We start from the raw sequence: 116633 nt of genomic DNA on the forward strand, positions 1-116633 counted from the left end.
GCTGTCGCGGGGTCCTCGATACAGCCCATCCAATTTTTTGTCAACAAAACAGATGCTGCACTAACAAATACGTATGGAACCTCCGTAGATTATTGGTTTCGCTGAGGGCGTTTGCACTAATTGCTAATGCGCTCGTGGGTGTGTCTGTGTGTGTGCCTCTGTAACTGTCCATGTTTGCTATCCCGTACCCCGCAGTTAATACCACGATTCCATCAGCACATTAGAAAAATAACCTTAGCGCTAAATTGTCGTGCTCTTAGCTCTTGAACTGTTCTTTACTTGACCCAGCTGTACTGTCATAATTCGATGTATTTATTTTGCATATATGGATTCTGGATATAGGCATGTTTTCTCCCAGTTCAAGATAGTTTCAGAGTTGTGCGTAGCGGTCCGATTCTGATAGGGTCGTATATCGAGCAGAGAGAAAAAGAAAGCGAAGAGTGCAAAGGCTGGAACGTCAACCGGACGGCTGTCCGATTTTTTACCCTGCGCTAGTGGTAAAGAAAATCATTTTAGAGGAAAAAAGGGAGAAACTGAACACTGCTGGCAGGCTGGATATTGAACATGAAGACCGTAAACTGTCCATCTAGCCTAGTGAACTTTGTAAACTACACCAGTTCACAAATAGTCTTTTGCACCACGGACGGATGTGGCCATGGTCCTAGTATCCTTGAATCAGAAGCACGTCTCGAGCACCGTTGGTTTAAGTTCTCTGAAAGAAAAGGCGATATGCATCGCAGTGACGCAGAAAAAAGAATAAGTTTTGAATAGTCCTGTAATTAGTTGACGCAGTTGGGTTCGGAAGCTTCAGCACAGCCCGCTGGAATGATTTTCTTTTGATCTGCGTCAGCCTGCAGAAGGAAAGGACTCTTCGGTACAGACGGACTGGGCGCCCACTCCGCCTTTAGTGCGGTCCGGCTGCGCTTGCACTTCATGCGCCGGTTCTGGAACCATATCTTGACCTGCGGGAGAGAGAATGACCTTTGGCTTCTGGAGAATGATAATCCATTCATTTGACGGCTTTCCTGTTTCAATAATTCTTTTTATAATATGGGGTTTTACGTCTCAAAATGAAAATATGATGAGACAGGCCGTTGTGGGTGACTCCGGAATAATTTTGACCACTTGGCTTGGGATTATTAACTTTTGCGCACAAGCTATAAAGTTTTTGCAGGGCTGAAGAAATGTCCAGAAAGAGATGGAGTGGACGTTGTTTTTTCCGCCCCAAAAAGACTTTCTAGCTTGTGCGCGGAAGGTAATAATCCCAAGCAGAAACGCAATGTTTCTGATACAATCCATCGCGAACAGTTTGTTGTCCCATGTGTGGAAGGCGTAGTTTACTGCATTGCATTGTCAAGCGGGAAAGAATACTCGGGACAAACTGGCAGATGTCTCTGCGGTAGCTTACGACAGCACTCAAACAATGCTGATAAACTGGCTGTAACCGGTGGTGTTGCTGCTCACTGCATGCGCTTTGGCTGGAAACCTTTGTTTAAAAAGACAAGAGTGATGGCCATGCATTCTGATAAACTTGAGAAGGGAAATCGTAGAGGCGTTTGAAATGAACAGGAACAAAGATTGCTTGAGCTGTCCATCTCTTGCGTTGTCAGAGGAGGAGATACTGTTCTTGTCACTGCTTGTTAAGCGATCTGTCAGGCTGTGGTTACGGTACACTTCCTTTCCGTCTTTTATTGTACGGTGCAATATATACTGTGATAATAGCATTAAGCATAACTTGTTAGTAGCGCTGTGTCCTGTGCGCCTTATCTCACGTTGTGCGTTTGTTTGCGCTGAAAACTATTAACATGCAATACCGACTAGCCCACAAGTCTGTTTTCTTGAACTTGTAAGTCAGTCGTATCTGACGTGTATTTGGGTATATAGTGTTCTTGTCTTTTACATAAAACCATTGTTTTTTTCCAACCGACGCTGTTTCAATGTTACGCTAGCAACGATACTGAAAGCTGCTTGTTGACTTGAGTACAACTAGCAAAGCAGTACTATCACATCTAAGGACTCATTATTCCGTAAAAAGATTGACCTTTTTTGGCAGTTCTTCCAACTGTTGATCAGCCCCCGCTTACCATGACGCGTACTGCAGTGACAGGTGGGACGCAGTTATTGCTTTTACATGGATCCTAATAACTTAGAATAACAGGATATTGGTAGTTAGCAAAACCAGAATAATAAATACGGGATTACGTTGACGGTGTGAAAAATAACAAATCAGACTTGGGGGAAAATTGTACCCGGACCTATATAGATAAGCACAGGCAATCAGGGAAGCACGTGTACTGTAACAAAATTGCACCTAAATACCTGTACAGCGTCGGCAAGATAGACGTGTGGGGCCCTATAACGTAAAACTATTCCAATACGTTTTTATTCCAATCTCTTGACATCAAATTTGCGTAACAACTGACGCAAGCATCGGGCGGTAACCTACAGCGTTGTTTGAAAAGCTCTATCAAACACGCTTGTCATTTGTAAGATGTAACTTTCTTATGCTTTCAAAGCGAATAGCATTGCCTACATTTAGCAGTTTTTCGTATCTAATTGGCTGAGAAGAGGCGAGTAGCACTCTCAAGTGGAGAGAGTTTCGATGGGGCCGAGCCAGCACAGTGAATGTAGATAACCGGATGAGGAGGGTGGTTCCGGTGTGTGCGTTTGGTCCACTTCCGCTTACTTAGCTTGCGATGGCTGGTCGAAAATTGCATCGGCGTGCAACGGAAGTTTAAAAACGGCGCTAAAAAGGATCCTTGGCAAAGAAGAGTTGGCAGAGTGATGTCGTATACCTGCCGATAGGTCTCGATAAGGTGATGCAGGTACGCAATTTTTGTTATACGCAAATAAATGCATGCTTCCCGGAGGCTCGGAGTAGTTAGTGCCACAGTGATCGGCGGACAGCCATCTTCTATTCCTTTCGGAGCGGGGCACTATCCTGCTACTCAGAAAATATTTCAGTTTTGTTCAGTATAATGACGTGCTTTGAACGCGTACATATCACTTCGACGCAGTGAGCTTTCGCGAGTTTGTGACGTTTCGTCACAGGCAGGCGAAGTGGGAATAGTCCGAGACCATTTGACCAATAGCAATTGGTCAAACGGCGCCTTTGTCGCTATTGGCGAAAAAAGGCGTCAAATCAGGAAATATTATTTTTCTTTTGTTCGGTTTAAGGATGCATAATCTGTGTTCACATTTCACATAAGATCGACTTTACGTTTAGTTTAAGCGGTTTTTATGACCTCGCATGACAGGAAGGCGGAGTGGGTAGTGGCTCGAAAATTTTTTGACCAATCCTGGAGGGTTGATTGCAGAATCAGAATAGAAAAGTTTGGAATAGCTTTTCGTTATAAAGCCCCAGACCAAGCTGGCGCGAGTCCTCTACTTATTCTTCCTATCACGCATGTGGCTCCTACCCACTATGGGGGATTGGGCAAAAAAAGAATTATTCCAATTTCTAACGAATAAATTTCGAAATATCTAGGCGCTGTATAACGTAGAATTATCTGTTAAAATAAAATCAGTTACGTTCCTTAAGCCGCGCGTCCACAGTCTAAACTTTTTTCTCAGCGCCAGCATCTTCCAGAACGCGTGTCCCCGTCTTAACTTCTTTCTTAGCGCTGACTCGGGACACCTGGCGGCAATACGCAAAGATAGACATCGTACACCGCCCAATGGCCAATCGGTATGATGCTCCGTTTTGGCTGTGATCGAAGCGTCCATGGAACTAAGACTGCCCGAGGTGATCCCCTCGGTTGCAATCGCCACCGCTGCGACCAAGTACACCTGCTTCAAATAAATGTTTGAATTTGCTCACATATGCAAATAATGAGAATTATTAGTAAAGATAAAATAGTGCAGTCAAATTTAGCATCGCAGATAACACTGCGGGTATTACATAGGGATTCGTTAAACCAGCGTGTGAAAATATTATTTTGGCATGAAACATAAACAAAATAATAAACGTTTAAATAAGTGTGAAGCCACTCTAGAACAGTAGACAACAACGAAGAAAAGTCAGGTAAGGAAACACGACAAAAGACTACGTGTTATCCATAATATCCAATAATTCTGGATAGAGCAGTGCGCACAGTTGGGATTACTCGAGTCGAGGTATGTCAAATGCGTTCCCCCGGTACTTATTCAGTACGTATAAGGCACTTCAGAGCTGTAATATTTGTGCATGGTACTTGTGCAGAATGAGTTAATTTTCTCTACTCAGCGGTTTTCACGTGATACATAGTAGGAACTTTCACGGCGAGCTTCCTCAATATAGTTGCAATGCTGATTTTCTGTTTAGTTTCGTAAATAATATATGTACGCAATTAGTAGCTACAGACGTTTTTGATAGGTATATTGAACAAAAACAAGGTGAACCGAGGGGTTAATCATAACCATAGGAAGCAAACAGATAATGAAACAAAGGAAAGCATAGGGGATATTATTTGTTGTTTTTCAATGAGGTGCAGAAATGAATAGGTAAAGTGAAATGAAAGCGGATGAAGCAGCAACTTGTTCCCGGTGAGAGCAAAACCCACATCCTGCGCATTGCATGTGTGTTGCCCTAACAATTGCACCACGGCTGCAGCTTCTCCCATTTTCTCCTTATCGAGTATTTATATGGTTGTGTACAAGACATACCCGTAGAAGTGTTATCCAGCGCTACTCATGGCCCTGGCGGCGGTCGCAGAACATCCTTTTGACCAACAGTTTCACGTAGTACGTGAACTAAGGAGCAGGTAGCTGACGAAAAAGCCCTCCTATGCTAACTTAAGGCGTGAAGCCTGCCGGAGTCAAGTCCGTCGCTATGTAATGAACAACACGCAGACGCGAACGGAATGTCTCTTTCGAAAGCTTGCACACAGAATGCGTGAAGACCCTTAATTATTTTCACAGTGAAGCTGTATATGGCTACCCCGGCAGATTTTCTGCGTCCGTGCGTGTGCACCGTGGCATCGACGAAGAAAAATTTTCGCCTCCAGAGCTAGTGTAAAAGAGCGTCTAACTTTGTAGGTTGAGTAGCATAAGTGTCCAAACCTATAACGGATGGCCCATTGTTCATCCTAGTGCGCTTGTCGCAAGTGTCGAGTGATTGATGGCCCATTGTTCTTGGCGCAGCGCTTGTTTGCTGCTGCTAGGGGGCGGGCCGCTATAGAAGCCGCAGTGTAAAGTTCGTAATAAACGCACACCTACGTATCGTCCAATGTGTGTTCGCCTATAGAGTGACGTAAGTGTCGCCTAACGACCTCATCGGCAGTTGTTCTTGAGCGATTCCATGGGGCGGCGACGTATCGTGCGCACGGAAGATGAGCAACATGTAGTAGAACGACGACGCGAGCGACTGCAAGAATGGGCGCGTCAGCTGTGGGAAGCCGCTAAGGCCGATCGTGCGTCCGTCGATGAGCCTGGCCCGTCGCGTAGGGGCGACCGACGACGACCCGCAGCATGCCCGCCAAGAACGACCAGCTTCGCTAGTCATCCTTCTTCCCAAAGTGGAAGCGTCGATGAATTTTTTTTTTTGACCCAAGGCTATTAGGTTGTATTAGGGTAAATATTCGTAACCCATAACAAGCTGCATTAGTTCAGCTGAGACAAAAAGCTGTCTATATAAAGGCGGCATTGTATTGGGAGGGAATCACTATGCGACTGAAATAAGCCTATTCTGGTTGATAGTCATGACAAATAGTCTGTGATGTTATCCTATGACATAGGTCAAGTAAATATGACACCTAGTGATTGAAACTGACTAGGAAGCCTGGTATTACCTACACCACTAACGTCGCCAAAATGAGCGTCAGCTATGAAGTCCTAATTTTTGCATGAAACACAATTGCTTTTTGTTTAAACCTAATCAATTATTGGATTATTCGTGTTTGTTCAAGCATGAAGCTAGTGTAGGAACATATTTGCGATGTTAAGAACTTCAGCGCAGCTGTTTGGTGGAAATAATATTGCTACGCTACGGTGGAAGGTTCACAGAAGTCAATGACTACGTTCGTCGGACCTTTGTCAGCTACGCATGGAGGCCAAAATGATCACATCTGACTTCGGCCTCTCGCGATCATCGCTCACCATAAGTAAGCTCGTCTCGCCGTAACAGTTTCATGGGCAAAGCTCGCTAGTCTACGCCGACGCACCTGCCGTTCGGTGAGGTCCAGGGCCAGGGCAATCTCGTAGCGCCGCAGCCGGGTCAGGTAGTTGCGCTGCGAGAACTCCGCCTCGAGCGTCTCCACTTGGCTGCGGCTGAAGGCGGTGCGTTCTTTGCGCGGCTCCCCTCGACGCTCCGCTGGACAACGGGCTGCGTGGTGGCACACACAGGGCCGACAAGGGCCGCGTGACGCTCATCTTACTTGAGTGCCGCCGTTGTCGCGCAAATCATGGCTCATTCTTAGCTTGTGTAGACACGTGATTTGGCGGCGTCGGTACCCTTTGGTACTTCATGTATTACGCCGCGAGTCCTTCCATGTCAATTCGCTCACATCGACCTCTTTCAAAATCAATTTGTTATCGTGCTGAGCATTCTCTGAACATTATAGTGCGGCGTAAAGAGAACCAAAGGGCCAGATTTTAAACCAGAGTATTCCCGGCGTGTGACATGGGTCTCGTAACCCGTTGGCCTCATAAACAAGCGTAATATAGGCTCCAACAAAGCGGCTTATAAACACCTAGTGTTGACTGATAAAGAAATGCTGGTGAGCGCAGCTCTATCGCCCCAGCATGACACTTCACTATAATCTCTACCACGGCACAAGATTTGTACACGGTACGTCGACTTATAAGAATGACTAATCCATATATATACCTCCTAATGAAACTGCCATTGTATTCAACGGCCTTCTTGAGTTTTATAAATTTCGTCGTTTGGCATTCTTGGCAAATGCTGCAAATTGCGTTGCTCCATCTGTGTCACAAGGGGGCATGAAATAATAATTATATTTAAATATATTTTGTACTCTGAGCGTGCACCTCCCACCACCATTGTTCTTTCGAAATGCATCATTGGTCGCGTTTGTTTTTGCAGCAGCACCGCATCAATGTTATTCGCTGAGCGTCCACATGATTTGGTGTTAAGATTGTGGCATAATTTGTGAATGGTCTAGTGCGCCAACAAACACTCTATTATGACCGGCAATGGCCTGTGTGGTGCCTAATATGACCATTGCATGCACGCAATGACAAAAAGACGGCACTAGTACACATCGGACTTAACTGTATTAATCGCTCAAACAAAACTTCTCTTTGCATATATTTGAGCATGTGTGTTCGATCCGCATAATTTTATTTTATTTCTGTATTTCTATTACGAAGCCAGTAGGTAAAATACACTTAATTTCCCTGGCATCATGACCGGTTGCCTTTATATCGTTTTAACTAACAAAAAATCTAGCCCCACAGTTGCCCCTTGCCCCACAGCCCGAGCCATGATAGCGTAAAGAGGGCTTCCACACTGGCAGCCTTGATGCCACCATGCAAGCATATACGATGGTGTAGTTTCATAGTCGGTAATTTAGTCCTAATATCACCTACCATCTGTCGCTTTCGATTTAAGAGATGCGCCACATCCGCCGCCATGCCTTTGAATGCCGCTGGAGAACACATCCTGGGCCAGTTCTAGTATACTTAAACAAATGCAAGCGGCATCAGGGACGGCCACCACCACAGCTCAATCGTAGAGCATCTGACGTCTAATGCAGGAGAACGTGCGCTGAATCTTTCTTCCGGAACCACTCTAGACTTTGCCGATGGTGGCTGTCTTGCCGTGTAGCTCAAACGGGATATAAGAAGTCGCCGTGTACGTATGCCCATTAGAACTACCCCCTGGGAATGAGCCGCTGGCCGGTTCAGTTCTATTCAGAGAAGCTTCATAGCCATATCTACCGGGGGGAGTGGGGCAAGGGAGGCAAGGGGGGCACTAGTTAAATCTTCCTACTTCATAGTGTGACCACACAAGGGACGCTTTCCTTTACTACGCATATTCCTGCTTGTGCAGCGGCGATTGTCTTTTGTGCCTTCTCGGGACGCCCTATAGCGGACGACGCACGGGATTCGCTATACACGCTCTCGTTGGGGATAATGCCTGGCGCTGGGCAATTCCCGCTCTAACAACTGTTAGCTTGCGCAACTTTCATCATACCCAGCTTTTGGGACCGCTACATCCGTATTCTAAAACACAATGAGCTTCTTACATTCAATCTGCGGATGAGAATGAAGACAAAGAGCGTAAAAAGGGATAACCCTATGTAACGAATTCAATGAGACCATTGAATATCGTGCCCTATTCAGTAAGAGTTCTTTAGACCTTAGAGGATCCACTGAGTCAGCATTGTACGGACAGGTTTTATTTTTTATGTATTACACGGAACTGACGTTCGCTTGCTGGCTCTACGTTGTCCGTCAAAATGTTATGTTTTATTGCATCCGGAAAACGAAACATTATCAGCCACCCAGCCATATTGTAGCATGAAGCTACAATGGAATCCCGCACAACTTTTCGAGCAAGAAAATATCACAGTTGAAGGGAAATGCGTTCTTTTGCGGAGATAGAACTCGGAAGCTACCTTTCCGTGCCGATCACTTTACTGTCTATGCTAAATAGGAGGCTAGTAGCAGCGCGAGGTAAAGTTAAGCGACAACTCGAAACGCAGGGACAGCGAACGTGGCAAGGGAGTTCAGCGAAAGTTCGCATGGTGTAGGAAGTTTCATGAAACAGAAATCTTATATCCACACATTATTCTGCTATACTGAGCATGCAGAAGCATGTCGAATATAGCACACGAAGGAAAAAGAGTTAGTACAACAAACATTGCAGCATATATTACCCATACAAACGTAATCCTATTTCTCATGGCTGCACTCTTCTTTGAATAGATAAACCTTATTTCGAATAACCAAAAAGACAATGCTTTTCGGCATAAGTTTTAAAACATTGCTGGAGAAAATCCTGAAGACGGACAGTGAAGCACGAGGTAATAGACTCTTTGGCAGCATGAAGTTCGCAGAAACCAGACGAGGAAATTCGTTATTTATGGCTATGCGGTGCTCACCTGCTGTGGCGTCATGGGAGCTGGGCGCAAGATGAGTAAAAGCTGCTTCATCAGCGCTGTCCCTGCAGCAGCCAGAGTGCTCCAGAAAGAGGAACCCTGGAACCTCACTATTCCCGTCCTGCGCGTAGAAACAAATACAAATACAAGCAACTGCTGATACCTGAACAGACAGACGGATAGAAAAACTTTATTGATAGCAAGTGAGTTTGGACTCCTCTGGGTCCCTGGACCACCGAATGGTCCCGCACTATGTCGAGGCGTTCATGCTCCTTTTGTTCATGATGTCGGCAGCCCGAGCCACCGCAGTAAGCTGCAATTTCGGGTCCGTAGAGGAGCGCAGGACCTCCCAGTCCTCCCATCTTAAAATGGCGGGCTGTCCCTGCGGGGGAGGATCAGCAGGGCAGCAAAATGTATGTGGGAGAGTGTGGCGTCAGGGTCTCCGCATATGGAGCATGTAGGGGAGATGCCGCAGTAGTGGGATAGCAGCTGAGGGGTTGGGAGAGAGCGGGTCTGGAGGCGTCTCCAGAAGATCTGTTCGGAGTGGGTCAGGGAGGGGTGGGGAGGAGGGTAAGTCCGACGGTCCAAACAGGGTATTTGCGTGAGCTCCGCAAAGCTGTGCGCCCGCTCCCTCGAGAAACCCGGGTCGCGGCTGTCCTGAGCCCAGCAAATTAAACCTCGGGCCAATTTATCGGCAGCCTCGTTTCCGGGGTTCCCAGAGTGAGCCGGCACCCACCCGAGCTCTACCCTGCATGGTAAATTCTGGGTGGGGATGTTCAACAAGTTCCAGGCAGGGTTGTGAATCCTGCCTCTGGCAAAGTTGGACAAAGCAGTCTTTGAATCGCTAAAGATGTATTCAGCATCCGGAAGGGCAAGGGCTAAGGCGATGGCGGTCTTCTCTGCTTCCTCAGGTGTAGAGCCCGAGGGAAGATGGTGAGTTAGGGGTCGGGGTAAGGTTGGGTTGTAAGCAACTGCTACAGCTTCATGCGTTGTACATGCGGCGTCTACCCAGATGGCTTTCTCGTCTTGTCCGTAATACTTGTAGAGGGCATTTGCGCGAGCTACGCGGCGAGAGATGTGATACTGGGGATGGACGTTTCGAGGAAGGGGTTTCACTACAAGGGGTGTATGAATGTGTCGACGAATGGCTATAAGAGTTGACTGATTAGCGGGCATGTTGATGCGAAGGGAGGCGAGGATATGGCGGCCAGTGGCGCTCGCGGCGAGTCTTAAGTACTGCGTCTGAAGGTGCGCCTCAACTAGTTCAGGAAGCGTGTTATGCATGCGTAGTGCAAGGAGTTTGGGTGTGCTAGTACTGCGAGGTAGGTTCCGCCTTACTTGCAAGGCGGAACCTGGCGTTCACGCGCTCGGTTTCCATGCAGTTCAGCTTGAGATATGGAGTGGCGTATACAGAATTCGGCTAAGCGTAAAAGCATGTACAACTTCCATGTTGTCTGCTTCATCTAAACCCTTGTGCAGGGAAGATACGCGGCGTAGAAGCTGCAACGCTGATTGCGTGGAGGCCTTGGGTGTTTTAAGGGTATGGCCATTGCGCCCGGAATCCTGCAGGTAGAGGCCAAGGATGCGCAGGGTGGGAGTGATGGGGATAGGGGATCCTTGTAAAGTGATTTGGATGGGTGAGTTAACGGCAGATTTTGGTCTAATTAGGAGGAGCACGGACTTAGAGGGGGAACACTCAAGTCCGATAGATGATACGTGAGCGGAGCGGAGATCGTGTCAACTGCTAATTGTAGAGTTTCCTCAATTTCCCCGTCTGAGCCATGAGTGGTCCATGCGGTAATATCATCAGCGCACAGAGTATGTTTTAGGTGTGGGATGAGATTGAGGTTCTGGGCTAAGGGGATGAGAGCAATGTTAAATAGGAGGGGAGAGAGGACCGCGCCTTGCGGGGTTCCAAATTCGCCGAGTGTATAAGAGGGTATGCTGAGCTGATCAATCTGCAAGGAGGCAGTGCCAGTGGCGTAGCAACAGGGGGGGCCGGGGGGCCGTGGGCCCCGGGTGCAAGGGGCCAGTGGGGGGGGGGGGGGTGTCATTTATGCCTGAATGCACCCGTCTTTCCGCCAGCTTGACTGGGCGCAAATTGCAGAGAATGCTCCGGTATCCAGTAGCCCGAGCTCAGGAACCCGATGCGCTGCGCCGCAGAATTCTCGACTGCAGCTCTATCAACACCTCACGAAATAATTGCACGAATGTGCGGGCTAACAAATTTAATTCGCGAAATGGTCGCTAAACTACTCGCCTTAGCGGAACGTTTCATGTGGGGTACGCTCGTGCTGTGCGTTCATGCTGAGAGCAGGAGTCGCGAAACATACAGTGAGGCGTTGTAAGGCGTTGGGGCTCTTGGGTCCCTCTTTCGTTCAGAACGCGCAGCGAAGACGAACAAAGACAGCAGCAAAAGGGCGTTCAACCAGCGCGCCCGGCGCTCGCGTTTACGGCGAAGCGTTCGTGGAGAGCGACGTTGCATAAATGGGGCCGTCAAAAGTCGCGAATGGGATTCTCTGGATCGTCTTCAGACTGGGTTCGGCCGAAGAGTTTGGCGGCGTATGACTCGACAGGCTGTAGTCGCGGGCCCGCCGTGATGTCCGGCTCGCTTTTATTTCCCCTCTCCAGCTCGCTCCGAGAAGCCGCTGCGAAACCTGCCGTTATGTTTCACGCTTTCCTTCTTACGCTCGAAAGTTTCAGAAAACTGTTGTTGTGTGACTTCATGCCACAAGTACAGTGTCTGTATCAGCTGCACAGAATTTTATAAAAGAAAGAAAGGCGAATTTTGTAAGGATATTTCCCGATCGAGATTCTATGAAGATATGTCTTTTTGTGATTACTTGGAATTCGGTAGCGCGAAAAATATGGCAGATAAGTAATAACCATGTCCTTAATAATCCCGTAATTAGTACTTATAGAGGAAGCACATCAATTCGAGAATTCAGGACTCAAAGTCATATTATTAACTCAACAAAAACTTCTGAAACAATATCGTTTTGGGTGCTACAACCTGCAGTACTTTGGCACTGCGGGCGGCGCCCAGTATGAAACCCGGAAATTGTCGATATCCTCGCCTTCCTCGACCACATCAGGGGGGGGGGGGGTGCTGACAGAAGACCTATGGGCCCCAGGTGCCAGACGACCTCGCTACGCCACTGGGCAGTGCGGCCAGAGAGGAAGGCGCGAACGTAGCTATAGGTGTTAGGGCCTACCTGTAGTCCCTGCAGTTCCCGTAAGATGGCAGCGTGTCGAATTCTGTCAAATGCTTAATGAGGTCAACCGTCAGGATGGCTTTAGTAAGATGAGGGGTGGTATCATCAAGCACATCCTGCGTAATTTGAAGTAGGGCATCCTGCGCAGATAGATGCGCACAAAAGCCCCCATACTGTGGGGGAAAAGGTGATTTTCTTCCATGTACGTTTTCAGTCGGGCAAGGATTATGTGCTCAAAGGTCTTGCCGAGACAAGATGTAAGAGAAATGGTGCGGATGTTCTCGACGGTGATGGGCTTGTGGTGTTTTGGGTGATGCCTGGAAACGTCGAGCTCGCAGACGCTGCCACCAGTTTTCTTCAGTTCGTTTCACCCCCAGCTTTGGCCCCACTCCGACAGTGTGCTGGTTAATGACAGATATTACCAAGGTATCATAACGCTATTTATACAATTGGATGTCCAGTGTGAGGTGGTGCTGAGGTGGTCCTTTAACATATGGAGTCCCCCAGGCCAGCGTACTTGGCCCCATACGTTTCTTAATTTTTATTAATAATCTACTCAAATGTGTCTCATCAGAAATTCGATTATTCGCGGATGATTGTGCTATATATCGCAATATTATTAATGACACTGACCGACTTTCCTTACGAACTGATCTTGATGTGGTGACCGCTTGGTGCTCCTCGTGGTTAATATCTTTAAATACGTCTAAAACCAAGCTAATGTCATTTACCAACCATTCCACTTGACTTCCCACGCCTACTTTCTCAATAATGCTATCGTAGAACTTGCGCCAACTTACAAGTAACTTGGCCTTTATCTTCATGTCTGACTTAACTTGGCATTGCCATATTAACAACGTCTTAGCATCAGCTAACCGAACACTCGGTCTTCTTCAGCGTAACCTTAAGCATGCACTTTCACACTTAAAGAAACTTGCTTATATCACGCTGATCAGCCCAAAAATTGAATGTGCTGCTGCGTATGGGATCCCGATCAAGCATACATAATCAACAACATTGAATCTCTGCAAAACCGTGCTGCTCGCTTCATCTTTTCAAATTATTCACGCTTCACCAGCGTCACATCGTTAAAACAACGTGCCGAGTGGGAATCGCTATCACGTCGACGCCAGTTTGCTCGCCTAACCTTATTTCATAAACTTTATCACCGTTCCACGCTTCACGAAGACTTCTTTTCACCACCCCCTGCAGTCTTCCCGCGCCGCGACTACGCTAACAAAGTAAAACGCATAACATGCCGCTCATCGCTCTCCGCAAAATCATTTGTTCCTCGCACAATAATAGAATGGGATAACCTACCATCACGCATAGCTACTGAAGTTAATTTACCATCTTTCCAAACCTTGTTGCAAGAAAACGGTTAGTGGTAGCAGATTAGTTATTACTTATTGTTATATGTACATATTAACATATAATGTAAAAAAGTTCTTGTGTTTTCATGACTTAGTGCATATACCCCTTGTTCATATCTATTTACTTTATGTTCCTTGTGTGTGTGTGTGGGGGGGGGGTGTTTATTTCATGTAGTTTTATTTCTTGTGTATATTTCATCTTTGTGTCCCCCCCTATGTAATACCCCCGCATGAGGGCCCTTAGGGGTAATTTAAATAAATACATAAATAAATAAGTAAATAAGCAAATAAATAAATAAAAAGTAAATTAGCTGGCGCTGTGACATCATGCGGCGCTAACAGACGCTGCCACCAGTTTTCTTCCGTTCGTTTCACCCCCATCTTTGGCCGCACTCTCACATTGTACTGGTTAATGACAGATGTTATCAAGGTATCATAACGCTAATTATACAATTGGATGTCAAGAGTCAGGTGGTGCTGAAGTATGTGCTGTGGTGCAGCACAAGCATTCTCAAAAATTTCTGCCGGCGATTGAATGACAAGGCGCCTGACCCGGACATCAAGGCTAAAAAGCGGAAGCTGCAAACTCTAACGAATAAATGTATAGAACGCCGGTGCGTACAGAAAACACGTCTCTCTATTTTCTATTTCTCCCTAATTTTATTCAGAGTACTACACGCGTATCCGAAAGAGAAAGTCGGCCAACCGCACAACTATTATGCAAACTTTTGCTGAAGCGTTCCTACGCTTCCGCCTGAGCCGGCCCCGTCTGGCACGGAGGCAGCCCCCCGCCCTTGAGCCAGTCTAGGTGGCGTTGCGCGGCGTCTGCCAAAGCGCGCGAGGAGGAGGCGGCATTCTTCAAAGCGTGTCGCTTACTTTACGAAGTTTTAAGGGGTTTTAAGCCGGCGAACACGGTTCAATACCGCATGCGCGAGGGAAGAGGTACGCGGCCCCGATGCTTGCCCTCTCCCGCGGCGCGCGGGGCAGTGGAGTGAGGCGAAGGAAGACGGACGCTCTTCACCGGCGGCTGCTACGGTGCTTCGATTCCTCCTCGACCGCCGCTCCGTGCAGAGTGGAGACAATCGCGTCGTCTACTATGGCATTAGGCTGCTTCACATGACGCGATTGGGGCGAAAAATATCGTTCTGCGTCGCAAGTCGCGCAATGATTTTCGCTGAAAGCTTTCACATGCGTTTGCGGCAGCGCGATTTCCCTCGCAGCGATGCGCAAGGTTGCTGCGTGCGTCGGTAAATAAAAACAACATAGAAACTTATCAAATATTCGCATTTTCCTATTATCATTCGATAATAGAATAAGCACACCATTTTTTAACGTTTAAAAGCGTGGAGACTTTACGACAGCTTGCAAATGCAGTGAGTGAGACGCTGCACAACACCGCAAATATGAGCGTGCGGCTCGCGCGGTGTCGGTGGGGTGGTTCTGTTTAGAATACTCTAGTTTTGTTGTTGCTATGGAAGCCGCAACTTTTTTCCTGGATGTGTATTTGCTTTTGCAGAAGAACAAGCTACTATTGAGTGTGCATGTATAAGCATCTGGCACAATTTATAGTAAATGTTGTCGACGGTGGCGATCAAGGTACGTGCCTTATGTTGAAGCGGCGCCCTTCTCCCGACCTGGATAGCGTGCAGCTTCTCCTTTTAAACGAATTGTGCAAGCGGAAGAAAAACAAAATGTTAATTACCCACAAACTCTGGTGGGTACGCCCTATTAAACATAGTTAAAGCTGGCGCGCGACATTGCTCTAAAGAGCTACCAACGCGCGGTAAAACAGGAAAGTGACTATTTTGACGGCGCTTTGTTTCGTCACACATTGCCCCTCCCACATCGCGCTGATCGCTGCGACTCAGCGACGGCGCGACCAACTTGTTGGAATCCAGTCACGGAGAGTCCACGACGTCGCAGCGGTCGCTGAGCGATGGAATTCGTTGCGTCGGTGACTGAAAATCGCGCCATGTGAAACAGCCTATTGGTCACGCTAATCGCGGAAGCCCTAGGGATGCGTTGCGGGCGCTCGTGCGTCTTGATAAACAGTCTGCGACGTGGCTACAAATGCGCACCTGCGCGCGCCTCATCGTAGTGCGCGTAGTGCCGGTAGCTTCGTAAGCGCTGTGGTTTCGACGTTTCGTCCTCGCTGAAGCGAAACATGCATGAAGGTCAATTCGCTTGCTGCTCCCGCGATTCCTCGCTTTAGAATTTTCACAGCGAGTTTCAGCGCTCATCGAGCGAGATATGTTCATGTTTACCTGTGCGAGCGTGACACCGTACTGCTTAATTTAGCTAAAACGCGTTAACGGGCCAGTTGGTTGGAATACATGACAGAACGTGTAAGCGCGACTGAACAAGGACGCAGAAAGAAGCAGATACACAAAGACGGCGCTATCTTTGTGCGTCTGTTCCTTTCTACGTCCTCGTTGAGTCACGCTAACATAATCTATCATCATTAGTTTATTTAGTAAGCGAATGCTTACAACTTTATACGGCCGATAAAACTACCATCCTTATTTCGTACAGCTATCTACTAATTTGATACCCCAATCGGTGCTTACTTTAACTTTCGGGCGGCACTGCGAGTTTTTTTGTCTCTTAATGTCACTTAAAATATTGTCACGTAGTAGTGACGGCGAAAAAAGCAACAAAACTCGGAAAGATGAAACTGGCGTTTTATTTGGTGAACCTGTTCCCACAAAAACAGGCTACACTTAAAGCACAACGCTAGCGGCAAACAGTCAGCGATCGTCGAAAATCTGATCAGCGGGTCAAGCGCGGCAGCTTTTGTACATCAATCATCAGATATTCCAGAGTAATCACTGGTGCCCACGTGTCTTCCAGAATGTTCTGCACCATTCGCGTCGCGCATACATGAAACCAGATCACACAAGGTTCGGTGACAACTGACAGCGGATAGAACCATCGATAGAATTCGTGAAACTTCTGATATAGGCAGGCGCGTCCTGCGCTGTGCGAGAACATGTCTTAGGGGGTGAAACTCGATAAAGATAAGCACGTGTCAATATCGGCTATTCCCATTTTTTCTCTTACCGACGCCACTATCTTCCTGTCACTTAACGTTACGCCTGAGATTCTTCGTTCCATCGCTCTCTGTGCGGTCCCTACAGCGTTCTCGAGCTTCTTTGTTAACCTCCAAGTATCTACTCCATATTCTAGCACCGGTAGAATGCATTGATTGTATACCTTTCTTTTCAGTGATAGTGGTAAGCTTCCTGTCAGGAACTGACAATTCCAGACGTATGCACTGCAACCCCTTTTATTCTTCTGCAAATTTCCTTCTCATGATCATGATCCCCTGTGACTAATTGACCTAGGTAAACGAACTCCTTTACTGACTCTAGAAGCTGACTGGTGATCATGAACTTTTGTTCCCTTACCAGGCTATTGTTCATTATCTTTGACCTTCTGCATATTAATCTTTAACACCACTCTTACACTTTCTCTGTTAAAGTCCTCAATCATTTGTTGTAACTCGTCCCCAGTGTTGCTGAACAAGACAATGTCATCTGCAAACGGAAGGTTGCTGTGATATTCGCCGTTGATTCTCACTCCTAAGCCTTCCCAGTTTAATAGCTTGAATACTTATTCCAGGCATTCAGTAACTGCCATTGGGGAGATTGTGTCTCCTCGCCTGAGTATTTCTTTATAGGTATGTTTGTTCTTTTCTTGTGGATATCTAAGGTGACTGTGGAGTCTTTGTAGATATTTTCCAAGATAATTACGTAAGCCTCCTGTACTCCTTGACTACGTAATGCCTCTGTGACTGCTGGTATCTCTACTGAATCAAATGGCTTTTCGAAATTTATGCAAGCCATATAAAGATGCTCATTACACTCTGCGGATTTCTTGATTACCTGATTTATGAAATGGATGTGATCCATTGAGCAGTATTCCTTCCTGAAGCCAGCCTGTTCTCTTATTTAAGTGAAGTCAAGTGCTGCTTTTATTCTATTGGAAATTATCTTCATGAATATTTTATACAATACTGGAAGTAAGATAATGGGCCTACAATTTTCCAATTCTTTAACGTTTCCCTCTTCGTGGATTAGTATAATATTGGCAATATTCCAGTTCTCTGAAACACTTGAAGTCGTCAGACATTTTGTATAAAGGGCCGCAATCTTTTAAGCATGATATATTTTTCATATTTGATTAAATCGACTGCTATGCCATCTTTTCCTGCTGCTTTACCCCGGCCGATGTATTGCAAGGCCCTTCTATTTTCATCGTATATTATAGAAGGAGCCTCTGTATCCTGTTCATTAATGCTTCGAATGAAGGTGGCGTCGCTGCTCTGGCTACTGTGCAGGTCAGTATAGAATTATTCCGCTGCATTTAGTGCATCTTCGAAATTGCTGATATTACGCTCCTTATGTTTTAGCGCATGGATCTTGGGCCGTCCCATGCCAAGTTTTATTACCACTGATATGGTGCTGCGACCATTTTTTACTGCTTCCTCACTTTCTCACGTCATAATTTCGAATATCCCTTACTTGTTCCTTGTTGATCAGTTTTGACATTTCTCCTAATTCTATCGGATTTCTAGAGTAGGACACATTCATTCTTTGTCATTTCTTTATGAGCTCTTTTGTTACTTGGGAGAGCTAACCTACTGGTTGCCTTGGTGCCTTACCTCCCACTTCAACTGCTGCTTCTGAAGCCCAGCCTAGTTACGATTTCATTTATTACCTCTATGCCATACTCATCCCACTGTTCTAAAGCATAATATATAGTGCGTTTAATGGTTTCGCGGGCTGACTTTCACGTTTTGTCGACTCCGCGAGTATTGCCGACGTCACACGTCGGGATATCTGCGCATAGCACGTACATGCGTTACACGCTGCTTCTTCGCTCGTCTGTTAGATTGGTTGTCTGCTCGCTTCTGAAGATAGAGGTGGTATGCGACCAACGTACCATTTTACCAGCTACCCACCCAACTAATTTCCATCAAGTTCCACCAAGATTCGGCGTTGGATTGGATGCCAGATGGAACAACTCGCTCAAATTGCGTCAGCTAATGCGTGCAACAGAGCCGGCGGCAAGCTGCTTGTTCGCTGGTGCGACCACTACGGCCGATGCGTTTCCGTCTATAGCTGAAAGAGAGAACTGAACCTTTATTTTCTGAAATGGTAATCCGAGTCAGAACCCTGTTCACCATATAGTCGGGTAGAAGTTTAGTAAAAAGGGGAGGCGCCGCCCAGATGAGCGAAGCGTGACAGCCGATCTCCTCCGCCACTAAAATAATTCCGCTCAAAAAATTGTGCTTCTGAAACGCCTAATTCTCAGTATCAATAAATACTTTTTTTTTATTTTGATGACTGGTTCAGTACAGCGCTCATGTGCTACAGCCCATGCCGGATAGCGAGAGAAAGATAACTCCGTACATTCTACAATGCTGCCCGTCGTCTGCTCTTTCGCTTCATTGCAAGTCGCAAAAGTAGAAAGAGCAGTTCTGCATGGCTTTTGCGCTGGTTTACATTTACACGGCACATTTACTACTAGTTTTCCGAGCTTAAAATGAATAACTTGCTATTGAGCAAGTACTCAAAAAAAGAAACATTGCATTTATCGCAACCAATACACACCTGACCCACCGTGGTTGCTCAGTGGTTATGCCGTTGGGCTGTTTAGCCCAAGCCCACGGGATCGAATCCCGGCCATGGCGGCCGCATTTCGATGGGGGCGAAATCTGAAAGCACCCGTGGTACTTAGATTTCGGTGCATGTTAAAGAACCCCGTCGAAATTTCCGGAGTCCTCCACTATATACAGCGTGCCTCATAATCAGAAAGTGGTTTTGGCATGTAAAACACCAGAAGTAAAGAAGTAAGAAACCTGGGGCGAGAATACGGTCGAGGCAGGAAAGGTGCAAAAATACTTCATTCGTCGTTTTAAATAAATCCTCTTGGCTTTAAATATCATTATATTTATATTTTTTTGGTTTTATGTTTTCCTAAGCTTATATTCAAGAATGTCATAGGCCTTTTTTTTTTCTTTACACTTTTTTTTTGCAAGCCTGCATGTCGCCAGTCGCGTAAGCCAATCTGTGCGAGTTATCCGCCATGGAGCCCAGCGAGGTGACATTGGAATGCGAAACTTTTTTGCCAAACGAGCCATGTGTCGCCTCGATGTCCGCATCACCAAGTAGTCTCGGTAAGAAGAACAAGAGTGGCCATATCCTGAATAGCGATTCACGCAACATGATCTTGCACTGCTCAAGTATTGGCGTAACAGGGAGCCTGAACGCAGCGTGGAGGACATGACCAAGTTTGTCGTCGAGATGCTCGGTGTCAGCGAAAGCACAGTGTTCAAGGTGAGAAGGCAGGTCAAAGCGCCGCATATTTCGGGTGGCAAACTCTCGACGCCCTCGCGAAAGGGCTGTCGAAATGTGGAGGAAAGAAGAGACAGCACGAAGTATAAGGAGCTTCACGTTATGCGCACTGAGGTCACGTGTGCACGATTTCCTTCGCCTCAACGAGATACCGACGGTCGAGAAGATAACTAATGAGTTCTCGAAGCGTATGGATCTCCCATCACAGAAGCGGTGTACTGTGCGTAACCTACTTGTCGAGATCGGATTCACAACCATTCGCAAAGCGATGGCCAGATTCAGACAATGACGTTGGTGAAGTAATAAATGGTGAATGTTGCCAAAGCTCTCAGTGCACTGCTCTGCTGGGCTCCATTCACTGAAAAATGTCCGTAACGATGGAAGCGTAAGACAGGAAATGACACCTCGCTCCACAATGTTATTCGTGTTGAAAATTTGTACCAGCATAAGTGATAGGAAGCGAAACTGTCTGTTTACAAACACTGCATGCGCGAAAAATGCTACAACATATCAAGGCGCTGTTTCACAATATGGCACCCTTTCATGTGCACTTCTGGCGAGCTGCCGCATGCACTGATGCATAAACATGAACAGGGGTAAGAGGAAAAGTTACGCTGCAACTCACGTAACACTTTTAAGAAAATGTATGTGTAAACCTTTCGGTCTTCATAAGAGATCAAAATTTGTCTTGAGTAAGTTGAGTAATCACATTGCGGCAACAACACAAGAAACAAGGACAGAAAACACCGCGAGTAGGCAGATTGAGAAGACGAGGCAGGCCACTGAGAAAGGCTTTAATGAGATGGAAGAGGCCACACACATTTACAAACAGACGCGGGTAGAGTATTAGCAACGCGTCTACAAGCTGCTGTGCCTACCCTTTCGTATATATTTTTTTCTTTTTTTACCGTTCTCTTAAGGCTGTATAAGGAATTTTTAACAGTAACATATCACGAGAATCTAAAAGCAGCGCGCAGCTGTTTTGTGGGAAAGCATATCGAGCGCCGGAACACGGCTCAGAATAAACGCACGCGGCACGAACGGTGCATCGTAAGCTCACAGTAATATTTCCGGCATAATAGACCATCACAAACAGTTCGGGAATTCACTCTGACGAGGGGCTGACGCACACAGCTGACGCGACTTGGCCCATTTCGAAGCGCGGGCGGCCATCTTCTCCGTCGGCGGGGTCATCGGCCATCCGGCTGATGACGTCAGGACAGAGTGCGCGCCCATTGGTGGACGCTCGTGTGCATCCGCCTCGGAGGAGTAAAGGACCTCTTTTTTTCTAATGCTGTACCCGACTATAGGTGGGCGGATTCCTTATTCCAAGAACCATCTGGCTTGACCCGTGCGACGAGACTGCGTTGGTGGCCGATGTCATCAGAGGAAAGCTCGGCCTCGCAAGTTTGTGTTGTGGTGTAGATCTGCGGTGAGTTGGGGCGCTCTTCTTGTGCTTCTATGGGACGGCCTTCTTTGGAGTCCTCTTGTGGAGCTTGTGAGGTAGGGTCTGCGGATGTGTCACCCAGTGGGCAATCCTGGACGAAGTAATGCAGGGTGCCTGGGACGTCACAACAGGGGCATGTGTACGAGTACTGCATAGGACATAGTCTGTGCATGATTATTCCGTGTACGTAGGTGTTTGTCTGCAGGTGGCAGAGGATGGCTTCTTCCTCTTTGCTCAGATTCTTGTGCAGTGAAGCGTATCTTTTTCTGCGGAGTCGGTGGTCTTGCAAAAGCCCGGAGTACTTGAGGGCGATGTCATCAACGTTGGTTTAAGGCTAGTAGCGCCGCTCAGGACGAGCAAAAAAGGAAACAGGTAGGGGTAATCAAAGGGAGCGGAAAACAGGGTGAGCGCTACTCTTTGGTGGATTCATTCCCTCAAACCCTGTTTTTCCGCTCCCTTTGATTACCCCTACCTCTTTCCTTTTTTGCTCGTCCTGAGCAGCGCTACTAGCCTTAAACAGTTATGACATACCAACTCGCCCAAACTGCCACGCTTTTGATCAACGTTGGTGACCGACCTAGTGTGTGATGGCAGGAAAGCGCGGCTGGTATGCTCGCGGGCAGCGGCGTATGCCACCTCAGTTTCTATCATGCCCTCATGGCCTTGAACCCACTTGATGTGGTTGTAGGGTAGCGGGGCGCGTGCGATGTGATTTCGAAGTATTTTGAGTGTGGTTTTTGATATCCGTCCTTATTGATAGTTGCGAGATGCTACTTGGGAGTCTATTAGTATTACTGCTACTTCAGTGCAAGTTGTTATTGACAGAGCGATTGCCGTTTCCTCTGCAGTCTGGGGGGCTCTTGCTCAGATGGTGACAGCTGCAAGTTCTTTGCCTTGGCGATCTGTGACGCTTAGGGCAGAGGTGTTTCGTTTAGTATACCGGGCAGCATCGGTGTACCTCGTATCAGGGTCTCACTCATATTTCTTGCTGAGTGCGCGGATTCTGTTTTGCCAACGCTCCTTAGGGTAAGTTGGCTGCATATTGCGCGGTATACTTGCAACGCTGACACAATCCCGGACTGCAGGTGGGATTCTTGCTTTCTGGTCTGTGTCTACAATGTAGCTTTCACTGTAGTTGAGGTAGCGCAAAACTGGACGTCCGGTGGGTGTGAGCTTGAGCCGCTCTAGTTAGCTCATTTTATGATTCTCGACAAGCTATTTCCACGTATTTTGGACACCGAGCTTGAGCAGTACATTTCTCCGTTGATGCCATGGGAGGGAGGGTCAAGACTACTTTGATTGCCTTTCGAATGACAACATAAGAGTTTCTTGATTTCAGCCGGCTTCAGCGTCAAGTAGGGAGTTCCGTCGGTGATACGGCTAATTAGGAGCGCTTGAATTATACTTAGTGTGTCTTGCTCCTTGAGTCCGCTTCTTTGGCTTGTGATCCTCGTAAAGAGGTGCGTAACATGTGACTGTGTGCGTTGGAGACGCGGGAGAGTGGTCGTCCCTGATCCGTCCTTGTGGATGTGAAGTACGAATACGCGAAGGGAGTCGACTGTAGAGATCGTGGTTCCGTTGAACGAGACGCTAGGACCGGGTTCGATAGTTTGGTGGTCTTCCTCGTGACCGTGCTCTCAGGACGAGAAGCTCCGACTTTTCGGGTGCGCATTGGAGACCGCAGTCTACGAGGTATCTTTCGATAGTATCGACGGCTTCTTGTAGATTGCGTTCTTGTTGTCGAGTAGTGGGCGCTTTGGTCCAGAGCGTGATGTCGTCGGCGTAAAGGATATGGCATAGGTTTTGTTTGGTGTTCAGTTGTTATGGTAGCTTGATCATTGTGATATTGAAGAGGAGGGGTAAAATAACTGATCCTGGTGTAGTTCCTTTGTTGGGTAGCCGAAATTTATCGCTTCAGACGTTTTCGACACCTACTGTTGCTATTCGGTGTGTCAAAAAACTCCTGATGTAGTTATCAATCTGGGCTCCGCAGCCTGTATCTTCGAGGTTACGGAGAATGGCTTCGTGGTTCACGTTGTCGAATGGGCCCTTTACGTGGATTGCAGGATGATGTCCGTCTGAGATCAAGGTAGTCAAGCAAGTCTTCCTGGAGGAGCAGGACTAAGTCCTGCGTGGACAGATGCTGTCGGAATCAGAACATAGTGTGCGGAAAGTGTCCGTTGTCCTTGAGGTACGGTGTTAACCGGTCGTGCACCATGTGCTCGAGGAGTTTCCCACAGGACGCGAAGGAAATGGGACGGAGGTCTTCGATGCGAAGCGGTTGGTTGAGTTTCTGGATCATAGCGACCTTCGAACGCTTCTAGACTGCTAGTATGTCCCCCTTTCCCCAGTAGTCGTAGTACTGTAGCAATGCCGTAGTGACCTATTGCGAGAGGTTGCGTAGGAGCTTATTAGTTATTCAGTCCTTGTAGAGACTGGTGTTTCTAGTGAGTTTGGCTAAGGCTGTGTAGAGCTCTCACTGGGTGAATGGTCGATTGAGATCTGGATTTGGTGCGCCGTCGTACGTCTTTGCACTCGCTGATGAAGTGGGCTTGCCGCTGCTAAGTTTTTGCTGAAGCTGACGAAGGAGATCATGCTCCGACACAGCGTGATTGTGGATTAGTCTGTGCAAATCTTGCCTCTGTTGCGTTTTGGTGCGATCGGTAGCTAAGAGAGCGCATAGGAGATGTCAGGTTTTCTTGGTACTGAGTGTCCCTTGAATGCTGTTGCAAAAGGTGTGCCAATTTTGTCTGCTAAGTTGCTCCGCGTAATCATGGGCCTGTATGGTGAGACGGGCGATTCGTCACTTAAGTTTTCTATTGAGCTTTTGACACTTCCAGCTCTTGAGGAGGCTTCTTTTGGCCTCCCAGAGGTGAAGGAGATCTGGGTCGACTGCGGGAGTGTTGGTGCTTAGTTGGATGCTCTTGATGTGGTGTTCTGCGCTGATGAGAAGGCCCTTGAGCCAATGGTCGATGTCGTCGATTGTTGCATTGCCGCTGAGGTTGTCTCAGAAGGACTTCCAGTCTGTTAGTCTGACAACTGCAGTCTTGGTCAATTTCCGGTTATGCGCGATGTGAATTTGGATAACGTGGTGGTCGCTTCCCAGCGTCTGCGAGAGTCGACTTCACTCGGCCCAGTCGACGTAAGCTGGAAACGTAAGGTGCAGGCTTGTGTACCTGAAAACACTGTTCCCGACTCTCGTGGCCTGCAGTGGGTCGTTCCAGAGGATCAGCCTGTGTTGTTGAGCAGTGTCGTGCACTCGGGCTCCCTTCTTGGTGGTGTTTGGATAAGCCAGAGTTGTATGTGGGACGTTGAAATATCCCATTATGACAACTTGATCTCTCTTCGTGCGTTTCCTGAGTTCACGGACAAAGTGGTCGAATTCCGGAAGATGATCCCGAGGAGGGCTGTATATGCTGGCGATAAAGAGGCTTTGCTGCGTTTTTCTGTCTGGTATGATCGCCACTGAGGTGTGCTCGATGGGGATGTCTTCTATTTCGTGTTCTTGCGTTGTGGGAATTTTCTTGGTTACAGTGGCTGCGCGTTGGGTTTGCGTACGAGCGGTGTATCCTTGAAGTCAAGCGTTGTGGGTATTGGTTTCCTGTAAGGCTCACACATCAGGGTGGTCCAGTTTGACGAGTTCTTGTAGGTTTGCATACCGGGGACGGAAGGATGGACAGTTCCATTGCCGGATGCGCAGAATTTTTTGCGGGCTCTTTGTTGTGGTTTTAGGTGTTGCCATCATGAGGCTCGTTAGTTTCACAGGCAGCTTCATGGCTGGGTGAGACCGAGCGGGAGGCATTGCGACTGTTCGTGCTAGCCTTTCTTCTACTCTGCTCGGTGGTGTTAAGAAGGCAGTCGAGGTAGGACATGGTGATGCAATTGTTCTTTCCGTGTGCTATGAAATTGTTGACCTGGGCTGTTAGGTCGGTGACCTGGCTTGTGAGAGTGGTGACTTGATTTGCGATGGTGGTTACAGGTGTGGTAAGGGTCGCAATCTTCGGGAGAATAGCCTTGATGATGTTTTGAAGCAAGGCAAGGATGCTCTTTGTGAAGATATCCTCGAAGGCCAGTAGGTGCCTTTGAGCTCCACCTTCGATCGCAGAATCAAATGCCTTCGTGGTTAGCGTTGCATATGGTTGCTGGCTTCCATGTTCGTATTCTTTGCATCTTTGGAATAGTCTGTCTATGAGGCTTTGTTGGTTTTGGAGATTTCTCTCGAGGGCTCTTACGGCTACCGCTTCTGCTTATCCGACGCTGGCACAGCCATAGCTGCCAGCCACTTCGGCGTAATTCACAAGTTTTCGGGAACCCGACCGTGATCAGGAGGCGTTACTTGAGATGGCGGCGTATCCATTGGCAGCGCCTAGTTCAGGAAACTCATCGCGGTTGGAGCTCCATCGACTGTCTGGTTCTTGGATCCTCTTTTGCCATTGCTGGCTTGCTTGGTAAGGTGGTAAGGTTAGGCTCGAGCTTTTTCTTACAATCTTTCCCAGCCGTTTCGGTTCCTTCCCCGCAAATCTTGCGTATGGGTTGGCAGTCATGGTTCGGGGGTTGGTTTATTTTGCCTCATTTGCAGCAGAAATTTGGGGTTGGTTTTGGGCTAACGTCTTGACGATGTCCGAGGTTGCCACAAGTTCGGCAATACTGAATTGACTTGCAGTAGGGCTTGCATCGGTAGTCACCGCTCTGATAAATGATGCTGCAGGGGGCGTGTGGGCCGTCAAAATAGATGACCGTCGCCGTGGACTGTCGTAGCATGAGGGCGCTGAGGACTGCATAGGGTGCTGGCACTCGAATTTCATCCATTAGCTCCGCACTGCCGGTCCCAGGCGTGATTCCGTAGACAACACCTTTGTTAAGATCTTCGGGTAGACGCGAGTTGACTTTTACGTTGTAAGTGCTGCCTCCAAGCTGTATGTCAGTGACATTGGCTAAGTTTTGAGCTTAATTCTTGTTTGCTGTACTTGCAATGACGAGGTTTTCTTCTTTTTCCATTTGTACTCGCACGTTGACGTGGATGTGTTTGCAATATTCCGCTCGCTCTTCCGTCTGCGTGAGTGACTACGACGGGTGACCATTCGGCGAGTTCAAGGCCAGCTTGTGGGTGGTAGACACTCTTGATGTCGCCCAAATGTAGCACTGGCATTTTGGATTTGCGCGGCGGCGGCGGCATGGCAGGCTGTTGTGTGGATTGGGTCGCTGCGGGGCTTTGATGCGCGTCATTTCCTTCTTGCCTTTGCTTTCCCGTGTCAGCCATGGGTGGTTGAGGTCTATAGTTCTGCCACTGTTTTTATGGTAGGTACAAGGTTGCGCGACATTGGCTTCTTCCGCTGAGTCTGTATGCATTGCGCTTGTTTCTTCTTGTCGTTCGCTTGACGTTGCGTCCGTCGCGGTTGTTTCTTGGCTCATCTCACGGTCTGCCTGTCAGCCGTAGCGCCTGCGTGCGCCGAGCCTCCTCTTCGGCTCACAGTGCATGCGCAACGCCTGTTGCATGTGCGGCACCGAGCGCTGTCGTCGTCCTTTCACGCACACCGCGTGCCTGTTGCACGCGTAATGGCGGCAGTCCCCGGCGGGCCGGTGTGGTCTCTCGCGGCGTTAGGATTAGCAAGGCGCGGTGAAGATGAAGCTCGAAATCTTGATAAAAAACGCACTCAATTTAAAGTGGGTGGTATTGGCTGGTTCCTTGTACTATACCTATTCTGACGTGCAAAGTGACAGGGGTGAGTGACCTTTCTGTAGAAATGGGCGCAAGAAGCAGGGGCCCATGCATCGCACGTCAGTGCTCCACGGCACCCTACCGCCGAGACAAAAAAAAATAGCTACAGATTGTTTGCGACGCGAAATAGTGACTAGCAAAATAATGTTGAAAGTCCGCCGGTTCTGCAAAGCAGCGTGTGGTACTAAAACACTCGCGTGATTCAAAGCCGTGATGCGAGGGCATCTCGTCCATTGGTCTCGCATTCAGACCGCACACACCGACCACCTGAGCCAGGAGGCTCGCTTGCCTTACACGTTTCTTCTTCACATTGATTGCACCTAGAAGACAAGCTGTATTTATCAAACGTTAACATTGTTCGTAAAAATACGCCTTCTATAAGACGAGCTACGGCGAGATTGCTAACGCCGTCGGCTACAGTGGTCAGCGAGCTGGCTCACTGATTTACAGAGATCTCGCTTATAGGCTTACTGGTTCGATCGGCGACCGTCATCAGAGCCGTCAGAGGACGGCATGCCGTTGTGAAGTGTTTGTCACTCGCCGTGGCGCATGTCCATTGATAATATTCCTGTAAAACGAAGCTGCGTCGTGCAAGGATGTTTGTTTCATACTTTCTGAAGAGCATAGGAAATATTCAGCGCATAGCTGCAGTGGCGCTGGATATGGGCGAAGCTTCGTGCCACTCCCTCTTTCGCACGCCCGTCCCACCTGGCCTGTATCGTCGTATCCAGCAAGCCGGGCGGGCACGCGTCAAGCGAAGGGTGATAGGCGCGATCGTACCGTTTGTCTGAACCGCCTGAACACACGTCATGACTGGAGATTCGTGTAGGATGTAGCACTATCCATTGATGCAAACAGATGGCTCCGCAGCAGCCGAATTATTTCATCGGCTTCTCCACACGGGCCCCCGAAAACTACAGGCGCATCTAGCTGCACGCTGAGTCTGGGCCACATTGGCTCTGCGGGGCACTCATCACCTGTATGTGCATAGTACACGGGGTCTACTCGGTTCCAGCTGGTAAATTTCCCCACCTCTACACGTCGCATTAGTCTTTCCTGACTTGATCTGGGCATTGATTCAGGCTACTTGGTCTGTCATACAAAGCACCTCAATTCAGGTTCCCAGTACTTTTAGGACTGCTTTAATTTATTTGGCCGTGAAAGGTGTTCTCGCAGTGAATATCATCGAATGAATGCCATGAATATCGCTCTTTATCACGCCAGCGCTGTAACAGCGAGCGCTCGCTGTCATCGAGTGAAATGTGTTGATATTTCGCTGTGCGTTTACCTATTACCTATTATTTACCTAGTTCAATGCGTTTAAACGCTGCGGGTTCACTTGTGTCCTAAATCCATTCGATTGGTGGACGTGCGCAAGTGTGTCAGAGGAAAACCGAACGGAATAAATTTTGAATTCTCATTTTGAACACAGCAGGCGAATAAAACATATCGACTGCATAAAAAAGGCGTAAATATCGGAACGGCTGAACTCACTCATGCGCGACTGAACAAATGGCTTCAGTTTCTCACGGCTTTCGGACGAATCAGTACTTCCCGGCGGCTTTCAGGTAGATGAAGAGCCAAACTGTGGTATTTTACCTATGGTAATTGTAATCGCCATGTTGACAACATGTGACCAAGCGCCCGTTCCGCAGAAAGTAATTCTGCTACCGCGAACGACGTGAAGCATAAAAATTTAGGGATAATACCAGTGCATGTTCATGCTAGGAAAACTACGTTGTTTGTGTTATTTTTAATCCTGCTGTATTTGTAACCTTCCAATCTGAAGGCAATGCAAAATTCAAGCTGTCATAATCCGTTATGTAAATGTTAGAGACATGCGATTGAATATCGACTTTTTCGAATGCAAGTCGAATACGAATTGTAAGTATCGAATCAAATATAGAACAGAAAACGCAGACGCACATAAGTACAAGAGTAAATGTTATTTTGGTTTAATTCGGAACACGCTTCTACTGAATAATAAGTCGACTGTAATGGACCGTTAGGAACGTGCTGAACACAAGATTACCACAACTGTTATGAAAAGCACTGCACAAATAGCCGCTAGACAGCTTTAGAGCCTGGTGAAAAACGCGCGCCCCAAGAATGACACGCGATTGGTTGTAAGGACAAAGGTTGCGGATTTGTGTCGACCTTAAAAACTCAATAAGTTGTGCAGGATGACACGTACATGTAGACATTGGCTGCACTGCACCACTAAGCGCAGTTGCAAACGTCTTCACAGCAAAGTCCTGCTCGCTCTTTCCAACCGGGCAATTTTGTCATGGTTCGAGAGGCACCACGTTTATCTCGGCGCTGAGAGAAATTCTTACCCCAGTTTTCTGACCCTTTCCGTGTTGTGGAAGTTCTGGGCCCTGTGGCGTTTCATTTAGCCGCGATTCCCGAACTTGATGACAAACGTCGCAAACGACTCATCTTATTCATGTCAGCCAGATGAAGCTTTACGTCTCTCGTGAGACCTGTACTGAACTCCTGTCTTACTACTATGCGAACTCGAGGGGAGAGAGGATGGCGAGTGTAATGGTAACGAAGAACGCCACAAGTGAAAGAAGAGAAAATGAAATGCAAGCAGAAGGGCACAGCAGTAGTAGAAGGTCAGGGAAATAGTTGGTTTTAGGCACGGCTGAGGGGTTTGTGTGTGTCGTGTAGCGCTTGGAACCTGTTGATGGCTCGGGAATACCGTTATATATATATATATATATATATATATATATATATATATATATATATATATATATATATATATATATATATATGTGTGTGTGTGTGTGTGTGTGTGTGTGTGTGTGTGTGTGTGTGTGTGTGTGTGTGTGTGTGTGTGTGTGTGTGTGTGTGTGTGTGTGTGTGTGTGTGGTCATATCATTTGAAGCCCACAAACTCTGACACCAAGGCCAACACAGGGGAAATTACTTGTGATTAAGCAATGAAATCATCATCATCATCATCAGCCTGGTTGCGCCCACTGCAGGCAAAGGCCTCTCCCATGCTTCTCCAACAACCCCGGTCATGTACTAATTGTGGCCATGCCGTCCTTGCAAACTTCTTAATCTCATCCGCCCACCTAACTCTCTGCCGCCCCCTGCTACGCTTCCCTTCCCTTGGGATCCAGTCCGTAAACCTTAATGACCATCGGTTATCTTCCCTCCTCATTACATGTCCTGCCCATGCCCATTTCTTTTTCTTGATTTCAACTAAGATGTCATTAACTCGCGTTTGTTCCCTCACCCAATCTGCTCTTTTCTTATCCCTTAACGTTACACCTATCATTCTTCTTTCCATAGCTCGTTGTGTCGTCCTCAATTTGAGTAGAACCCTTTTCGTAAGCCTCCAGGTTTCTGCCCCGTAGGTTAGTACTGGTAAGACACAGGTATTATATACTTTTCTCTTGAGGGATAATGGTAACCTGCTGTTCATGATTTGGGAATGCCTGCCAAACGCACCCCAGCCCATTCTTATTCTTCTGATTATTTCCGTCTCATGATCCGGATCCGCCGTCACTACCTGCCCTAAGTAGATGTATTCCCTTACGACTTCCAGCGCCTCGCTGCCTATTGTAAATTGCTGTTCTCTCCCGAGACTGTTAAGGATTACTTTAGTTTTCTGCAGATTAATTTTTAGACCCACTCTTCTGCTTTGCCTCTCCAGGTCAGTGAGCATGCGTTGCAATTGGTCCCCTGAGTTACTAAGCAAGGCAATATCATCAGCGAATCGCAAGTTACTAAGGTATTCTCCATTAACTTTTATCCCCAATTCTTCCCAATCCAGGTCTCTGAATACCTCCTGTAAGCACGCTGTGAATAGCATTGGAGATATCGTATCTCCCTGCCTGACGCCTTTCTTTATTGGGATTTTGTTGCTTGCTTTATGGAGGACTACGGTGGCTGAGGAGCCGCTATAGATATCTTCCAGTATTTTTACATATGGCTCATCTACACTCTGATTCCGTAATGCCTCCATGACTGCTGAGGTTTCGACTGAATCAAACGCTTTCTCGTAATCAATGAAAGCTATATATAAGGGTTGGTTATATTCTGCACATTTCTCTATCACTTGATTGATAGTGTGAATATGGTCTATTGTTGAGTAGCCTTTACGGAATCCTGCCTGGTCCTTCGGTTGACAGAAGTTTAAGGTGTTCCTGGTTCTATTTGCAATTACCTTAGTAAATACATTGTAGGCAACGGACAGTAAGCTGATCGGTATATAATTTTTCAAGTCTTTGGCGTCCCCTTTCTTATGGATTAGGATTATGTTAGCGTTTTTCCAAGATTCCGGTACGCTCGAGGTCATGAGGCATTGCGTATACAGGGTGGCCAGTTTCTCTAGAACAATCTGTCCACCATCCTTCAACAAATCTGCTATTACCTGATCCTCTCCAGCTGCTTTCCCCCTTTGCATATCTCCTAAGGCTTTCTTTACTTCTTCCGGCGTTACCTTCGAGATTTCGAATTCCTCTAGACTATTTTCTCTTCCATTATCGTCGTGGGTGCCACTGGTACTGTATAAATCTCTATAGAACTCCTCAGCCACTTGAACTACCTCATCCATATTAGTAATGATATTGCCGGCTTTGTCTCTTAACGCATACATCTGATTCTTGCCAATTCCTAGTTTCTTCTTCACTGTTTTTAGGCTTCCTCCGTTCCTGAGAGCATGTTCAATTCTATCCATATTATACTTCCTTATGTCAGCTGTCTTACGCTTGTTGATTAGCTTCGAAAGTTCTGCCAGTTCTATTCTAGCTGTAGGGTTAGGTGCTTTCATACATTGGCGTTTCTTGATCAGATCTTTCGTCTCCTGTGTTACGTTTCGCCTACGACGCGCGGTTTAGCCGGCGCGACTGCAACAAAGCGGCAGACATTTTGGCCCGTTCGGCGTCGCCGCTACGCTCCCCGCCAAGCGCGTCCAGGCATGTTCCGATGCCACGTGTCTTCATGTGCGTGTGTGAGTGTATGTGCCATTGTGCCCGACTGGAGGCGCTACGAGAATAGAAGTCACCTTCTCCTCCCAGCCATTGTGCCCGACCAGAGGCGCTACGAGAGTAGAAGTCACCTTCTCCTCCCAGCCATTGTGCCCGACCAGAGGCGCTACGAGAGTAGAAGTTACCTTCTCCTCCCAGTCTTTGTGCCCGACCAGCGGCGCTACGACAGTATGCGTCACCTTATCCCATTGTACAATCACGTGCTCGTCTATTGAGGGGTTCCTTCTTGCCCTCAACTGCGAGAGTATAAAAGCAGCTGCCCCCGGACGCCAAAAGAGGGCTCCGATTTCTTCTGTTGAGTAAAGTGCTCTCCCGTCTCTCTACTTCGGTCAACCTGACCGCCAACTCTTTGCGATGTTAAAATAAACAAGTTGTTTTGTTGTTACCAGTCGACTCATGCTTTGCCGGGACCTTCGGATGCTTCCAGTTGTACCCCAGGCCGCCAGGCCAACGCTACCCTTGGGGCTTGCGACCCAGGTACAACCACGGGCGTCAGCGCCGAGTTCCCAACAGGTCGTACCATCGGTGCGACCACAACAACCGTTGCCATCGGTGGGATTCAAACAACTGTCTGCCAGCGGTGAGATCGCGACAACGGAGGCCAGCAGCGAAGAGATGCAGTTGACTGTATGCTGAGCAGCTCAACGACGATCCGGGAGCAGTGCAACGAGCCCTTTGTGATGACTGGTTGCCTGCAGCGGAACGACTGCGCGGAACTCTTGGCTGCGAGGTTTGGTGAGTGCGGGACTTTCTTCTTCTGAGCTTTGCCAGGCTTTTGTTAGTGTTAGAAACAGAGCTGGTAATTGTGGTTGTCGTTGCTGCCGGGTTAGTTTGCGGCAAGACAATAATAGGCAGTAGAGAAAGCAGCATTCAGAGCAGCCATGGATTTGAAGTCGTTGCGCAAACCGAAATTGTTGGAGCTTGCAAGAGAGTTGGGTCTGGATGTCTCGGACAAACTCAGAAAACCAGAACTGCTAAAGGCTATTCTTGAGTTAGAAGCTGAGGATGACGAGCTGTCGGAATGCCTTGAGACCATTGAGGAGAGGGAGACGGCAAAAAGACAGGAGCGCGAAAGTAAAGAACAGAAAGAGCGAGAGCAACAAGAAAAAAAAGAAGAGCGTGACCGTCAACACGCTTTGGAAATGAAGCGTCTCGAGATAGAGATGGAACGCGCTCGTAATGGAAGTCAGGCACACGGTGCAGGAGAACGCGTATTGTTCAAAATGACTGACCTGATGCGGCCGTTTAAGCTTGGAGAGGACATTGGTTTGTTCCTGGTTAACTTTGAGCGAACGTGCGAGAAGCAGGGGTTCTCTCGGGAAACGTGGCCTCAGCGCTTGTTCACTTTGTTACCCGGCGAGGCGGCCGACGTAGTCGCTCGCTTGGATAGAAAGGAGGCAGAGGATTTCGACACAGTGAAATCGAGTCTTCTAAAAAAGTACCGGCTGTCAGCGGAGGCGTTCCGTCGGAAGTTTCGGGAAAATGAGAAAGGCAGAAGTGAGTCATATACAGAGTTTGCGTACAGGCTTATGTCAAACATTCAGGAGTGGCTCAAAGAAGAGAAAGCGTTTGGTGACCACGATAAAGTTCTGCAGTGTTTCGGGCTGGAACAGTTTTATAGTCGGTTACCTGAGAACGTGAGGTACTGGGTCTTGGATAGGCCAGACGTTTGTACGGTGGCTAAAGCCGCTGAGCTAGCCGAGGAGTTTGTGACGCGTCGGGCTCGCGGAGCTAAGGACGGTCAAAAGGGTGAATTTGGCTCGAAGTTTGAGAGGCCGAAGTTCACACCCAAGAGATTAAAGGGGAACACGCGTAGTGAGGATGCGAGTGAAAGCAGTCCGACCAAACGTAAAGAGACGGCGGCAGCCGAAGCCGAACGCAGAAAGCGGTTCGAGATGAGGCAAGCGCGCGTTTGTTATACGTGCCAGAAGCCGGGTCACTTTTCGGCGCAGTGTCCGGAAACAACACCAAAAGTTGTGTTTTTGTCAATATGCAGCACTGACGAGAACATGAAGCTTCTCGAGCCTTACATGCGAGACCTCCTCGTGAACGGGAAAGAGTGCCGAGTGCTTCGCGATTCCGCAGCTACGATGGATGTAGTTCACCCGTCTTACGTAGAACCCCATATGTTCACGGGCGAGTGCGCATGGATCAAGCAAGCCGTGGAAGCTCATAGCGTGTGTCTGCCGGTAGCAAAAGTGCTTATCGAAGGACCTTTCGGAGCGCTTGAGACGGAGGCCGCAGTGTCATCTATGCTGCCCCCCCAGTACCCGTACCTATTTTCAAACAGGTCCGATCACCTCCTGCGCGAGAAGGGGCTTTTGTTTGGTGAGGCTAGCGTTCAGGCCTTAACCAGGTCGAAAGTTCGGGAGCTCGCTGCAAAGGCGGTAGTTGCGGGGCCGACGTTATCGAACAATGAAAAAGGGTCAGAGGTGCAGCAAGCTGACGAACTGAATAAAATTGAACCTGTAGCGTTGAAGGCGCCAGATACTGGAGAGGAAACGCCCGACACGGGAAAGTTAGAAGAGCTATCTACTGATTTGCTCATCGCGCCTACGTCAGACGGACTTGATAGGTTGCTAAAAGTCAGCCGGTCGGCTTTGATAGCCGAGCAAAAGAAGGATGGCAGCCTAGAAAACGTGCGCTGCAATGTCAAGGAAGGTATCGCCAGGAAAAATGCGCGTTTTGTGGAAAGAGGTGGAGTCCTGTACCGGAAGTATCTAGACCGCAGAGGAGTGGAGTTCGATCAGCTGATCGTTCCTCAATGCTATCGTCAGGATCTGCTGCGCTTGACGCATGGGGGTTCGTGGTCCGGACACCTTGGAGTTAAGAAAACTAAGGACCGTCTCTTGCAAGAGTACTATTGGCCAGGGTGTTTTCGGGACGCAGACCATTTCGTGAGGACATGTGACACCTGTCAGCGGATGGGCAAACCAGGGGACAAATCGAGGGCGCCGTTGAAATTGGTACCTATCATTACGGAGCCTTTTAGACGGCTCGTTATTGATACAGTGGGACCTCTGCCGGTAACAGCCACGGGGTACAGACACATTTTGACTGTGATCTGCCCAGCGACAAAGTTCCCTGAAGCAGTGCCGCTTAAAGAACTCAGCTCAGTTGAGATAGTCAATGCACTACTGTCCATATTTGCGCGAGTTGGTTTTCCGGCAGAAATCCAATCAGATCAGGGCACAGTGTTTACTAGCGCTTTGACGACAACTTTTCTCGAAAGGTGTGGGGTAAAGCTGTTACACAGCTCAGTGTATCACCCACAGTCGAATTCCGTTGAGAAGCTCCACTCCGTCATGAAGCGCGTGTTGAGAGCATTGTGTTTTGAACATCGAACTGACTGGGAGCTGTGTCTGCCTGGGGTGATGTTTGCATTAAGGACCGCGCCGCATGCGGCTACGGGGTTTTCGCCAGCTGAGCTGGTGTACGGTCGCTCGCTTCGGTCTCCGCTTCGCATGCTTCGAGAATCATGGGAAGGCAGGGGCGACGACCCAGTCGTGGTGGAGTACGTGCTTAAGCTCCTCGAACGCTTAAGAAGGGCACAGGAGTTGTCAGGTGAAGCAATGGCAAAGGCCCAGCAGAGGGCCAAGGTTTATTATGATCGGACAGCCAGGGCCCGTCGTTTTGAGGTGGGCGATGAGGTCATGATATTGCGCACATCGCTAAACAACAAACTAGACGTGCAGTGGGAGGGCCCAGCACGAATTGTTCAGAAACTGTCGGACGTTAACTACGTGGTGAGTCTGCCAGGAAAGCGGAAAGCACAGCAAGTTTACCACTGTAATCTGCTCAAACCCTATAAACAACGCGAAGCAGTGGTGTGCATGATGGTAAACGTTCCTGAAGAGCTTCCGGTCGAGCTTCCGGGACTTGGCTCAGTGACGAACAGGGAAGACACCGGTCAAGTCATTAGTGACCTTATCAGTAAAGCACCGCTGTCGCCTGAGCAGAAAACCGAACTACACCAGCTATTACAAGAGTTTCAAGGTCTGTTCTCTGAGAGGCCTGGTAGGACTTCTGTACATACTCATGATATAGAACTTACCTCCCCAGAGCCAGTACGATCCAAGGCGTATCGGGTGTCACCCCGCCAGAGCGATATTATGGAGGCTGAGGTAAAGAAAATGCTACAGCTCGGTGTTATTGAGGCAGGTGAGAGTGATTATACCTCCCCTTTGATTTTAGTTGAGGTACCGGGCAAGGAACCTCGTCCTTGCGTCGACTACCGCAGGCTTAATTCCATCACTAAGGATCAAATTTATCCGATCCCTAACATCGAGGAGCGCCTTGAGAAAGTTAGTAGCACTCAGTTTATTTCCACCCTAGATCTTGTCAGGGGTTATTGGCAGGTTCCACTTACAGAAGAGGCTAGTAGGTATGCGGCGTTCATTTCACCAATGGGAACATTCCGTCCTAAAGTGTTGAGTTTTGGTTTGAAGAACGCGCCATACTGTTTTTCAAGCCTCATGGATAAAGTGTTGCGGGGACAGCAAGAATTCGCTTTACCGTATCTAGACGACGTAGCGATATTCTCCGCATCCTGGTCTGAGCATATGGCACACTTGCGGGCAGTGCTAACCCGCCTGCGCGAAGCGGGCTTGACAGTCAAGGCTCCTAAGTGCCAGTTAGCACAGGCCGAGGTTGTCTACCTCGGTCACGTGATTGGTCAGGGTCGTCGCCGCCCCTCTGAAATAAAAGTGGCCGCTGTGCGTGACTTTCCGCAACCGCGCACGAAGACCGATATTCGGTCGTTCTTAGGTGTCGCCGGCTACTATCAGAGGTACATCCCCAGGTACTCTGATATCGCGGCTCCCCTGACGGATGCTCTAAGAAAGACAGAGCCTCAAACAGTCGTCTGGGACGAGACAAAGGAAAGAGCTTTTAGCGCCCTAAACAGTGCCCTAACAAGCCAGCCTGTGCTACGATCGCCAGACTATACAAGAGGGTTCGTTGTTCAGTGCGATGCTAGTGAGCGAGGCATGGGCGTTGTACTGTGCCAACGGGAAAAGGGAGAAGTAGAACACCCCGTCCTGTATGCTAGTCGTAAGCTGACCAGTCGTGAGCAGGCGTATAGCGCCACCGAGAAAGAGTGTGCATGTCTCGTGTGGGCCGTTCAGAAATTGTCATGCTATCTAGCCGGCTCGAGGTTTATCATTGAGACGGATCACTGCCCTCTCCAATGGCTGCAGACCATCTCTCCCAAAAATGGCCGCCTCCTGCGCTGGAGCCTCGCTTTGCAACAATATTCCTTTGAGGTGCGTTACAAAAAGGGGAGTCTCAACGGTAACGCCGATGGCTTAAGTCGAAGCCCCTAACGTAGGAATCAGCCTCAAAAATTGTTTGTTACTGATGTTTTTCTTCCTGAGGCAGGATTTTTTTAACATATTGCTTTTGTTTAGTGTTTCAAAGTGATGATATGCTTTCTAGTGCAATTTTCCAATTTGTGGACGCGTTCTGAGTGATGCTAGACTACTGTAAGGAACTAGGCAGTGGTATAAAAAGGGGAAAGAGCCTGGCAGGGCTTAGTGAGGGTTGTGCCGTGCTTGCTGACTGAGCAGTTGAGTTTCAGCGTAGTTCTAACGCTTGCCGGGAACGAGAACAAAAATGTGAACTCTCCCGAAGTCACTTTGCAGTGTCCCGTGCGAACCTGAACGAGAGAACGAGGCCTTCTCTGTGCGCTGCGCTCAAGAAACGTCGAGGGACGCCCGACTTCGGTTATGAGCATCATCGAGCGACATCCCTCCGGACAGCGGATGCAGTCCCCTGTCCATCGGGATCTCCTTCCCCCGGCGGGGCGGTCTGTTACGTTTCGCCTACGACGCGCGGTTTAGCCGGCGCGACTGCAACAAAGCGGCAGACATTTTGGCCCGTTCGGCGTCGCCGCTACGCTCCCCGCCAAGCGCGTCCAGGCATGTTCCGATGCCACGTGTCTTCATGTGCGTGTGTGAGTGTATGTGCCATTGTGCCCGACTGGAGGCGCTACGAGAATAGAAGTCACCTTCTCCTCCCAGCCATTGTGCCCGACCAGAGGCGCTACGAGAGTAGAAGTCACCTTCTCCTCCCAGCCATTGTGCCCGACCAGAGGCGCTGCGAGAGTAGAAGTTACCTTCTCCTCCCAGTCTTTGTGCCCGACCAGCGGCGCTACGACAGTATGCGTCACCTTATCCCATTGTACAATCACGTGCTCGTCTATTGAGGGGTTCCTTCTTGCCCTGAACTGCGAGAGTATAAAAGCAGCTGCCCCCGGACGCCAAAAGAGGGCTCCGATTTCTTCTGTTGAGTAAAGTGCTCTCCCGTCTCTCTACTTCGGTCAACCTGACCGCCAACTCTTTGCGATGTTAAAATAAACAAGTTGTTTTGTTGTTACCAGTCGACTCATGCTTTGCCGGGACCTTCGGATGCTTCCAGTTGTACCCCAGGCCGCCAGGCCAACGCTACCCTTGGGGCTTGCGACCCAGGTACAACCACGGGCGTCAGCGCCGAGTTCCCAACAGGTCGTACCATCGGTGCGACCACAACAACCGTTGCCATCGGTGGGATTCAAACACCTGCGATAGTTTGCTGGTATCCTACCTAACGGAGTTACCACCGACTTCCATTGCACACTCCTTAATGATGCTCACAAGATGATGATGCCCACTCCTTAATGATGCCTTAAAGATGCAATGAAATCAATAAACGATAAATTAATGGAAATAATGGTGGATGAAGAAACAACCTCGATCCCACAACCTTCGCACACACACACACACACACACACACACACACACACACACACACACACACACACACATATATATATATATATATATATATATATATATATATATATATATATATATATATATATTTGGGGTTTTAGGTGCCAAAACCACTTTCTGATTATGAGGCACGCCGTAGTGGAGGACTCCGGAAATTTTGACCACCTGGGGTTCTTTAACGTCCACCTAAATCTAAGCACACGGGTGTTGTCGCATTGCGCCCCCATCGAAATGCGGCCGCCGTGGCCGGGATTCGATCCCGCGACCTCGTGCTCAGCAGCCCAACACCATAGCCACTGAGCAACCACGGCGGGTATATATATATATATATATATATATATATATATATCATTGACCATAAAATTTTTGTTTCTGACTGCAAGTAGGAGTGCTCGAATCGCGAAATTGGCGAATGAAGTACGAATATTGCAGATAAATTACCGTAGAATATAGGACCAAATGCGACATTTCCATTTATGCCCACTTCCCCCACAAAAAAAAGGCAATGTATTTACACACGCAGGTGGAAATATAAAGGTTACATGCAGCCCTTCTGGCAGATAAATATCCCATCATTTGCGATAATATATTAGGACATCTAATACCATTAGCAATTCGATCTTAGGTCAACGGAGAAGTTCGCATCTGAGAACAAACTGAGGCGTGATTAAAGGTGGTGCACCATGATAATGACAGTGGCCTTCCGTTACAAGATGTATATCTATATATATATAATGACACGTGCACTTCCTTATCTTTATCGGGCGACCGCTTCTCACCACGTAACAAATGTTATTGCACAGCGCAGAGGACGCGCCTGCATGTAAAAGAAGTTTCTGGAAGGTTATCGATGGTTCCATCCGCTGTTCTTCCCCGCAACTTGTGTAATCTGATTGCATGTACGCGCGACGCGAATACTGTTGAACTTTGTGGAAGACACACGGGTCCTAGCGGTTACTCTGGAACATTCGACGACTGATCTATAAAAGCCGACGTGCTTGACCCGCTGATCAGATTTTCGACGATCGCCGACTGTGTTCGCCGCTATCGTTGTGCTTTAAGTGTAGGCTGTCTTTTTGGGCACAGGTTCGCCCAATAAAAGCTAGTTTTGTCCTTCGCAGTATTGCTACTGTGTTCTTTAACGTCACTACGTGTGTGTGTGTGTGTGTGTGTGTGTGTGTGTGTGTGTGTGTGTGTGTGTGTGTGTGTGTGTGTGTGTGTGTGTGTGTGTGTGTGTGTGTGTGTGTGTGTGTGTGTATGTGTGTGTGTGTGTGTGCGTGCGTACGCATGCGCGGTAGACATTAATTATTGTATTTAAATGTTGCCAGAAGACCCTCATATATATATATATATATATATATATATATATATATATCACTCGTACCTGAAGCTGCTACAGCCGTGCATTGAACATGTTATCTATGCCGAATGAAGTAGGAGCGGGGCATTTATGCGTGACAATATATATATATATATACTCGCAAATACACATGCACACCCATACCCATATATATACACAGCCACTGGTGACTAGATCAAAATTAGGGTAGCTTGTGCTGTTCTCGTGGTGAATACAAATGAAATAAAAAGACGCCACTAAACATATATATATATATATATATACACGCATACATACACATACATATACACCCATGCATTCATATACCCGTATATACGTACACACTCGTATGAATACCCACATATATACACACACATATATATATACAGAAGCATGTATACACACTTTATATACATACTAGCCGAGAGGATGTACACTTAACCAGTAATTTAAAAATCCTGCACATACAAGTCTCTCAATTGTTGGGCCGTTATTTGCGTGACATCAACGCCTAGATTATTATATTTATTTAGAAGCATTGCCATTGTGTATGACTGCTTTTCCCTTTAATAATTTGTTCTGGGTCTGACCACCCGCCATATCTCTTTAGGACAGGTAACATAAAATTTGTCATTGAGTTCAAGGTTACAAAATTCTAATAGAAAGGAGCAGTTCAGGTTTACTTCCCGCCTTAATGAAGTTGTTAACTTGTACTGGTATAACTTTAACACAGAAATTATGTTGGCTTCCTGAAATAAGTTTGTAGTATGGGAGTTGTAGGGGACATTAAAGAGCAGCCGAACAAACTTCTTGTGCAAGACAAGTAATTTATGCAAATTAACAAAGCTAGTTGTACCCCATTCCAATAAGCAATAATAGAGGTATGAATAAAAAAGCGAGTTATAAGTGAGAAGTTTAACTTTAAAAGGCAATAGTGATTTACATTTCCACGTCCTGCCTATGACCCTAGATAACTGGATTGTGACTGCGTCAATGTGTTCGTCCCGGAGCATATTACTGGAAAACGTTACGCCGAGAGTTCTCATACTAGTAACCATTTCTATCGTTTTTTCCCCGTACATAATTTTAATATAAGAAATACCTGGCTTACCTTTAGGCCTAAAGAGCACAGCTTTGTTTTTTTTTGTATTTATTTCTAATTGGTTCATTATTGACCAGTCCCACAGCTTAGTGAGTATGAGGTTCGTTCCATATTCTATATCTGTACAGTTTGTTCGTGAAACAAATATACTGGCGTCATCAGCATACAGGACATATTTAACGTTTAGGTAAATATTCGTTACATAATTGATATAGGCGTTAAAAAGAAGGGGCCCCAAAACACTTCCCAGCGGAACTCCTTTTGAAATAGGCTTCATACTTGAGCAATGCGTATCTATCTGAACAAATTACCGTCCGCTTGCTAGGTAAGATTTAATTAGTGCTAAACAATGACCTCGAATGCCATAGCTATCAAGTTTTTCAATCAATGTTAAATGGTGAATATTATCAAATGCTTTGCTGAAATCCACATAGACGCCAAGCACAAGTCTTTTTTCTTTGAACTGTAATAATATGAATTCCTTTTGTTCCAACAATGCATATTCGGTGGATTTAAGCTTTCTGAAGCCGAATTTGGCAGGTGATATTATATTGTTCTTCCGGCAAAAATTAATAAATTTGCGTTGTAAGATTTTTTCCAAACCCTTAGAAAAGACAGGCAATATGGATATAGGCCTATAATTTGGGATATCATTTCTGTCTCCCTTTTTAAATAAAACACTCACTTTAGCGATTTGCATTGTTTTCGGAAAAGTTGCACTGGACAAACATAAATTCATCATGTATGTGAGGTACGGTGTGACAATATCTAACACGTGCTTTACCGGTCTAATCTGCATGCCTTCAAAATGACACGAGGAACTATTTCTTAGAGACATGAAAGCCGAGAAAACTTCATGTTCAGAGACAGGCTCAAGAAATAATGAAAAGGGGCTAGCAACAGGCTTCAACTTAAACAATGTCCCAGATGAACTGTTTTGATTGTGCCTAACAAAGCGATCATTAAACATAGTAGCATATATATATATATATATATATATATATATATATATATATATATATATATATATATATATATATATATATATATATATATATATATATATATATAGTAACGTGCAACGTTAGAATCTTTTCTGCGGCTATCGCAATCCACCTTTCCCACGTTTTCTAACCAACTTGAGGGATAGCGTTACGTGATGCGCTTTGACATATCGACGCCACCCCAGCGAACAGCCGATGAGTTGAGGGGAACAGGGAAAACAAACATTGCACTCATACCACCATTCATATTATGTCCTTTTCAAAGATTTCTCTGGGAATACCGCCCTTGAGATGTTTCCAAAGAACGGTGTTTGAAGGCACATTTCATCAAGGTGCTTTTTGTGTTTCATTCACGTCGCAATTTACATTGCCAAACTAGACTCTTGTGAATTTTTGTTTTCATCTACTGATAGATGCAGTCCGTTTTGCCGACCGATACCAGTTTTCTTCTTTTCTTGATGACTCTCTTTGAGTCCGAACACAGCGTCCGGTCCTCGCACTTCCACTTTCCTCCGCCCTTAAGCGGCGCGTAACCCGACACGGGTCTGCAGCTGCGGGAGTCGCTCCGAGTCACGACTGCGTTTCTCTCCGGCATTCTTCCGCTTTTATTTAGTTGATTCACAGACCGTAGACATTTCCGAGTGCTACACTGCTTGTGTCGTTAGTACTCTCAAGTTATTTGGCCCGGTTCGCGAGGCTAGCCTCATCACACCTTAAAATATTTAAATGCGTTTGTCATTGCGGTGCCGGTGAACAACACAGGGGCGAGGGGAACGGGCGAACACTGCCGAATTGTTAGTCCCGAATGTAGTCTTCTGTAGGACGTACTGGTGCCCCGAAAGACAAGTGGCACTGAGGGCACGTCTGCGGATCAAGTCGTTGTGCATTCCCGCGTAATCGCTGGTTATTGTGTGTTCCCGGGAATTTACGCCACTTCTCAGTTTGCTCGCGCAGTTTAATTATTGAAGTCGGTTATGATTCGCAATATTTAACAATACTTGTCATCTCAACAGAGATGCTACCAGAGAATGCACATACATGGGCGCGATGATAATGTGGCTCAACTGGATATTGAAAAAACAGAATGTCAATACAATATTGCAATAACTATACATTAAGTCAGCTGTGACCCTGTACAAAACATAATTACCTTAGCGACAGTATTGTAAATACGAAACCTCGTCAAAACAAAATGAATTCAACATAATGCGTGGTAGCACAGTTAGCTTATTGTGATGCAAGTACGAATCCTGACGCAAGTATGAATTGTAACCTGCAATTACGATTGCATAATATTCCTTTCGCTTTAGAATCCGCGACAACATTCTGGAAATTTCGGACACATGCAGGCGCATCTTACGATGAACGAAAACTCCGTATAAGTGCGTAGGCTGTGAGAAACAGTCACTTGGAAATGATGAACGGTCACCTGGAAAAGATGGACAATGTAGTACGTGCGTTTATATTTTACTTCTCAATCCAACATGCTGCAGTAGTTGCTTGAAAAGGACCGCATGTTGGGCACATTGGTATTCCATACTGAAAATATTTACAGCCCCGGTGTTGATCTTTTGACAATGAAAGATAGACATGTCTGCACAGCAGCTGCGTCACATAGAGCTATTTCTACGTTTCTACGGACTTATCGCAGATCCCCTTCAAGATGAGCGCCGCGCGGCTGCCCTCAGTCGCGCCCTACGCTACCCTACGCAGCCGCTGCCTCAGTACAATCCTCTCGCCCCCCTCCCCACCGCGGCGCCTTGCGCGCGGTGGAAGACGGCGCGCACCCTGCTCGTCTCCCTTAAAGTCTTCCGCACTTGGGAGCGCGAGGTCAAGCCACCATCCTCGGCTCACACTCGCGCGCTGTAACTCGCAGCTACAGCATACGGCGCGCGGCCACTTCATACGGAACATCATGGCAACGACAACGCCGACGGTCACCGATCACGGGAATGTGACTGGTGTGTCCATATAATTGCTGTCGCAATAAAATGAACTGAATAGCACAATTAACCGAGGGCCGAAAACAAGAGCGGACTGTACTAAAATATCGGCTTTTCTCGTTGGCCTCTTATTCTACTCCCTGCCGTAGATTAAGCCGGTATGATTCCGGTCGCTCTTCCATTCCGGCCATGTATCGCGCTCCGTTCGCCAGCGGCAGTACTTAAATCGGCCCAAAGAGGCGTTGTAATAATGAACGCTTGGGACAGCATAAAAATGGTTTAACTAGTTGAAGGACGCCTAGCGTTCCTATGCGGTGGCGGCGGGCGTAATAGACATTTCGGAGAAGCAGCTATGCTACATAGCCATCGCAAACAAGACAAAGCGTTCTGTATCAGAATATACGGCGACAGATGCGTAAATCAACCCTCGGTGACCTTGCACGCAAAATAATTTGTTGTTCTTTACGTGCGTACTCAATAATATACTACATTCTGGACAGTTATTGTTTTGCCATATAAGTGTAATTTTAAAATGATGCTGCTGGTTCTCTACCTGCAATATTGTCGCGCCTATGTGACACAGCTTTCTATAACCCTCACACCTTCTGTGTCTCTATCGGCTGTTTTGTGTCCTCTTTCTGCTAACCACGCGCATATCTTCCCAGTCTTTTGTGTTTTGCACTGCATACACACCGTTAATTTAGACCAACTCGCCCGAATCACTACGCGTATGTCGGTTATAGTTCGGTGACTCGAGATGCCCCAAAGGGCGTAAATTTGTTCTACAGTATTCAGTGAGACACGCGCCACGAATACCGGCTGTTTGCGGAATCATCATACCTTGTGTTCCTGTGTCGAGTGCCAGCACAGGTCCGTCCATTCGGATGAGCACGGGTGGGAAAAATGTTGAATATAGGGCGATTCCATGAAGTTCCTGCTCACCACCGTCGGTCCCGAAAAAGCAGCAGCCAGCGAGTTGGCGTGCAGGCGGCTGGAATTGAGGTGCAAGTAATAACCCAATTATTCGTGTTGTGAAACTGGAAATATATCTCCTGATTTAAAACACTTTCGTGTCAGCAACAGTTTCAATGGCAGCAAGGCCAGCGTGTCTAAACATCTTAGGTGTAGCAGCGGGCATAAAATAATGCAATGCGAATGTAAAAGAATAGAACGAGGCAGCTGGTAAAGCTGCAGGACACGAAGTCTACGCAAATTTAAAAGCGAATTCCCCCAAAATATTCCCGTCACTAAGAAAACAAGACGAATAGAACATTCAGGGCACAATGAAGAATAAATCTACTCGTCGTTCAACAATTCTTTTTTTTCTCACAGGGCATTAGTCACATTTGCTGGACGAGCGCGTTCTTGTTCGCACAATAGTAAGCCTTTGATTATTTCATGTGCGTGCTGACTCCGTTTTACGTGCAACTGTCGCTGTGATAAACTTTATATTCGATTTAGGCAACGCAGAGCTAAAGGAGGCAAAGCGTTGTTGCTCAGCGCATTCGCTTGTCCAATAAGACGCACTCTTACACGATGTTGGGTACGGCCCAACTAATCGTGGCTAAGCGCCAAAGGTAATCGGCAATTGACACGTGCTTTGCAAATGGCATACTGTTCAACAGATGTCTTACAAAGGAAAGATGTAAGTTTTTGGTGACATCGCTATGCGCTGAAAAAGGAAGGTCGAGGCTGGAGCAACCACCAATATATTTAATAGCGTACGACCGTACCCTTACTATAGGCAAGAATTGCACCTTTCTTTTTCATCTACGCTCGCTCTTTTTAGTTCTCGACTGAGGCCCATGCTTTTTTTATTCTCTCTTTCTTCAGTGTATTTGTACAACGACGTAGTGTGGGTTCACAGCTATTGAGATGCGACATTTGCAGGCAAAGTCTCTTGACCATGTGGACATGTAATTTATTAACGACGGCCTGTATTATGACGGGCGTTGCAGTGACACTCTGAAAACACAGATCATATACTAACACAATACCGAAAAGTGGTTTGGTCAAGTTGTGGCCGTAAATCTAGTGCTGCTGATTGCAATGGAAGCTCTGTTCCAAATTATAAAAGAAAAAGTCACAAGCCTTCGCGGTACACACAGCAAAGTCCCAGCGTAAGCAAGTTGAAGCAGGTCCACAGGAGTTCTATTTCCGGCACCAAGCAATACAGGGTCTTCGCGGCGAAGACTCTTCATGTCGTTTTCACGAGAAGGATCCGAACCGTCCGCCCGGCGTTGACGGCGAGCTGTGGCTTGCACTGCAACAAGTCGGGCTCCGGGCAGCAGTCTGGTGAGCCCGACGTTGCCGGGTTGCAGTCGCGCGCGCAGCTCTATGCGATTCGCTTCTTCAGCAGAGGTTCGTACCTTGCGAGGAGGCGCCATGACGTGTGTATCGAAGAGTAAGCCCAGGCACCCAGACTTCGTGGCGCACCCTTCGGAAGTGTATAAGCGTCTATTTGTCGATGGTTCTTACGAACATTCGTCACCGCGAAGCGGTTCTCCAAAGGACGCTACCAGCGCGCGTAGCGAGCGGACGCATGGGACATCGGCTCCGGCGATTTTCGACCGTGGCGGCGGCCCAACGCGTTTGATCCCGACAATTTTGGACTTGACAGGACCAGCAGGTCAGCCGGCACGCAGGGAGACCACTCCCAATCCGGTGGGCCGATTTGTTGACCTTTTTAAGCGTTTTTCCTCCCATCCGCCATAGCGCCGCGACGCAGCCTCAAGGCTGAACGCCGGCGTTCGGCGGCGGGGAGGCCGCTCCAAGCCAACATGGCAAGCGCAAACCAGCAACGCGGCTACGACCCGGAAGGCATGGCATGGACAACTGTGCCGCAGACCAGTCGGGACCAAGCCTGCAACGCTAATGTGATCCGGGCCTTTGAAACAAGAGCCCAGAAACTCCAAGCCTGCGCACAAGGGAAGGCCACGTCAGCTCACGGAGGCCACCATGCGCAACCCGACAAGGCATCCGATGAGCGCGCAGCCGGAGGCCCAAGGCAAGTCAAAGCTGCATGGAAACCCAAGTTTCTCTGCAGATTTAGACCAGACGATGTGGTGCTAATCATCAAACCATTAACGGCGACAAGCTTGAAGAACTTACAACACGGTGAGCTAGGCCTAGCCCTACGACAGCGAGTCGGGGAGGCCGAAGCGGACAACTTTTACTTCACAATATCCCCGGACCCAAACCTGATCATCGTGGGCACGTCGAGCATCCACGCGGCAGACAAACTGGTCGGGGACTTTGCGATAAAAATCCAAGAAGGAGCAGACCTCCATTTGCACGGGCACGTAAAACAGAGCGAAGACAACGTGATTCACGGAGTCATCACAGTGGCCAATCTGGAAACCACCGAGTCCCTGCGAGGGAAGGTGAAAAGCTTTCACGGAGAAAGCACCATCCTGGAGATCCGAAAGTTCGGAACTTCTAACAAAGCCAGAATCACCTTCGAAGGCAAGTACAAGCCCAGAGCTGTACTGTACAACGCGCAAGTCATACCGGTAGCAAGGTACCGCCGCACCATACCAGCGTGTAACTTGTGCGGCACGGTGGGGCATAGGCCAGATACCTGCCCGACACCGAGACAAGAAAACTGCGGACTCTGCGGAACGCTAGCCCCGTTTGTGGAGGGGGTGCGGTCCCCTCACCTGTGCAACCCAAAATGTGCGGTGTGTGGCGGCGAACACGCCACGAACTCCAGAGACTGCACGGCGAAATTTCGCACGAACGCGCAGCAACAACCCAGCAATCAGGAGACAAGGAGGAGGAAAAAGAAGAAAAAAAACAAGAAGACGAAGAAGGGAGGAAGCGGGAATCGCCCGCCCCCTCCACCTAGCAGGGAGTCGACTTCTGATCAACCCAAGCAAAAGAAGACCTGGGCCAGCATAGTCCAGAACGGGATGCGGCAGGTGAGTGGGACCGCCTCTCCTCCTCCTCCTCCCAAACCTTCCTCTCCACCCACACCCAACCCAGTAGAAACAGAGTTACGAAACCAGATAGCAGCCCTAAAAGCGCAGATCGCGGTGCTAACGAGCAAACTAGAAAGTGCGCTAGCTAAACCCCAGCCACCTCAGCAAGAGGAGACGATGGAAAGCGACACAGAACCTAGTCTTGAAAATAAACTAGAAGCTATGATGCGAAGGGTCCAAGAATCCATTCCCACCATAGTCTCACAACAGATAGCGAAAGCGATGACGGTTCGCAAATACGCTAACACGAGGAGACTCCAGACTCCCCGAGCCTACAGGATGCGTAGGGTGATAAGCGAGGACGAGGAGGAAGACCACCAGGAGCAATTTCCCCTCCAGAATAACAACAATCTCCAGATACAACATGGCGAGACAAACTAACAAGAGTCCCATAACATTAACGCAATGGAATAGTCGAGGCTTGAAATCGAGGACTAAGAGAGCGGATCTTAGGATGCACCTGTCTACGTACGAGCATACTCCGGCAGTAGTGGCCGTACAGGAACCTGGCGGGAACGTGAGCCTCACAAACTACAAAACGTTCCAACTCGACCCCCTAACGTGCATCTTTGTGCACAAAAACTACACTGCAAATTTGGTAGATCTAGAATTACAAACCAGCTTTTCGCACGTGATGGTGACTCTTCTGCCACTGAAAAAGGAGGATTCGCCGCTACACATCCTGAACGTGTACTGCCCACCTAAAGCAAAAAACGTAACCTTCTCCACACTCCTGAGCAGAGCTATCAGGGAAGCAGGACGAGACCCGTTACTAGTAATGGGAGATTTCAACGCGCAGAGTCCCTCATGGGGCTATCATCGAGAGGACATACGAGGACGGAAGCTAGCGGAGGCGGCGTCCACGTTAGGTCTAACCCTACACACTGACCCGGCGTGCCCCACGCGGATAGGGAACTCGGTGCAGAGGGACACGTGTCCCGACTTAACCTTCACGAAAAACGCGAGGCGAGTGGAGTGGACGAATACGGATGAAACTCTCGGTAGTGACCACTGCCTGATCACCATAACGATCCGTACGAAACCCCTTACCAGGCCTACGGGGCACACTATGCTGCCGGACTGGACGAAATTTAGAAAGGAATACGAGGTAAGCTCCATCCAGGAGCAGGGATATCAAGCCTGGACAAAACAGCTGCTGATCAACCTGCGTTCGACGGAAACGCAGGTAAAGCTCTCAGAGGCGGTGACGGACGTGGACACCCACCTCCTCCACCTCTGGGCAGCCAGACGCAGCATGGTCAAAAGATGGCGTAGACAGAAGCATAACCGAAAGCTAAGAGCTCGGATCGCGGCAATCACTAAAGAAGCGGCGGAGTACGCGGCGCAACTCGCGGACGCGAACTGGGTAGATAGGTGCAACGCGGCCGCTGGGCAGATGTCTAGCAAGAACACATGGCGCCTCTTCCGGGCACTCATAGATCCCAACCAGACGCGCACCGAGACGCACAAGCACCTGCAGAGAGCGGTACATGCATTTCAAGGAAATACGGCCCAGCTTGCACTGAAGCTTCGGGACCAGTACCTGACCACAACCCAAGATCCAAGGGGAGACGCTTACAGATACAATGGAGCCCGAAATGCTGAGCTGGACGAACCTTTCAAAATATACGAACTCAAGGCCGCTCTAGCGAGGATGAAACGCGGGACCGCGCCAGGAAGGGACGGGATCTCGGTAAAACTCCTAGCCAATCTGCCGGACCGCACATACGAATCCCTCCTAGAACACTTTAATTCGATTTGGGTGCGCGAAGCTCCATTTCCCACGGAGTGGAAGACGGCGCTGATAACTTTCATCCCCAAGGCGGGCAAGGCCATAGATACGGATAACCTAAGACCTATTTCTCTCACCTCGTGCGTGGGCAAACTGATGGAAGCTATGGTCAGAGACAGACTATCTGAGTACCTAGAAAACAAGCGAGTCTTCGCCGACTCGATGTACGGCTTCAGGCCAAATAAATCGGCTCAGGACATCCTGCTGCAGCTCAGCAGGGAGGTACTAAACCCGATCGAACATCCGAACGGGGATAAGATAGTGCTGGCCCTAGATCTGAAGGGAGCCTTCGATAATGTGACACACGAGGCGATCCTCACACACCTATCAGAGACGGGATGCGGCAGGAACGCTTTCGAGTATATAAAACGCTTCCTCACGGACAGACAGGCCTACGTGAAGATCCAGAACGCGGAACACGGCCCCTTTCTATTAGGCACGAGAGGGACGCCACAGGGAGCGGTGCTATCCCCCTTGCTTTTCAACTTGGCAATGAAGAACCTGCCGGTCCACTTGGAGAAAGTCCCGGGTGTGCAACACGCGCTGTACGCGGACGACATCTCCATTTGGGCCACGCAGGGCTCTCTCGGTGAAATGGAGGCCAGCCTGCAGGAGGCGGCCACCGCGGCGAACGAGTACGCGAAAAGATGTGGCCTTCATTGCTCCCCTCAAAAATCCGAATTCGTGCACATTCGCCCCAACAAAAAATGCACAAACAAGATAGAATTGAGACTTGGATCGGAACCGATACCCGAAAGAAAAGAAATTAGAGTCCTAGGTCTTTTCATCCACCCGCGTCGGCTGGCGACGACCACGCTCGACAAACTAAAGAAGGTGGGAGATCAGGTGGGCCGAATGGTCCGCAGAGTCTCGAACAAGAAAGGGGGACTGCGAAGCAAAGACGCCTTGCGGCTGGCCAATGCCTTTGTAACAAGCAGAATCCTGTACTCGACCCCCTATCTCCGCCTGAACAAACACGACCAGAACATCATCGAGGTGATAATACGCAAAATGGCGAAGAAGGCCCTCGACCTCCCGATAACCACGTCTAACCTGAGACTCCAAGGTCTGGGTATGACGAACTCCTTCGATGAACTTAGAGAAGCCCACCTCACAGGTCAATACACGCGATTATCGCAGACGCCGTCAGGACGCCGCCTTTTGGCCCGTCTGCACATAGAACACACGACTCTCACCGAGGAGAGAGTAAGACTCTCTCAGGAATGGCGTTACGCCCTGCACGTAAGACCACTCCCAATTAAGATGTCCAGGGACGACCACGAGGGTAGACGCAGGGCCAGGGCAGAGGCCTTAGCTCACCACTACGGAAGGAAACCCGGGGTATACTATGTGGACGCATCCGGCCCGCACCATGGCGGGTGGTACACGGCGGCAGTGATCCACGAGTCCAAAACGGTGAACGGGCTCACCTTCAAAGCCCGAAGCGTCACTCAAGCAGAGGAAGTCGCCATCGCTTTAGCGGCAACACACTCCGATTCCAAGACAATCATAACCGACTCGCGAGGGGCGTGTCGGAACGTCCAACAGGGCTGGGTCCCGTACCTGGCCTACCGGCTACTGCAAAATAGCTCGTACGTAGGAGGTCCATCCCACCGCTTCATAGTCTGGGCTCCGGCCCACTCGGGGCTAGGAGGAAACGAGGCAGCAGATGCAGCCGCCCGCGCGCTCTCTAACCGGGCAACCTCGTCCCCCGCCTCCTCTGAAGAAGTAGCGGAAGCCACGCCGACCTACACTTACAAGGAAATAACACAATTATACAAAGATAGACATAAACTGTACCCCCACCCGTGTAAAGGTTTAACGAGAGCGGAGGAACGCCTGTTCCTCCGCCTTGTCACGAACACCATGATGTGCCCGGCCTCGCTAACGCACTTTGACCCTGCCTTTTCCGGGGAGTGCCCGCACTGTGGGGAGAGGTCCTCGGACCTCTACCACATGGTGTGGGCGTGCCCCTCCAACCCTGCTTTTACTCCACACCCAAACCCCACCCGGGAGGACTGGGAGGCGACCCTACTCGCCTGTTGCGACCTGAAAGCCCAAAAGGCGATGGTCGAACGAGCTATGGCGGCAGCGGAAGCCACTGGGGTCCCGTACTAGGGACTCCACCTAGTGTTTGTGAGGGGAAGGGCACTAAGCCTGACTCCAGAGCACCCTCCATGTAACTCCCTCTTTTCAGAGGAAATAAACGTTTTTACCACCACCATCACCGCGAAGCCGATTGCACTTTGTCAGAGACGCGCTAGGCGCTTCTGTGCTCCAGCGCGGGTGGCGTTCCATGGAAAACGCTATCAGCTTTCGCCGCCACAACCCTGCAGACTCCTAGCTGGCCTTCAACGTAGAGATGGTAAAGTATAACGTGCGAAACAACAGTTATAGATTACTGGCTAAAACAGCACGCAGAGACGTTGCATACGCTAGTTAAATGTGCGAAATGTATATTTTATATTCATCCAGGGGGGGGGGGGGGCGCTGCGATCGCCAGAGTGTGAAGACGTGTCCCACTTTGGCTCTTCGATGTTTTCTTTTTAGCTTGTGTGGAACTACCATTCTACGTGGTAAAACATTGAGCAACGACACTGTGAGCACTTTCTGTGAGTGTGGTGTGCTTTTTCACGGCTCCAGTTGACGTTTTTTTCTGGCTACGAGGACATTTTCGACGGCGACCCGCTGACCTAAGCCTAACCACGTCTGGGCCTAGCCCGAGTGCGGCCTTGGCGAGGCCGGCCAGGTGAGCACGGCATCATGTCGCCACCACAGCAACATTCGCACTCGAGTGGACCCAGCGCGGGAACTCCATGCTCACCTCAGCTTAGAGACGCCGAAAAGTTGAATGCAGACAACGCGACGAGCGAAGCGCGCAGAGAGCGTCGAAACGCCGGGTGAACGCCGAGCTGCAGCCGAAGACGCCGTGCCGCGTCCCTCGATGGAAGAGGCCAGAAGGAGGGAGTCTCAAGTGAACGACCAAATGGATATTCAGGATGACAGCGTGGACGACAACGATGATAGCAATGACGAAGACAACGAGGAGGACAACGGATGGTCCTTTTTCAGCAAGCGGAATCCAAACAGGAAAGTCAAGCCCGAACAGCTTCGCCTCGAGCGGGTAAGTCGACCTCATTTTGCACTCTCGATCAGGCCACTTAACAAGGTACACGTCCATGACATACCTAAGCAGGCTATAACAGCAGCACTAGAGATGACGGCAAGAAGTTGGGAACTTGCAGAATTATCAATTTTCCGCTACGACCCTGCAGCGAACTGCATAAAGGTTACTGTCAGGGATGAAGAACACGCGAAGAGGCTTGCGGCGCTGACACGATTAGCTGAGAAAATGAGCGGTCGCGTTCGTACGTATGAAGCGATAATTGAAAGAACGCCAACACAGAAGGTGGGGAACAGCCGGGGGGTCATCAAGGTGCGTCCCGGCCAGACCATTGAATATATCAAGGATCACTTGAGATGCGAGACGGCAACTATCCTAGAGGCACGTCTGCTCGGGAAGACAAACATGCTGCTGCTAACATTTAATACGGAATCTCCCCCAAACAGGCTCGTGTTCGATTATGAGATCACAAGGGTGCATGAGTACAGACCGAAGGTTATAGCTTGCTACAATTGTCACGGCTTGGGACACATTGCCAAGTATTGCCCTTCAGACGAAGTGTGTAAAACACAGTGTGGTAGAAAACACCCTGAAGACAACGAATGCGATGAAGAGCTATTCTGTGTTGCATGCCAGAAACAGGGCCACATATCGCTAAACTCAGCATGTCCTAGCCGTGCACCGAAAGACATTAAGAAAGTCGTGCAGAACATAGAAGAAGGTCAGAGGACAGTGACCTGGTCTGAAAAAGTACTGGCGGGAACATCCACACAACCCACGCTATCCGCTCACTATGAGCAACAAATAAAAGAACTAAGAAAAGAAAATCAGCAGTTGAGAGCAATGCTGCAGCAAATACTCGCACGACTACCACCAGAGCAACGAGATACGCAACCACCGCCAACGCCACGGCAACGTGAATCAGAGACGCCGGCAGACCGAGAAAAACGCACGCGTTCTAACAGTCGGGTCGGGCGATCAATTAGTCGGAAAACCACGGCAAACTCTAGAAAGCTGCAACACGCAGGACCTGCACAGACCCAGCAGAACCAGGCACCGTCAGTGCCAAAACCACTAACAGCCCAAGACTCGGCGTATGCGCAGATGCTGAGCATCCTAAGGCAGGAAAGACACACTGAGACCCAGCGCCTCGAAAAGAACCTACGGGAGGAATTTCAGACAGTAACGAATGCAATACAAACTCAGATGCAGGGGATATTCACGGAAATTCAGAGAAATATTCAGAAACAACATGACGAACCTAAAAGGCGCAAGCCAGCAGATGAAAGATGACGGCACGGCCTATATGCATCCAATGGAACTGTCGAAGTTTTACGCAGAATGGATCCACACTAAGACAGCAAATTAAAAAATTCAATCCCCTTGTTGTGCTTCTACAGGAGACAAGGGGACAATGCACTATTCGAGGTTACCGAACCTTTCAGCAGGCTACGATACGACACCAAAGCAAAGGAAACCAACAAGCGCAAGGCCAAGCTGCTCTTTTAGTAAGACATGACTGCACCGCAACCCAACTGCAGATACCAGATTTGTGTAATGATTTTAGAGAAATTGTGGCAGTAAAGCTATGTCCACGCGGCCACCGGCCAATGGTTGCAGTCTCCACGTACTAGAGACCCCTAACGGGCAAGCACCGGAATGACTCCTACCAAGGGCTCAGTAAGGTGCAGGCACAAGCCGGAGGCCTTCCCATTCTAGTGGGGGGCGATTTTAACGCCAAGCACCAAACATGGGGCTACGCCAAAGCTGACCCGAGAGGACGCATACTGCACGATGCAATAGAAATGTCAACTCTGGACATATGCAACACACCAGAAACACCAACCCGCATAGGGCTACACGCGCGACAACAGGACACAACGCCCGATCTGACACTAGCCACTCCAGGGCTCATAAGGCAATGGAAAGTAGAATCGACGACATGGGGAAGCGACCATTTACCAATAATTATCACGCTCAATCGCAAAAAGATCCGAGAGAAGAGAGAAACGGTGTTTTTTGACTGGAAAAAATTTAGAATGGCTACCGGGGACTCTTTTGCGGACTTTGAACAATTCAGCGCTATGGTAGCGGAGGCACGGCCGGAGGCCAGGGAAACTATCCCATGCGATGACACTGCAACTCACATGGATATGCACCTTGCAAATCTATGGCGGAAGGTCAACCGCCTCACACAGCAATACCGGTATAAAGGAAACCGTCACAAAGATCTAATGCGCCTTAAACATCAATACCGACCCATCAAGGAATACCAACAACAACTCGAAGCAGACACGTGGCACAATACGTGCGCGAAGCTTGGCCGGGAACCCGGCCTAAAAAGGCTATGGCAGATTTTAAGAAGCCTGCTTGGGAGCAAAAAAGGCGCACCTCCTCTCGCGGAGCTCTTTTTGCGAGATGAGCCTGCCGTGCTGGAGGACCGCGTCATCCACACTTTCTTCCCACATGCTGCCGAGGCGCCTTCTGAACCGCTGCCTTCTGCAACGATAAACAACGCGAAAGAGGAGCTAGACACGCCCTTTACGCTGGGTGAACTCGTAGCAGCCCTTGCACAAGGCAAAACGAAATCAGCTCCCGGGCACGATGGAGTGACTTGGCAAGAACTTCGAAACCTCAGCAATGAAGCTCAAGAACAGCTCTTAACAATTATCAATGAATCCTGGGAATCCGGACTAGCGCCAGATTCACTAAAACTATCTCTCATCTACCCCATACCGAAGCCGGGCAAAGACCACATGAAACCAGCTAACCTACGCCCCATAGCTCTAACGTCAACTGTCTGCAAATTGATAGAAAGAATGCTACACACAAGAATGCAGCACTACATCGAATATGTACAACCGGGTTTGCATCCTGCGCAGGCAGGTTTTCGGCCGAACATGGGCACACATGACTGCCTCTGGTTGCTCCGCAGAGTGATCAACCGTAAGTCTCGCAAACAGATGCCTGACTATATTCTTGCAGTCGATATGCGTAAAGCATTCGATAACGTGAAACAAGAGGCCATCTTACAGGAACTGGCAACCAGGTACCCTAGCCAAAGAACATACAATTGGATACGTAGCTTCCTCCAAAGCAGACCAATCCAGCTCCATGGCAAGGCACCGGGATGGAGTCCGAAGACCTATTACTTGGATAGGGGAGTGCCCCAGGGCTCCATCCTCGGACCTATGCTATTCAATCTGGCCATGACACGTGTGGCAGAAAGTCTTGAGCGAGACACTTCAGCCCGTTTTACTATTTACGCCGACGATATAACAATATGGACGGAAGCGGCGGATTATTCCGACATACAGAGCATGCAAACTGAGCTGCAAGCAGCGATCCTGAGCCTTAGCAACACTTTAGATAACCTCGGACTGCAACTCTCGCCAGAGAAGACAGAATTGATCAGCGTAGACGGAAAGAAAGCAACCAATGTAAACAAGCAGATCACTTTACACATCGGCCAAAGCGATATTACGTCGGCCAATGGACAAATTAGGATTCTTGGAGCACAGATTGCTAGCTGCAACAGCCCCCAGCTATGGATTCGCACACTAAAGCAAAAATGGAGACCGCTGTTGCACATGGTTAGACGAATATCGAGCAAGTATGGCGGAGCGCGTCAGAAAGCGTGCCAAACGCTTGCAAAAGCGGTCGCGGTTGGAAGGATTCTTTACGGGGCACCCTTGTACGAATTCTCTGAACGAGACCTCGGCGACATCGAAAAGTTACACAGGGCCACCCTCCGTACGATCACTGGGCTACCAAAGCACACGAGGAACGAGGACCTGCTCAAGCTCGTAGCGATTCCACCCATACGGGACATAATCAGTGAAGCACGAATTCGAATGCGATCCCGGTTGGAAAACACGACCCAAGGAAAACAGATTATGGCATGGGATAAACAAGTCCATGCGAAGCTAGAGCCCGCGGAAGCGACCATAACGCCACCATGGGAAGCACCACTGGGCATACGGAGGCAACAACGCCCTATCGCCAGACGAAACGCGGAAGCTAGAAAAATATTTGAAAAGAGATTGGGATTAAGCACGCCGCAGCACACCACTGACATCTACACGGACGCTGCAATCACAAACGACATAGCAAGCATGGCCTGGGTTAGCACATCTGCACCCCAACACAATGGCTATCACACATGTCAGCTTCCTGGGGGTGCAACCTTGCACGCTGAGCTCTTAGCTATATGGGGAGCGGTCAACACCATTCCCATTGACATGGGAGACATTGTAGAGCAGAGTGTGCGAAATAATTATTGGATCTTTACTGATTCGTACGAAGCAGTGGCCGAATTAACGGGGCCTACGACAGATGATGCGGTGGCCAACGACACCAGAAAAAAGCTAAAGAGAATACAGGACAATGGGACAAATGTTGAAATCCTATGGACACCGGGGCACACCGGCACGGATGGGGAAAATGCAGCCGCTCACGCAGCTGCCGCGCAAGCGGGTGGGCTTGATTACGCGTACAGCTCCCCACACTCCATTTCCTCGCCAAACCCCATGGACCAAAATCCATACCTAAAGATATTGGCTGCAGGCTCTCCTAGCAGAGCACTGATGCATTACATTCGTACTAAAATAAAGCAGACAGTAAACGGAGATTATTAGAAGCTACACCAGTACATTTGCTTGACGACAAGGGCGGGCTTACCCGCACGGAAGAGGTTTTCTTGAATGAGGTTATGGCCAACGCTGCATACACACCACACATACTTGAGAAATGGCACCAACCCAGACAAGCTACGATTGCGAAGACTTACACCCGATGTACACATTGCCAGGAGTCATGCAGAGCAGACTTGCAACACCTCATTTGGAGCTGTGCAGCTTTTTCACAAGGGAGATCCAACATTCAGCATCTACTACACGGAGACATTAGAACACTAGGAATTAAAATACAAACTAACCCTGAAACACAGAAAGCCATTGCGACATATGGCAGACAAAGTGGCCTGTTTCGAGTAGTGTAGAGGGGGTCGATCAGCCCATGTGAGAGCGGCGGAACTGAACATGCACCTGAGCCTGCATAAAGCGGAAGATCCCAGACTGAGATGAAGAAGTCTTTCAGCCAACAGTCTGGGTACCCACATTCCCTTCCCTGCTAATCCCCATCAGCGGCCTAGAGCCGTCCCCTTCCTTAAAATAAAGGCTTTATTCTTCATATTCATCCATAACTGTGACGGTCTCCACGCAGGCTGTGGTAAAGCATCACGACGTCGGCTTTCACTACCGCAGCCATGCAACAGCGAGGAGTCGGTAAAATGCTACGTGAGAAGCTAAAAGTACGTATTTGGAAGAAAAAAAAACGCGCAGAAGTTCTTTTCAATTTGAGTTAGGTATACACGGCGTAACGTTTATTTTATAATTATTGATCATTACGTTTCAAAGCAAATTGGAAACTCCGACATATTTTTTTTTTGCATATACATTTTATACCAGCCCCACCGCCGCCAAGCCAGCCTTCACCGCCACATAAAATCCATTGCGAAACTCCCATTAAGAGTTGCTTTATAAAATAACTCCAGCTAATGAGTATAAAAACATCTGATTGATTACCGTTTTAATGGTTTTTCGTGGCGCAAAAGCCAATAAACCGCCAGACATACTCTAATCCGTTGACAATGGTTAGTGCAGATGCAACATGGCCGTAGAGAGACCTAAAATTAGTCGCTGCGCATATGCGCAAAATACGTATGTATTTAAAAGGTAGCGTGCAACGCTTCAGGAGTTTGGGTGTCACCCTTGCGCAGGTGCCTTGCTAATCACATCTGTATCGTTCCAATTTTGGTACATGTACTTTGGAAGTACAGACCGTACGATAGGATGGTCGGCCAAAGCCTACATCATTTACCTAATACCATAACAACGTTCAGTCGCTAAATGAAATCAAATTTCTCGGCCATCCAATGACTACTACTGACATAGCACAAAGCGAACCTCACAATGCTGTTTAATATCTTCCCCAAAGATGGTAGTTCAGGCGCTAAAGATTGTATCTACCATATAGAGCCAATGCGGTGTGCATAGACATTACTGCCAAGGCAATTTCAAGCACCTCTTTGAGCAAGCTGTGACGCCAGACGGAACTTCTTCGGACATGCTGTGCCGGCATCGTACCGCGCGTAGGAATGGAGCGTTTGGGGTAAAGTAAGCGGAAGTAAGTTTGCTTACAGTGACTCTTTTGCGGGGCAGCCAAGAAGTTACAGGTGGCGAACAAGTGTTGGTGATGGTTCAAAACTTTATGGTCCAACGAAGCTATAGAAGAGCACCTTTCCCATTGCAACAAGAACTGTTCGGCGTAGAGACCCATGATAAATTGACCACCGATTGCTACATGCGAAAAAGGAGCAATAGGTCTGTCGCAATAGGCCACATTTCGGATATGTCAAAAACCAGGAAGGTACGAGTAATAACGTTATGAAGCACATGGCATTGTGAAACCTCTTGCCGCCAGCTGGCTCATCTAATAGGAGGCACTCAAAATGCATAACCATCTGGCCAAAAATGACCGCGTCCACCATCTTGCTAACAGCTTAGTTGCCAGGCGTGGCTGCACATTACAAGGCTCGTCAATCCTCGGTGTGCGGCTAACGCAGGACTCTAGAATGCCACAATTGTCTTCATCGTTTAGCGAATAACGAGCAGCGAACATTGCTTTGCTGCCACGAATTAACGAATCCACGCCAACGTTACCCCCTTGACTGTCCGTCCAGACAAAATTCACAAGAGTAGTGCCTTAAAACCGACACCTATGTCCCGCCGCGTTTGCCGACGTGCGCCTTAAAACTGAACTGAACGGTCTAAAAAATTCTCACTAGCTCTCACCTTTCTTTGCAATGCAATGCCCCAGATAAGTTCCGTTAGCAAGAAAACACTTCGCATGTGAAAAATTGAACATCCGTTAATACTGTTGTTCTTCGAGCTACTATAGAAAGCTTCGTTCAATGATGAGAACTATGGTTTCTCTAATCGCTTTCGAGTCTGCCTACGAGTGTGCGACCGGAATTAACGGTTCTACTGAGGAGTGATGAGTTGTGGGTTCGCACGCCTTATGCATGATACGTGCCACGCCCTTTTACCGTGTTACAAAGAAATTGTGCAAGTCAGGTCGCCCATACATGTGCTGTAAGAACTCAGGAAAGACGTCATCATCAAGTTGAATGTCATGGCTTGGTTACACGTTTGCTCATTATGAGGGTATGCCGACTGTATTTCTTTTCACTCTCATATTGGGCACTGCTTAATTCTCGCCTTGATCGTGTGTCTGTAAGCTGATCACTTGAGTTTTTACGGACGCTGTATGTGACCCAAGCATGCCGCGATACCATTAGCGACCCTCCAAGCGGGCAGTTAGACCACTACACGGTGGCGTCTCGATACCAGAGCCAAAAGAAAGACGTACAATTTGGTTCAATGCCAAATTATGTAAAGTCAATTTGCATGCGATTCATCCGCGCGTTGAGCAATGGAGCAGTGACAGCTCGATGATAGAGCACGCGAGCTTTGCCTTTCTCTACCGATGGTGCGTTGCTGTAAATAAGCGCAGTCGCCATTATTGTGCAGCGACGGCGTCACTGCTCATTCATTTTCCCACAGGTTGGCAAAACTTGCTTCGATGAACTTTGCTGAGCTGTCTTAACTTAAGGGCGAATAAATGACATAAGTAAATGCCCCATCTGCGCGCATACACCAGCGTGTCAAAGCGCCTGCCATCCACCTCTCTCGCAGCCGCTATAGGGGGAGAGGGTGGCGAGAGAAGAGAGCTGTCCTCGTTCGGTTCATCACAGTTGCTACAAAGCTCTCGCGCTACAGCCTCTGTGTCTGAGAGACATATCGTAGCGCCCAATGATGTCACCTCGCAAGGAGGCTAAAGGTCGGCGCTCTCGGTCGGCAATGCAAAAAAGGGATCAAAATAAAGTTGGGCCGCGCATGCTCGCGGCGTAAGCACGGCACGCCCTAGTCCGTTCTAAGAGCCTGCTACGGTGGCCCTCTGGTCCTGGCGCTCCGCTGCAACGTCTCTGTTCGCGACATTTGGTGGCCCAGACGTGATGATGACCGACCCCCGCAACCTACCGCCCTCAGGCAACCTTCCACCTGATGCTACCTTACGTCCATAGGACGTCGCAGCTCTACAGCTTCGCCGGCCACATTCTGGCGGAAGGACCCACAGGTCTGATTCAGCCATGTAGAAGCCGCCTCCGATCTACACACACCACCCCGCAGATTTATCGGTATCTCCCCTTACTTGCCAACCTGTCTCCTGAGATTTCTGAGGAGGTGGTGGACGTCATCGCTGCACCTTTTGGTACCCCGTACCATCAACTGAAGCAGCGTATTTTGGACCGCACCATGGCGTCTGAGAGCGCGCCCCTCCGGCACCTGCTTACCTCCGAGGAGCTTGGAAATCGCCGCTTTTCCTAGCTAGTCAACAGCATGTGACGACTCATGGGTTGAAGCAATGTCGACACGAACGGTGCGCTGTTGAAGGAGCTCTTCCTTCAGCGCTTGGCGCAGTCCACCCGCATTGTCTTGGCCGCTGCAGGAGGCTTGGCAATCGACCGCCTCTCCCAGCCGGAGATGGTGCTGTCTGGATTACGTGGAGATCCACGGATACTCCGACGGCATCCGCGGGGAGCTCCGTGGTAGGCTTCTCGAGGTAGGCTGGTTGCAGATAATCTAGTGAGACTGCCTCTTCGCCACGATTCAATAGGAGGACGGCGGACTTCTGCGTCTTGCGGAGAGCACGTTATGGCTAGGAGGGTGTAAGAAGTGCCTTTACAGCGTCTCGTCTGAGAAAAACATCGGTCGATAACGCAAGGTCCGGATGCAGAAAGGTGCTATCGTCCGAAGATCAAGGCAGGTTGGGGCGCAGTTACTGAATGCAGTCCTGTAGGCATTGAAGGTACTTCGTGCAGCGACTGAGACGAGAGGTCCAAAGAAACGAACAAGTCTCCAGGAAGCCGCCGGAGTGCACCATAGACGAGTTCCGCTGGAGAACAGCCAAGGTCGCGACGAAGGACAGCGCGTAGGCAGAGAAGCGCCATACGAAGATGGCCGACCCAGTGCTCCCGATCTAGGCGTGCAGTGAGGGCAGGCTTGAGCTGGCTGTGGAGCTGCTGAACCATGCCGTTGGCACAGGAATGATATGCAGGGTACGGTAGTGTTTAGCGCCAAGCAGGCTTTAGAGGGAAGTGAAGAGAGTACATTCAAATTTCCGGCCGCGATACAGCGGCCACGATGCTGGGGCAGCCGAAGCACGAAACCCATGTTGAAGTGAAAGCTTTCGCGGCCGTTTCCGCAGCGATGTCCAGAATGGGCACGGCTACTGGCCAACTAGTAAAGCGCTCAATCATTGTTAGAATGTGCCGGCGTTCGTTAGAGGGAGGAATCGGTCCAACCAACTTAAGATGGACGTGGTGAAAGTGACAGCCGGGTGGCAAGAACGGCTGCGTGGGAGACTTCGCGCGGCAAGTTACTTTGGCCGTCTGGCATGCGAAAGAGACACGAACGTACCCACTGGTGGATGTCGGTGTTAATGCTTTTCCAGACGTAGTGCTGCGTAACAACGTGTTACATGGCTCGGATGCTAGGATGGCAGATGTGGTGAAGGGAATGGAACACCACACGACAGAAGACAGCCGGAATGAAGGGGCAAAGTGCAGCCGCTCACAGGTGACACCAGTGTGAGCCAGACGCAAACGGATGAGGAACAAGTTCTAGACGGAGGGAACGGGGATGGTCAAGCAGTGCTTGCAGCTCAGGGTCTTTCATCTGCGCACGAACTAGACGTTCCCAATCCTCAGGTGATGTAGAAGTGCCGGGGGAGGTGATTCGGGAGAGTGCATCAGCGTCCTCGTTTTCGGTGCCTTTGATGTGCCGGATATCCATAGTAAACTCTGATATATAGGCCACTTGACGAAGTTCACGTGTGACGTACTTGGAAGAGTTTGTAAGGAGTACATACATCAGAGGCTTATGATCTGTTAGAACGTAAAATGGCTGGCGCTCCAGGAAGTGCCGGAAATGTTTCGTGGTGGAGTAGGCAACGAGCAGCTCGTGGCCAAACACGCTGTAGCCAGTCTCAACAGGTTGGAGCTTCTGAGAGAAGAAGCCCAGTGGACGCCACTCGGAGTCGATTAGCTGCTCAAAAATGCGTCTTTGTGTTTTCCGAGCTCAAGTAACTGGGTAGCCACGCCTCGGCGCTGCGAATTTATCCGTTACCCTCCCACGTCCAGGCCGTGCAAAACTTCCCAGCACCCACTACCCGGCGCCAGCAGCGTGATTTCCTGGGCCTAGTGAATATCTCTCGGCGCTTTGTTCCGCATGACGCTGAGTTTTTGCATACACTGACTGATCTTCGTACGACCAAAGACTCCTCATCCGCGATTTCCAGATCTCCCGAAGGTAAAGCTACTTTCAAGGCTGCTAAACAAGTCGTCGCCGGATCGGTGCTTCTCATTCACCCGAGAACTAACATGCGGACTCGCATCGTAGTTCGATGGCCAATATGCTTCCATATTGGCCATCGGCTCATCTTTCTGGACTCGCTGCTCCACCTTGTGGCACTGCCGAGAAGTCTGCGTGTAGCCTCCGAGACAAAAAGCGTGGCACGCTGGGGCATGCGAATGATGAGAATTGTTCCCTCGCTTGCCGAACACCCTGTGCCATATACTATGCGATCCAATTTGGCGAGAGGTTGATTGAAGAGGGACATATACCCAGTGCAGTTGTGGTGCAGCCTGCTTTCATTTTTTATGACCACTGTTGGTTGTGTTGCTTTTTGAATGTTAATTTGTGTCTTGCCTGTGGATCCTAGGATGGACGACGTCCTGAGTGGGCCCCAGCCGGCGGTACCATGTTGTCTGGCACAGTGGTAAAACTACAAATTTCTATTCTTAACATTGATGCCAATAAACGGCACCTCAAAATGCAGTTGAGCTTCAAATACCGGGTCATATCATTGTAAGTGAGGCAGTTTCTAATCGACGTGCTATGATTGGCAGCACTTTCGTCTATGATATGTGACCGGAGCATAATAGTAATGCTTCAAGTGATTTTCGTCCACTCCGAGTAGCAAGTTATCAAGGCAAACTTGGCTTGGGTATAATTTCCTCTTGCAAATATGCCATGTTTTCTTCGGAATTGTCCGTCTGTTACGAGAGCTCATGCCCCTGTCATTAGATGAAAAAGAAAACAATGCCACACGAATTTATCAAAATGACAGTGCGAAAACGCATACATCATTTTGTGCTGACAAAGTTCAATTAGTCCCTGTAATGTTTGCCAGGTGAGGTAGTAAGGATGGTGCAAGCCCATTAAAAATAATATTAGATATTGAAACGTGCCACACGAATCTATTTACGTCTGTTCTTGGTGTCTATAGCGTTGCGCTGCGTGTTCGGTTGTCCGCCCCAGTGCGCGTTAAGCAAGCCCAAGTGGTCAAAACTGTTTCTTAATCACACACTTATTTGTCACGTAAAACTCACAAATTTAATCCATTTCAATTTTAAGCCATTCCCAGTTTCGTTGTGAGTGGCAGAATCACTCTTAAATCTATTTGCTTGCGGAGTCAAGACTTCAATTTGATAGTATACCAGCACACTAAACAATTAGCAAAGAAGTCTTGCCGCGCCGTTGTATTGTTAAAACCAAACTGGTCTCTCCCAATCCGCTTCGCGCATGCGCTTTCTCGCGCCCAGGCAAATTTGAAGATTATTTCGTGAGAATTAACATGGGATTTGCTGTGTAGTTCCGACCTGTTTTCCAGTTCAAAATATTGAGCACTGTAGCGTATCCTTACTTCATCCATAACTTAATAATTAATTCTAGGCTTGTACATGCCAAAACCACCATATGATTACGAGTCACGTGGTAGTGAGGGAATCCTGATGAATTCTGACCACCTGGGTTTTTTAACGTGCACTCAATGCACGGTACATTGGAGTTCTTTTTTTTTTTGCATTCCACCTCCATCTATATGCGGCCACCGCGCTCAAGATTTGATCACGCGCCCTTGGATTTAGCAGAGCAACGCCAAAGCCACTAAGCCACCACCGCCGATTCATCCGTGCTTGCTCCTGTAATGGCGCACTAAAAAGTTATAATAATACCGCCCGTTGGCCTTTTGGCTGGAATGAATGGGTTGTAAAAATCAAAATAGCAATGTTATTCCGTGAACTTTCGTCACGTCGATGGCGTTTCTCAGCTATTGCGTGGCGACTACAATAAAGACACAAATACCTTCCTCATGGACGTGTTTCAAAACTTCTTCTTCGCCAAGAATATTCATCCCTCTGGTTCACCATGTCTAACATGGAGACGCAACTTACTTATGAGTATACCCACTAAAGACAACACAATGGATATTGTATACAATTCGCTGAATGTAAGCGTAGCCGTCTGCTAAAGCAATAAAATATTACAGGTCACCTTCGTACTGACATCTGGCATTAATGAAAAACAATGGTTGCTTATAGGTGCAGTATACTACATTTGAGTAGATGTCCAATATGTTGTTCTGCGTCACAGCGGATATATAGTGTTCTTTCTAATATCGGAAGGGTTCTAAACTTAATCACTAGACCGCATATTTGTAACAAATAGTTCAGTTCTTCAATATATATATATAGTTCAGTTCAGTTCAGTAGTTCAGTTCTTCAATATATATATATATATACATATATATATATATATATATATATATATATATATATATATATATATATATATATATATATATATATATATATATATATATATATATATATATATTGTAATGAAGAAGAAGAGCACAAGAACAAGGCCAGCCAGATGCCTGCTGTGCAACCAGTGAGCCAGCTGAATCGCCAGTGCTTGGCACGAGTGTGAGCCGTTCGGGTAACCAGCTGTTCCTGCTATGCGTCACCTGCCTCCTCGGTTACGAAGAGACGTTACCCTCGGAACTGTTCAGTGCACCTATTACAATTGGTGGAAAGTGCGGGGTACTCCAGAACATCTACACCCTGGAACTCCGGTCTCGGACTCTGCCTCCCGTCATGCCTGACTCTCCCCAACCGACGCCGCCGCCACCCCCCGTTGCCTGCTCTGGCGCTGTCCCGCAACGCCAACCAGCGGTTTTCAGCGGTACGGATGAACAGGACGTCAATGACTGGTTGGCTACGTACGAACGGGTGAGCTTGCACAATCGATGGGATGATACCGCCAACTTGAATGCCGTCATATTCTACCTTGCGGGAGTGGCTCACCTGCGGTTTAAAAATCACGAAGCCGACTTTCAGTCCTGGTCCGCGTTCAAGACCAGTTTCGCTGCAGTTTTCGTTCGCCCTGCCGTTCACAAGTTGCGCGCCGAGCAGCGGTTACGAGAGCGAGCTCAACAACCCCGTGAAACATTCACCTGTTATATTGAAGAGGTTCTCGACCTATGCAAACGTGTGGATGCATCTATGCCCGAAAATGACAAATTCAAGCACATTTTGAAGGGCATCGCCGACGACATTTTCCAAATGTTGATCGCCAAGTGCCCGCGCACTGTAGCAGAGCTCATAAACTTGTGCCAAAGCTACGACGAGTTGAGGAGGCAGCGCGAGTTGACTAGGCGCCCCTCAGTGGCTGACGAGGCCCTCGCTTCCATGACAGCCTTCTCTGATCGTTCCTCCTTGCTCACACAAATCCAAGCTTTCGTGCGGGAGGAAGTTGCACGTCAGCTTTCTCTGCTACCCTTCGCTAAGCTACAGCAGCCGCTGCCGCAACAGCCTCCTACACAGCTCGCTCCTACGCTCCGGCGGGCTATTCAAGACTAAGTTGCGGAGGCTCTACCAATGCAGCATCAGCAGTACCCTGCCGCCGCGCCACTTACTTACGCATCCGTCGCCGCGCAGCCCCCTCGTCAACCACTCGTTGCGCTACATTCTCGGCCGCCAACACCCGTTCATAGTCCCGTTCATCGACCTGCTCCTGTCTTTACTAATCCTTGGCGCACGCAAGACAACAGGCCCATATGTTATGCCTGCGGTATTCCCGGCCATGTTGCACGACTCTGCCGCAGCCGCATGCTGCACTCTGATGAGTTTGTGCAGTCGCCTCCCTACGCCAACGTGCAGCCTTTCCACGACACTTATTTTAGTCGGCAGTCGAACAGGCCACCAGCCGAGCGCCCCGTCCTTACACGTCGTTCACCTTCCCCGCGTCACCGCTCGTTGTCCCCCATGCGTCGGCGCCCTTCACCCACGCAAGAGCAAAACTAAGCGCCGCAGTTCAGGAGGCAGGGACTACGTCGCCATCGATCTGTACAAGTCCTCCATTGTCGCCTTCGAACGTTGACGATCTTAATGTTGACGGCGTCCCTACCATTGCGCTAATTGATACTAGAGCAGCCGTGTCTGTCCTAAACGAACGCCTCTCTCGCGCTTTAAGAAAAGTTACGACGTCACTTTCTGGGTTTTCTCTTCACACAGCAAGCGCCCAGCCAGTTCAGCCTTCAGCAGCATGTACAGCTAGAGTTGTTATTCAGGGCGTTCTCTATAGTGTGGAGTTTGTGGTTCTACAGCCCTGTTCTCACGACGTGATACTTGGGTGGGAGTTTCTTTCGCGAAATAAAGCCGTCATCAATTGTGCACGTGCTGAAGTCGAATTATCGCCTCTGTGTGACGTGCCCCTCGTCGGCGCCACTTCTCTTCCCGCTAAGCTAGTTCTTCGAGAAGACATCGCCATACCGCCGTACTCGTCTGCCGTTGTTCGCGTTTTCTGTGGCGCTGTCTCTGAAGGCGCTGTCCTCTTCACTCCTTCAGAACTCCTCATGACCCGCAAAGGCGTTCCCCTGCCTTTCGCCGCGCTTGACATTTCAGACGGTTTCAGCGCCATCGATGTCTGTAATCCGCTTCCTACTGCCCTAATGGCTCTTCGCGGCGAAGAAGTTGGCCATGTTCAGCCTATTGATGACATGTTTATGACCGACGTGCCGGATGCTTCGCATGCAGAGCTCACCGACTTCTGTGCACTTTCCATTTCTGCTACGCCATCATCTGACTTATTCACACCTTTCATTGCCGATGACCTCACTTCCGAGCAGCGCTCCCAGCTTCTTCACCTCCTTGCCCAGTTCCGCTCTCCTTTTGATGTCGCTCAGCCTACTCTGGGTCGCTCGTCAACCGTCAGCCACCACATCGACACTGGCTCCAACGCGCCATTGAGGCAGCGCCCGTACCGCGTATCCGCCAAGGAGCGTCAGGTGATCAGTGAGCACGTGGACGACATGCTTCAGCGCGGCATCATTCGACCTTCCAATAGCCCGTGGACATCACCGGTGGTTCTCGTCACAAAAAAAAGATGGTTGCATTCGGTTCTGCGTCGATTATAGCCTTCTCAATAAAATAACGCGCAAGGACGTCTACCCTCTACCGCGCATTGACGACGCTCTGGACAGCTTGCAAGGCACTAAAGTCTTCTCTTCGTTGGATTTACGCTCGGGCTACTGGCAGGTCTCGATTTCAGCAGTTGATCGCCCTAAAACTGCATTCATTACGCCGGATGGTTTATACGAATATAATGTGATGCCATTTGGCCTATGCAATGCGCCTGCTACCTTTGAACGAATGATGGACAATATCTTGCGCGGCCTAAAATGGAGCACGTGTTTGTGCTATCTCGACGGCATCGTTGTGTTCGCCCCTGATTTCAGCACGCATCTTCTTCGCCTTAGGCAAGTGTTGACGTTCTTGACCAACGCAGGCCTGCAACTGAACCTGAAAAAGTGCCAGGCCGCCGCGCGCAAGCTCATGATTTTAGGTCACGTCGTATCACACGACGGCATTTGCCCCGACCCATCAAAACTTCGCGCCGTGGCGGAATTTCTGAAACCTAAGACACTCAAAGAACTCCGCGCCTTCATCGGCCTCTGTTCTTATTTCCGACGCTTTGTTCGCAATTTTGCCTCCATAATATCACCTCTGACACAACTGTTAAGTGGCGCCAACGACCTATCCTCTTGGTCTCTTGCATGCGACACCGCGTTCGTGACCTTACGCCGTCTCCTGACGTCTCCGCCTATACTGCGACACTTCGACCCCACCGCCCCAACTGAAGTGCATACCGATGCCAGTGGTATTGGCCTTGGCGCTGTCCTTGCGCAGCGCAAGTCTGGCTACTCCGAGTACGTCGTTGCTTACGCCAGTCGTGCGCTGACCAAAGCGGAACGCAATTACAGCGTCACAGAAAAAGAATGCCTGGCCATCGTTTGGCCACTCGGGGAGTTTCGCCCCTATTTATGCGTCAGGCCTTTCAATATGGTTACTGACCATCACGCCCTTTTTTGGTTATCCGCTTTAAAAGACCCGCCTGGACGCCTTGCCCGCTGGGCTCTGCGCTTTCAAGAATACGACATACACGTCATATACCGCTCAGGTCGCAAGCACACTGACGCTGACGCTCTGTCCCGCTCTTCGCTGCCTGCCGATGCGGCCTCCCTCTCCACCATTGAGTCGGTATCCTCGGTCGACATCGACACCTTCGCATCAGAACAGCGCAAGGATCCTTGGGTGGCCTCTCTTTTCGATCTCGTTTCTGGCTCCCCTGCATTTCCCATCTCCCGCTCCCTGCGTCGCCAGGCTGTCCATTTTGCTGTGCGGGATAAACTCTTGTATCGACGGAACTACCAGCCCGATGGTCGCCAGTGGCTCCTGGTTATCTCTAAGACTTTGCGTTCCGACATGTGCGCGTCTTTCCATACTGACCCACAATGTGCCCACGCAGGCGTTTTGAAGACGCATGAGCGCCTGCGGCAACGTTACTACTGGCGAGGAATGTTTACTTTTGTCCAAAAGTTTGTCCGCTCGTGCCCGCAATGCCAACGCCGCAAATCTCCGCCTCAACCGGCCCACGGATTACTACAGCCGCTTCCGTGCCCTGCTCGTGCCTTCGACCGTGTGGCAATTGACCTGTACGGGCCGCTACCACTAACACCCTCTGGAAAACGATGGTTATTGTCGCAGGTGATCACCTTACACGTTATGCCGAAACCGCTGCTCTGCCTGCAGCGACCGCTACTGACGTTGCATCCTTTCTGCTCCATCGTTTCATTCTTCGTCATGGCCCACCTCGGGCGCTACTGAGTGATAGAGGCCGTGTGTTTCTGTCGCAGGTGGTTGAAGCTGTGCTTGCTCAATGCCGCATAGTTCACCGGACCACCACGGCGTACCATCCTCAAACTAACGGACTTACAGAGCGTTTCAATCACACCCTTGGTGATACGCTCGCCATGTACGTTTCATCGGAGCATAGAAACTGGGACATCATCCTCCCATGTGTCACGAACGCATATAATACGGCTACACAAAGTACCACAGAATTTTCTCCATACTTTCTTTTCTATGGTCGCGATCCTTCCCATACCATCGATACGGTTTTGCCTTTTATACACCAGACGCATCAGAATGTGCTCCCATTTCAGCCGTCGCCTGATACGCCGAGGAATGCCGTCAATTAGCCCGAAAGTTCACCTCCGCTGACCAACAACGACAAAAAGCCAATCGTGATGGCGACGCTTCGAATCCGCACTTCGCTACCGGCACCCTTGTCTTGTTGACCGTGCCTCCTACCACGCCTCGACTTTCGACAACACTTCTCTCGAAGTATGGTGGACCATACCGCATCGTCGAACGCACCTCTCCGGTCAACTATGTCATAGAGCCGCTTACATCGACATCCGACAAGCGCCGCCGTGGACGGGATGTTGTTCAAGTGCGCCGCCTGAAACAATTCTATGACCCACTCGTCTCCACGTCGTAAGTCGCCAGGATGGCTCCGCTTTTGCACCGGGGGTAATTGTAATGAAGAAGAAGAGCACAAGAGCAAGGCCAGCCAGATCGTCTCTTCCATGCCTGCTGTGCAACCAGTGGGCCAGCCGGATCGCCAGTGCTTGGCACGAGTGTGAGCCGTTCGGGCAACCAGCTGTTCCTGCTCTGCGTCACCTGCCTCCTCGGTTACAGAGAGACGTTATCCTCCCTCGGAACTGTTCAGTGCACCCATTACAATATATATATATATATATATATATATATAGGTGACGCGTCACCTTTAGCAGATTAACATAGGTACAACAATAAGTTTTCTAATCACGGCAGTTGGCTCGATTTGGCTTAAACATTCAATCAGCAGTTATAAAAGCTTGTTCAAACTAGGTGCCAAGTTTCCAATGAGACATCTAATGTTTCAGAGCACAAGACTGAGTTATATTCGCCACAATATGGGCTATGACAAGACATATTGGTCGGGAAAATACATTTTCAAACGCTAATTTACTCTAGAAATATTTCCAAGAAGCATTCATGTTCATATTGAAAGTGCGGTGTAAACTTTAAATGCGTCTTACTTTTTTGCAAGGAATATATATTGTTAAAGGTTTAGTAACGTCTACGTTTAGTAAGTTACGTTAGTAAGGTCAGTATTCAAAAAAGGCACCCCTACATATCTAGAGCATCGGACGGGCATTTTTCATGCACATATAGGAACAAAATTTTGCATGAAACTGCTGACCGCAAGGCTTAAAAGAAGTCTTCATTTACGGTACAGAACGCGTTTATCTGGTGCCAGGCCGTTTCCTGAAACCATGCGACGTTCGCTGTGGGGACTCAGTGGCGCTCAAAGATTGTGCGATCGAATCACGGATATGAAGGTTGCGTCCAGAGAAGGTAGCTTGCAAAAAAGAAAAAGGAAATGCTAACGCACGGGGTTTTTTCCCACGCAATAAGACACAGGTGGTAAAATCGACCCGGAGCTCCGCTGAAATGGCGTCCCTGAAAGCGAAGTTGTGAGTTTGGCACGTAGAAATTACTCGGCCAAATCAAGCAGCTAAAAACCGCATCCTCAACAATGAATGTTGCAACCAAACAAGGTACACGTTGAAAATATTGTTACTTACGACGCTCCTTTCTTGAAGGAATCAGCAGCAGCTACGGCGGTGGGCCAGGCCAACGGTCCAATAGCTGTGGTCTGGGGTTGAAAGCGAGGCGACCACTGTGGCGCGGTCTGCAGCTGCAGCGGGCCGAGACGCTCTCACCCACGCGTGCAGGGTCCGTCATCGGTTGCGGAACTATCCGTCTTCGGAGCTCGTGAACATCTGCAGCCGTTCCGGGATCTGTTTATGTTGCTTTCTTCGAGTTTTGTTTGTTTGACTCCGCGCGACCTTCCTTTGCGCCTTGCAGAAACAAATAGTTGTGGCCAGCACTGCCTCCTCGACTGACGCATACAGCATGATAGCATTCATACCAACACTCTGCCCGCACAATATTTTTAAAAAGAGTTAGTTCTCCTAAAATTATTGCGCTCCTCCACAATAGCTGAGAATGCTCAAGAAACGAGTGGTTGCAGGGTTCTCGGTTTAGGCGTGCGAATCATGAATCAAAAATGAATCATTCAACAATATGTTTAAATACCAATTATAAATACTGTGATAATACATAAAGAAAAGTGTTCTTTAAATAAGTCAGTTGTAAGTTGATCTTCGTTGCGATCTACACTATTTTTCTTCATATGACATTCTAAGGAATTTTATCGAACTGGAAGTTGATGGAAAGACTTCGTACGGTTGTAGATTTGTTCGTTCAAAGCGTTTCAACCTTTTGCTGTTCGAATATGTTTGAATGATGCTACACCATGCTTAATTCGTTTGTTTTTCTGTTATCGTGATGCGGCTACCTTGTGGCTTGCGCGGTAAGTTTCAAGATGTGCAAAACAGTCTTATTTCCTGTTTCCATTATTCAGTAGGACAGCGTCCAAACAGCTACCGCCCCGACGTTTCGGCATCGTGGCGTTTGGAATGACTTCAAGATATGAGTATTTGTTGGGAGGGTTCTAAAATTTTGTGTTTGTGTAAATCAGTGTTTGAGCCGGCGGGAAGATACAATTCTGCAAGGTTTATTGGCGCAGAGCGCTAAGCCACCTAAACAAGGTGAACGCAACATACTAAGCCCAATTAACGCCCGCAGTCTGCTGGTCGCGAGCCAATCTCCTCCGTACTCCTCGATGCGATGCGCGAGCTCGACTTCCAAGGTATGCCCCAGGCGATGCGGCAGTTGCTGTGCCAAAGGTTTCTTGTTATTCAGGCTCCATATGTTTCGAAGGCCTCGGCTTGGAATTATTCAAACTTAATGCCAAAATGTCCTCTGCAACAATCTGGAGCAAAATGATGCAATGCCACGGAGGAGGTGTAAGCGAGGGTGTCCTTTTTGGTACATTTTCAGTCCCCCTACATAGGGGCACTTTGCGTATGTGAACGCTGTGCGCTAAAATGCAACACACTACATCTGACATAATTGAGACGACGTCGTTATTGGTTGTGACAGTGTGGATGCTTTGTTTGTTGTTTTCTGCCAACCACTTGCTTCTGGGGGCATCCTATAATTTCAGTATGTGCCATATTTAAGGCGGATTTATCGTGATTTTCATATACGCCTCTTATGCGCCATTGACGCTGTTGTTACGAGCATGAAAACATATTTCACTCGAACATGCCACCATCTTATCAAGGGCAATTTCTATACAGCCATAAAATAGCAGCTTTCAAACAGTATTGCTTGTATTGGTACAGTAATGGTGTTCGAACGCCCACAGTACAGTGCAATATGAGTAATTAAACACAAAGACAATGGTGGTCGCACAAAATATTGCTTTGTAGGTTTATTATTCAATTACGTACAATACAGCCCTTGACACACTCACAGTTCGTACGCTGGGAAATCCGGTCCGGCCTCAAATTAAAGCGACATCTGAACTGTCGCCTTCAACACATTTAGGTTAATCATCAAAGGCTGTGATTTGTGCAGGGCCAGAGATTTCCTTGTACGTTGCGAGCATGGACTATCAAACTTCCGTGCAAGTGGTCTTTATTTTCTTACTACTTTCGATCCACAGATAAATAAAACTAAATATTTGTAGCAAATACGAACGCTATTTTCAAACACACTTCACTCTTTGCAGACCCTATGTTACACCTGAAAGTGATTGCGGAGTGTTTTTTTCTGCAGTGCATCTAAGCTTTTCATTTGTTCTTCGCGGTTGATGGTCGCGGATACGCCTTAATGGCTTCACGCCCCTATCTGCTGCACCACCCATAAACAGCAAATTTCCATCCCTTCGCTTCATCACCTCGAAGCACAGCCGTAGGTAAAGTGTCAGTGCCATCGAATCATCACTGGACCTTCCCCCTATCGCTCGCTGTCTAAAAAAATCCCGAGTATGCCTGTTTCACAAGATATATTAGAACTTGCCCGCCTTGCATATTGCCATTCCTTTTCCTCCATCACCTACTTCGTGGCGGCTAACTTGTCGTGTATTCTGCCTATTTTCAGCAAAACAGTAGCATCAATAACTCTTACCTACAGTCATTGAGAACTGGAATAAACTTATATATTATATTGTAAGTGTTGGGAAATCCGAAAAACTTAAGAAACTAGTTACTACATACTACAAGTGCTAGTATATGGTTGCGATTCAATAGACGCTTAAGAGGCGTGGCGCAAAGGCAGGCAAATACTGGCACCTGGGCTTCGCACCAGCATGTTTCCATCTTATTACCTGGCTGCGCTGCTCTTACATATCGATTGTAATTACTTCCTTTGTAATTACTTCCCCCACGTAACATTTTGGTGGAGATTAGCTATCTCCGCCCTCACAACAGAGCTCCACAGCAGTCACTACATCGAGCTTGCTACAATACCGCCCGCCGATGAGACCCCATCAGCATCGGTTACTACTCCTGAGACAGCTCCAGCCGTCATCCTGTCCCAGGCTCGCGATCCTACTCTGCTTTCCGGCTTGGACTGCACGGACGTGGAAGAGTGGGCTAACCTTTATCAACGCTTCAGCGCTAATAACAGATGGGATCCAACAATTATGCTCGATCACTTCGTTTTTACAGCGAAGCTACATACCTCCACCCTCCAAAGAAATTTTCGTGTCGTTAGCAAAAAACTCCCATACGTGGGCCGATCCCGAACATAGTGCAATGCCGGGCCGACCCGCGGCAGAGGGGAAGCAGGCGTTGAGCACACCCCACGCGTGAGCCGATCCCGAAGATTGTGTCATGCCGGGCTAAACCGCGGCGGAGGTGAAGTAGGCGTTAAGCACTCGCCATACGTGAGCCGATCCCGAAGATAGTGCAATGAAGGGCCAACCCGCGGCGGAGGTGAAGCAGGCGTTAAGCACTTCCCATACGTGGGCCAATCCCAAAGATAATGCAATGCCGGCCCGTCCTGCGGCGGAGGTGAAGGAGGCGTTAAGCACTCCCCATAAGTGGGTCGATCCCGAAAATAATGCAAAACCGGCCCGTCCCGCGGCGGAGGTGAAGCAGGCGTTAAGCATTGCCCATTCGTGGGCCGATCCCGAAGATAATGCAATACCAGCCCGTCCCGCGGTGGAGGTGAAGCAGGCGTTAAGCACTGCCGATCCTGAAGATAGTGCAATGACGGGCCAACCTGCGGCGGAGGTGAAGAAGGCGTTAAGCATTGCCCATACGTGGGCCGATCCCGAAGATAATGCAATACCGGCCCGTCCCGCGGCGAAGGTGAAGGAGGCGTTAAGCACTCCCCATGCGTGGGCCGATCCCGAAGATAATGCAATAGCGGCCTAACCCGCGGTGGAGGTGAAGCAGGCGTTAAGCACTCCCCATACGTGGGCTGATGCCAAATGTACTGCAATGCCGGGCCGACGCGCGGCGGAGGTGCAGTTCGTTATTAAGGGGCCCACATACTCAGCTTCGCTGGTCAACGTTTTTCACAGAGTGGAAGGGCACGGTTTTTTTACCTGAACGGCAACTCATGCGTCTGGTACTGAGCCCACGAAGATGAATTGACAATCGGGGGCACTTTCAAAGAAAGCTTCGCAAACTGTTCGGAAACCGTTTCAACATAGGTCCTTGCTACCCGTGCTCAGAACACCACAGAGCCCTACGTTTCATACATACAAGACTTCCTGGCTCTTTGCCGTTAAGCGAATGAGACTTCTGAGACATACAAGGTGGCGTACATATTTAAGGATATCTCAGACGGCGCATCCAACTTGCTAGTTTTGGGCAACGTTTCTACTATTACGCGATCATCAAAGAATGTCGCTGCTTCGAACAGGCTAAGTGCCGGCGCATCACGCCCCACATCGTGCGCCTGCGTAATACCGCTGCTACGTCGACTTGTGAGAGCCATCTCCGATAGCCAATCCCATGTGACAACGTTACTAGAGTCGTTCGCCGTGAGCTCGAGGCCGCCTATTTGCCATCCTGTACTGCGACGCTCACGGATCCATCACTAGCCTCGGTTGCTATGATCCAGGCTGTTGCCCGACTGGACTTTGAAAACATGGGTCTCAACTCCGCGTGCTTGTCTGCCCACGAACCCACCATGCAGCACTTCTCTCGCGGCCCTCGTCATCCCCGACAGCCCTTTCCCACCACATCCCGCAACCCGTCTGAGTGGGTTACCTTTAATAACAGGCCCAACTGTTTGCACTGCTGCTGCATTGGCCACATCGCTCGTCACTGCCGCAACCGATGGCCATCTCTGTCTACGACATAAAACAGTGCATATTTCCGTGACTCTGCACCTAGTGCTCCCTGTCCTTCTCGCCAGGATCGTACTGCCACTGACGCCACCGCTCCGAATCTTTGCTACGGCCGATCACCGTCACCTAGACGTCGTCAGCCCTTCGCCCTAGCCCATCGCTTCTCCTCGTCGTTCATTACCCCCACACCTGGCCGGAGAACTGAGAACTGCAGCTTCTGGAAGTGAAGCTGCGATATCGACCCTGCCGTCAGATCCTCTGCTCACTTGACCCACAAAGCACAACATTCTTGAAGTGGACGTTAAAGGCACTGCTGTCACTGCGCTGATGGACACAGGTGCCCACCTCTCCATTATGGGTGCTGCCTTCGGGCAACGGATTAAAAAGCTCCTCACTCCTGCACCAACACGCGCCGTCAACGTTGTGGCTTGCGATACTTTTCCTGCAGACGGTACGTGTAAAATTCACGTCAGCATTGCCGGCCACGACACTGTTGTCCTTTTTACCGTGATTTCCCTTTGCTCGGCTGATCCAATTATCGTTCTTGATTTTCTCTCAGCGCATACAGCTTTTATTGACTGCTGAGCCAGGACAGTCGACCTAGAACTGCCTATTCTTTCGGATGCTTCTGATGGAACCGCCAGCCGCTTAAGCCCCACCAGCTTCGTTCTATTGCGACCCGAATCATTAACATATATCCAACTGTCGTCATACCCACCCATTCCTGATGGAGACCATCTAATCACTGCGCTGTCTGACACTCCATTGTGATATAATGTCACAGTTTTGACTATCTCAGCCAGCCGCACTTGCATCCCTGTCGTAAACTTCGGTTTAACAAGCAGATTGTGCCTGAACGAATTTGCTTCGCCCAACTTGAGCCTTGAGATTACCATCACGTGGTAGCTTTTTCACCATTGCTTGTTATGAGCCTAACAGTTCGTCAAAGTCTGCCTGTTGTGCTAATTCCAAAATTCAGAAAATGATTGTGACGGCCCTTTTGCCTGCACAAGCCGAAGAGCTCTACCATGTTTTGTTTTCCTATAGGGATGTTCTCGATTTTGACAATCATCCCTTAGGCCTCAATCTTACGGTCAAGCATCGTATTAATACTAGCGATGCTGCTCCTACACCCCGTAGACAATATCAACTATCTCTCTCGGAACGCCAGGTAATTCAAACTGAGGTTAACTAGATGCTCGATAAGAACATCATTGAGCCTCTTTCGAGTCTATGAACGCCACCGTTAGTGTTGGTTAAGAAGGACAGGACATGGTGCTTCTGTTTGAATTACTGCCATCTCAACAAAGTGACTAAAGAAGACGTGTACCCATTGCACGAATCAACGACGCACTTGACTGTCTCTACGATACCAGCTACTACTTTTCTCCTGACCTTCGATTTAGATACTGGCAGATTGCCGTCGACTATATGCACCGAGAAAAGACCGCATTTATAACGCCCAATGGTCTTTTCCAGTGCAAAGTCACGCCTTTTGGGTTACGTAACGCGCCGGCCACATTTAAACGCATGATTGACTCCTTGCTTAAGGGGTTTCAAATGGTCAACATGACTGTGCTACCTCGGCGACGTTATTGTATTTTCACCAACATTTGATACTGAAGTTGAACGTCTCTCAACCATACTTGGCGTTTTTCGTAAGGCCAGGCTGCAACTGAACTCATCGAAATGTAGTTTCGGACACCTGAAAATTACGGTGTTGGGCCATCTCGTTGACGTTTTTCGAGTACGACCTGATCCAGACAAAATTCGTGCAGTCCAACACATTTCGGTTAAGTAGTGAGCCACAGATGTTCGCAATTTCGTTGGGTTATGTTCTTACTTTTGCCTCTTTGCCCCAAATATCGCCACTATCGGTCGACCTCTCACTGACCCTTTGAAGAAAGGCGTGCCTTTCTCACGGGGGCTTCCACAAACTGCCGCCTTCCTTTGGCTCATAACGCATTTGACCCCACCACCGATGCTCACCCACTTTGACCCTGATGGCCAAATAAATTTGCGTGCGGATGCCAGTGGTCATGGTGTTGGCACTGTACTAGCCCAGTGTCAGCGTGGCAACAATCGCGTTATCGCTTATGCCAGCCGCCTCCTCTGCCCGTCAGAGCGCAACTATTCTATTACGAAACGGGGATTGCTTGCTGTTGTCTGGGCGGCTGCCAAGTTTCGTCCTTACCTTTACGGCCGCCCCTTTTCCATAGTAATGGACCATCATGGTCTCTGCTGGATTTCCTCTATAAAGAATCCTACGGGCCTGCTTGGCCATTGGGCTTTGAGGCTCCAAGAGTTTCCATACTCTGTGAGTCACAAGTCCGGCCGCCTGCACAAATACCCGGATAGTTTTCCGCGTTACCCCGTCCACAGTTCTGACATCCATGACATCGAGAATACTTATGTTTTCTCCGTGTCACAGCTCCTCCGTATCGCCGACCAACGACGTCGTAATGCATCAGTGGAAGCGCTGGTCGATCGTTTTGAATCCGCGCCTCACGACGCTTCCTTAAGCCCCTTCGTTCTCCGGAATTATAGGGGCCGACTACGGGGGGGGAGGGGGGGAGGGGAGGTCCTGGGCCTGTGCCCCCTCCGAAGTTTTTAGGGGGGTGGCATAGCCACCCTCCCGGCAATATACGGATGCAATCCCCTCCTCCTTCCCTAAATTGTCATTAGCAGAGTTCTGTCACTAACATTATTTGAGGTTTCTTTTGAGTTGCCTCTGCCATTTCAAAGTATACTGTGATAAAAAGCTCACTGCATCATTTTTGGCACGGACGTTCACGGCTTTTAATTCATACTTTCGCTTTATTTCCGCTAATCCTGAGAATAGAAAAAGCGCACTAGAACCACCAGCGGCCGCTACTTCATCTGTATTTTTCACCTCTACTTTCTTTTTTTTAATTTCCACTGTGAACACCATGCACAGCCACAATATATATAAATATAAACACAAGACAAAGAATATTACAACAGGACTTCTTCTTGGGCTAGTTGGTGCTTAGAATTCCTAGATATACTTTGCGGCGCAAAATACATTTCTTGAAAAGGGACTGAAGAAAGGGAGACAGTGAAGCGCCAATGGCACTTCGCTGTCTCCCTTTCTTCTGTCCCTTTTCAAGAAATGTATTTTGCGCCACAAAGTATACATAGGGAAGAATATTACATTTTTAAAAGAGAAAGAGGTAGCCAACCAGCAATCATTTCTAATGGTATAGACAGACTATGCCTAGAGAATAAATATGTTGCTCGATGTTCCCCTCCCTTCAAAATGCTTTGCGTGCTTTTCTGACTCTGAAAGAAACCTGTAGACTTCAGTGACCTCTTCGGCAGAGTCTTTTATCAGCGGCGGCTGAAGTGCACGCGAATGATGTGTCTCAATATTGCTTCTCTTTCCTGTAGGCAATGCTAACGACTCACGAAAAGAAGTAAAGCCAGTTCCACGCAGACAAAGCTGTCAGAACAGCGAGGCTAGTGGTCGTTTTTTCAAGTTCTAACTCCTGTTTAGTTTGATTTTCATGAAAGTCTTTTGTCTCGTCGTCGTCGCTTTCCTAGATACGAGCTTCGGTTCCAGAATGCGCACAGTCTTCTGTTGCGTGAGGTTGTGATCAAGCCGCAGTCTATCACACATATTGCAGCTGTAGCCGCAGCAAGTCTCTCTTGAACCGTCCATCAGCACCTTCCCAGGAAGGAATCTCTACGAGTCGGCGTCTATGCTCGGCCTCCTACTCTCGAAGTTGGTGGTTAGCTTGCCTCTGCTGGCGCTTGGCCTGCGGTCCCCGTTCTCGATCCTCGACCGTAGCGGCTTCCCTCCGCTGGCACTTTGCTCGCAATTCTCGCGCTCGAAGCTCGGTATTTGCGTCACGTGGGCGCTGCCGCTTGAGCCGAGCGAAATCCATATGGCGAAAAGGAGCGCACCGGTGAAACACCTGCTCCTATACCCCTTTCCTCCTCCCTCCCCCAGTGCGCGCTCTGCCAACGCCACCTAGACTATGAATGCCCATGCATTTCTCCTCTGCCGTGGTATGACGTCACTTCATCCTGCCCGAGGAGCCAACGCCACCTGTAGGGAAACGCGAGTATCTGCGTCAGATGGCGCTAGTTGCAACGTTAACGGCATGCCAGGCATGCTCGCGGCTGCTTCGCCTCCTCGTTTCTGAGCTGAGGCACAGGTGCCATTCTTCGCTGCTGCTGTTCATCTTGTGCCAAACATCGCTGTTTTTCGTGCTGGTGTACCACCGATGCAGAAGAATGGGACATTGCTGTGTACCGAATTGCAAAGGAAATTACGACAATGGGCCAGAAGTTCTACTGTTTGAGTTCCCCCGTGATCCGGAGCGGAGATGAAAATGGCAGCATGCTGTGCGGCGCGACGACATCGACGTCGCAATGCTTAAGAATCCACTGGTAAGTGTTAGTTTCTTGCGTTGGTCACCTGTAAATATTTGTGTGCAGGAGGTGACCGAGATATTTTGTGTATTATTTATATATAATTCTTTGCAAACTTGCAGTACATAGAAGGCTATGTCGACATGTGAGGAGAGAGCTTCTTGTGAGAACGCTTTTTGACGTGTAGCCTAAGAAAGTACTTGCTTGTTTACCTATTCTATATGAACATAGCTGCCTCTCATGTCGGTATTTTTCGCCTACTAGAGCCACCAATGTTACCTGAGCAAACATAAGCGGCATTGCAGCATTTTCTATTTTCTGTGCCCGCAGGCATCAGCGCAATTTTCTTTTTCCAAGCGCAGTGCTTTGTTGCAGCCCCTTTAGATACAGAATATGCTACGATAGGACGCCAACCTTTTATGCGATGGCATGTGGACTGTTCTATTCTGTTTTTCCTACGTGCTTGTCGTTGCCACTTTTGTTACTGTGCATACATCCACCACAATTCACATTTAAACCAATTGGATTGGATCCGTTTTTTTTTGTGCAGGTATGCGAACGTCACTTCAAAGAAGAATACCTGCGCACGACGACAAAATATACAGATCGTGACAGTCGCACCATCGAAGTTAAAACGAATCTGACGCGACTCACGCAGGATGCTCCGCCAACAATTTTTCCGGACAGCCTTGGCTACCTCTCGGACGCTCACCAGTCGAGAGAGGAACCGGAAATGCTGAAAAGAAGTAGAGAAGATGAGCAACTTCAGAAAGCGATTGAGGAGTCCGTGCTGGCACACGAGGAAGAGCTACACGAAAACAAGTTGACCTGCCTTGACGACATCGTGTCTCGCCTACACCTGCTACAATCAAAGAAATATGGGTCGCCTGTGAATTCTGACAACCACGTGATCTTTGCTCACATCGAGGCAGCAATGGAAGCCCCGAAGCTTCTCCCTTCTGTGGCCATATCATCAGATATGTCAGTGCGCATGTTCTTGGGACGAGCGCGCCTCACTTCCGACGAACGGCTTACAACTCCAGAAGAAATTCACGACCTCCGTGTGTTGGTGCAACTCCTGGACAGCGTGGAAGAGTATTGTCGTAGAAGTGAACTTGGACAGTATGACAAAGTTAATGGAGCGCTAAAGCTTGTGGTTTCTCTCCTCAATGGCATTTCCGGTGGAGACCTGCTGGATGATGACATAGTGGAAGCAATAATGTTTCTCAGAGAAGAGTGCCAGCTTCTGATGAAAAGGAGCAAAAGGTATTCCGCTGAACTATTAGTTTTGTCAAGTGTATTTTACACTATTTCACCCCATGGGTATAACTTCTTGCAAAGCAGTGGTAATATAGTATTGCCTCACACTTCGGCAATCAAACGTGTATGTGCCGCTCATAATGTGAATCCTTTGAAGGAACAGAATGATAAAGGGTTCCTAAGGTACATGACAGGACGGGCCAGCCTATTGAAGCAGCATGAAAAAAAAATGTCACATTAATGCTTGATGAAATACACTTGCAACAATTCTTTGACTATAAGGCAGGCAGATTAACAGGAGCTTCTGTTAACAGCACTGAACCAGCTGAAACATCCCATGTTTTTATGGTTCAGAGCTTATTGTCATCATTCAAAGATGTAGCACAGATCTTACCAGTGCCAAAAATCACAGCGGAAGAACTACATAAGCTCCTCAAAAAAGTAATAATCTCTCTTGAAGATGCTAACCTTCATGTCGTGGCAGTAATAAGAGATAATAATTCAATTAACAGAAAGGTAATGTCACTGTTTGCAGGAGGCAACAACCTCGAAATTTTGTATCCTCATCCGGCAAATCCGCAGAAACCTTTATTTCATATTGTCGACACAGTACATTTACTTAAATGCATTCTAAATAATTGGGTTAACCAGAAAAATTCTTACAAGTGGCTGTATTACCCTCAGTTTGACTCTTATGACGAGCCGAACAAAAGGTTGGAGGGTGCATCATGCACTGCGTTACGAAAACTGCATGAAGCTGAACAAAATAGCGTCGTGAAAGTTGCTCATGGGCTGACCTACAAGGCACTGAACCCAAGCAACCTAGAGCGCCAAAATGTTAAGCTCGCTCTCAAGATTTTTAACATCTTTGTGAATTCTGCTTTAAAAATTCAAGGTGAAACTTTACATTTGGTCCTTGCTGACGGGACAGCAATTTCATTGATTTAATTGTAAAATGGTGGAGCATCGTGAATGTGAAAACTCCTCAGAAAGGCTGCAGGCTGAAGGATGTCTGGCAACAGCCAGTGGGCAGCATCACCAGCGAGCAGCTGCACTACCTGGACAAGTTTGTTAGCTGGCTTGATGCCTGGAAGGACAGGAGCATGCAAATAGGCGCTCTGACAAAAGAAACCCACACTGCTTTACGGCCAACTACATATGCCCTGATCGAGGTGTCTATGTATTGTTTGGAGGAACTTGGCTTTAGATACGTACTCCTCGGCAAATTCCAAACAGACTCACTTGAGGCTCGCTTTGGGAGGTATAGGCCGCTATGCGGTTCACATTATAGCGTATCGATAACACAAGTATTCGAGGCTGAGGGAAAGATCCGCCTGCAAAACACATTGATAATGTCAGACATGCCTGAATCATCCAATCAGGATGAAACTCAGCCTAATGCTGAGAAGACAGTCAAGAAGTATGACATCCGCTTGACCAGTACTGAATTAAACAAGCCCGGGCAGGACATGGCAGCACTGGTCTACATTGCCGGCTACTGTGCAAACATAGCTCTTAAGCGCAAACCATGCGATGATTGCCGCGATTTATTGACTGTCACGGAACGAGGGCTAGAAGAAAGTGACTATGTGCTGATTGAGAGCATCAGTCCAGTCGAGGTGGACTGAAGTTCCTACAACCAGCTGTTATTTACGCAGTCCTCTGCGCAAAGGTTGTTTTCGATTGTGTCACTAGCAAAGAGCATGAACCTCTGTTTCATGCTGAAACTAACCAGCGAGCGATAGCGAAGAATTTGATGCCTGTGGAGTTGCCCCACTCCAGATCCCATGATGAAAAATGTTTTGTTTCCAGCAATTAACATCCTCCTTAAGAACTATGCTGCTCTGAGAAATGAAGAACTAAATGAAAAGAAATCAGATGGAACGAAGCGAAAGATACTTACTCTTATGTAAGTATTATGTCTTTGTATTTGTGTATTTGTATATATGCATTTGTATTTGTGTGTGCTTATGTTGTGTTTGTATATATAAGCTGAAATGTATTCAATCATTCAGTCCGGCAATAAAATGTCTTTCTTGATCTCAATATATTTGCCCGTTGGTATCACTCTGCCTGAAAATGTGGATAGCGTATACATTTGAAAAATAGTGATAAAAAATCCTCCTATCTGCAATATTTATGTTTCGTAAATTGGTGCGCCCCCGGGCAACGAGAAACAGCAAATCGTAGTGCATATCCGCCCTGTAAACTCAATTGTTCAGTGGCCTGACGCAGGGCAAAAGATTACAAAACTGTCAGGTGTGTTGAAAGAAATGCATTTGACGACAGCCACCAGCTGTCATGTTCTCCACACCGGCAACAAAAGAAAGGAGAAAAGCACGACAACACGCACTACAAATATATGTACGAAATACATGGTCAAAACAAAACGCAAATTTATCGCGCAATGCACCTTAAAACATGAAGTTTATGGCTTTACCCCCTATGGCCACCGTATTGACTTCTTTTATGTTCATTAAAGCTACTTCTAAGTTTCCTTCATATTCCGAGGAATAACTTTGTAAAGAATGTAGGACAAGTTATGAGCAACATTGGTGGTAGAGAAGTGGTTGGGTATGCGTGGTTCAAAATTTAATTCGAAATTCTTTTTGACGAGGCGAAATCTGACGCCGGACGCCGGCTTTTCTGCGGCGCGGGCTCCTTAACAATGTCGCGTTAACATTTACCAAATCCAACCGAGAAGCATATCGCGTTCGGTGCGCTGAATGCCAACGCGCTCAATAACCAATTTTCACGCGCAGCATGCTTTCATGCGTCGCTACTAGATGACGAGAAGAGGCGATCCCAGAGGCTTACGGCGCATTAAATACTCGTAGTTGGACAAATTCAATCAAATGGCCCGGTCCCATGCAAGGCTCCTCAAAATCACGACAAAAAAGTGCAGCCCTTACACGATTTATCACAAACTGTGATCTCTCGTGTGGCCTGTGCTGTCCTTACGTATCCTATTAGTGATCACATGGTGATATGTTGTTCTGTAAAAACAGGTGCACCTACTGTAATTCAGAGTGACATTTCTTACAGTTATCAGCATGTCTCGCCAGCTGCTTTAGATGCCTTCCGTTCACCGATTGGCACTTTGCATTGGACAATGTTTTTCACTAAAATGATGCGGATGCAGCCTACGCCGCTTTTTTAGAATCCTTTATTTGTATACACAAAAAACACTTCCCTCATAAACAAGGGAATGAACGTAAAGGTTGTCGTAAACCTTGGATGACGCGCGGACTCCTACGTAAAATTGACGAAAAAGACAGATTCTTTCGGAAATTCGTGCGTACGCGCGACGAGGCGGACCTAATTGCTTTCAAGCAGTTCCGAAATGCTTTAAGTAAAGAAAGGAAGAAATCAAAGGAGCTGTATCACATACAAGCATTTGTTTTGTGCTCAAAACGAGCAGATGTTTTATGGAGTAAAATAATGTCTTCGATGGGCCGAAATCCGAGAAGAGAACAAATTAAGGAGGTGCTCCATGATTGAAACTTGGTCAGTGGAGGGGATATGGCCAATGTTCTTAATTATTACTTCGTTTACAGAGACTTTAACAACAGATCACCCACTGCTTGCCGAACTCTGGGTCCAGAAACTACAAACACCTTTTTCTTAGCAGGTACTATTGAACCAGGAATCCGCACAGTATTCCTCGGCTTAAGAAACAGTCCCAGCTGCGACGCCGATGGCATGCAAATAAAACCAATGAAATATGTTATTCATCAGATTAGTCCAGCACGAACACACATATTCAATCTCTGTGTTTCGACAGAGGTTTTCCTTCGAAAATGCAAACGGTACGCGTTATAGCTCTCAACAAAAACGGGAACAAGAATAACGTTGCCAATTATCGACCGATATCTATTCTCCCCGTATTTTCTAAAGGTTTCGAAAAAATGATTTTTAGTCGCTTATCCTGCTTTTGCACCAAATATGTCCTGATAAAATCACAATATGGCTTCCAAAAACATAAGTCTACAGAACTCTCCCTACTGGATCAAAAAGAATTCATCCTACAACAGTTTGACCAAAAAATAAAGTAGTCGGAATTCTTGTGGATTTCGCACAAGCATTTGACTACATTCACCACGGCATTTTATTTGAAAAATTAAACCATCATGGCATTCGTGGGGTCCCACTCGCGTTACTTAAAAGCTATCTGGCGCATAGATGTCAATTTGTTTCCATAAATGATTTCGTATCCGACAAGAAGAAGATAAAATTCAGGTGTACCACAGCGACGCATTCTTGGTTCTTTATTGTTCACTTTATATATTAATGACATAGTCTATATCTCTCCAGAAGTTAAGTTTATTATCGCTGCGGATGACACGAGTATATTTGTCACCTCAGCATCAGATCTTATTCTTTCTAGTAAAGCTAATGACATCTTACAGAAGTTAGACAACTGGACAAGTAGCAATAAGTTGCAACTATATTGCAACTATATTATTGCATTTGCAATCAGTTGCAAATGCAACTAAAACAAAACCGTAGTTTTTCATTCGACAGGTCAACAAGTGACTTTCCAGAGTAGCCTTGTATTTAGAGGCTCAGATATATAAATAGTGAAGTCAGTGAAAGTACTTGGGGTACATTTCTCCAGTTCTTTGCAATGCGATGACCCCGTCAATAATATTCAAATAAAACTAAGTCGGATAACATGAATATTAAGCCGTATCCGGTACCTTATGCCCAACACGGTGCGGTTATTGATATACAAATCGTTATTTAGTGCTTATCTTAACTACTGCTATTTGGTTTGAGGAACAACTACAGAAACAAACTTCACGAAATTAAAGAGAATACAGAAGAAAACACTGAGGCTGATAGACAACGCTATAGCTCTAGCACCTAGCGACCCACTATTTAAAAATATAGGAAAGTCAAAGTGAATGACCTATATCAACACAGACTACAAAGAGAGTACTGCCTTAGCTGCAAACGCTTAAACTTTTTGTTCATACAGATGCGAATCTTCGCTTAAAGAAAAGGACTATGAAACAAGAAATACAGAAATGGGGAACGTTCCGTACTTTCGTACTAATTATGGCTTTCAGTTGCTTCGATGTACTGTTCCGCGAATTCTAAATAATTACAGTAGCAAACGCATAGATGTGTCTCATTTAAGTGTCGCAGAATTATCGGATCTTATTCTTGTATAAACTATGCAGCAATTTATATAAATGCAGAAGATTGCAGCAGTTTTCTCCGTTGTATAAGCTATGTATAAACTACGTTTTCAGTTTTCCTTTATGTCTTGATCATTAAGTAAAACAATGTGTCATATTAAAAAGAAAGTAAAAGTGCTGTGACACTGTGAAATCCTTCAGCTGCTGCCATTGTTCACAAAGGGGGCGGAGGATCTCTCAAGCCGTCATTTGAACGGCTTTTCCCTCCGCCTCCTGTTACACTGCACTGTGACGAAGCAAATAAATCAATCAATCAAATATAGCGTGAAATGTTGTGGAGCTCCACAAATATTGTCCAACCCAGGCACTTCCAATGAAATGGACTTAGCGTGGCCGTTTTTATTTGGAAAAAAACGAAAGCCCGTCGAGTTTCAAGAATACCACGTGACAGCGTGCTCGGTGCGCCCGAATGCGCCGCGATTACAGCGCTCTCAACCGCGCTTTGTAAAAAACATCACTCGCTTTGCACCTTTCGTGCTGCCTACGACAGAGCTTCGCGTTGTGCTTGGTTCCGAGATAAACGCCAGTGGGTTCGGGCGGCAGTCAAAACAAAGTGCGGCTCCCATTTCAGTGACGATAATTGCACTCTCACCCTAGCAGAATGCAAGCGGAGGAAAAATGAGAAGCTGATGAGTTAGAACTTGGGAGCAAGACCCCAACAAGCAAACACGCATTATAACAAGCTTGATTACGTCGTGTGAATTACGCTGGTTGTCACAAAAGGAAGCATTGTAAACTGACACGGAAGGTTGCTTTTTAGCTTCGTATCCATTCCTTCTCGGCAGAGAATTTGTAATTTCATATTACTTACGTCCCTTTTACACGTCGTACAAAAGTTTCACACAGATGGCTCTTTTCATGTATAACGGTTGTAGAGATTTATTCGCTGTGATGTCTGTCTAAATAAGGTGTTCAAACAAGTCGCGCTCTGCCATAATGCAGTATTGGCACCTTTTGAGCAGGTCCGATGTGGCTTTTTTGATGACGCAAGATGGTATCTCGCTGCAGGCCTCAGCAATCTCTACCTTTAACGTTCCGGGTGTAGTTGTAGATTTGCGGCACACTCGGTCTCTCCCCACAACAAGAAGTCAGGAGGTGTGAACTCCGGTGACCTTGCAGGCCATGCCACTGGTGCATGCCGCCCGACCCAATGGCGTTTGAAGGCTTCGTCAAGCCAGGCTCAGGCAAGGCTGTTCCTGTGAGCTGGCGCGCCATTGTGCTGATACCAAGTTCGATTTAAAAACGCAAGAGGAAGCTCACAGCGAAAACCTTCGACTGGGCCTTCCAAGATGTCGTTCGCGAACCGCTGAGCAGTGAGTTATGTGGTAAAAAAATATGGGGCCAATTATTCTTCCGTCAAAGATACCGCACCACACACTGAATGACCATTGCTACTGGTGTCTGGTCTGCGCCACCCAATTTCAGCTTCATCGGTTGAAGCTAAAAATTAGCTGTCACTAATGTTGTAATTCAAAAATTGCGTATGTGACATGTTAGTGGGTACCTTGTTATAATCAGGCACGCCAGCATTCACAAAGTATGCAACGAAGTGTTCAGCTAGATTTGTGCCAGTAATATGCTGGCCATTGACGGTAGTACTTTCTGGAGTGATTTGCTTCTTGTCGCGACCCAAGACAAAGTTCATCACCCTCCAAACAGCCTCTGGGCGTTTCTTAGTGATATAAGAGAAAAGAGAATGATAATAAGTAGCCTTAGCACGCTTTAGCTCATTGTTTAGCTTATTTCGTAGTGCCTTGAATTCTTTCACCTGTGACGGACACCGTGTGCGTAGAAATAGATGACACAATTATCATTACCAGGTGGTCGCGTGTGGCTTCCTTATCTTTTCAGATTGTTTAAGAGTTTTAGACGGAAAATGCTTAGCGCACACGTGAAGAAAGGTTTTATGAAATCTGCCATAGGCCTCATTTACGTCTATTCTACGCGTAACATGTCACCAATCACACTTAGTTATTTCATGTTTGAGCGACTGCAAGGCTGTTTCAGATAAGTGCTGAACAACGAGAGGCGCAGGTTCGCGTCTTTTGTCACTTATAATAATATCAAATACAGCAAATATGGCGCAGTGGTCCCCGAGACCTGATGCTAATGTTCCCGCATGTGGTACTCTGGTTTCGACGCTCGTAATTCTCAAGTCAAAAGTTGACGCGGTAGCAAGTGCCACGCGTGTCGCAGTACTAATTAGATTAGTGAAACCACTAGAGCTAAGAATATTTTTGAAGGCGGTCGTTTCGCATGTGTTTTCCGAGATATTTATATTGAAGTCACCGCCGCTAACAAGGTTAACATTCTTTACTGAGATGTAATCTAGGAAGCTTTCAAGTTAAGTAAAAATGTATGCGTATTGCCACGTGGTGGGCGGCATACGACAGTTATGAACTCTGTTTTGTCCCGCAGTGTTAGTACTTCGTAGTCATCACTAACCCTGCAAAACTCTGGTACTAAGACATGCGTTGGTCCTTTTTTTAACATATATAGCGAAGCTGCCACCTCACTATTCAGGCTTATTTAGAAAGAAATTATTATAACCGGATAAATTTAGCATAATGCATCCATCATTATACCAAGATTCTGTGATTAGTGCAGCACAAAATTGTAAACTAAATTCAGTTCCAAAATCACATATTTCTACATAATTAGAAGCTCAGCATGCATACATGTACAGAATAGAGTGAAGATTTGCGTTAGCTGGGTTAATGTGACGTGGCAAGCTTGGCAAATTCGTGATAATCCATTTTTGGAGGTTTTCTGTTTCAGAGTAGCAATCAACGGATGTAACCCGTACAATCTAGCGCATTTTGTCAAGGTCAGCTCGTCTGCGATCTGAATCATGACTGTGTCCTCAGATTGCCTCGCAAATATCCTGCCACCGAATGTCCACACAGACTTCCACTTGTGTTCATTTTGAGGTCTTATAGCCATGCCCAGAAGCCGCTTCAGAGTAGAGCACAAATGCTCAATAATGAAAACGGCATTTGAGCTGTTAAGCACAATCTGCAAGTTAGTGAGCTTTGTCTTTTTGGCCTTCCTCAGCGCTATGTCACGTCTCGCGCGCGATTTAAACTGGACAATAATGTTTGTCTTATCAAGATTTCTTGTCCGCACACGATGGCATGATTCGATATGGAAAGTGATATTGATTCACCTATAGCAGTACCAATCTTCGAAACAATGTCGATGACCTGTTCGTTTTCGCGTTTTTCGACACCTTGAATTTCAACATTGCTGGTTGTCGAGTACTGTTCTTGATTCGTGACACGTCTTTCAAGCTCACAAGCACATTTTTCAAGTGTTTTACACCTGGTTTGCAAAGCTTCATTTTCAAGATCAGCTTACTGTCCGTTGCCTACAAACTATTTACTAAGGTAATCGCAAATAGAATCAGGAACACCTTAGACTTCTGTCAAGCAATGGACCAGGCAGGATTCCTTAAAGGCTACTCAACAATAGATCATATTCACACTATCAATCAGGTGATAGAGAAATTTGCGGAATATAACCAACCCTTATATACAGCTTTCATTGATTACGAGAAAGCGTTTGATTCTGTCGAAACCTCAGCAGTCATGGAGGCATTACGGAATCAGGGTGTAGACGAGCCGTATGTAAAAATACTGAAAGATATCTATAGCGGCTCCACAGCCACCGTAGTCCTCCATAAAGAAAGCAACAAAATCCCAATAAAGAAAGGCGTCAGGCAGGGAGATACGATCTCTCCGATGCTATTCACAGCCTGTTTACAGGAGGTATTCAGAGACCTGGATAGGGAAGAATTGGGGATAAAAATTAATGGAGAATACCTTAGTAACTTGCGATCTGCCGATAATATTGCCTTGCTTAGTAACTCAGGGGACCAATTGCAATGCATGCTCACTGACCTGGAGAGGCAAAGTAGAAGAGTGGGTCTAAAAATTAATCTGCAGAAAACAAAAGTAATGTTTAACAGTCTCGGAAGAGAACACCAATTTACAATAGGCAGCGAGGCACTGGAAGTCGTAAGGGAATACATCTACTTAGGGCACGTAGTGACGGCGGATCCTGATCATGAGACGGAAATAATCAGAAGAATAAGAATGGGCTGGGGTGCCTTTGGCAGGCATTCTCAGATCATGAACAGCAGGTTGCCTTATCCCTCAAGAGAAAAGTGTATAATAGCTGTGTCTTACCAGCACTCACCTACGGGACAGAAACCTGGAGGCTTACGAAAAGGGTTCTACTAAAATTGAGGACGACGCAACGAGCTATGGAAAGAAGAATGATAGGTGTAACGTTAAGGGATAAGAAAGAGCAGATTGGGTGAGGGAACAAATGCAGGTTAATGACATCTTAGTTGAAATCAAGAAAACGAAATGGGGCATGGGCAGGGCATGTAATGAGCAGGGAACATAACCGACGGTCATTGAGGGTTACGGACTGGATCCAAAGGGAAGGGAAGCGTAGCAGGGGGCGGCAGAAAGTTAGGTGGGCGGATGAGATTAAGAAGTTTGCAGGGACGGCATGGCCACAATTAGTACATGACCGGGGTTGTTGGAGAAGTATGGGAGAGGCCTTTGCCCTGCAGTGGGCGTAACCAGGCTGCTGCTGCTGCTGCTGCTGCTGCTGCTGCTGCTGATGATGATGATGATGATGATGATGATGATTTTCGGTTAACTTAGCATTTTTGGCAATTTCTGCTTCCAGACTCTTCCTTAATTCCGCCACAACACAGTGTGAGAATTCAAGGCTTTCGGTCATGTTTCTTTGTTCATTGCGGAGCTCACTAATTTCAATTTGCAAGTCTATCTCCAATGATTCTCTCGACGTCTTAAGTTCATCTTTGAGTTTATTAAATTCTGCATTAAAATCGTTTTTTAACTTGGCCATTTCACTCATACAACGCTATAGCAGCAAGCCGAAGTGTATAAAAGAAGTATGTTTGCAAAAACAGATGAACAACAAACTATGGCAGTGGCAACAACGGATACGTCTAAGAAGAACCGGAAGATACTGCAAGTTTACTGTGCTTTAACCTGCACCAAGAACCTGCAGCGATATATATATATATATATATATATATATATATATATATATATATATATATATATATATATATATATATATATATATATATATATATATATTGAAATGGGGTTTATTGTAGCTCGTTCGAGGGATCGCAGGTAGCTCTAGATCACGAGTCCTAGCGCTTCGCATCAACAACCCGCGCTCGTGTCTCGCGCCGCAGCGGTGGCAGTCCGCACAGTGCCACATGCATATTACCCACTACAACTACAGTGCCACTTGCATAGTACCCACTACAACTTCCCCCGGGGCGAAGAGGAGCCATCCTGGCGACCTAAGGCGAAGATACGATAAGGGGGTCGTGGTACGGCTTCAGGCGGCTGACGTGAACAGTCTCGCGGCCACGGCGGCGTTTGTCCAGAGATGGCGTCACCGGTTCGACCACATAATTCACAGGCGAAGTACACGCGACGATCCGGTACGGACCTTGATATTTTGGAGCAAGCTTTGGGCTAAGGCCTGGAGATTGGAAGGGCAGCCGAAGCCAGACGTGAGAGTCCACGGCGAAGGACTGTGTGGGCTGATCGTTGTCGTGGCGATCTTTGTGGATTCCTTGGGTATCCGACGTGAACGAGCGAGCAAGTTGGCGGCACTCTTCAGCATGGCGAGCAACTTCGGAAAGAGGGGTGAATTCAGAGGCATCCGGGTGATATGGTAGTACGGTGTCGAGGGTAGTGGATGGTTCACGGCCATAAAGAAGGAAAAATGGTGAGAAGCCTGTGGTAGCCTGAACGGCGGTATTGTATGCGTACGTCACAAAAGGGAGGACATCGTCCCAATTGGAATGATCCGACGCAACATACATGGTGAGCATGTCCCCAAGGGTGCGGTTGAATCGTTCCGTTAGACCGTTAGTTTGAGGGTGATACGCCGTAGTGGTGCGGTGAATAGTGCGGCACGCGGCGAGGAGCTCATTAATAACTTCGGACAAGAAGACACGGCCTCGGTCACAGCAGTTCTCGCGGTGCGCCGTGCCGTAAGACGAAATGCCGTAAGATGAATGCGGCGACGTCGCGAGCAGCAGCCGAAGCAAGTGCAGCAGTTTCAGCATATCTTGTCAGGTGGTCTACTGCGACAATTATCCAACGATTGCCGGTATCACTGCATGGAAGAGGCCCATAAAGGTCGATGCCAACCCGATCAAAAGGACGTGCAGGACAAGGTAAAGGTTGCAGAGGGCCTGTCGTATGAGAAGATGTCTTGCGTCGCTGACAGGCTGCACATGACCGAATGTATTTGCGGACATAAGAATACATGCCGCGCCAGTAGTACCGCTGGCGGAGCCGCTTGTAGGTTTTCAGGACGCCAGCATGAGCTTATTGTGGGTCTGCATGGAAATACGTGCATACGTCGGAACGCAAATGGCGAGGGATGACTAGCAGCCATTTGCGACCGTCGGGCTGATAGTTTCGGCGGTACAAGATGGCGTCCCGTAGCACGAAGTGGGTGGCTTGGCGACGAATGGCTCGAGGTCATGTAGACGTTGAAGAACTGCTAAGAATGTCAATAAGAGACACAATCCACGGATCTTTTCTCTGTTCAGACGGCATGTCACTAACGGCAAGCGTAGCAACCGGGCACTCTATGGGTGAAGGTGGCCTTTCGTCGGATCGCATGGGCGCACGGGAGAGCGCATCTGCATCAGAATGTTGGCGCCCGGATCGATAAATGACGCGAATGTCAAATTCTTGGATCCGAAGAGCCCAACGTCCAAGACGCCCCGACGGGTCTTTCAGTGACGCAAGCCAGCAGAGCGCGTGGTGGTCTGTCACAACGTCGAACGGATGGCCATACAAGTAAGGGCGAAATTTGTTTAAGGCCCAAACTATAGCTAAACATTCTTTTTCCGTGACAGAATAATTGGATTCTGCCTTCGTGAGAGCACGACTCGCATATGCAACCACATATTCTGGAAAGCCAGGCTTCCGTTGTGCAAGGACGGCCCCAAGACCAACGCCGCTGGCGTCGGTATGAACTTCAGTCGGTGCACTCGGGTCGTAGTGGCGTAGAACAGGCGGTGAGGTAAGCCGACGGCGCAAAGTGGTGAAGGCTTGGTCACATGCCGGAGTCCAGTCGCGAAGGTCACCAGAGCGAGCCAGGAGCTTCGTCAGGGGAGCGATGATGCAGGCAAAATTGCGCACAAAGCGGCGAAAATAAGAGCAAAGACCGACGAAACTGCGGAGCTCTTTCACTGTAGTCGGCCGCGGAAATTCTGCGACAGCACGAAGTTTGTCAGGGTCGGGAAGGACGCCGTCTTTGGACACGACATGGCCAAGTATGGTCGGCTGGCGGGCTCCGAAGCGGCACTTTTTCAAGTTAAGTTGAAGGCCGGCGGTGGTAAGGCAAGTAAGGACTTCGCGTAGACGAGAGAGGTGAGTGGTGAAATCAGGGGAGAAAACTAACACGTCGTCTAAATAACACAAACACGTCTTCCATTTGAGGCCTCGTAGAAGATTGTCCATCATCCTTTCGAATGTCGCGGGTGCATTGCAGAGGCCGAATGGCATTACTGTAAACTCATACAGGCCATCAGGCGTAATAAAAGCTGTCTTCGAGCGGTCGGATTCAGCCACTGGCACTTGCCAATAGCCCGATCGCAAGTCCAAAGAAGAAAAGAATTCGGCACCATGAAGACAATCCAGGGCGTCATCTATGCGCGGTAGAGGATAGACATCTTTTCGTGTAATCTTGTTGAGGCGACGATAGTCCACACAGAAACGAATCGAGCCATCTTTTTTCTTAATGAGTACTACAGGAGATGACCAAGGACTGCAGGATGGCTTGATAACACCACGTTCAAGCATGTCTTCAACTTGCTCGGCGATGACACGCGGTACGGACGCTGGCGTAATGGTGCGTGGTGTCCCGTATCAATGTGGTGAGAGACGGTACTGGTGCGGCCTAATGATGCTTCGTTGCAGTCAAAAGAGGCGTGAAAATCATTTAAAAGAGTAATAAGCCGCTCACGTTGTGTCGGCTCGAGGTCATCGGCAATAGAGCGACAAAAAACATCCGGTGGTACTCGGTTAGATGGCACATGGGGTGCCAGTGCTGTTACGTTGGCAGTATCCACGTCGTCGGGAACAGGGAAATGCACAATAACGTCAGCGTCCACAGTCTGGATGGTACCAATAGTCTCGCCACAGTGCAAAGCCAAAGTGTACGAATTTGGGTTAGAAATCAGTATTGCTGCCGCCCCATGGTGAATTGTGAGGAGGGCGAAAGGCAACAATATAGGTAGGCGGCGAATGAAGACGGCAGCGGGTGAAAACATGACCGTCGCTTCGGCAAGCGATGCGCATGAAAGAGGGACAAATACCGCGCTGTGAGGGGGAAGGTCAGTATCTGAAGCTACACAGATCCTGGTAACATCATGAACTTGAAAGTCGTGAGACGGGAAATCGCACAGAACGGAGAACTGAACCTCAGCACGTGCACAGTCAATGACGGCATGATGGCGCGACAGAAAATCCCAACCGAGAATCACATCGTGGGAGCAACAAGTTAGCACAAAGAAATCAATCGAATACAAAATGTCTCGAATCAACACCCTGGCAGTGCACATAGCGACAGGCTGAACTTGTTGTGCACTGGCTGTTCTAAGCAATAATACCGAAGGCATCATGGTCACTTTTCGTAATGCACGGCAAAGTTTCTCACTAATCACAGATACAGCAGCACCTGTATCGACGAGCGCAAGACATTTGATGCCATCAACAGACACTTCAATAACGTTAGCGGGGGAAAAACGAGGACTTTGATGTTCCGACGATGACGCAGTTCGTGCCTCAGGAACTGCGGAAATCAGTTTTCCGCCTCAGTAGTACTGGCACTGGGCCTACGACGCATGGGTGAGAGTGAGCGCCGACGAGGGGAAGGCGAGCGACGAGTATTGTAGTACTGTGACTGCGGTGCTGGTATGTCATCAGCAGCGTAGACTTCCGGTGGTGGTCGCTGAGGCATACGGTATGGTCGGAAGCCGGAGCTGGGTGGTCGCGCGGTGCCCACGAAGGCCGGCAAGCGCCGGCGGCAGAAGCGCGCTACATGTCCCGGTGTACCGCAGGGATAGCATATTGGGCGGTTCTCAGCAGTGCGCCAAGGATTTGTGGCTTGCTGCTGTGCGCTGAAAAAGGGAGCGACCTGCTGGCGAGGCGAGGGTGGATGAGAGAACACCGACTGGGGAGGCGCTGAAGGCGGAGGCGAGAATCCCGGCAGACGAGGCGCCCGTGCAGCGGCTTCAGCATACGTCAGAGGCGCGGCCACGAGAGCCGGCTGACACGGAGGTGGAAGAGCTTCGGTCACTTGCTCTTGAATTACCTGTCGGATCGCTGGAGCCAAATATTGAGAAGGCTTCTCCGTGGTCGGCAAAATCGAGAGCTGTCGCGCGACCTCCTCGCGCACAAATTCTTTTATTTGCGTCAGCAAAGTTGTGTGGTTGTCGCCAATAACCAATGCTGCTAACGAATCTTCCGTAGGCGGTGGGCGCCGAGCTAAGATGCGTTGTTTCCGTAGCTCGTCAATACTTTGGCACAAGTTGATAACTTCGGCCACGGTACGCGGATCCTTCGCTAGCAACATTTGAAATGCGTCCTCATCAATGCCTTTCATAATGTGTTTTATCTTGTCCTGTTCCGCCATTGACGGATTCACGCGCTTACACAGGTCAATGACATCTTCGATGTAACTTGTGAACGTTTCACCGTGATGTTGCGCGCGCCCCCGTAAGCGTTGTTCTGCGCGAAGCTTGCGCACAGCGGGGCGCCCGAACACTTCTGTGAAACTTGTCTTGAATCTGCTCCACGTTGTGAAATCGTGTTCGTGGTTTCGGAACCAGAGGTTCGCGACGCCGGTTAAGTAAAACAGCACATTGTGCAACTTCGTGACGTCGTCCCACTTGTTATGCAGGCTCACCCTTTCGTAAGATGACAACCAATCCTCCACGTCATGGTCATCGGTGCCGCTAAAGATGGCAGGATCACGCTGGCGCAATGCACCGGAAACGATGACCGTCGGAGGCTGTGGTGCATCTTCCTGGGTGGTTTCGTCAGGCATGGTCGCAGCAGTCGGTAGCGTCCGGCTTCGGAGTTCCAGTTTTCGAGGTTACCCCGCAGCTCCACCAAATGAAATGGGGTTAGTGTAGCTCGTTCGAGGGATCGCAGGTAGCTCTAGATCACGAGTCCTAGCGCTTCGCATCAACAACCCGCGCTCGTGTCTCGCGCCGCAGCGGTGGCAGTCCGCACAGTGCCACATGCATATTACCCACTACAACTACAGTGCCACTTGCATAGTACCCACTACAATATATATATATATATTATTTGAATCTAAGAAGGAACAGAGACCGTTTAGAGAAATAAAAAATTTGAAAAAGATACCTTGCCACTAGCATTCGCCCGTCCGACGTGCTGATCACGGGCCTGCAGGTACCTTACCGCTACGCCACGCCAGCACATGGCAGAGGGTGAATAATGTGCCATATCAAGACCCAAGCTCCATCTCAGTTTCGCAGACGCGTTTCGCACAGGCATGGCATATGCGCTATCGCGCCACAACTAAAGCTTACGTCTGTATCAGAAAGAAAACCTTGTCCGTATTCAATAGTATGCTTGGAAGTGCCACATTACCAATTTTCCTTTGCGATTGGTATTTCAAGTTGAAAAAAAGTCCTAAGTTAACCGCCGATCTGGCTTTTACTGAAGATTTTGATAATCATTTCTTGTTCTTCGAGCAAGAGATGTGCAACGTTTTCTTGGTTCAGTCATGCGTTTGAATCGACACGTCTGTCTAGTCACATACCTTCGCCAGGAAAGCGTAGGCTAGCGCTGGCAGCCTTCGGCGACAGTACATATACATATGATTATAACGCGTTATATCGGTGGTATTCGCTTCTTGTTCTGACACTGTAGACACGAAAGAAACGGCTTACTTAAGAACAGCGATGCCAAAGCTGAAATATAGAGTGATTTAACCTTGTTAGACTTGTTGATTCCTGAATCCAGACGGGTCGATAACGTGTAGACGGACTCCGCGGATACGCTAGGCCTAAGCTTCGGTGAAAGAGAACGATCTTGATGCGGGCACCGGGCGTTTGCTAAATGTATGTACTTGAGCCTTATAGCCTTTTATCTATTATTTTTTAGCACACTAGGGAAAGCGGAAGCGCACGAATCGTCTCACCTATTGTTATCGGTGCGATACTATTAATCAGCGGCTGGCTCCCTGGGAGGCAGTTCGAACGCATGTGAACGACTTTTGCGTTTCGTGTCGCCTCCACAACACAGCGACCGTGCACAGTGACAACTCGCAGTCATCGGTTAGGTTGAAACTACTTAAACACAAGGGGTCATCTGTGTTTGCATGATTTCATTCAATATTATACCTATCCACCCAGTCGAAAGGGAAACGCAAAAAAACGAAAGTGATCTTCAGTGTCAAGTATGCGTGCATAAATAAGTCTTGAAAAATGAAAGGTGCGTGATGACGCACCTTTATTCCAAGCTGCAACACGAAATGGAATTTTATGACCCCAAGATCTGGCGTTATTTAGGAAAAGAGACAAGTATCTAGCGATGAAATTGTATAAGGCATTTAATGTTGAATAGCGTCTATACTTTTTGCGTTTTGAAACCTGTGTGGTACAAAAGCAACCTGCGCAAGTTTCCCGTGCCAGCCAACGAAGTGCAGCGAGAATCAGCGCGTGTACAGCAGAAGCCAATGCGCCCCAGTGCATGGCAGTAAAACCATGTAGTGTCTCGTCCAGTGTGGCCCAGCTCTTATCCAGCGTTCTCACTGGTGTCCCAGTGACACCCAGTGAGCGCCAGCGTCCCCAGTGCGGCCCAGCGTCAGAAAACGCCCTGGCTGTCAAACTGGAAGGCACTGGCTTTTGCAATAGAGATATCCGGAGGCACCAAACTAAACCAAGCTAGAATGAGAAATATGTACATTATACCTGAATAAATCAAGCAGGCTAGGCGACTATTTGTCACGGCCCTGCTTCAAAGGTGATGCCAAGAAATCATCGTCATCATCATCACACCAGTAAATAATGGCACGTTTTACTGCGAATTAGTTTATTCTTAAACATTGAATTGCAGGTTCAATTGCACAGAAAGGCATATTTCAGGCAACACTTTATGGAAGCATGCAATATTCAGCATGAAATCGTGCACCTGTTTCTCGCGGCGGTGGCACTCGGTCCGTTGAGCAAGGTGGCCGCGATCGTTCGTGCGCGCCATTTAGCAGTGCGGTGGCTGACTCACCGGCACAGATAGCGCCATTCGCTTAAGCATAGATAGCCATTCGCTCAAGATAGCTATTCGCTTACAGATCAACTAATTATCTTGTTTTACGTACCACAACCCCGAGATGAATATGAGACACGCATCTGGGTTGAGTTTGATCACCTGAGGTTCCTTAACATGTAATGAATGCACGCTACAGGGGTGTTTTATTATTTCGCACCGAACGAAATTCAGTCCCCGCGGCCCAAATTTGAGCCCGCGACTTCAGGCTTAGCAGCGCAACGCCCTCGCTACTGAGGTATCCCGTTTGGTTACACATTCACTCCGCGCCAGGGAATCATTGCTCTTTGGCGAGGAAGCAGTCAACATTCGGCTGCGCCACCATGTCGCTAGTGTGTCCATGCCACAACCCGCGTTTCTCATGCACCAACAGATGCGAATCGGATCAATTAACATGTGAGAACCTTCATATGGCAACGGCATTACGGTGCCGCTATTATGAAACGCTGTGATGCAATCAAATGAAATATGTAAGCACAAAACTTTCGCACCAAGAGCGTCTAGATTTAACTTCTTTCGATAAGTGCAATATATAGACGCGTGCATGCTTTACTCCAAGGGTCCGAGAGTGGTGGCTATAAGATGCCGTTTATTTTGCGGGTGAGGCAAGATTTGAAGGCATTATCACGCAGTGAAAAGTTTTTCCATTCAGGGAACTTTCGTTCACAGCCAGCATGCAGCGATGTTGCTGATGAACAGTGACGGTCAATACGGATGCATTGAGGCGCGATCCCAGATCGTTATTCGAAACGCGCGTTCTGTTTACGTTCAGTTTCGCCTCACGGGATTGGCCTAGGAAGACTCGGCGCGGCCTAGGCCAATCGCTTGAGGCGAAACTGAACGTAAACAGAACGCGCGTTTCGAACAACGATATCCGATCGCGTGCCTCGTTTCGCTACTTGACATGCACCGTGACACAGACCTGTGATGATGACCTGTTTAATTGGAAACAAAATAAGCTTCATTGAACCCTAATGTCATGTTTGAGGCAGTTTCTATATAAAAACGAATATAGCTGCACATGAAAATAACAACCATTATATTTGTACATTAAAACACGGGTGCACTCGCGAAGTCCCATCGAAGAGTCTGGCGTACAGTGCATTGTCGTAAAACGCACGGAAATCCTAGGTACGTCTGCATGTAGGCCGTTGCCGCACGCTTGTCTGTCGCAAAACTAACAATGCCGATGTTAAGCTAAATAATACAGCTACAATCGGCACTTCCAAAGGGTGCAATTGGCTTCGTCCTCGGCTCGTATTTGCGCCACGCATCACTTCCCCGTGGTTGAACGGTGGCGTTCACTGTTTTAGTATTTCAAGTGCAGGCAAAGCAACAAACCCCGGCCAAAGTACAAATTCTCCTTTAACAACTAAAATTCTATGGCGATTTAGCGGTAAATAAGCGAGTAATGGGTTACCATTACGTCTAACTCCTCTGAGGTGACGGATCCACGGTTTAAACCGCGTTCACCCCAACCTCGAGTGTTGTCCAGTAGCTCACGCGACACACGACCTGCCTCTTCGAGGAGCGAAGTGCCACTCACTTATTCACCTTCCCTTTATTGTGCCGGCTAATTTAACCATCGGCTCTGCAACCACTTCCAAATGTGTCTCAGCGCATCGCCAAAGTGAAACTCTTCGTGCCAAAGTTCGCGCGACCATAGTGTCACCAAATTCACCAGCCTGACTAGGGATTTTAGCCTGGCTGGCCTACCGTCATTTTTCTCTTGCGCCGGCATGCGTCCTCTTTGCAAGTCGCGACTGGGAGGGGCGGATCCGGCAATCGCAGCTGGCCGCCGCCCCGCCCTTCCGCCACACGTGCGGCGCTCCCCCCCCCCATCGGTCTCGGCCCTGCTTATCTTTTGTTTGCTCGTAATTTGGTTTGTTGTATTTTTTTTTCTTACGCGTTTCTCTCAGCGAGTCGGCAGCAGGTTCTGCGCGAGAGTTCTGCTGGGGAGTGTCACATAAGAAATGTCGCTCCCTCTAAATGTGCGCCTGCTCCGTGCACTTTCATATACTTTCACTTGAAGGGCACAAGAATGAATCCCACGATTCTAGAAGTGTGTCCAGGTTCCGCAATGACAACTTTCATAATATAGTGTATGAACAAGAAGCGTGAGTTCAGGCCCGCAGCTAAACACCATAAACGCATATGTGGATGTGATGTAACCTTGGTATGAGTCCAATAATCTTTATTAATCGATATCAGGCCTGAATGCCGATTAAAGCTTCCGATAATATAAGTGAGTGACAAGCGAAGAATGCAGGTGAGGCTGCTCTCACGAAACCTGGCTCTGACCAACGCATAATAACGTCTTAAGCCGCTAACATTTCCCCCGTTCTTGCCGGAATAACAATTTCACATGTGTAACCGCCGTTATGCAATGTTTGTCGCAGTCAGTATAGAAAGAATGGGCTATTCTTTCATTGGAGATAATTTCATAGAAGACTTTTGATGCAACTCCGTTATTAGGAGAAACGTGCATTTTCTCATTTCCTGCAGAACCTTGATTGAGTATTACCTTGTACAAAAAAAAAAACATCATGTTGCTTTAGATGGCGCGACATCAGCTACAGTTACCGTGTTGAGTTCTCTGGGGCAGTTTTCCTTTTTATATATGTTCATTGACTACATATCTGATCGTCTCCGGTTATACAAAGACTATTGTTCTACCTATAAAGCTTCATTTGTGCAACTTAATATTAATATCTACAAAATCAACGGCACCCTTAACTGCCATGGTGGTACATGAATCGCAATATTTTGAAATGTAAGTCGAATATTTCGCAGAGAAAGAATGTCTGTTTACTACGAATCATTTCGTGGAAAGTATACTACTGATTATGGAGTTGGCTTATATTTATTTATTTATTTATTTATTTTACAATACTGCCGCTCTCAGCCGAGAGCCTAGCAGACGGGCATGAAGACTTTCTTTTCCCGACATAAATACATGTGCGAGCTACACAAAGAATAAAAAAGCAACAATATTCAACAAAATACAAAAGATAAGGTAGATAAGCTATACAACAGAACACTAAACAAAGCAGAATAAAATGAACAACAATTGGGGCATATCATAGTCAAAGGAAAAACGTGAAGTATTTGGAAACAAACAAGTGTATACATTTTTTTTTTCTAAGCACTGTTAGTTTAACATAAAGAGAACAGGGAACAAACATGAGAAATCGTTAATAATCTCTTGTGATGAGCTCCAGTTCTAAAACGAACAGGGATAAAGAATTTGTCGCTGTTAATGACGAGTTAAGTTCGTTCCATTCTCTGATTACTCGAGGAAAGAATGAGTACCTGAATGCATCGTTAGAAACGGAATACTCGGTTAGCATATGTTCGTGTTGATGCCGTGTTATTCTAGATTGAAATATGAAATGTACCGGGTGATATCAATTTTATACTGACGGTGAAGCATTTGAAACAGAAATTTTAGTCGACCTTGTTTCGCTCTCATAGATAATGTGTTGAGGCCTCAGGAAGCTAAGAGACGTGAAGGTGAGTCAGTAGAATGATATTTGCGATGAATGAACTTTGCGGCTTTGTTTTGTACAGCTTCAAGTTCAGCTATGTTATTTGCTGTGTAAGGAAACCAAATTGTGTTAGCGTATTCTGAAATAGGTCTCACAAATGTTTTGTAGGCCAGAAGTTTAATGTTTGTTGGAGCGATCTTTAGGCGTCTTTTTAGATAAAATAGCTTTCGTAGTGCAGTAGTTGTAATATTAGTTATGTGCGTTTCCCAATTGAGGTTTGATGTCATCGTTATCCCTAAATATTTCTGTTGCTCAACCATGGAAAGAGGCGTGCCATTAACGATATAGGTGAAATGAGGGGGTTGCTTTTTTCTTGTTGTCATTGCCACTGATTTATTGACGTTAATAGACATTTGCCACTGGCAACACCACTCGGCTAACGTGTTAAGGGAATCAGAAAGATGGAGATGGTCGTTATGGCCGTTAATTTCTTTATATATCACGCAGTCATCCGCGAAGAGTCTGATTTTGCACCCTATATTATTGGTTATATCGTTAATAAAGATCAGAAATAACAGCGGCCCGAGTACCGAGCCTTGTGGTACTCCAGATGTGACAGGAACGGCATCAGATGGCATGTGATCAAACATAACAAATGGTGAGCGGTGTGTTAGAAAAGCTGTTATCCAAGCAGAAACTTCTCCTTTCCCGATGGCATGCTCCACTTTTGCAATTAGCTTAGTGTGACTCACGCAATCAAAAGCTTTAGATAAGTCAAGTAAAATCATGTCAATTTGAGAACGATTATTAATACTAAGAGCAAGGTCACGAACTACCTCTGTTAGTTGAGTGATGGTTAATAAGCCAGATCGAAAACCATGCTGGTGAGGTGATAGGATGTTTTCACATTCTAGAAATACTGTCATGTGTATTAGAATTATGTGTTCTAGTATTTTGTATGAAGTCCTGGTGAGAGATATGGGTCTGAAATTGGCAACATTATTTTTGTCTCCTTTCTTGTGGATCGGTATTATTTTAGCCTTTTTCCAGTCATGTGGTGGATTAGAAATTGCTAGTGATTTACGAAAAATGTGTCCCAGATATCTACTGCACCACTCAGCATATTTTTTTAGGAATTCGTTTGGAATTTCGTCCGGCCCGATTGATTTCTTAGGGTCAATGTTGAGGAGAAGATTGTGGATTCCGGCGTCCGTTATTATTAACCGGTCAAGCACTGACGTACAGGATGGTGGAAGAGGGGGGAGTGTACCATTGTCTTCCGTGAAGACTTATTTGAAGAAATTGTTATATTTGTTTGCCGTTGCACTTTTTTCTTCTTCAGTTAGTTTGGTTGTTGTCTGCTCGGTACTGCGCAGATGTTTCCAGAATCTTTGTGGGTTATCCTTTAGGAAGTTAGCAAGAGAGACACTGTAGTAATATTGTTTCGAATCTTTTAGTTTCTGCTTGAAATGCATAACTGCAGATTTTAAGTTCAAGGTTGTAGATGGTTTTGGGTTATTCTTGTTTGCCTTACGAAGCCGATTTGCGCGCCGTTTAGCATGGATGATTTCGCGTGTGATCCATGGATTCTTAAGGTGCTGTTTTTTCTTTTGCATTGGAATATAATTAGTTATACAGTGCAGGACAATGCTCTTAAAATGTAGCCACAATGCATCTACATCAGTAGATTCCTGAGATGCTTTTTCCGAAAAGGAATCGAATTCATGCGACAGATAAGTTAGTATGCTGGCGTCATCTGCTTTATGAATGTTAAAAAAGCTCTTTACTGTAGACTGGGTAGTAATACAATGATCAAGCTGGAATGTGCACATAGGTATACTGTGATCAGATATTCCTTCAATAATGTCTATTTGTGCTTGACTTGTAGTAAAATGGTTGCTAAGAAATATGAGGTCGAGGATATTTTTCGTTGAGCCTTGAACGCGGGTAGGACGAGTGACAAGTTGATGTAGGTTAAAATTTAGCATTAAGTCTATTAGCACTTCGAAGGCTTCTGACGCATGATGCATTGTGGACCAGTCTATGTCAGCTAGGTTAAAGTCGCCCGCAAGAATAATCCTGGATTGATGGACATGACGCTGCATATATTTTTGAATTGCTAAAAGGCATGCACCGTCACAGGAAGGGCTCCGATAAACGCAACCGGTTACGATTGACGTCCCGTCGCACAAAATTTTTCAGAAAACGGCTTCAGCGTTGTTCACCTCGGGAAGAAGGACAAAGCGAAGACAGTTTTTTATCAGTAAAGCCACTCCTCCACCTCGTGAAGGTCGGTCTTTTCGAATGATTGTGTAGTTTGGCGGGGCAATCTCGTGGTCAAATATAGCAGGTGATAGCCATGTTTCCGTGATGGCCACAATATCGGGCTCGTAATCGACTAGAAGGCTTTCCAAGGCTTCTGTTTTATTTAGGACACTGCGGCCATTTACATTTATCATTGTTAATCTTTTGATTGTGCGGCTTGTGCCGCTTGTGCGGCTCTGCGGGTTATTCGGCGGTTTGTTTCTGCGTCGCTTTTTGCATCGGTACTTTGTCCTTCTTCTCTTCGTCCCAAATATATGCGCGTTTGTTAATGTAAAGTTTGTCAAAAGAAAGTGATACTTTTTCCTTTTTTTCACGGTTTGGTTTTGCACTATCCCAAAGTTTCTTCCGTATGTCTCTTATTCTTTTAGAGAAGTCTTCACCAATTGAGTAGTCAGTTGTTTTTAGTTTGAAACTTCGGCTTAAGATTGCCGCTTTTTGTCTGTAGTCAAGTAACTTCATTATTACCGGTCGAGTTTTATCTGTGGCGCGTTTCCCCAACCTATGTATACGCTCGATGGCAACTTTTTTATTGTCCCAGGGTGTCTTCGATGATGTCTTTGTTTACAGTTTGCTCTAACGACTCGCTAGTTTCATCGTTTTTTTTTCTTTAGGCCATAGGTAATTAGGTTAGATCGCCTACTGCGATTTTCAAGGTCGTCAATTTTATGTTGAAGAATGTCTATTACTTCGCTCATACAGGCGATTTCTTGTTGACAGGATTCGACTCTATTTTCAAGGACTGCAAGGAGGTCAAGCTTGTTTTCTATTTCTACCAAACGTTTTTCTTTAATGTCTTTGATGACGACTGCAATATCCTTCAGCTGTTTTGAAATTTGGGTTAGATCGGGGCCAGGGTTAGTTCCAATATCACCACCTAATAGCAGCAATTTTGTCAAGGCCAAGGCGACATCAAAAACCAAGATACAAAACGGTGGGCACCGCAGCACAAGCAAGAAAGGGTCGCTTGAGCGGATGCAATATCCAAAATCCTTTCTCACCTGTACAATGAATGCAAACGGGTTAGCGTGCCGCATACTGGCAGTGCCACCGTGCCCAGTGGCCGAGTCGATCCCAGGCAGGCTATTTAAGGCAGCGAAGAGCAGTGGCGCTGAACGCAGATCACGGGCCAAGATATCCGAGCATGCTATCTTCCGGTGATGACGATGCAATTCCCACGATGAGTATGGCGGTGGATCCAGCACGTGGCATCGGGTAGCGTAGAGCTCCTGCGCCACCCTGGTCGCCCCGGCTTGCGCAGTGCCTCCATCCCCGGCATCAAGCAGCAGGCCGAAGGACAGTTGTACAATGAATGCAAACGGGTTAGCGTGCCGCATACTGGCAGTGCCACCGTGCCCAGTTATATGTATATTTGCATAGTTCTGACAGTAAAGCTGTCCTGGAACCCTAACATTGAGCGTGTGACAGCAAGGATCCACTGAGTGCAACATTTCTTACGTGGCAACTTTCGCAATGCGTCCTTAAAATTTAAAGGAGCATTCCATAGGACTAATTATTGCGCAATCATCAAGCACGCATTTCTTGCTTTGAATCTTAGTATCGTAATGCATGTGCAGCTGTACTAGGGCGCATTCAGAAACAAGCAGATCAGTTTGTCTGTTTAGGAAAATTCTCTGTTTTTCCAATAAAGAGCCCTCTCTCTCTCTGTTTAGGTCGTCAGATATGCTTAAGGTACACTGATGGTCCTTGCTTTCGCACCTACGAAAATATCAGCGGCGGCTTTGGTTGTTTGTCAACATTTTTCTTTCATAACCGTGATATAAAAACTAACATGCTAAAAGTTCGACTGGCTTGTCTAGAAGAACAGGCAATGCATGTTCCGAAGGTACGTCGGCGCAACTGCCGCAGCGTAGTTTTCAGAGGTGCTTTTCCTCTGTACCATACAATAGTGAAACTCACTACCACAATGAATTCATCACTTCACCGTATTCTTTACCACACTGCTGCAAGGACATGTATTCCTACGTGAAAGCTTATCGCCTGTGTTGCGCCAAACAATGTTGTCCATATTCCTCATTTAAAATTAAATTACCTCAATAATGAGGTTTTACGTGCCCAAAACCACTATGTGATTTCGAGGCACGGAGTGGCGGGAGACCCAGGAATAGTTTGGACCACCCGGGGTTCTTTAAAGTCCACCTAAATCACAGCACACAGGTGTTTTCGAATACCGCCCTCATAGAAATGTGCCTGCCATGGCCAGGATTCGATCTGCAACAATAAAGCCACTAAGCAACTACGGCGGGTATCCCTCTCTTGAATGCAACCATTTCCGTACTTTATTCGGATTATTTTTCTCCTACAGTGACACCTAATCGGACACTTTCGATGTTTGTATAAATAAATATTTAGACAAATAACCTACATTTGATAAACAAATACCTTTTCTTTCTCTTGAGTATTAGGCTTTTCCTATTCGGAAATGTCTATATTTAGGTTATGTTTAAATGAGAGAGCTAGGGAGGAGTCCTAAAAGCACACGATTTATTGCAGCATGCTTCCTGAGCAGAGGACATTTCCCATGTTGAATATAAAGCGCGAAAAGCAGCACAGTTTCACTGCATAAATCTGCATGTGGCGCTACAACAAATGTGATTACCGATCACAAACGCCCTGCAAACACCTGATGCGAAAGCAAATACTAAAGATCAAATTCGGCCGACACTCAAGACGGCTTACGTGTGGGAATGCGAAAGCATTACACCTTTTGTGGACCACGGAACGTCATGGACGCGCTCATTTTATACGTTCATGACGTGGCGCCACCTCCTCTGCGCCGTCGCGGGCGGCAGTGCAGTGCAGGCAGTGCAGTCCTGTGCAGTGCTGCACGAGAAGCGATGCCACGTGGCCGGCACTCCCGCAACGATTGCCCACCCATGCGCCTGGCTCGGCCGCAAGAGGGAGTCGGAAGATTGCATCTGGTTTGGCAACCGGAGGGCGCCTGGATCCAGACCCACAGCTGCAGCAACGGCAGGACCCCCTGGCCGACACTGGTAAGTCACCCGTAGAGCAGGCATCCTCAATACGTCCCCACCCAGCGCCGCCCCATGTACCAGTCTTCTCACAACAGATCTGTGCACAATGTTTCCAAACTCCAGAATTCACACAAGGCCTCACGCAACTAGTTCTAAAATTTGTAAGCGACAGCCCCGAGGCTGTCAAACCACAAATGGTTAAGGAACAAGAGCAGGCCCTACAAAGATTGGAGACCGCGTTTAATCAACGCATCAATAAAACAGAATCTGCAATTAATCACCTCTTCGATTTGCATGCCCAATCATCACCCACCCGTAAGCGTAAACAGCCCAAACTTGCCACCGCCGCCGCTCACTCCCCTTGGCCCACGGAGGAGGTGACCAGCCCACAGTTGGGGGTCTCGACCCCCGTAACGACTCAACATGGCCAACTCCAATGAGCGACAGAATTCGGGTAGAGCGGGCTTAACTCCTCCACCCGGAAACCAAACTTTAGCTGACCTAATCATATGGCAATGGAATTGTAGAAGTATCAAAAAGAAACTCGCCCACCTGACCGCATACATTCAACACATCCCGAAGCCGCCAGATATACTGGCCCTGCAGGAAACAGGGTCCGCGTCTCTATCCTTGCAGGGATATCACGTGGCATCTGTAACATCGCGTACCGCTTTCTTATTAATAAAATCCTCCCCTTCATGGACCGAACACCTACCGGGGGTCCTTCAGAAGGAGGGACCGAGTACGCCGCTGTCAAGAATATCCCGTCCAACCCCACATCGGGAAAAGGACTGTTGGTTGCTAACATGTACAGTCCCCCTAAAGATAAGGGCACAAGGATATCGGACATTCTTGCTCAAACACGCTATACTCATCGAATCATAGTGGGCGACTGTAACGCCCGCCATACGGCATGCGGTTATATAAATAACACGCCGAAGGGCAACCTTATACATAACATTATGATGCACCACGCACTTACTTTAATCACAGATCCTAGTATACCAACGAGAGTGGTCACCAGTACGGCAAGAGACACCACGCCAGACCTCACGACGACAAGCACACATGTGATAGTGAAAGCACATGAGGTCCTGCCGGATACATTAGCCAGCGATCACCACGTGAGACAAACAATCCTAACGCAAGATTGCAAAATTTTTCGGCCTAAAGTTCAGACCCTCGTTGACTGGGATAAACTCCGCTCATACGTCGCCGTGGAGGATACCACAACGGAGACCTTGGAGTCTTGGACTCAAAAGATACAACGTACCCTCGACAGAGCTGGAAGAAAGATTAAGAACACCAAGAATTCCCCCCAAGTAGACACCCACCTCCTCCATCTGTGGGAGGCTCGTCGAAGTCTCTCCAAACGATGGAAGCGCCAGAGGTTAAACCGCAAACTTCGCCTTCGTATCGCTGCAGTCACGGAGGAGGCGGCACAATATGCTACCCAGCTTGTTCAAACAAACTGGGCCAACTTTTACGGCACACTGAAAGGAACGCTGGGCACAAAACGCACTTGGAACCTCCTGACGGCTCTTCTCGATCCCACTTCCACCAAAACCCACGCGGACAGCACTACTCAAAAGCTGATTTACTTAGAGGAGCAAAAGGGCACGGATATTATGGCACACATCAAAAATCTATATATTCCACAGCCCATACCTACACATCTGAACGCAGCCCCTTTAATGCCCCCTGACCCAGACGAAAACCTGGATGCAGATGTCATACTGCCGGAGGTGAAACAGGCCCTTGGCTATATTACCAGGGACACTGCACCAGGGCCCGACCGGATAACGTACAAAGTCCTCCGAAATTTAGATGACATATCTTTGCAGGAGCTCACGGAGCTCTTTAACGAACACTGGCGAAAGGGCACACTTCCTGGCGATTGGAAACACGCCCAGATTAATCTTCAGCCAAAACAGAGTAAATCCTTACTGCTTCGGAATTTACGACCTATATCGCTCACGAGTTGTGTAGGCAAACGTTTTGAACACGTGATTGTCCGGCGACTACAACCGCACTTAGAAGCTAAGCATTTCTTCCCCAACACTCAGTTTGGCTTCCGCCCCAACCTATCGGCGCAAAATTTCCTCTTGCATATTGAAGAGACCTTATTAAATCGCAAACGACGGACAGCACGCACCAAAGCCATCCTAGCATTAGACATACAAAAGGCCTTTGACAACGTAGGACACGACCATATCCTCAGGACTCTTGGCACCACAGGTTACGGCCGTAGGATCTGGCATTATGTCAAAGCTGTTTTGGAAAATCGTACCACCGAGATTAGATTAGGTCCACTCACATCGGCCGCTTTTGCCCTCCCAAACAGGGGCACACCCCAGGGAGCAGTCCTATCACCGCTATTATTTAACGTAGCCATGGCCCAACTCGCTAGAGAGCTCGCAGGTATCACTAAATTGCACCACGCTTTCTATGCTGATATGATTCTATGGGTGTCACGAGGCTCTATTGGGAGGACCAAGATATTCTACAAACAGCTATCAACGTTATCGAACGACATGTTCGCATAATGGGGCTCTTCTGCTCGCCAGAGAAGTTCGAATTGCTCACTATTAAACCCCACACAGGCGAACCAGGCATACACCTGTTCATACACGGTCAACAAGTGCCTAAGGTACATAGAATCAGGATACTAGGTCTGCACATCCAATCTAACCTAGATCCGAGATGCGAGCATGGGTGTCGTTACTGCGGCATCCAGAAATGTCGAACCCTGAGTTGAGGCGCCGAAAAAGGTATATTGACTTCGGAATGCGTTGGTGAGGTAGTTTCAAAATATATATATAGAAAAAAGAAGGGACAAGGGAGGGGGGACCGAAACATGCATAACAAACAGGAGGGTGACATGCGCAGAAACTGGCGGGGGCAAGTGTACATGGGAGAATGGGTTCGTACAGTTGATATAGGCGTAAATACCTGGAAGAGTATATTAAATCGAGTAGTAGGCAGGACAAAATTTTTCCAAATGGAATACTAGGTGAGGTTAAGAATTAAGGATAGCTGGTGGCATAATGTGTTTTGTGTCTTGATTGATGATATGAGAATTTCAGATTTAAGTTACCGCTTTTAAAGATTCTAAGTTGCCGCGTACCATATTAATTCCCGTCGGGCGTAGGTAATTAAACTTGTGTATGAGGTATGATTCCGTATACTTCCTTTCGCGAGCGGAACGGAAATTTGTTTGTAGTATATAGAGCCTTGCTTTGTCAAATATATGACCATGTTCATTAAAGTGGCTGGCTACTGCTTTGGGTAAATTGTGTTTTATGTCCGCTTGGTGGCCGTTAAGTCTCGTATGGATTTGTTGTCCAGTTTCACCTATGTATTGTTTGCTACAAGCGGCGCATTCTAGACAGTAGACTACATTGCTTGATGTGCAGGTGAAAGCAGAAGTTACCTTGTGTGCGTAACTTGACGCTGTACTTTTTACTGTAGTAATAGACTGAATATGTTTGCATGTAGAGCACTTGGGGCGGCCACAGGGATTGGTTCCCAACTTCCTCTTTGTCTTTAGTTTAGCGTGTACAAGAACACCTTTAAAATTAGTGTTGCGTCTGTAGGCTACTCTGGGAGGGTCGAGAAAAATTTTATTAAGTTTCTGCTTGCTGGTGAGAATTGGGTAGTATTTACTGAGGATATCATTCACGTTTGGGAGTGCGTTTGAGAATTTAGTAGTAAGAGGAGGCGTTCTATAATAAGAAAATGCGTAAAAAGAGCGCTGGGACTGCCCATGCGCACATCCACAGACAGACTGATGGCTCTCGGGGTGCACAACACATGGGCAGAACTGGCGGAAGTGGTGCGAACCTCTCAGATTGAGAGTCTTAGCACCACGAGGACAGGAAGAGCCACATTGGCCAAAGTTTGAATAAATCCGGATAGACGCCCCACCCAAAAAGTGCAGGTAGATAGGGAAGTCACAAAAAAATCTCATCCCCCCCTGCCAAAAAACATGCACCCGGACCATAACACAAGACAGGAGGCAAAAATGAGGCGAAGCATTACAAATTAGATTCGGCGAAATTTTTGAACAAGAGATGGCCTATGTAGACGCGGCGGGAGGTGGCGGCGGTTTTACGGTGGCAACGGCCGTCAGAGACTGGGGTAATACCGTGACAGCTGCCACTATGCGCGAGCGGAGCGCAGAAGTTGCCGAGGAAATTGCGATCGCGCTAGCTTGCGCTGGGACGGAAGCGAAATTTGTGATCAGTGACAGCAAAACTGCCACACAATATTTTCCAAGGGAAGGACCTCGCCCTTAGTCGCCAGAATCCTGGGTCAGAAAAAGTTACATAGCAAAATTCAAATAATTTGGACTCCGGCGCGTGAAGTCGTCTCCGGCAACGAGACGGCCCACGAGCTGGCTCGAGATCTCTACCGCCGAGCCGCTACGGGGCACCTCGATTACCGAGGGAGCGGAGAGCGCATGCTAAAATATGGGGAGATCACGCAACATTATATATTGGCTCGTCGACTGGTACCCCCACTAGACTTGAAATTAAACAACAGACAAGCAGTCGCGTACAGGCGACTGCAAACTTATGTGTGTCCGCACCCAGTTATGCCGAACCACATGTCCTCCGAGGCCAGGAGTGATAGGTGTAATCTTTGTGGGGTGAGAGGGACCCTGGACCACATATGGGAATGCCCGTACTCGCCCTGGGAGATGCACAATACTGGTAGTAGCGACACCTGGGAGACGCTGCTGCGTAGCTCGGACTCAGAGCTCCAGCTCCGGCTTGTCCAACTGGCTGAAGAGGCTGCTGGGACCCAAGGCCTCCCAGCCTGCATCTAAGGCGGTGGCATCCGCCCCCTGACCGGCGTGTCGGGGTGTGGGTACATGCAACACCAACTAGATTACCTCAAGGCCTCCGACTGCGTCCGTGACGTCACGCACAAGGGATCGGCCTGGAAGTCAGCTTCACCCTACACGGTTTCTCTCGCCTGCCATCAGAGGACCTGTTTTCAAAGATACCGCGTGTTTAGTGCCGGCTTACTGCTATTTAATGTGTCCCTGTTAACAGATGTACCCCTCGGGAGTACGTCACATGGTTTTTAGGCTAATTCAGGCACGAGAACCCGCAGGCATTTGTCATTTACTGCACGGTGAACTTAGTATTCTTGCTTGTTCTTTTTCTCACTGAAATTATTTTTTAACTCAGCTTTGGAAGCAAAAAGCCCATTTGTTAGCCTTACAGCAACTAATTCATAACAAATCCATTCAGAGGCCGTGGCCTCAGATCCAACCAGCGGCATGTCGTTTCTTTTTTATTATATCTAGTCATTTACCTTGCAGCCACAAAATGATTGCCATATTCACTTCCTATTGTTTACCACCACGTCCTTACCCCCTACACTTTGCTCGGTTGTGGTGACTGTTAGCTTCCCTCATGTGTTGACCTATAGGTACTTCCATGCTGCACAGATATCTCAAAACAAACCTGAAAGACTTCAAGACGATATGCAATAAATACAGGGAATGAAGAGTTTATTTCACCGCTTCACACATATACACAAGGCAGCCGTCAACAAGTTGTGTGACATGGTGAGATATATACCCCAAGCACAGAATAAAAAAGTACAATTTGTGGACCACCACAGTGTGTCAAACAGCAACCAACATAGATATTTACATATACATGTCCATCACACAAAAGCGATACATTTTGGAACACAGGTTCTCATCCAATACAGTGCTATATGCAGCAGTGGCTTAGTATAAAAAGAGCATGAACAAAATAAAGAATGGCTTAATACAGAGCTATCATAATCATGTAATTAGATGTACAAGAAACCATCACTACTGAAAGACAGTTGCCGGTAAACCATACGGACATCAATTTTCAGCTTTTTAGAGTTTGCAATTTACGCTTCCTATTTAAAACAGTTTTGTCATTTTTGGTTTTGCACAAATTATTCAACGGCGTGTTGGCAGCTGCACTTAAAATATGGTGGATGACTTTTTCGGGCGAGTGGCCAGAATTACAGGCACCAAGGTCATCAAGGCCTCCAGAATCGTGCAGAACGGTGGACACAAGAGCTACAAGGGCCTCTTTCTGATTTGGAAAAGCAAGAAATTTTGACGCCAACTCCTCACTCCTCAATTTATCAAGAACTATTTCTGTACAAAGCACAGCATTCACTACAACAGCACACGGAAACTTCAGTCCTCCTCGTGTCATACCTGCAATGAGCAGTGTGTCTTCGTTGTCCAAACTGGTATCCTCCAGTATAAGGTTTTCGTTGCAGGACAAGCACATGAGCTTTTTCATTGTCACATGTGCACAATAACCAGCAACATATGTAACAGTGGGACTCATTGACGATTTTTTAGCGACATCAGCATCGGTCACTGCAATGGTGAACTGTCCACGAAGTGAATCAACACTTATGGTAGGGATTGGCTGTGCAATAACGTCCAGGTCAGGCAAGTCCAGTACTTTTTGAAGCCTAAGCTTGTTCTCAGATTCATAGATCTGCCTGATCGAGATGGGGTATTGGGCACCAGACAGCTGGCGGTACTTCCCAAACCTCTCTTCAAAGCAATCTGTTTGAAATTTTCCAAGGAACACATACTGAAATCCTAGCTCTTCCAGGCAGTATAGAGAGATCTCATGCAGAGCGTGGCTCGTGTGGCCAAAAGCCAACTGCGTTTCTTTCGTCAGGTGGCCGGCATCGTGCTTGAGGCTAGCCCAGTAGTCTAGCCACTCCGTTATTTTTCTCAAAAATTCCAGCTGTGGACATGTTGACACAATGGGATACTGCATTTCATCGCGTACGCGTTGACCCTTTCTCGGTGTCTTTCCATTTGCTATTCGCCACCATGTCAAAATGGTGTTAATGAAATCTGGCGTAACTTTGGCATGTTGCACTGTGGAGCATTGCAATGCAGCAACTGTCGATTCGTTAAGTATTCTGAGAGCCAGCTTAACGTTCTAACGCTCTATAGTTGATGGGTTTAGTGCTTTTAGTGAAAGCGTTGGTGCCAGCTTTAAAAGGTTATTCTGCTCAGCGTCATGTAAATAAGACAAAGATTTAAATGATGCAGTAAGAATAAGTGGCTTTGGGTCATTGCTGCTCGGATCAGGGTAATACATGCACTTTCCATTATTTCTCTGGTTTAGCCAGTTGTTCCTGATCGACTTAAGGTGTACAGGGTCCAAAACAAAGAACAGTGGGCGAGAGGAGTCGGCTGGATGTGGATAAACAACACTGGCTTTAGGGAGGCTAGAAAAAAAATGGCATGGCTTTTCGGTTTATAGCATTTTTGTCTGAAACAACTGCTAGTACCTTGAAACCAAGTGTCTCAAGGTCAATGATGAGCTTGAGCAAAAATTTATGCAATGCTTTTGCATCGATCTGTGCGACTGGTAAAATTCGAACCACATCCATGTTGCTGGACAAAAGGCTCTGCAACATAAACACATACGCTGTTTTAGCTGGATTAGAACTATTGGCTGCGGCACCTGTAACGAAGCCTGCTTTGTATTCAAAATAGGTTTGAAGATGGATCTCATCCAACATTAATGTTACAGCGCGTTCATGCTCGGCCATTGCTTGCAAGACAGCTTTAGATAGTTCAAAAAAAAAATCTTGCTGCTCAAAAGCTGGATTCAAGTGGTATGACGAACATAATCGTCGAATTGTGTCTGGGTGTGGCACCTTGACTTTAAGAGAACTTCTGATGAACTTGTACGCATGTGGAGAAATGGTATACAGCAGACCTGAAAACACACGCACATCTGGTGGATATCGTG

The 116633-nt window shown here is 47.8% G+C and overlaps 1 protein-coding gene and 1 non-coding gene across 2 annotated transcripts; both read right to left on the bottom strand.

Moving 5' to 3' along the window:
• Positions 1–303: 303 nt before the first annotated feature.
• Positions 304–72242, bottom strand: LOC142590649 (homeobox protein Hox-A4a-like). Its single transcript, XM_075703024.1, has 5 exons — positions 72159–72242; positions 45161–45311; positions 9048–9165; positions 6141–6301; positions 304–962 (listed from the first exon to the last, which is right to left on the bottom strand). The coding sequence occupies exons 2-5, from the start codon at positions 45245–45247 to the stop codon at positions 780–782; spliced, it is 549 nt and encodes a 182-aa protein (XP_075559139.1). The 5' UTR covers positions 45248–45311; positions 72159–72242; the 3' UTR covers positions 304–779.
• LOC142591810 (U6 spliceosomal RNA) lies at positions 58951–59053 on the bottom strand. Its single transcript, XR_012830541.1, has one exon. It is a non-coding gene; the product is annotated as a U6 spliceosomal RNA (small nuclear RNA).
• Positions 72243–116633: the final 44391 nt, after the last annotated feature.

This window comes from Dermacentor variabilis, chromosome 8, assembly GCF_050947875.1.
Source record: "Dermacentor variabilis isolate Ectoservices chromosome 8, ASM5094787v1, whole genome shotgun sequence".
In the NCBI taxonomy this organism is placed as follows: Eukaryota; Metazoa; Arthropoda; class Arachnida; order Ixodida; family Ixodidae; genus Dermacentor; species Dermacentor variabilis.

Excerpts from the sequence above, each read along its gene's own strand:
- LOC142590649 (XM_075703024.1), bottom strand. The coding sequence starts at position 45,247 with ATGGAATCGCCCTATATTCAACATTTTTCCCACCCGTGCTCATCCGAA. Across the intron at positions 9,166-45,160 it reads ACTCGACACAGGAACACAAG|GACGGGAATAGTGAGGTTCC; the intron begins GTATGATGATTC and ends TTCTACGCGCAG. Across the intron at positions 6,302-9,047 it reads CTCCCATGACGCCACAGCAG|CCCGTTGTCCAGCGGAGCGT; the intron begins GTGAGCACCGCA and ends GCCACCACGCAG.